Source organism: Equus przewalskii, chromosome 1 (genome assembly GCF_037783145.1).
Source record: "Equus przewalskii isolate Varuska chromosome 1, EquPr2, whole genome shotgun sequence".
NCBI lineage: Eukaryota > Metazoa > Chordata > Mammalia > Perissodactyla > Equidae > Equus > Equus przewalskii.
This window is the reverse complement of record NC_091831.1, coordinates 69,483,788-69,622,936: the sequence shown is the minus strand read 5'-3', so window position 1 is coordinate 69,622,936 and position 139,149 is coordinate 69,483,788. Positions and strand designations below refer to the sequence as shown.

Here is a 139,149-nt window from a genome sequence, read left to right as displayed (position 1 = left end):
CTTAGATTATTGACTTGAGAACCTTCTTTTTCTTAATATAATTATTTAACACTATAATTGTCCCTGGAAACACTGTTTTAGCTCCATACAATGAATTTTGATATGTTATATTTTCATTTTTCATTCAGCTCAAAATATTAAAATATTTTTGCTAATGCTTTCTATTGGCTTAAAGAATTCCTATTTGGCCAAGAGCTTATTTTGAAGTGTATTGTTTAACTTCCAAGTACCTGGAGATTTTCTAGTTATCTTTCTATTATTAATTTCTAGTTTAATAAAATTATGGTCAGAAAACATACTTGTATGATTTAAATTATTTTAAATTTGTTAAGATTTGTGTTATGACATGGAAAAAGGTTTATCTTGGTGAATGTTCCATGTGCACTTGAAAATAATGTGTATTCTGCTGTTGTTCAGTAAAGTAGTCTGTAATTGTCTGTTATATCTACTTAGTGGTGGTGTTCAGTTCTTCCACATATTCCTGATTGTTTTTCTCCTAGTTAAATCCATTACTAATAGAGGAGTGTTCAAGTCTGAATTATATTTGTGGATTTGTTTATTTCTCCTTAATTCTGCCCTTTTCTTGTTCCAAGTATTTTGAAGCTCTTTTGTTAGGTATGCATACATTTAGGAGTTTTGCATCTTCTTGGTGAATGAACAATTTTATCATTATGAAATATTCCTCTTTAATTCTTGGTAATTTTCTTTGCTCTGAAGTATACTTTGCTGATATTAATATACCTACTCCAGCATTATTTTGATTAGTGTTTCTATGCTATATCATTTTCCGTTATTTTACTTGTGACTATCTATATCATGATACTTGAAATTAGTTTCTTGTAAACTACGTAGGTTTGGTCATGTTGATTTTTTATTTTTACGTTTTTTTAATCTGACAATCTCTGTCTTTTTTTATTGTGGTAAAAATCACACAACATAAAATTTACCATGTGAGCAATTTTTAAGTGTACAGTGCAGTAGCTTTAACAACATGCACATTGTTGTGTGACAGATCTCTAGAGCTTTTTCATCTTGCAAAACTCAAACTCTCTACCCATCAAACAACTCCCCTTTTCCCCCTCCCACCTTCTTTTTCTAAGAGTTTGACTACTTTAGATAGCTCATATAAGAGTAATCTTGCAGTACTTATTGTGACAATCTTTGTCTTTTAATTGGTGAGTTTAGGCCATTTCCATTGAAGGAAATTATTGATCTGTTTGGATTTAGGTCTATCATTTCATTATTTGTTTGATGTGGTTTTTACTTCGTTTCCCCAAATCCTGCCTTCATTTGACTTATCTAAATATTTTTATTATTCTATTGTAATTGACCAAGTGTTTTTATTTTTTTTACTATATCTATTTATATAGGTTGTTTTTGGTAGTTACTTTGAAACTTACAATTCACATGTTTAACTCTTCACAGTCTAATTAGAATCAATACTTTACTACTTAAGTGGAATGTAGAAACTTTTCAATCATATGGATCCCTTTACACTCCCCCCTTTATGTTATATTGTCTTATATATTATATCTGTATACATTGAAAAACCTGTGCAGATGATGTTATTATTTTTGCCTTAAACCATCAAATATATCTTCAAGAACTCAAGAAGATAGACTTTTATATATACCAAGATATTTACCATTTCTCTTGCTTGTTGTCCCTGATGTACCATATTCTTTCTGGTATCATCTCCCTTCTTTCTTCAAGAACTTCCTTTAACAATTGCTTTACAGCAGATCTGCTAACAACAAATTGTCTTAGGTTTTTTTCATCTGAGAACACCTTCACTTTACCTTCATTTCATTTATAAAGGTCTTTTTTAACTAAATATAAAATTTCAGATTGACAGTTCTTTTGTTTCAGCAACTGAAAAATATCACACCACTTCCTTCCTTAGTTTCTGGTTGAAAATTCACAGCCATTCAAATTGTTCTTCCCCTACAGGCAATGTGTCATCTTTTTCCGGTAGATTTCAATATTTTTCTTTGTCTTTAGTTTTCAACAGTTTGATTATGATTGGTCTGAGCATGGAATTTCTTTGGATTTATCCTGTTTAGGATTTGTTAAGCTTCTTGAATCTGTAGGCTTATGTGGTTTGTCAAATTAAGGAAAAATTAGGACATTATCTCTTGAAATATATATTTTCAGCACTTAATTCTTTCTGCTGTCCATCTGGGACTCTGATGACAAGAATGTTATATCTTTTGTTATTTTCCCACAGATCTCTGAGACTCTGTTCATTTGTTTTAAGTCTTTTTTTCTCTTTATTTCCCAGATTGGATAATTTCTATTCATCTATTTTCAGTTTCACTGACAGTCTCACCTATCGTCTCCATTATGCTTTTGAGCTCATTCAGTGACCTCTAAATTTCAGTTATTATATTTTTCAGTTCTAATATTTCCATTTGATTCTTTTTTACACATCATTGCTGAGTCCCTCTATTTTTCTTTTAATTTTAGGGATTCTTTCAATTGCTTGTTAGAATACTTTTAACTGATTTAAAGTCTTTGTCAGATAATTCCTGCATGTGTGTCATGTCAAAGTTGATGACAGTCATCTTTTCTCATAAGAATTGAGATTTTCCTGGTTCTTATATGCTGAGTAATTTTGGGCTGGGATACCAGGTTTTCAGACTCTGAGTCTTTTAAAAATCCTTTGGAAAATGTTGATATATTTATTTTGGTAAGGAATTGACCTGATTAGGTTCAGGCCACAAGGTCTATTCCATCTTCTGTAGGCTGTGGTTTCAATGTTAGTTCAGTTTTCAAAAACCTTTGCAGAGCTATTCAGATCTGTCCCACATGTGCATCACCCAGTGGCAGTGTGGGTTCTGGCTAGAAATCTTTCTGGCAATTCAGTTTTCAAAATCTTTATTATACTGATTAGGATCAGATCTAGTCATGCACATTTTGGGAGTAAACCTTGGAGTTATTTAACAATTTAACGGGATTTCTTTCTTGAGATCTTATAATAATCTCATCATAATCTCCCCAGTACATTTCATTTCCCTGAAGTGACTCTGAGGTTCTGTGTCAGAAACATGGAGCCTTAGTTCCTCTTCTCTGCTGCTCACTTTTGTGACTTCACCTGTGTCTTGGATCAAGAGGCATGAGGATCAGGGGATTAAAAACAGGGTAAGCTCACCACTGATTTGACGGTACTTTAAATTCTGGTCTTCTTGCCAATTCCCCTGCTACTTTCCACTTCACAGAGTCCTGTAATAGCTGCTGCATCCATTCTGTTTCACAGCTGCATTCAGTGGAAGATACAGGGTGGAACACGTTTTCCCCAACTGACCTGGAACTGGTTCCTACGATTACTTATTTACTCCTTTATTTCTGCACATCACCTACATCCAATCTTGGACCTCAAAAGTTTGAACAGCTTCTGGTCAAGACTCATTTTCCTTTTTCCTCAGTGAAGGCCAATACTCAGTCACTAGATTATTAAATAACTTGCATGCCTTGCCTAGCCCACACTGAGATCAAAGGGCAGACTCACTGAGGTTTTCAGGGGAAATGCCTGGTAACTATTTTCCTGCATTAATTACTTAGAACATAAGCAAGATAATGAAAATAATATTTTATGATTTCACATAAGCAGGTAAGTTTCAAAGAAAAAATTTTCAAGTTAAACTAGACAATGGAAAAAGTACTCCCTGAAGAATTAATTAGCTGCTAATTTATCCCCACTGGAGTGACTGGTAAACTAGGAAATGAATTTATTACTTTCTATCTTAAGGCCATGTGGACAGAGAGTTCCTGTGTGGTACCTCCTTACTCATGGTGTTCATGGATTACAAAGGTCCTATGCAGCCCTGGAGAATTCCCTGAAAATGTTCTACCACGGTTACCACTAACTAGCTCTCAAGCCACTTCTGCTCATGGCTCTCATAGCCAGTTGACACACAAAGTAGGGAAAAATAAAAAAATAAACTTCCTCTTTCCTCTCTCCCCTGCCTCTTCATTCTTTCTAACACCACTTCCTATAAACAGCTCAATTCTACCTGGCCCCTCATTTGAGCATACTATTTCCCACTATATTGATTTGCTTATACTCCACTTTGTTCCTGGATGTAAAACAGCTTATTATTTCTGCAGCTTCATTTCCCTCACTGCTAATCTTCTTGAAAGACTAACTTACATTTACTGGAAGAGAATTGGAATGATGTCAAAAGAATTAAATATTTCATTGGTTCTCAAAGTTTGATCCCTACACCAGTGGCAATACGTCACCTAGAACTTGTTATAAATGCAAACTCTTGGAGTCTGCCTACAGAACCAGAAACTCACAGAGTGGGCCCCAGCAACCCGTGTTTTAACAAGCCCTTTAGGTTGTATTGGTGCATGCCAATGTTTGGGGACCATTGCAAGTAAGGAGTTAATAATTGCCTGGCTCTGGCATAATAGGGAGAAGAGTGTGTTCCAGATTGGATTGTTTGTCAAGTTGTAAGGACCTATTGAACTGTTTTTTCCACCATGCTTGGAAGAAACTTGTCACTAGCACCCTGAGTGGGTGGGGGCAGAGCGAGCAGGGTATAAATATTGGGAGATGGGCTGACAATGCCAAAAGGCTCCATTCCCTCTCTGCCTGCTCAGTCTGTTGGCCTGGATATTTAATCTGTCTAGCCACTCATAACATTTTGGCAATTACCCCCAGTGGCATTTTTTTAAAATAAAAATCCACTCATCTTTCCTCCAGGTTTTTTTTCTCCTTCAATGGTCCTAGGAACATCTGACAAATACGTTTTTAATGATCAGACTTCACAAATATGGCATTAGCTTGCTCTCTACATGTTACTTAAATAACCCACTGAGACTTCTTGGCTGACTTCTTACCATTCTTAATATCATATAAATTTTTATTCAGCCAAAAATGGATTTTGTTAATGTGACACAGTTATTTCAGTATTATAAATAATCTGGAATCTGAATCATTGTGTCCTGTGATAGAAATCATTATGTCTAGGTGCAGAACTATATACTGTAATTGAACAGTTTGTCCTTGTTTCCAAAGCATTCCTCTATATCACCATAATCTTCTAAGGAGATGTTGATTGACTAAGCAAAACTTCCATTATAAGAGAAATTCTTCATTTACTTCAGAGAAGTTTTGAACAAGTAGAATATGTCCAGGACAATGCCAACACTGGTCCTGGTGATCCTGCATTGAATACCATTTAAACATCATGAAAATAAAAAGTATGAAGGCATATTTAGTTTTTCTTAATAGACTGCAATTAACTATCAGTAGAAGGACTGGCCCCTGAAAAATAAAACCTTAAGTATTTTTCTAAAAGTTTCCTCAAAATTATCAAACAAGAGATGAAATTATTTGAACATTAGGGTCAGAGGAAGTTTTTTGTAGTTAGCTCATAACTATCTCTGATCTCTTCCTCCCATTAGAGTCGAGAAGAGTTTGCAACAGAAATTTTTTCACAAAAATATACTTACAACTCAAAGATGATTGTAATGCTTTGTTTTGTAAGATCTATTTCTAAAGACCAAACTATTTTTTATTTCAATTTTTTGTAAGTACTTTATATTTTGAGGGAAATTATGTATCCACTCATAATTTAGTTAAAATTTCAGCTTGTAATTAGCATTTTTTTTTCCATTTCTCCTTTTTGGAGGTATGATTTACAGGTAATAAAAAGCACAGTTCATAAGTTTAAAGTTTGATTAGTTTGACAAACATATGCATTCATGTAACCACAATATTAATTAAGATATATAGCATTTCTACAACCCCCAAAAATTCCCTTCTCTCTTTTACCAGTTACTGCCTACTATCCTGAGAGAAAATCACTATTCTGGTTTTCATTATCATATAATAGTCTTGTCTATTTTTGGACTTCATATAATTGGAATCATACAATATGTACTCTTTGTGTCTAGTTTCTTTTATTCTGCACGTTTTTGAGATTCTTCCATGTTATTGTATATGTCAGCGGTTGGTTTCATTTTATTGCTAAAAAGTAATCCATTTCCGTGATGGCTAATGATTTTGATCATCTTTCCATATACTTATTGACTTGCATGTATCTTCTGGATGAAGTATTGATATAACTATGTTTCCCATTTCTTTATTGGATTGAATGTCTTATTATTATTGAATTATAAGTATGCTTTATATATTTTGGATACAAGCCCTTTATTAGATATGTGCCATGCTGTGGCAGGCATCCCACGTATAAAGTAGAGGAAGATGAGAACAGATGATAGCTCAGGGCCAGTCTTCCTCAGCAAAAAGAGGGGGATTGGCAGTTGATGTTAGCTCAGGGTTAATCTTCCTCAAAAAAAAAAAAAGAATTAATGGATAATTGAGAAAACAGCATTTGTACATAGGTTCAAAGTATTGTGGCACAAAACACTAATTAGTTATTAATTGATAAGTAAAATCCATACTTAATTACTTATTGATTGGTAAGTAAAATATATATGTCAGTTAATAAATAAAAATAGTTATTACTTTTAAAGCAGAGAAAATTGGCTGACACCATCCTAGCCAAGTGATAAAAGCTAGCATCACCATTAATGGGACAAATGAATATCACAGGTCTTTGGTATGTTACGCTGAAAACAACACAGCTTCAATTCTCTAGTATTCTGGCCAAAAGTGCATATGCTTAATCCAGTCACAAGGAAATATCAAACAAAATAAAATTGAGATATAAGATAACTTACCAGTACCCAAAAACTTTAAAATCATAAAAGATAATGAAAGATTGAGGAATTGTTCCAGATTAAAGGTAACTAAAGACACATGACAAGTAAATCAACATGTGATCCTGGATTAGATCCTGGACTAGAAATGAAAGGGAAAAAAGGGAAGTTTGTTTTGTTTTGTTTTTGCTATAAAGAACATTGTTGGGACAATTGGAAAACTTGTATAGGGTCTGTGGATTAAGTGGTGGTATTGTATGAATATTAATACCTTGATTTTAATGGCTGTGCTGTAATAGGGGAGTGTATTAGTCTGTTAGGGCTGCCATAATATAATACTGCTGACTGGGTGGCTTAAACAGCAAAAATTTATTTTCTCACAGTTATAGAGGCCAGAAGTCCAAGATTAAGGTGCTGACACGGCTAGTTTCTGGTGAGACTTCTTTTCCTGGCTTGCAGATCTTCTCATTGTGTCCTCAACAAGGCCTTTCCTTTGTGTGCATGTACACTCGTGGCATCTCTTCCTCTTCTTATAGGAATACCAGTCCTATTGGATGAGGGCCACACCCTTATGACTTCATTCAACTGTAATCACCTCATTAAAGGCTCTACTACCAAATACAGTCACATTGGGGGTTGGGGATTCAATATATTGATTTGAGGGGAACATATTTCAGTCCATAACAGAAAGTGTCCTTCGTTTTAGGAAATACACATTGAAGTACCTATGAGTAATGGGTCATCATGTCTGCTACATAGTTTAGAAAAAATAGAATATTAAGATAAATGTGGTAAAATGTTAACAATTGGGGAACCTTGGTGAACTGTACGTAGGAGTTCTTTGTACAACACTTGCAACTTTTCTGAAGGGTTTCAATTATTTCAAAATTAAAAAGTGAGAGAAAATTACGTGTATTTATTTCCACCCATTTTTTTCTACCAAAAGTGAATCAGTGTATCCAGATGAAAAATAACTGTTATCTTCAATATAAAAGTGGTAAATTTGAAATTGGGTGTCTTTGGGCACAAAAGATATTCCAGGAGGGAGGGAACATGATGCCTTCATGTCCAGTCCATGAGCTTACAAAAGACAAGCAAGCAGCTGTTCTTACCATTTTACCCCAGATGGCTAAACAGAAAGTATGGATTTAAGAGAATTGATTTATTCATTGAATTCTAGTTAGAGTTACTTTCTATCACAAATCAAACTTGGTTTCCAGAAGCTCAATCAAACTAAAGATGCTATGTTCTTCTATTGGGTTATTTATCTGTTCTTGCACAAACTGCCCAATATTTCATCACTATAGCTTTGTAAGTCTTGAGTTTTGTATATTCTCTAGGCTTATTCTAATTTGTCAAGACCATCTTGGCTATTCTAGGTACTTTCAATTTCTATACAAATTTTAGAATCAGCTTATTAATTTCCACAAAAAATGCCTGCTGGTATTTTTATTACAATTGCATTGCATTTGTAGATTGGTTTGGGAAGAATTGACATCTTCATGATACTGAGTTTTCCAATACATGGTTATAGTATGGCTCACTACACTAATTCAGATATTCTTTTATTTCGGTGATGTTTTATAGTTTTCTATGTAGAGCCCTCACTTGTCTTTTACAGGTTTATCCCTAGATATTTGATATATTTTGATGAGACTGCAAATAGTACTATTTAACATTTTTATTTTGTAATTTTTGTTCCTAGCATGTAAAAATAAAATTGGTTTTTGTATGTTAAGTATCTGGCAACTATGGCCAATTCACCCTTGGATTTTTTTTCATACACAGTCATATCATCTGTGATTGTGACAATTTTATTTGTTTATTTTCAATTTTGTATGTTTTTCTTTTTCTGAGTTATTACAATGACTAGGACCTTCAGAACAACATTGAATATAAGTAGTTATAGTAGCATACTTGTCTCTGTCCTAATCTCAGAGGAAGATTTCAGCATTTCATCATCAAATATGATGTTTCACTTAGACTTTTGTTGTTGCTGTTACTATTTTTCTGATTAAGAAAATTCACTTTTATTCTTATCTTATTAAGAGCTTTTGTTGTTAATGAATAGGTGCTAAATTTTATGAAATTCTTTTCCTGAGTTTGAAAGTTATGTCTTTTGTCTTAATATAGTGAATTACATTGATTGACTTTGAATATTAAACTAACTTGCATTCCTGGTATAAAGCTAACTTGTATTAACATTTTAAAATGTGCCAGACTTGATACACTACTATTTTATTGAGCCTTTTTGCATCTATATTTATTATACCATAATGCTCCATAATTATTATTGTTCCGTGATGTTCCTTTTATGTAATGTATTTGTCGGGTCCAGTATTAAGGCTATGCTGCAACTTTCTTTATGGTCAGCATATGATCAATTTTCGTAAATGTTCCGTGTGCACTGGATAGCAATATTACTCTATTACTAGTAATACTATCAGTTGTTAGATATATCCATTTAGGATTTTGGATTTAATTTTATCTTTGTCAGCTGTTGATTCATATATTTTGAGGTAAATTTAGATTATTATGCCTTCCTGTTAAATCAATACTTTTATTAGTATAAATGTCCCTCTTTACATCTTGTAATATTTTTTGTCTTAAAGTTTACTTTGTACAATACTCATATACCTGCATACCCATTCTCTTAGTTTGCATGGGATACGTTTAGTTTTTATTTTCCTATCCTTTTACTTACAAACTTTCCATGTTCTTATACATCAGATGTGTCTCTTGAGCAGCATATAGCTCAGGTTATTTTTAAATCTAATCTGATGATCTTCTTTTAGTTGGAGTGTTTAGGTTATCTCCATTTAATTTGTTACTGTAAATTTGGGTTATCTTTACCTTCTCACTGTTTGTTTTCTATTTTTCTCTTCTGTTCTTTGTTTTTTTTCTCTTTTATTCTCCTTTTATGAAGTATTTGCACACTTTCAAATAGAACTTTTATTAAAGGATAATGTACATATTTTAAAAGTTCCAAATAAGTATATTTTTTTCAAACTAAACACATACAAGTAATCAGTAACTACCCACCCAAAGGTAACCACTATCATGATTTCTAACATGATATATTAGTTTTGCCAGTTTTTTATATTATTTATAAGTGGAGGCATACATCATGGTTCTTTTGTGTCTGGCTTCTTTCACTCAATATTAGGTTTGTGATTTTCCACCTATGTTGTCTCCTGAACATGTATTTTGTTCAGTACTCTGTTTGAATATACTACAATTTATTTTTTCATCCTTTGCTTGAAGGACATTTGCATTACAAGGTTTGGGCTTTTACAGTTAGTGCTACACATACATTTTGATGGATATATGTGTATGTATATTTACAACTTTTTATCTAAAATTTATTTTGTATTTCTTACATATATACATAGATATGAACAAAATAAGAAGTTCAACAAAGAATAGAAACCATCAAAAAAAAAAAAAAGAAAAGAAAAGAAAGGAAACCTGAGAGCTGAGGAATACAATGACTAAACCGAAGAAGTCAATCACTGCACACTCAGACTTGACCAAGCAGAAGAAAAAATCAGTGAACTCAAGCACAGGTCATTTGAAATTATCCAGTCAGAGGAAAAAAAGAAAAACTAATGAAAAAGAATGAAGAAAGACTAAGGAACTTATGGGAAACCTTCAGACAAAACAATATTTATGGGAATCCTAGAAGGAGAAGAGAGAGAGAAAGAGACAGAAAGACAGTTTAAAGAAATAATGGCTGAAAACTTCCCAAACGTTGGTAGAGAAATGGACATCCAGATTCATGAGGCCTAAAAGTGTCCAAATTGGTGGAACCTGAAAAGGGTTACACTGAGACACATTACAGAATTTTGAAAGTAGCAACAGAAAAGCAACTCAGCACATTCAAGGGAGCCCTAGTAAGACTGTAAGCATATTTCTTGGCAGAAACACTGCAGGAAAAGAGAGTGGGATGATATAGTAAAAATATTGAAAGAAAAAAATATCAACCAAGAATTCTATACCAGCAAAGCTGTCCAGAAAAGGAGAGAATCATTTTCCAAACAAACAAAATCTGAGGAACTTCATCACCATTAGACCTGCCTTACAGGAAATGCTAGAAGAAGTTCTTCAAGCTGGAGTGAAAGGATAATTAGCAGTGTAAAAATTTGTAAGTGTGTGAAACCCACCAGTAAAGGTAAATATGTAGTCAAAGTCAGATTCTCTAATATTGTAATGGTGGTGCATAGATCATATTCAACTCCAGGGTTTATTTTTTCTTTTTTGAGGAAGATTGGCCCTGAGCTAACATCCATGCCCATCTCCCTCTATTTTATGTGAGATGCCTGCCACAGCATGGCCTGACAAGTGGCGTGTAGGTCCTCACCCAGGATTCAAACCAGCGAACCCCGGGCTGCTGAAGTAGAATGTGCAAAGTTAACAACTGCACCACTGGGCCAGCCCCTCAACTCTAGTTTTAAAGTTAAAAAAGAAGTGTTACAATTAACTATAACTATAACAATTTACTACTGGGCCCACAATATAAAAAGTATATAAGTTGTAACATCAATAAAATGTGAAGGAGGTAAAAGTACAATTTATGTATGCTATCAAAATTAAGTTGTTATCAGCTTAAAATAAGATATTATAAGATGCTTTGTGTAATCCTCGTGGTAACCACAAAGGAAAAGCCTATAGTAGATACACAAAAGATTTAGAGAAAGGAACCAAAGCATACCACTACAAAAAAATTATCAAATCACAAAAGAAGACAGCAAGCAATGACAAAAAGAACAAAGGAACTACAAAATGATCAGAATACAATTAATAAAATGGCAATAATAAGTCCTTATCTATAAATAATTACTTTAAATACAAATGAATTGAATTATCTAATGAAAAGACACAGAATGTCTAAATGGAGTTCAAAAAAACAAGATTCAACAATATTCTGCCTACAAGGCTTAAGGATACACGTAGTCTGAAAGTAAAGAGATAGAAAAAGATATTTCAAGTAAATGTTAAACTAAAGAGAGCAGATGTGGCTATAATATATCAGACAAAATAGACTTTCAGCTAAAAATGGTCACAAGAAACAAAAAGTCATTAAATAATGATAAAGGGGTCAATTCATCAAGAAGATATAACATACATAAGCATTTATACACCCAACATCAGAGCCTCTAAATAGATAAAGCAAAAACTAAGAGAACCAAAGGAGAAATAAACAGCAATACAATAACACTCACTCTAAACAATGGATAGATCATCCAGACAGAAAATCAATAAGGAAACAGTGGATTTGAAAAACACTGTAGACCAGATGGAGCTAACAAACATATACAGAATATTCTATTCCACAGCAACAGAATACACATTCTTCTCAAGTGCACACAGAACATTCTCCAGGATAGATCATAGAGATAGGGCACAGAAGAAGACAACAAATTCAAGAAAAAGAAATTATATCGGATATATTTTCCAATCACAACAGTATAAAACTAGAAATCAAAAACAGGAAGATAATTGGAAATTAACAAATAACTGGAAATTAGCCAACATACTCCTGAACAACCAATGGAGCAAAGAAGAAATCAAAAGCAAAATCAAAAATTATCTTGAGACAAATGAAAATGGGAAAAAAATACCAAAACTTATGGGATGTAGCAAAAGCAATTCTAAGAGGGAAGCTTATAGAGATAAACACTTACATTAAGAAACAACCTAACACTACACCTCAAGGAACTAGAATCAGAAAAACAAACTGAGCCCAAAATTAGCAAATGGAAGGAAATAATAAAGATTAGAGAAGAAATAAATGAAATAAAGAATAGGCAAGCAATGTAACTGAGTTGTTTTTATGGAAAGATAAACAGAATTGACAACTAGCTAGACTAACCGAGAAAAAAAGAGAGAGAAAGCAAGTGAAAAACTTATAAATGAAAGAAGAGACATTATAACTGATACCACTGAAATACAAAGGATCATAAGTGACTACTATGAACAGTTATACACCAACAAATTGGACAATCTAGAAGAAATGGTTAAATTGCTAGAAACACGAAACCTCCCAAGAACGAATTATGAAGACAGAAAATTTGAACAGACCAATTACAAGTAAGGAGATTGAATAAGTAATAAAAAGCTTCCCAACAATGAAAATCATGAGACCACATGGTTATACTAGTGAATTCTACAAAACATTTAAAGAAGGATTAATGCCAATTCTTCTCAAACTCTTCCAAAGTACTGAAGAAGAGGGAACATTCCCAAGCTCATTTTAATAGACCAGCATTACCCTGATACCAAAACCAGATAAGGACTGTAAAAGAAAAGAAAACTACAGATCAATATCCCTGATGAATACAGATACAAACGTTCTCCAAAAAATACTTGCAAACCAAATTCAATAGCACATTAAAAGGATCATATACCATGATCAAGTGGGATTTATCTGTAGGATGCAAGGATGATTCAACATACACAAATCAATGAATGTGATGCACCACATTAACAGGATGAAGGATAAAAATCAATAAATGAATTCAATAAAGTTGTAGGATAAAAAATCAATATACATAAATCTGTTGCATTTCTATACACTAATAAGGAACTATCAGAAAGAGAAATTAAGGGGCCAGCCCTATGACCTAGTGGTTAAGTTCAGTGTGCTCCGTTTTGGTGGCCCATGCCCAGTTCCTGGGCACAAACCTACACCACTCATCAGCAGCCATGCTGTGGTGGTGACCCACATACAAAATAAAGGAATATTGGCACAGATGTTAGCTCAGAGTGAATCTTCCTCTGCAAAAAAAAAAAGAAGAAGAAGAAGAAGAAGAAAATACCTAGGAATAAATATGACCAAGGAAGTGAACCACGTATACCCTGAAAACTATAAGAGATTGATTAAAGAAATTGAAGAACCCCAAATAAATGCTCATGGATTGGAAGAATTAGTATTGTTAAAATGTCCATACTGCCTAAAGCAATCTAGAGATTCAATGTAATCTCTATCAAAATTCCAACTGCATTTTTCACAGAAATAGAACAAACAATCTTAAAACTTGTATGAACCACAAAAGACACAAAATAGACAAAGTAATCTTGAGAAAGAAGAATAAAGCTAGAGATATCATGTTCCCTGATTTCAAACTATATTACAAAGCTATAGAAATCAAAACAGTATGAAAAGACAACCAAATGAATAAGAGAAAATATTTGCAAGTCATATCTCTAATAAGGGGTTAATATCCAAAATATATAGAGAACACATACAACTCAATAGCAAAGAAAAAAACAATCTGATTAAAAAATGGGCAGAGGACCTGAATAGACATTTTTCCAAACAAGTGGTACAGATGGCCAACAGGTACATGAAAAGATGCTCAGCATCACTAATCATCAGGGAATTGCAAATCAAAATCACAACGAGATATCACCCTGCACCTATCAGAATGGCTATTATCAAAAAGACAACAAATAACAAAGTTGGCAAGGATGTGGAGAAAAGGGAACCCTTGTGCACAGTTTACGGGAATGTAAATAGGTGCAACTACTAGGGAAAGCAGTATGGAGGTTCCACAAAAATTAAAAATAGCACTACCTTACTATCCAACAATTCCACTTCTGAGTATTTATCCAAAGAAAATGCAAACATTAACTTGAAAAGATACATGCACTCCCATGTTTGCTGCAGCATTATTTACAACAGCCAAGATTGGGAATCAACTTAAATGTCTATCGATGGATAAATGGTTAACAAAGATGTGGTGTATATATATATATACAATAGGATATTATTCAGCCATTAAAAAGAGTAAAATCTTACCATTTTCAACAACATGGGTGGACCTTGAGGGCATTATGCTAGGTGAAATAAGTCAGACAGGGGAAGACAAATACCATATGATCTCACTTATATGTAGAATCTAAAAAAATGAAAACTGAGCTCATAAATACAAGGAACAGATTGGCGGTTGCCAGAGACAGGGAGGTGGGGAGTGGGCAAAAAAGGGTGAAGGGAGTCAAAAGGTATAAACTTCCAATTATAAAATAAATAAGTCATGGGGATGTAATGTACAGCTTGCTGGCTATAGTTAATAATACTATGTATTGCATATTTGAAAACAACTAAGAGAGTAGATCATAAAAGTTCTCATCACAAGAAAAAATTCTGTAATTATGTATGGTGACAATGTTAACTAGACATCTTGTGGTGATCATTTCAAAATATATATAAATATCGAACTATTACGTTGTACACCTGAAACTAATATAATGTTGTATATCAATTATACCTCAATAAAAATAATTTTAAAAAGGAATAAAACATATGATCATCTCAATAGATGCAAAAAAAAGCACTTGACAAAATTCAACATCCTTTCATAGTAAAAATCCTCAACAATTTGGATATAGAAGGAATGTACCTCAACATGATAAAGGCCATAGATGACAAACCCACAGCTAACATCATACTCAATAGTGAAAGGTGAAAAGCGTTTCTTCTAGGACCAGGAACAAAACAAGGTACCCACTGTCACCTCTCCTATTCAGCAGAGTACTGAAGGTCCCAGCCACAGCAATTAGGCAAGAAACAGAGGTGAAAGGCATCTGGGAAGAAGTAACATTTTATAGGATTGCTGATGACATGATGTTGTATAAAGAAAATCCTAAAAATTCCATCAAAAATCAGTTAGAACTAATCAACAATTTCAGTAGTTTCAAGGTATAAAATCAACATACAAAAATTAGCTCTGTTTGAATACAATAACAATGAACTATCTGAAAAATATAAAGAAAATAATGCAAGTTGTATAGCATTAAAATGATAAAATAGTTAGTAATAAATTTAACCAAGGAAGTGAAAGATCTTTACACTGAAAACTATAAGACACTGAAGACAGCAATTGAAGAAGACGTAAATAAATGAAAAGATATCCCATGTTCATGTATCAGAAGAGTTAATATTGTTAAAATGCCCATATTATAGGCCCAAAGCCACCTATAGATTCATTGCACTCCTTATCAAAATTCCAATAGCATTTTGCACAGAAATAGAAAAAAAATCCTAAAATTTCTAAGGTGCCACAAAAGACCCTCAATCTGTAAAGCATCTTGAGAACAAACAAAGCTGGAGGCATCACACTTCCTGATTTCAAACTATATTACAAAGCCATAGTAGTCAAAATGGTATAGGACTGGCAGGAAAAAAAAAAAGACACATAGAACAATGGAACAGAATCAAGAGTCTAGAAATAAACCCATGAATATATAGTCAACTAATATTTGACACAGAGCCAAGAACACTCAATGGAGAAAGGATAGTCTCTTCAATAAATGATGTTGGGAAAACTGGACATTCACATGCAACGGAATGAAATTGGACCTGTATTAAGATACCATACTCAAAATACTCACCATAGTCAAAAATCAACTCAAAATGGATTGAAGACTTAAATGTAAGACCAAAACCATAAAACTTCTAGAATAAATTTAGGGGAAAAAATCTCCTTGATGTTAGCCTTGGCAATGGTTTTTTGGATAGGACGCCAAAAGCCCAAACAACAAAGAAAACCACCAACAAAATGAAAATACACTTCAACAATTGGGAGAAAATATTTGCAAATCATATGTCCAACAAGAGGTTTATATCCAAAATATATAAAGAACTCATACAACTCAACAACAAAAATGAACAACCTGATCAAAAAGTGGGGAGAGGATATGAACAGACATTTTTCCAAAGAAGATATACAAATGGCCAACAGGCACATTAAAAGATGTTCAACATCACCAATTACCAGAAGAATGCAAATCAAAAGTACAATGAGATACCACCTCACACCTGTCAGAGTGGCTATTATTAAAAGAACAAGAAATAACAAATGTTGGAGAGGATGTGGAGAAAAACGAGTACTTGTACACTGCTGGTGGAAATGTAAATTGGAGCAGCCACTATGGAAAACAGTATGGAGATTCCTTTAAAAATTAAGAATAGAAATACTATATGATCTAGCTATTCCACTTCTGGGTATTTACACAAAGAAAATGAAAATACTAATTAGAAAAGATATATGCACCCCTATGTTCATTGTAGTGTTATTCAAAATAGCCAAGACTTGGAAGCAACCAAAGTGCCCATCAATGGATGGATGCATAAAAAAGATGTGGTATATATATATACAATGCAACACTACTCAGCCATAAAAAAAGACAAAATTTTTCCATTTGCAACATGGATGGACCTTGAGGGTATTATGCTAAGTGAAATAAGTAAGATGGAGAAAGACAATTGCCATATGACTTCATTCATATGCGGAAGATAAAGAAACTTATATACAGAGAACAGATTGGTGGTTACCAGAGGGGAAAGAGGTAGGCAGAGGGTAAAAGGGATAAAGGGGCACATATGTATAATGACGGATAGAAACTAGACTTTTGGTTGTGAACATGATGCAGTCTATGCAGAAGTCAAATATAACGATGTACACCTGAAATTTATTTAATGTTATAGATCAACGTGAGCTCAGTAAAATAAATAAAAAGTAATTAACTAATTTTTTTTTTAAAAGCACAGGCAACAAAAGCAAAAATAAGCAAGTGGGACTACATCAAACTAGAAAACTTCTGCACAGCAAGAAAAACAAATCAACAACAAGAAAAGACAACCTAAGGAATGGGAGAAAATATTTCAAAACCATATATCTGATAAGGGATTAATCTCCGAAATATATAAAGAACTCATACAACTCATAGACAAAAAAAACCCCATACAATTCAATTTAAAAATGAGTAGAGAAATTGAATAGACATTTCTGCAAAGGAGTTGTACAAATGGACAACAGGTAAATGAAAAGGTACTCAATATCACCAATCATCAGGGAAATGCAAAGCGAAACCAAACTGAGATACTACCTCACATCCATCAGAATGGCTGTTATCAAAAAGACAAGAAATAGCAAGTGCTAGTGAGGATGTAGAGAAAAGGGAACCGTGGTGTACTATTGGTGGGAATGTAAATTGGTACAGCCACCATGGAAAACAGACTGGAGTTTCATCAAAAAATTATATAGAGAGCTACCATATGATCCAGCAATTCCACTTCTACATATATGTCCAATGGAAATGAAATCACTATCTCAAAAAGATATCTGCACCCCATGTTCTTTGCAGCATTTCTTACAATAGCCAAGATATGGAAACAATCCAAGTGTCCAGCAGCAGATGAATGGATAAAGAAAATGTGATATACGTGTGTGTGTATATATATATATGTATATATATGTATGTATATATTAATGAAATATTATTCAGCCATAAAAAAGGTATCCTGCCATTTGCAACAACAGGGATGGAACTTGAGGGCATTATGGTGAGATAAGTCAGACAAAGAAAGACAAATATTGTATGATCTCACTTATATGTGGAATCTAAAAACAAAACAAAACAAAACAAAAAACCCCAAATGCATAGATACAGAAAACAGATTGTTGGTTGCCAGAGGTGGGGCATGGAGGGGTTGATAGGTGAAATGGGCAAAGGGGGTCAAAAGGTACAAACTTACAGTTATAAAATAAATAAGTCGTGGAGATGTAATGTGTAGCATGGTGACCAGTAAAGAAAAAAAGGAAAGAAAATGTGACATATATGTACATATACACACACACATATATATATATAATGGAATACTATCCAACCTTAAAAAAGAAGGAAATCCTGCCATTTTAACAACATGAATAGACCTTGAGGGCATTTTGCTAAGTAAAATAAATCAGGCAGAGAAAGACAAATACTGTATGTTCTCACTTATATTGGAAGCTAAAAACATCGAACTCATAGAAACAGAAAGTGGAATGGTGATTGCCAGAGGCTGAGGGGTGGGGGAAATGGGTAAATGTTGGTCAAAGGGTACAAACTTTCCATTATAAGATGAGTAAGTTCCGAAGATCTAAGGGACAGCATGGTGACTATAGTTAACAATACTGTATTGCAAGCTTGAGAGTTGCTAAGAGAGTAGAGCTTTAATGTTCTTACCATAATAACAACAAAATGGTTATTATGTGAGGCAAAGCATGTGTTAACTGGCAACCTTATTGTGGCATACACTTCATAATAATTATTCCTTTGTATCCCTTAAACTTACACAATGTTATATGTCAATTATATCTCAATAAAGCTGGGGAAAAAAAGGCAATATTTTGCTTCATAAAGTATTTTTGAAATTATTATATTTACCCTTTTCATACCCTTTGGAAGAGTGTATAAGATTTGTATCATTTCTCCCTTAAAAGAAGCACTGAGATGTACCAGAAGAAATCATCACAGCCACTATGGACCCGGTGTCATTGAAGTGATAGAGAGATAGAAATTAAGAGTATAGAGAACATCATTTGGTAGAAAGCCAGTGGCAGACATGAAGAACGTGGTTGGAGTGTTAATGGGAGAACAGTGGAAGGATGATACAAAAACCCAGATGCTGAAGTTCTTAGAGCTGCCTTGAACCTGCAACCATTCTCTACCTTCAGTGTCCATAAGGACTAGGCCTAATGTGACTCTAGTTTCAGGATTTCTATGAATGAGATGCCACTCATGAAATAAAAACACCCCATTGACTAGGGTGATTGGATTTCTATTCTTTTCATAACAAAGTGTCAAACTAAGATGGATATGAGGAGAAAGCAGAACTGAGCCTACCTAGATCCTCTATCTTTGCCTGGATGTGTCTTTCCCCATCAGCAGACACGGTGTACAAATACGAGGCACACTACTAGAAGAAGCCAGCCTTCTGAGGATACAGCATGTGCTCACCCTGGCAGTGTGCCTCTCAGTCAGCCTGAGCACAGGCTCCCCTACTATGCCTGCACTGGCCCCTTTCTTTCCCTGCCTTGTGGATGGCCTGACCACCATATCAGGAAGAAGAGGCGGATAGCTTCCTCCACCCAAGATTGAGCAGTACAGTCACGTTAGGAGATTGAAGAATTCCAGCTTGTCTTCTCTGGTTCCTGAGAATTCTTTTCAGGCGCGTTGCCTCGAAGCAGTGACAAGTGCTGGCTAAGAAGACAGCATTTGTGTTATAGGTCTAGGGAACATCTCCCCAACACCCACACAAATAGCTCTGATCACCCTGAGATCCCCAGAGTTATATATGTGGAAAGAGATCAATCTGGTTTACTGAAACCTAGGAATCTCAGAAACTGACTTCATGACACACAGCAATGTAATAATAATTGGTGAGGTGATGTCTCAAGTCCAGCCCAAAGGATCCCATTTCCTAAAAGGGGGTTACATAAATTAGTTTTCTCTCTCCATTGCACATCTTTCATCTTCTTCTCTAAGAAGTTGTCCCTCCTGTAACAGTAAAACTCTGTGTCATGTAATAAGCTGTGAGGGTGTTATCAGGAGAGGTGTGAACATATAAATGTGAACTTTGTCCCCATTTCAAAGGAGTTTGTTTTAGGATGTTTCATTTGGGGGTCTTCCATATTTTGTGTAAAATCTTGACCTGGCAAAACATAACATTCACCATTTCATGCTGGAAATATCTTGAGATAAAGATGCTTAGGAATCTTGATGCTAAAGACACCACTTAGAACCACAGTTATTCTCCCCAACACCTGGAGCTTCCACACATCAGAGGTGAGACTAACACAAGAAATCCCACTAGGAAGGTAACAGAATTGAAGGTCCAGAATCTTACAAAATAGCTTCTTCTGAGATTTACAGATAGCTTTTTCCATGTCTTCCTATCCCACATAATTCAATTTACTCATTCTCTAGTGGGAGGTTCATTAAAAAACAAAAGACTTCTTTTTTCCATGCTTGTATAAAAAAGGAAATAAGAAATTCAGACATGTAAATTACCTTCTACGTTGAGCTTCCCCTCCTGGTCCCCCGTTGGAAGATACTTAGACTAATAGGTTTTCCACACATGAATGCATGATATTGGGTATGATATTAATGAGCCCCCTAGATCAGAACTGATGTGTTCTGGGTCTCTGTTGGGAGTCTTGGCTTATTTTTATGGAAATTCCATGAAGAGACAGTTTGGTTCTTCAAGTCTTATTAGTATTACAGCGACTCCACCCTCAGACTGGGGTTCAGCCTGCTGACAGTGTTTCTCCCCATCCCAACCCCCATTTCCTGTTCAACTTAGCATCCCCTAGTCTCTCTCCCACAATATCATGGGTGATAGGATTTGCCTTTCCTTAGGCCATACTTAGCCTTCTTACTTAGGGATATAATACCAGACACCAAAACTTTTCTATGAACAGATCATATTAAACAGATACATTTTAAACCAAAATATTCTTATTATCTAAATCCTGGATATTGGTGTAGCCTAATGTTTCAAGAGTGGCTCAAGGACAGAGTGGCAAACATAGTAATATGCTGCAGAGGAGAAGCCACAAGCTAATGTTTGCTTTCTCTCTCCGTGGTTAGATAATCACAAACACAGCTTGAAGAACTATCCCTTTCATTAACTAGCTAACCAAATCCTCAAAGCACATGGATTACTGAAAAATTTCAAAGATAAATGAGATATCAGAGTATCATTAAAAACACAAAAGAATAATGAGTATTAGAGAGCTGTGAAGGCACGATCCAGAAAAGAGAAACCTAGACCAAGTAAACTTTGAAACATTTCTTGGTGCCAGGTCACCACCCCTTGAGCTAGATGCATGGTATGGTTAGTTCACCCCATTTCTGAGTGTTCCCTTTGTAAGCCTTTTCACCAAACCACATGCCAGTCCACTCTCCTCTCACCTTCCCACTGTCATATTCACATTGTGACTTGCTCCGGTGGAATAGGTATTTCTGCACCATGAAGCTGGAACTGAATAAAATTAAAACAACGCCATGCAAGTGAGCCTTTATCTGGGCATCAATACAGATAGTCTCACTTTGCTCCAGCTTCTCTAACTTATCTCCCATTATTCTTTATTTTCCCTAACTTCCAAATGAGAATTCACCATGAGATCCACATTTGGCATGGATTGAAAGCAGAGTGTGTAGATGGACAGACGTTGTAGAAATGGTTTTTTCTATTGTGGGAAGGTGGGACTCACATGAATGCTCATAAACATTTCTAGGATATTTGCCTTGACCTTGTAAAATCAACATTGGTGAGGGAAGACTGAGGCAGAACAGGCCTCTAGACAGCTATCATATGCCCCAGAGTTGCCTGAAAACACACTTTAGGAGTTCAAGCTACTCACCTGGCTTTTGATGAGAAACCAGGGGCCACAGAAAAATGACCTCTCCTGCCGCAGCAGCCCAGCTGAGGTACCCAGGAGGGGAAGCAGCCTACAAAGCCAGTGGTTGCTATGGCAACAGCTTCTCCACTCTGGGGCTCACATCTCTTCCTTCCTCTTCTGCACCCAGAAGGAATCTGGGGCTCCACTTTCCAAATTCTTTTAAAAGGAGAGGTGCCATCCAGGTTAGAGATGTCACAGAAACAAACTAGCATTCCTTTTTCTTCCCAGAAGAAGAAGAAATGTGTTCTTTTCTTTTTCAAGGAGATTGGGAAGGACAAGAAGAATATTCTTCAGACAAAAATATCCAATGAAAAGAATCATAATGTTGGTGGAGGCATGAGCAGCGGTTGAGAAAGGAAGATGAATTTCCCCATCTCCTTCCTCGGAAACCAGTATCTTTCTTACCTTGAAGCAGTAGCAACATTGAAATTGGGATTTTTAGAAACACTTGGGAAATTGTCATATAATTTCTTTGAAAAATCTTGACAGAGAACAGCATGGCCATCTGGGAGTCAATGTCATCACAGACAACGGAAACTTAAATATAAGTGTTGTGCCAGTAACTCTTGTTCTCAGCAGTGACCAATTAGCTCCCTTCCCTGGCACCAGCCTTGCCTTTACTTTCTGCCCCTGACCCTTTAGTTCCTAATGAGTTTTGGGAGCCTGTACTCTCTGCTCACTGGCTGGGTACATCTTGCTTGATGACCAAACACAGTGTTGCAGGAAAACTATCACAGAGGCCTCAGAACTGCATGTCAGGAGCTGCTCATCGCTGATGCAGTGGAACAAGGATGCTTCTCCACATGAGAAGGTGAGGACGTGATGGAGGAGTGTAGTGCAATAGAGCGTATGTTGGAGCAGATGTGCCATGACAATGGAGTACTTCAGCAGAAGAAGCCTTGTCTCAGTAGCTCCCAGGGCTGTGCTCAGAAGAAGCTGCCTGCTCCTGTTAGCTGGTATAGTATATGGACAGCAAGATCGCATGTTAGGTGGGCTTTTGTCTACCAGGGGAGGCAGAGCCAGAATTGGGGGCTGGGAAATGTGGTTGTTTTGTTCCGTCTGCTCCTCTCTGGGGTTTCAATGTCAAGGCTGCCATGTAGCCTTGTTGTGGCCTGAAACATTCTGGGCTATAGAAACAGGGCTTTGCAGCCAGGGACACTGGGAACATGGGGTGCATATTTACCCCAGAACTGGGACAACAGGCTGTGACAAGTGAGTTTCCTTTTCCTCTCCTTTCCCCTCAGCCCACATCAAGCTCTCAATTTTTTGGAAGAGAGTAGTTACAAGAGTAGGAAGCCCTGCCACCCATGAGGTGACTCACTTGTGTGCCTGGCCTCAGGAATCATGGTAGCTTGGTGGTCTCAATGCTGTCAACTGGAACAGAGGCAGAGGCTCCTTTATGTAGCCCTGTGGCTAGTGCCACACAGGAGTGAGCTGTTGGTTGCATGACCAGCACTTCAGAGAACATGGCCGATGACACGTTAGTGAGAGAGATGCATTCCACACTGCAGACCTGCAGCTTACTATTGAGATGCTACAGTCGGATACTTTGGAAAAGTGATTTATCGAGGGGGAGTGAAGGAGGAAGAGAATGTTCATTGAGCTATGATGTAAGAGTGAGTGCACAGGTGCCATCATCCCAGATTATCTTTCCTAAATGAGCTAATCTGTGAACTTCTGTCACTCCCCATCACTCTCTCATGCCAGCATGGAGCCTCAGGAAAGTGGAGTAAATCCTGGATTTACAACTTATACCATGTTGTTGAGCTCCCCAATGTCTCTGGTCTCCAGCTTCTTATACAAAATGGTTGTGCTAAAGCAGATCGACTCTAAGACTTATGTCTTTCCATAGGCTAATAATTCATCAATGATATTAAATGAAGGATAGAAAAAATTAAATAAAGCTAAACTTTCACTTGAGAGATCTTCAACAATAGATTTGTTCCCATTTTAAAATATTTTGTTGCAGCATTTGGAAAGAGCAGGGGCTTTGGATTCAGGCATATCTAGTTAAGTCCCACTAATGTGACCTAACCTTTCTATGCCTCATTCTGCTTCAGTAGTAGAAGTGGTAGGGGCAACCCAACACTCACGATTGTTGTGGGGAGGAATGAAAATACAGAATTTCGGTGACTAGCACAGTACCAAGTATTAGTAAAGTCCTCAACTAATGACGATGATGATGTTGATAATGATTTGGACCAGAGAACTTGTTGCATGTTTTAAGGAGAATATTCAAAGAGAATATTGCTAATATTACCATTATGTTTATTTACCAATTGATAATATTGTAAAACACAAATGTTCTATAACTAGGAAAATTTCAATCACACTGTCTACTGATCAAGCTATATATAAGAGCATATTAATGATCATAATAGTCAAATTAGACTTTGAGGAACACATTGGAAACCTTGGCATCACATGCCAAGTGAGTTACATGCTTTATCTTACTCAATTCTCACAAGAACATGAACACATAGACCCTAGCATCTTCATTTTACAGAGGATGAAAGCGAAGTTTTCAAAGGTTTACTAGCTTTCCACGGATGACCCATCTCTGAGGGGTTAGAACCCAGTATTGAACTCAGGTCCTTCTGATTCAAGAATCAACTCACTGGAGCACTTTACTATCTGCCTATTCTCCTTGGATATTCAAGTTAGTTGACCTTGTGCTCCCCTAAAACTTCGGCGCTTGCTGTGATCTCTTTATTGTAGGTTAAGGCCAGCAGGTGGTGCTGCTGTGCAAAGAGATGCCCATGGAAATGGGGAATGGAACAACTGTCCAAGAATTCACCTTGGAAGGGTTACCTGCTGTCCAGCAGCTGGGAAAGTTCCTCTTCCTGGTGCACCTGCTGGTGTACCTGGCGTCCCTTCTACGCAATGTGGTCATAGTCACCATCACCTGTGCTGACTCCCGCCTCCAAACACCTACACACTTTTTCCTCAGCATTTTCTCCTTCCTTGAGTGTTGTTTCACAAGTACTCTTGTTTCTAAGTTGCTGGTCATCTTCCTTTTAGGCCAGCAAACGATTTCCTTTCCTGGCTGTTTCATACAAGGCTTTGTTTTTGTATTTCTAGGAGCAGCAGGTTTCTTCCTCATAGCAATGATGTCTCTGGATCAGCACGTGGCCATTTGCAAGCCTCTGCATTACCCGACCATCATGAACCTGAGGACTTGCCTCCTCCTGGTCACTACCTGCTTTGCTTTGAACTTGTCTCTCAACACTGGTCTGGTGGTGAAGGTTTCCCAGCCATCCTTCTGTGGTCCCCATGTCATCCCTCACTTCTTCTGTGACCTTGGCCCCGTAATCCATCTCTCCTGTTCTGACACCAGATCTGTTGAAGTGTTTGCCTTTGTCCTCACTTTATGTATCCTTTCAACATCCCTCATCATAACCATCTTTGCATACAGCAAGATGGTAGTCACAATCGTCTGTCTCCCATCAGCCAAGGAATGATGGAAAGCTTTCTCCACCTGTTCATCTCACATCATTGTCCCCTCTCTGACGTATGGTAGCTGTGTCTTTATATACGTGAAACCAAAGCAAACAAACAGCCTGTACTCCAACAGAGAGGCTGCTCTTGGGAACACGGTGGTGACCCCACTGCTGAACCCTGTCATCTACTCTATGTGGAACAAGCAGGTCCACCAGGCTCTGAAGGAGATAATGTTCAGAATGAAAATATGAAGATTAAAAAAAAATCACATGGCCTTGGATTGGAAGTCTTCAGAGAACCATGCATCTTCATTCTGGCTGATGTAGCTCTCCACAGAGTTCCCAGCTGAGAGTCGCTGGTAGAGCTCACTTGATCTGTTTGCATATCTCTAGCAAAAGGGAATTCTCTATTTTTTCAAGGCTACGTTTTCCCTTGGTGTGCATAACTATCTTCTCCCTAAGTATTCCACATGTTGATGACAATTAATTTTAATAGAAACATCCTTTACTGAATTTATATTCTTCCCTCTGATATAAACAATGTGCTTGAAATCCAAAATTTAGTAATTTATACTCTTTTTATTTCATTCATCTCTAGCCATACACATAGTTCAACATAATTAATAACTATTTACCAAAATGCATTAAATAATAGAAGTTTATATATTAGGTTGTGGTTACGAAGGAAACAATGGAAATAGTAGCAATTCTTGTGCCCACATTCTTCCCACACCTAGCCCAAGGAAATAATGGTCATAGCACCCTTCACCTTGGGATATATATGGTTTGCATCATATGGGCTCTTAATTGCTGTTCTTAGCCCTTGGTTTAGCTACACATGTATTCATCATTCCTGTGCTGGAGAGAAATAGAATTTTTTCAATCTCAGACCATTCTCTGAGGAGAGGGAATAACAATAGCATCCCACAGCTGACTAATGCTCCTGTTTTTCTAAATTATTTACTCTAGATCCAGCCCCTCAGATGCATAATTCATACTTATGATTGGTTCTTATCCTAAAACTGTTACTACAGAATGTGCATGTATACCAGAGGAAGGGACCTGAATCTGAATCTTTGGAAGAAATCATACAAGTATGGAATAAGAATAATTTCTTCCAAAGATTCAAGGTGATGGAAGTTATTTGCAAGTTATTTGCTTATCTACTTCATATTAGTAATGAAAATAATTTAAGCAAATCAAACATTTTTTTCCTGGTGGACTTGTGTTGTCAACTACAAGGTTATCTTTTCATTGATAACCTATTTTAGACCTAACTTTTCCATTATCTCAATCCTTAGCCTTTGTGTGCTTTCAGCTCCTACTTCCAGGATAGAAGTGTGTCTGTTTTTTCTTGAGAGAAAATACCTCTGAAAAGATTAATGCAATTTTTCTTTTATTTTGTTTGTTTTTTAACTTGAACTCTGAGGTCGGTTAATTACAAATATGTTTTATGAAATATGTTCTACACCATGATTGGATCATACTTGGCCTTCAAATTTCTATTATAAAGTTCAGATTTCATATTACTAACAATGAAGAACGATCAACATTCTCTAACAAATCACAGACACGTTATGATTAGCTACAGATAGTACATAGCTGTGGACATTGTATGAAAAAGAGATTGGAAAAGCCAAGATCAGAGTAGGAAAGTGGGTACAGAGACTGTTACATAAATTGGGAGAAAGACAATGATGGTTTAGGGAAGTGACAGTGGGAATGGAACTCAAGGGGACCAATAGTAGACTCTGAACAATTTCGCAATGGACAAGCCCTGGGTTCTAAGCCTGGTGCTGCCTTCAATTAACTGACTGACTTCCCAAGACACTTAAGTCACCTTATCCATAAAATGTGGAGATTGAGCCAGATAATCTCTAGAGTCCACTTGAAGGTGACACATGGGGATAGCATCAAGATGCTGCGGGAACATGGAAATAATATTCCACTGTAAGAGTTCAACTACTGAAAAGTATATTGAAATGGTTGAGGTTTAGCAACTGTAGGAATAAATTAAGTAATCATAGTCAGACTACAAAAGGAGTGTGAGCCTCTTCAAGGTTTTAATCAAGATTTGATAATAATTTATTACACATAAACTAGTCAAATGCACTTTATATAACTTTAAGATAAAGTATGAATGAAGAGTGAGCTTGAAAAATAGAAAAATGATGACCACAAATCCAAAACTGAGTCCACGAATCCAGGTTGGTTATTATGAGCCATAGATGGTACCCAATGAAAGATAAACTCTGATATGGAGATAAATGCACTAGATTCTGGTGCTGTAAAACATTTTATGGATAGAAATCCCCTGAACTAGTTTCACACTGAAGATACTTCCAATCATAATTTTTTAACTACTTTATTGAAGTATGATTGATATACAAAAAGTTGTAAATATTCAATGTATACAACTTGATATGTTTGGAGATAAGTATGAAATCCAACATCAATATCAATGCCATGTGATAGATAGAAACCTATCTATCACTTCCAAAAGTTTCTTCCTGGCCCCTCTGTTGTTTGTTTGGGTTTTTTTTCTTATACGGTAAGAGCACTTGTAAGCTCTACCCTTTTAGAAAATTTTTAAGTAGACAATAGAATATTGATAATCATAGGCCCTGTATTGTACAGATCTCCAGATCTTATTTTATATGACTGAAAGTTTGTACCCTTGATCAACACTTCCTTATTCTACTCCCTACCCAGCCCCTGACAACTACCTTTCTACTCTCTTCTTCTATATGTTTAATTAGATTCCAACACATAAGTGAGATCACGGAATGTTTGCCTTTCCATGTCAGGCTTATTTTACTAAGAATGATGCCCTCCAGGGACATCCACGCTTTCACAAATGGCAACATTTCCTTCTTTTTTAAAGTTGAATAATATTCCATTATATGTATATACTAGGTTTTCTTTATGAATGCTTCTGTGAATGAACATTGAGGTTCTTTCCATTTCTTGGCTATTGTGAATAATGCTGCAACAAGCATGGGACTGAAAATATCTCTTTGATGTCCATATTTCAATTCCTTTCCCTAAATACTCAAAAATGTGGTTGCTGGATCAAATGTAAATTCTACTGTTAATCTTTTGAGGAAACTCTATACTGTTTTCCACAGTTGATGCACCAATTTACATTCTCATTAACAGTGTACAGGGTTCCCTTTTCTCTACATCCTTGACAACACTTCTTGTCCTTTGTTCTTTTGATCATAGCCATCCAAAGAAGTGTGAGATGATATCTCGTTGTGGTTTTGATTTACATTCCCCTTAGTGATTTTTGCATTTTTATTAATGATTTTCATCTTTTCATGCACTTGTTGGCCAATTGTATGTCTTCTTTGGAAAAATGTCTATTCAGTTCCTCTGCCCATTTTTTAATCGGACTGTTTGGTTTTTTGTTGTTGAGTTGTATGAGTTCTTTATTTTTGAGACTGTATAAAAGAGGTGATTTTGGAAGACACAGGAATTTTCCATTTGGACAATGAAAATGGAAGGGATTTCAGGTTGGTCAACAGCATTTGTAAAGCATGGAGTTATAAAATCATGCAGCATACTTTCATATGCTTACAGGTGAAGGTGAGATGGAGAAGAAATAGAAAAGATGAGCTGAAGGCATAGGCAGATGCTGTAAGTGATATCAAATACCATGTGCAGGAGGAGAATTTTTCAGTAGTAGGAAAAAAAAAGCAAATAAAGGATAAAACCAAAGGAGAGGGACAATTAGAAATCCCAGGTGGTTAAATCCCAGAAGATTAAAGTGTGTGATTTTTCTATAGTGGTAATTTCAATATCTCTTTCGCTGAAGTTGTATAGGAAGATTTTTTAATTGCCAAGCAATTATTGTTTATAAAACTGTTACTAATTTCTAGTTTTTGTACATTTTGAATGGAGAATGTAAACTCTATATCTTATTTAAAAATTATTGATGTCTTCTTCATTCTTTAATATGGGCCACAGGTACATGCAAGGAAACTATTTTTTGCTCTTTGTAAAGAATTCCCATGTATGTAAAGTCTTCATGGTTGCATCTCATTAGTCTCCATAGAAATTTGAATTTTTCTCCATGTTTTTCTGGACATCTTCAATGTTGTTTGTTGAATGTCATTAAAGCCTTCTCTGATAGATAAAAACCTAACCTAGAAAGAATATGAAGCTAACAATTGACAGAAGGCACAATCTAACACATAAAGGGTTTGTGGTGTCCTGGTATGTGGACATGTACTATTAAACCAAGTTCATCATTTATAGGCACATCTTGCAGAACTTTTCACCAGTAGAAAAACCCATAGCGTTAGTACTTAAACTTCAGAGAACATATCTCTTAGTAAAAATTGCTAAATAATGTTTATGTGGGAAATATTAATATTTTCAACTCCAAAGCTCAATACAACATTAAAACAAAATTATACGCGAGAAAAGACTCAAATTAAAATACGAAGATAAATGTTTGAAAAGCCACAGAATGTCAACAGAGTGGTAGTGTTTCTTGGATTTTCTTTCTTAAAGGTCACGTTAGTGCAGAGAAGCAACAGTTTGCCAAGAATGACATTAGTTTTTTGGAAATCATGTAGCAAAGTTTTAAGCATTTTGTACCCTAACATGATGCTTATTATTTATACAGAGACATTTTTACTGTGGTTTAGAAAACTAGTTGGAGGTGGGACTAGATTGAGTACTGATTATAGTTTTCCCACTTAAAATAATGGGAAGTAGGACCCCAGTTTGTGTTTTCACTAACCACATCTGATTGTCTATCATTGTGTGCGTGTATATGTAGAATCACTATGTCTTCTTGGTGATTTCATTCATTTATCACTATAAATTTGCCTTTTTATCTCTGAAAATACACTTGACTGCGAAGTCTATTTTTTTATATACTACTATAGTCAAACAAGCTTGATGTTTGTTTGAAATTTCTACTCCGTTTGTGTATTTAAATGTTATTCCTGTAACCAAGTCATAGTAAGGTCTTCCTTTTTACCTAATGTAGTAATCTCTCTCTCTCTTTTCATTCAAGTGCTTAGTCTATTTACATTTAATCTCATTATTGTAAAGTTAGATTTAACTCTACAATTTTGATGTTTCCTTCTATTTGTCCCCACCATTATATATTCCTTATTTTCTCCTTTCTTTTTTTGAATTAATGAAGCATTTTTAATATTCCATTGCAATCTGCTTTATTGTCTTTGAAACAGCTTTATTAAGGTATCATTGATACAAAATAAAATGGACATATTTCAAGAGTACAATTTGATAAGTTTTGACACATTTAAACAGTTGTAAAATCACCACCACAATGATTATAATGAAAATATTCACCAGCCCAAAAGTTTCCTGCTGCCCCATTGTGATGATTCCATTTTATCTCCTTTGTTGGCTCCTTAGCTACAACTCTGATTTTTATTTCAGTGGTTGCCTTGGATTTATAGTATACATCTTTAAATTATCATTGTCTACCTTCAAGTGATATTTTACCACTTCACATATCATATAAGCAACTTGTAATAACATACTTCCATTTCTACTCCCTCAGACTTTATGCTATTCTTTTCATACATTTTCCTTATACATACGTTATAAACCCCACAGTGCATTGTTACTATTTTTGTTGACAGAGTCAATGATCTTTCAAAGAAATTTAAATTATTTAAAAATACCTTATGTTCCTACCCCATGGTTACTATTTCTGGTGTTCTTCATTCCTTTGCATAGATCCATATTTCTATCTGGTATAATTTTCTTTCTCTTGGAGGACTGCCTTTACCAATTATCATTCTGTAGATTTGCTGGTGATTAATTCTTTTATCTTTTGTATGCCTTCACTTTTGAAAGATATTTTCATGACTAAATTCTGGGTTGGCAAATTTTTATTCACAGTCCTTTAAAAATTGTGTCATTGAGTTCTCACTTAGTTATTTTCAAAGAGAAATCTTTGGTATCTTTATCTTTGTTCCTCTGTATGAAATGTGTCTTTTTTTCTTCTGGCTGCTTTGAAGATTTCTCTTTATCACTGGTTTTGAGCAATTTGATTAGTATGTGCCCTGGTATAGATTTTTCCATGTTTTTAGTTGATTTCCTCCATGACAGAAAGATAGCCAGCAACTTAGGAATAACAGTGGTTATAAGCAGCATTCAACAAAGGAGAAACTGCTGAGGAAGAAGTACATAGGTGTCTGGAGGTGATGGTCAGCCCAGGTGATGGTGATTATGAGTATGTTTCCCATGATGGAGGCCAGGTACTCCAGCAGATGCACCAGGAAGAAAACCTTCCTATGATGCTGGACAGCTGCAAACCCCTCCAGGGTGAATTACTGGACTGCTGTCCTGTTTCTTGCATCCTTCATCACTGACGTTTCCATTTCTTCAGTCAACTCTCTTTGAGCTATTTTGCAGGGTGTCATGACTGAAAAGTGAAGAAATCAATTTCATTAAACGTATAAATTAATGTAGGCATGGTGACTAGATGTTATTTTAAACATTATATTTTATGTGTAGTTTTTGCCCATTATTAAGTGAAAATAAATAATTTTTATCTTTGAATATGTTTATGTTAAATGCAGCCTAAACTCCTGGATAAATAAGAACTGTGCATGTGGCTTCAGGTTTTCATAAATGATAATGTAATTTTAACAGTGTTAGTCATTTTCTTATATAGTCGATCGCCAAGATGGAAAAAAAGTCCTTCTTTTAGTGATATATCGGATCATGCAACACATTCCTGGTAAGACACCACTCATATCACGCATCCACAAAGTGAATATTGCAGAAGGAAAACTGGAGGCTTGAAAAAAAAAACACTTGTCATCATGGAGTCTGTCATCTCACCAAAAAACATTCCCCCATGGTATCTTTAGGATTTGTCATCCATATTTGAGGTCCTAACATCACTTGTAGGAAAACTTCCTGTGGCTCCAGCTGCAGCCCTCTAAAGTGAGTTAGATTAGAAGATTAGCAGATGGACTCTACTCAGATTGTTGGAGACCTAGTCCAGGCCATTTTCCTACACAACTTGAGACAAGTCAGTAGGAGAGAAGAATTTTCCCTTCCCTCTAGGCCAAGTGGTCAGTCTAGGGGAGAACTTGGGTCTTTTGACCCTTTCAGTCCATCAGCCTGAGGATAGAAAAGGGATTGCACGCCTTGACTCCAGAAATTATTTTCTAATTCACTTTCTCTCCTATTGTCCACCTAAATAAAATATCCTCATTCACTCTTTAAATCCATGAACTTCTCTTATGTGAGCCTTTGTCACTCTGGTCAACTAGTGTTCATCTCAGATCTCTGAACTAGCTGTCTGATTTATCCAAACACTCACTCTTTTAGTATGTGCAATTAGCTTAAAGAGGAACAGACTCTGCTTCAGTTTACAATAAATGAATAGCAAGATGATCCAATCACACTAAGATCATGTACTCACTCAGATGCAGCTCACAGCAGCCAGAGCTCTGTCCCCTGCTCTCTCACTCTTCCAACAACCAAGATGCTGGTTTAGGCAGTTAGAAATGTAAAAAAAAAAAAAAAAAAAAAGGAAAGAAAGAAACACTTGCATTTGAGATGACCCTAATTTGTCCCAGAGAAAAGTTTAACATCTGCACCATGTCTGCTAAGCATCCTTCTTCATAAGAATGCAGAGCTTTCAAAAGTTGAGATAGACCAAAGTGATAGCTCCATGGCAATCTTGCCTGATGAAATCCTGGGAAAGAAAGGAGAGCACATACTGCCCACAATGTTCTACTGGAGTCTGGGAGTGAGTTCACTTTGAATCCCAAAAGCTTTCACACCCTCTTTGCAGGCCCCATGGTCCCCAGACTCCCAGTCTACTCTTTCATGAGCCACCGCCAGCAGGAGATCCTGCTCACTGAGAAAATTCTTCAGGGTGTGGTGGGAGACAATAGCCTCCTCTCTCAAACAGGTCCCTGTAGATAGTATTTTTCAAAAATGCATTCCAGGGCAGATAAAATGTGTTACTACTCCCCTACCTCTCCTGATTGGGGAGAATACACATGACATTGAGAGCAGAGATGACAGTGAAATTAACTTTCCTCATCATATATTTCATGTTGGACTGTCTCTTGACACCAATCAGGATCCACAAGGACCAGTAGGCAGACCCCAGACATAGCAGACCTCATTAGAAGATGGAACAAAGCCATCTAGAGATCAGTGTGTCTTTAGGATCTCTGGTGGCTTCCAGTTGGGTCTTGTTGGAAATAGAAAATTATAATACAAACATCATAGTTATTCTTTCATTATGTATGCAGATATAGTAATATGGACTCCCAAATGTCTGTGTTGTCCTCCATGAAAATCTTCAAAGTGGAGTACATATAATCCTCCTAGAGTTTATAAAGTCTCAAATTGCATTATGTTACTAAAATGGAGTTGGCAGGTCAAGTGGGGATCTTGGACTCACACCTGGTGGTAATAAGGTGAAGCTCTCCCTTATTCTGCCAGAGCAGTGCCAAAGAACACCAGATAATGCACAAAGTCTAAATAAGAGCTAGAGTCTCATAACATAACACACAGAATGTTCATATTTCAGTGGATAATAACTTTTCATACAAAGAACAAGGAATCTTTCAACTTGAATGAAAAAAAGTCAGTCACCAACATCAAGATGACAGACATTAGAATGATATGACACAGAATTTAAAGCAGTCATCATAAAACTGCTTCAATGAACAATTACAAACATGCTTGAGATAAATTTTAAAAATAGAAATTCTCTGCTAAGAAATAGAAGACATAAAGAAGAACCAAAAGGAAATTCTGGAACTGAAAAATACAATAAACAAAAATTTTTAAAAGTTCAATGGATAAGCTCAACAGCAGAATGTAGGGAATAGAGGGAATAACCAATGAACTGGAAGTTAGAACAGTAGAAACTACCCAGTATGAACAACAAAAAGAGAATAGACTGAAAAAAAATAGATACAAATTCATGGACGTATGGAACTATAACAAAATATCTAACATTCATATCATTGGAGTCTGAAAAAGAGGAGAAAAAGAGTGAGGCTGAAAAAGGATTTGAAGAAACAAAGGCTGAAAACTTCTCAAATTTGGCAAAAAATGTAATATACAGATTCAAGAAACTGAGAAAATTCCAAATAAGAAAAATCCAAAGAAGTCCACATCAAGAAACATAATATTCAAACTTCTGGTGGTTAAAGGCAAAGAACCATTTTTGAAAGCAGCAAGAAAGAAACAACACATTACCCATGTGAAAGAACAATTCAAATGACAGTAGATTTCTCATCAGAAACCATGGAGGCTAGAAAGAAGGAGAGTAATATTTTTCAAGTGCTGAAAGGGAAGAACTGTCAATATATGGAACCCTATATCTAGAATTCTATATCCAGGGAAATATGCTTCAGGAATGAAGGAGAAATAAAGACATTTTCAGATGAAGGAAAACCGAGAGAGTTTGACACCAGCATATCTATCCTAAAAGAATGGCCTAAGGAAGTTCTCTAAACAGAAATAAAATTATATCTAGAGCAACTACTAAAATGCTATACAAAGAGATACACTCAAAAGCATTATAGATAAATCAAAATGGAATCATAAAAAATATTCAAGTAACCCGTATGAATGCAGGAAGCCAAGGAAATGAAAAACAAACAGAAAACAAAACATAAAATGGCAGACTTAAGCCCTAAGACATCAAAAATAACATTACTACATTAAATGTGAATGATCTAGGTACACTAGCGGGGGCTCCTCCAGTCTCCAATTTGGATAAATTTTATTTCCTTTTCTTGCCTAATGGCTTTGGCTAGGACTTCTAGTACTATGTTGACTGGGAGTGGTGAGAGTGGGTACCCTTGTCTTACTCACGATCTTAGAAGAAAAGCTTTCATCTTTTCACCACTGAGTATAATGGTAGCTGTGGGCTTGTCAGATGTGGCCTTTTATTATCATGAAAGGATGTTGAATTTTGTCAGATGCTTTTTCTACATCTATTGAGATGATCAAATGATTTTTATCCTTCATTTTGTTAATGTATGTATCACATTGTTTGATTTGCATATGTTGAAATATCCTTGTGTCACTAGAGTAAATCCCACTTGATCATGGTGTATGATCCCTTTAATGTGCTGTGTGATTCTGTTTGCTTATAGTTTGTTGACGATTTTTACATCTATGTTCATCAAAGATATTGGCCTGTAATTTTCTTTTTTTGTAGTGTCCTTGTCTGGTTCTCTTATCAGGGTAATGCTGTCCTTGTAAAATGAGTTTGGAAGTATTCTCTTCTCTTTAATTTTTTGGAAGAGTTTGAGAAGGATTGGTATTATTTACTCTTTAAATGTTTGATAAAATTAACCAATGAAGCCATCTGATCCTGAGCTTTTCTTTGTTAGGAGGTTTTTGATTACTGATTCAATCTCCTCACTAGTAGTAATTGGTATGTTCAGATTTTCTATTTCTTCGTGATTCAGTCTTGGTAAGTTGTATGTTTCTAGGAATTTATCCATTTCTTCCAGGTGGTCCAATTTGTTTTCATATAATTGCTCATAGTAGTCTCTTACGATCCTTTGTATTTGTACAGTATCAATTGCAATGTCACCTCTTTCATTTACAATTTTATTTGAGTCCTTTTTTCTTTGTAAGTCTAGCTAAATGTTGTCTATTTTATGTTTCAAAAAACCCAAGCTCTTAGTTTCATTGATCTTTCCTATTGTCTTTTTAGCTTCTATTTCATTTATTTCCTCTCTGATCTTTGTTATTTCCTTCTTCTACTAATTGTGGGCTTAGTTCATTCCTCTTTTTCTAGTTCCTCAAGGTGTAAAGTTTGGCAGTTTATTTGGAATCTTTCCCTTTTTTAACATTTGTTGTGAGGAGGTTTGGCCTTGAGCTAACATCTGTTGCCAATCTTCCTCTTTTTGCTTGAGGAAGATTATTGATGAGCTAACATCTGTGCCAATCTGCCTCCATTTTATGTAGGTGTCACCACAGCATGGCTTGATAAGCAGTGCTATGTCTGCACCCCAGATCCAAACCTGCAAACACCAGGCCACCAAACCGGAATGTGTGAACTTAACAACTATGTCCCTGGGCTGGCCTCAATCCTGCCTTTTTTAAAAAATATAAGTGTTTATCACTATAAACTTCCCTCTAGACCTGATTTTGTTGCATCCTATAATATCCACATATTTGCCAATTTTCCAGTTTTCTTGTTGTAATTGATTTCTAGTTTATACCATGTGGTCAGAAAGGAGGCTTGATATGACTTTAATCTTCTTAAATTTATTAAGACTTGTTTTATGACATAACATATGATATATCCTCAAGAATGCTACATGTGTGCTTAAGAAGAATGACTACTCTGCTGCCATTGGATGGAATGTTTGGTATATGTGTGTTTGATCTGTCTGGTAAAACGTGTAGTTTAAGTCCTTATTGATTTTCTGTCTAGTTGATTTATTCATGGTTGAAAGTGGAGTGTTGAAGTCCCTTACTCTTATTATATTGCTGTCTATTTCTCTTTTCATATCTGTTAATATTTGCTTTATATATTTAGGTGCTCCTATTTTGGGTGCATAGATATTTAAAAATTTTATATCCTTTTGATGGAAGACACTCGTATCATTATATAATGACCTTCTTTTCACTTGTTACAGTCTTTGGCTTAAAGTCTATTTTGTCTGATATAAATATAGCTACCCTTGCTTTCTTTTGGTTTTCATTTGCATGGAATATCTCTTCCATGCACTTTAAGTCTTCACTTTAAGTCTATTTGTGTCCTTGACACTGAAGTGAGTCTCTTGTAGGTACCATATAGATGGGTTTTGTTTTTTATCTATTGCTATCCATTCAGCTATCGATTTGTGTCTTTTGATTGGAAAATTTATTCTATTTACATTTAAAGTAATCATTGATAGATGTGAGCTTACTATTGCCATTTTGTTCATTGTTTTCTTCTGTTTTGTAATTCCTTTGCTCCTTTCTCCCTCTCTTGATCTCTTCCTTTGTGATTTGATGGTTTTCTATAGTGGTATGCTTACATCCCCTTCTCTTCTTCTTCTATGCATCTACTACAGGTTTTTGCTTTGTGGTTACCTTGAAGCTCCCATAAAACATATTTATAACATTCTATTTCAGGCTGATAACTTAACTTTGAATGCATATAACATTTTACTTTCCACACACACGTACATTTTATGTTTTCAATGTCACAATTAACATCTTTTCACATTGTGTATCCAATTAATAAATTATTGTAGCTATAGTTATTTTTAATACTCTTGAATTTTAACCTTCATACTGGAGTTATAAGTGATTTAGCCACCACCATTACAATATTAGAGTTTTCTAAATGTAACTATATATTTACTTTTATCTGTGAGTTTTATACTTTCATATATTTTCCTGTTACTAGTTAACATCCTTCCATTTCAGATTGAAGAACTTCCTTTAACATTGCTTGTAGGGCCAATCCAGTAGTGATGAACTCCTTCAGTTTTTGTTGGTTTGTCTAGGAAACTCTTTCTCACTCCTTCAATTCTGAAAAAGAACTTTGCTGGGTAGAGTATTCATGGGTGGCATGTTTTTTTATTTCAGCACTTTGAATATAATACCACTTCCTTCTGCCCTGCAAAATTTCTGCTGAAAAGTCTTCCATGGTCTTATGGGGGTTGCCTCGTACATAAAAAGTTGTCATTCTCTTGCTGTTTTTAAGATTCTCTCTGTCTTTAAATTTTGACAATTTATTTGTAATGTGCTTCAGTGTGGATCTCTTTGGATTCATCTTATTTGGAACTTTTGGGGCTTCCTGGATCTGGACAACTGTTTCTTTTTCCAGCTTAAGGAATTTTTCAGCCAGTATTTCTTTGAATAAGCTTTATGCTCCCTTTCTCCCTCTTCTCCTTCTAGAAGCTCTGTAATGTATATTTTGTCTGCTTGATGGTGTCCCATATGTCCCTTAAACTATCTTCACTCTTTTTCATTTTATTTCTTTTTGTTCCATATTTAGATGAATTCCACTGCCTTGTCTTTGAGTTCACTAATCCTTTACTCCACTTGCTCTACTCTGCTGTTGCACCCCTCTATTGAATTTTTCTGTTCAGTTATTGTATTCTTAAGCTCTGTGATTTCTGTTTGGAATATTTTAACATTTTCTATCTTTTTGTTGACATTCTCGTGTTGTTCATGCATCACTCTCCTGACCTCAGTGAGCATCTTTAGGAACATTATTTTGAACTCTCTGTCAGGTAAATCTCTTACTTCCATTTCATTAAGATCTGATTCTGGGGATTTATCTTGTTCTTTTGTTTGGAACATATTTCTTTGTTTTTTTTCATTTTACTTGACTCTCTGTTGGTTTCTGCATGTTAGACAAAACAGCGACCTCTCTCTCTTGACAGAGTGGTCTCATATTGGAGATAAACATTGTCCATCAGCTCACCCAAGCTCCTGGTTGTCTCTCAAACCTTTGTGATTGTTCAAGTTGCTTCTTTGTTCTTAGTGCCTCCCAGTAGTTGAAGGTATGCCAAGAGGCACCCATTCCCAAGGAGAAGGATTCCAGTCAGCACCAAGACGTAGGCTAATTAGAAGCCAGATCCTCAACTAGCAGCTGGAAAAGTATATAGTTAACCTCCTCCAGGAAGAAACTTGGAGATGGGCATTTTTTCCTGCCCCCTCTGTGGTAAGCCCAGGTATGTACCCATGGAAAGCATGCTCCTGTACCTATTTAAACACTGCTTCATTGTTTGCTATAGTCCTATGGGACCCATGAATGCAAGCCCCATTGTCTATCAGAGCCAGGCAATCCTTGGGCCCATCCCTTACATGGCAACCAAAAGCTGGAGTGCCAGACATGCACACAACCTCCTTCCAGGGAGATACCACAGACTTGGTTTTGTTATTGGGGCAGGCCAGAGGGAGAAGCAGAGGAAGGATCTGCCAGCTTTCCCAGTCTCTGAGGAGATCACAGCCAGCCCCTAGATATGTGCTAAAATTACAAGCTAGATCTTCAGGAAGCCGCTTATAGCATATGCAGCTAGACCTTTTTTGGAGAAAGATTGGAAGATGGGCATTCTTGGCTGTTCTTTCTGCACTGAGCCCTGGGGGAATAGCCACAGCAATTGCTCATGAATCCATTAAGAACTGCTTCTTTGTTTTCTATAGTCTTGTGGGTCTCACGGACACAAGCTCCATTGGCTTTCAAAGCTCTTTGATGGGGGTCTTAAAAGCTGGGGCACTAGATATACACTCCAAACCCTTCTCATCAGAGAGAAACTGGGAGTTGGAGATTCCCTCTTGACTGTATGGCATTGTGCTGTGGGTGGGGTTTATGATAAGAGTATGTCTTAGCCTTTCCCAGCCATTTTGCTGTGGGTGTTTGCTCAATGTGCTGGAGCCATGCGGCTAGTTTCTGAATTTCTTTTAGAGGGAATTTCTCCACGTTTAGCTGTACATTCAGGGTGTCTGTGGGAGCAGGGAAGTTCAGCAGCCTCCTGTCTGACCATCTTGGTCACTGCCACCATTTTTAATCTGCACTATTCTTATTTCTTTCAACTGGTCATATTGCCACACTCACTCTTGTCCCCTGCTCTTGCCAGGAATCTCTAACCTAGAATACTCTCTTTCCTCATCCCCTCCCAAAATCAGCCTATCTCCTACCTAGCCTTTAAATCTCAGCTTAAATGACACAATTTTAAGCGGCTTTTTTTTTTTTTTTGACACCTACAGGTAAATGAGGTTCCCTTGCTGTGGGTGTGCTTCCCCACGATGACATTTTATTTTCATTACTTGTTAAATTGCCTTTCCAACTAGATGGTAGGACAGTTTTTACCTGTCTTGCTCACTACTGTATCCTCAGCAGGTATTACATGGGTTGATGAGGGCAGCATAAGTATCTGTGGTAAGAGGGAAAGAAGGAATGGAATTCTATAAGGAGACAGTTAGAATAAGATAATGATATGATCGATCCTGGCCAAATAGTCATACCAGTGGGAAAATAATATTTTAAGGAGTAAATTATATAGGCTTTATAACATATATTGATCCAATTAATAGGCTAATGGCTTGTTTTACATTCATTTTGTTTATACACTCTGCATTGTAATCCTGAGTCCTCTCAAAGCTGTAATTAGCCTCCAGTGATTGAGGACAATGGCCCTCAGTCTTTGACCAGGGGGTGACTAATAACATTGACCTGTGATCATGTAACTGGACCCCATGATCCAAAAGAGCTGGTCTGTATACCCACCAGAAGAACTCTGATGTATTAGGAAGGGGCAAGAGTGAAAGAGCTTTACAGGGGTCCTTAGGACCTCCAGAAAGGATAATGAAAGGAACTTTAATGAACAAAGGACCTTTAAAATGTACATGGTTAGATTCCAGACACCAAGATAATTACTCCTATGTTTGAAGGAGAGATAAGGCTCCTCTCCCTAACCTCAGTGGGAGGTGCACTAGGAAAGCAAGGACATTCATCCTGTGATTGGAGAATAAGGCTATAAGCTCTGTTCTGAAGCCAAAAATCAGATCAAGAGAGGTTTTCTAGTCAAAGAGATTCCTCTCCAACCCAGTTGCACAATGAGACAGCATGTTAACCTCTTTTTTAAAAGGATCTAGAAATCTGGAAGAGGATGGCTGAAAGAAGCTTTACCTCTTATAGAAGAGATCATCTAAGGTCATCAAAAATGTCAACAAACTCAGAATTATGATCTCCTCACTCCTGGGGCAGAACGTGCTCTGGCCCTTGAAGGGCTTGGATTCAACCAGTTGTCAGTGTCAGACATAGTTGGAGCCAGGCTTAGCTCAGGGACTGAAACACTCCTGATGGAGACCATGGGAGCAGCAGCAGCATCATTAAGCCAATGACCCATTGAAAGGAAGTATGCATCCGTTGGAGTCCAGGAAGGAAAACAGAGGCCACCTCACATATCTTAACAGAGAGAATTCAATACAGAAATTGATTAGATAAGTTTTGGAGGACTGTAGGACATGGAGGGAACACTGAGGCGATACAGAGACAGCAAGTGCAGAAAGCAGCTTTATTGCCTATGACTGGAAGAACAAAGAGGAAAGCTTAAGTCCATTGTAACTGAGAAGCCCAGAGAAGGGGCTCCACTGCACTGGGTCAGAGACCTTGGATTGGGGTGTGCTTCCTGGGCAGCCCAGGTCTTCTTGCATGTGAAAAGACCCCACAGAGCTAGGGCTCAGGCCTCTGAGGAACATGCACTGCTCATTGGTGCTGCTTCCGCAGGACCTTGGAGGAGAGCCTCCGCTGGGTTGGGATTCAAACCTCTGAGGAGGCAACACTGATGACCACGTGCTGGAATCTCTGAGGGGCCCAATGAGGCTGCCCCTGAAAGTGTGAAAACTGCATCCGGCTGCTGCCACTGAGCCCAATCACTGCTGCAAAGTAAAAGGACAACACTGGACAATGCTGACAGAAGCAGAAGCAAGTGGGAAAGAGCAAGTCCCAACTCCCTTCTCCAGTCCTTAAGCTTCCCTCTAGGTCCCCCTATGTGCAGAGACAAACAAGAAATTCAGTTGTAAAGGTGAAATGTGGTTTGCAGAACCCCAGGCCCAGAGTTCCAAAGTTGGGTTTGAAGTTGAGAGACAATAGGTCAATAACGAGCGAGTTGCTGCCCCTTCCATCTAAACTAGCTTGGGTAGCTACTCCAGCACAGAAGGAAGCAGGAGAACGTGGTGTGTTTCCTGACATGCAGACCCAAGAAAAGTTATCCTGGGCAACATAAAAAGCATCCCAGGGAATCTAAGTGGAGGTCGGATTATAATTTGGGCTCTAAATTTTTCCACTGTCCAATACAGCAAACATGAGTGACAAGTCTGTCCTAGAAAGTATACGTTTATGGTGCTACCGAATCATGTCTCTTGGTTATATTTCATTATAATTCAGAAAAATGAAGCATTCTGATAGGTCTCATTCTTCTGATTAGGCTATAATAGTCTGAGTACAAATATTTGAGGAAAAGACTGCATATGGGAGCACACAAAAGCAGATCAACTCAGTACAATACTACTAACAGGTTCAGGCTTGTGTATGGGGAATCCCAGCCTGCCTAACACGTGAGGCTTGCTTACCCCCAAAAAAGGACAAAGCAAGACTAACTCAAGACTTGGTCCTTTCTTAATTGACATGGGACCAGTGTAAAGAAATGTCCTCAAAAGCCTAGGTCCCCTCCTCATCACATGCTTTTCTAGGGAATGCCAGGAGCACTCTCTAGCTATAAGACCCAGCAGTGGTGCTGGCTGTCGGGTAGAGCTCTCATCTGAGGAGGCTACTGGGCTCACCCCGGTTGGTGGTTGAGGACAAAGACCTAGCCCTGCCTTTAGCTATGTCCCCTCCCAGATGGGGTGGGCCAAATGCCTCTTTCTTGCCTTTGATGAAAGTAACTCCTCTAGCCTCCTTTTCAAATAGAAAGAGGGTTCTTAGATTAAATTTAAAAGATAAAATAAAATAAGAATCTGCTCCATGCAATGGAAGTTAAATGTGATGGGACTTATCCAGTGTTGTGGAGGCACCCTTTCTCTGGAATAAATGCCTGCACCTGTCGGACAGGGTCTAAGAAATCTACATTTGTGAGAGTGGCTCTAGTCTCCAATTTCTGTCAAGTGGCAGACACCATTGCACCAATTTTGTAGCTCTGACAAAAGTTAGTAGGGTCTAAATCTTGTGTTCTCTACTGAGGCAGGTGTGACACTTTCAAAACACTTTCAAAAAGATTGCTCTTCCAGACACATTGGTCAGGTTGGGCAGGAGCTGATGCAGGCTTACTGCTTGTTAGCAAAGTCCCTTGTTGTTCCAACCATGGACAACACTAGAAGCTGGAGTCCACAACAGGCAATAAAATACTTTGGTGGTTAAGAGCTTATGCTCTGGATTCACAGAGCTTCCATTCAAGTCTTATCTCTACCTCCCACTCATTGTGTGACTTGGACACATTACTTAGGCTCTTGCAGTGTTACTGGAAAACAAAAGACAAATAGTGGCAGCACTTAGTCCCAGACCTGATGTATAGAAGCTCTGCTGTAATAGTAGGCACTAGGCATAAAGTGGTAAAAATGGCACAACAACAACCACAAATCCTTCCAAATGTGAGAGGGCATCTCTGGTTGCTTGTAGTTCGCTGGTTCTCCTCCAGGGCTGATTTTGCTATGTCTGGAGACATTCTTAGGGTCACAACTGGGGTGATCCTACGGGCATCTATTTGTTAGAGACCAAGGATGCTGCTAAGTATCCTACAATGCACAGGACACCTCCTGCAGCAATGACCCAGCCCAAGTGTCAACGGTTTTGAGGTTGACAAACCCAAGGATTAATTCCTAAAATGAAGAAAAGGGAAAGTCAATATAAAACACAGGCATTCAACTACCTTATTGTCCAGGATCAAAGGACAGGAGTGTCTCTAAAGACTTCAGTCATGAAGCAGCATTCACAGAAAGGGATGCACTACAGGCCCATATCTTATCTGGATCAGACAGACTCTTTATCATATGGCTGCTGGTTCTGGAAGACCAACATGGTCCTCATCATGTACAGGAGGTCTGCTTGAGCCAGAGAGGTCAAAAGGGTAAGGCCTTGAGTTTAGAGAATCATTTGAAGAAAGGATGTGCCTTCTTGACTGATATACATTATCAAAGACAAAAAAGAGGAAAATGGATGAAGAGGAAGTTCTATTACTTCTCTGTGGCTCTTCAAAGAATTGACAATGTGAAGTCATAGTCAGCTGGTCACAGGAAGTGCTGCCTGCAGGATGCCTGTGGGGTCATGAGTCTGTCTGCGTTAAACCACAAGGACTAATTTTAAGATATAACATTATGAGGAAGCAGGAACTGCCTCTATGTCTCAGCTAAGGGAGGAAAATTGGTGCTAGTTCCTGAAAAAGAGCCACAAAAACAACAAAGTCTCACTTGTCATGTCAGTTAAAGGAAAAGAAGGCATATGTTCCTGAGAAGGAAAACCCCAAGCAAGACGGCATCCTGGCAGGAAGGGAAGCTCTTCCTGGACCAAGACGGCTACAGAAAGAAGGACCAGCTGCCCATACGGGGCTCAGGGGACAAGATGAACAGACTGAGATGGGGCTCAACTGAGCATGGAAGAGAAGTGATATGAGAACTAAAATGGACCTGTATGAGTTTGAAGAGCAGGAAAAACGTGTTGGGGCTGAAAGAAGATGGGCTTTCAGGAGCTAGGAGAGAATCTAGGATTAAGGAAAGGTTGGCAGTCCATCTCTGTCAGGAAACTCCCTTATTTGGCCTTTCCCAAGTAGAAATGGTGTCACTCACGAGCCTGAAGCTTCCTGAGATAAAGAGGATCCACATTACCTCGGAGAACAACCATCGGGGCATGGTCTCTCATTTACCCATCCCACTTGCTTCTCCTTGCTAGGTCATTTGAGAGAGTCAAATACACAACAGCCCCTTTCTGTGTGGTCCCACGCCACTTGGCCTCAACTTGCCCTTTCCAGCTAACCACTGCGAACATCACCCTAAGCCAAGGAGTGGTGAATGGCTGTGACATTCAGGCTTCCTTGGCTGCTCCTGATCTCAGTGATCACTCACCAAAAATAACATCTTAAGCTTACATGGCACTTGATATCACTGTCTTCGGTTCTCTCATTCAATCTTGGCAGCATCTCTAGGTTGATTTATTGTCCTCACTATACTTAGAAAGAAACTACAGCTCAAAGGAGTTGAGTATTCTGAAAGAGGCTGAATTTGAACCCAGATCTTATCCGCCCACTCCCAGTTCAAGAACTACACACATCTCTGCATCCACAACACCATGACACCACATCCTGCAACACAGCAGTCTTCATGCCTTTTATTTTTGTATGCATCATCATGGGTACTAGTGCCTTCTTAACTGGATTACCAGTTTTCCAAGAATAGAGATCAAGTCTCATATTTCTGTTTTGTCAAATGAGTAAAGCTCTCTTAAACACTCAATATTCATCTATTTTTTATTTTTTTAATCCATTACAAAATGTAGAAAATATAAAAATTACAAGAAACCAAGATGAATATAGTAACACAATATACGCTCTTCCTGCCATGTCTAAAATCTGCTAGTAATCATATTGATTCATTAGTGGTAGTTTTCAAAGCCTTATTCAGTGGAAAGTCTCTGAGACCACTGGGGGCTTCAACATGTTATTTGGGTGTCAAAATTCTGTTAGAAGAGACTAGACCTGGTCCATACCAATCTATGTGTTATGGCCACAGTCAGTCTATGGTTCATCAAATTCTTGAATTTCATACCCAAAATCAATGTGCTTCTGATGAATGACAATGAGAATCCCGGATGAAGAACCATGGACAATTCATCTCTTCTAAATCAATATCAAACTACTCTCAGCTTACATCTCAATAGCAAACAGTATGTATTTTTATTCAATCCGAAAGACTCAGGTAAACATTCACAACTTCTTCTGTCATCTTTAATGGATCATGATAAAGAGAATCTATTTTCCAGTCTAGTTTTCTAACAGCACAGAGCCAAGTTCAAGACTTGTCTTCATTAGACATGGAGGATTTGTCCACCTGGTTGTATTCTGAAACAATGGGAGGGTAGCAATGCTTACAATGCTGTGCAACTTTATAGCTTAATCAGAGCAGTTATTCCCACTCCAGATCAATGAGATAGGTCAGATCCTCATGATATGAGGACAAAGTAAAGGAGGGATGAGAAATCTCAGGCAAGGTCTAGATGTACAGCCCATGCATCAAGTGTTACAGCTGAAATTTCCACATTCAAAACAAAATAGTGACTGCATATGTCCATATTCATCAAATTGTACACATTAACTATATGCAGCTTTTTTGCATATCAATTATACCTCAGTAAAACTGTTAAAACAAATAAACAAAGTGGTGGTCCTAATAATACATTTTACCTTGATTGTTAGTGAGAAGAAAATAAAAAACAGAAACAACTGTTTTCATTGCATTCTGAACTATTTTGGAGTCTGACTGGCTCTAGAGGAAACACATGAGGTAAGAGAGTAGGAGTAGATGGTTTCTTAGGGGCCAGTGGTCACCTTAAAGCAATTCTTCAGTCTGACAATCCACATGCTATAAAGTCCACATATCCTGCCTAATTCTTTTCAGGCCCACACACCAAAATTCTAGGTGTGATTTCAGGATCTACATACTGAACACTGTACATACAAAAGAAAAAGGAAACAGGAAAACATTTTCACACAGCTGTTAAGTCTAAAGCACGAGACCCGTTTCTTCTCCTAGAGAGCTTTGTTTTTCTGCCAACTCAGCACAGACATTACTTTGGAGTCAGACCTTGAGACCACATGTCTCAAAGGGTCATGTCAAACCACAGTCCTCACATCACCCAACCTTGGGGCATCAGAATTCTAAGCTCATCCATGTAGACATTCTGCTACAGAATGGCACAGGTAGAACAGACAGGTTTGCTGACTTTCCAGTCCAGAAACTTGCTCATCAGACCCTGCACAGAAAGGTCAATTCCCACTAAAACTTCAGTTTCCAAGAAGAGCTTCAGAAGACACAGATTAATTTCTGAAGAAGGGGAAAAGCTTCCTGAGGGCTGGTTTGACATCCTTGTTTCTCAAAGTATAGATGAGGAGGTTGAGAGTAGGGCTCACCATGGTGTACAGCATGCCAGCCAACTTCTTCTTCTCAGCACTACAGCTGGAGACAGGGCTTATGTAGGCAGAGAAAACAGCAGTGTAAAACATGCACACCACAATAAGATGGGAAGAGCAGGTGTAGAGGCTTTCTTCTTCCCCTCTGCAGTCCGTTGTTGCAGGAGATCATAGCAACATTCTTGGTAGGTTTTAAACTTAGCAAGAATAAGTTATAAATGGGTGGCTGAGAAATACATGATCTGCTAATTCTCATAAATTACTATACTAGATTGTGCTTTGGAATCAAAGGCTGGAAGGGAGTATCTTATCAAACATGAAGGCAGGGGGCTTAGGAACGCTGGGCTCTTGCAGGAACAGAACGCCGTCTGCGTAACTTGCTGGTTGTTCCTAGGATACTCCCTAAGGGAATGGCCTTGGGTAGGGCCGGGGCACGTTGAAGGGAGGAAGACTAGAACTGCTGAGGTTTGACTTGCATATCCCTGCTGGCATGAGTTCCTGCTATGCTTGTATTTCTTTGCCCACAAATAAATACATGGCGATCACAGGGACCTCACCTCAGTCCTTGAGGCTGATAGTCCCCTGTCCCATTGAATAATACATATTGTGTTGTGTCTATTATATAACTGTGTTCTGTCTATTAATTCCATCCGCCCCTTCAACTGGCTGCCTAGCTGGTCTTGGCAGCAGTCTGCATCTTTAGGATGCTGGAGATGATAAAGCCATATGACACGATGATCATCAGGAAGTTCATTATGCCATAAAAGGCATCAGCCAGGACAATCATGATGCTGTTCACATATGTGGAGCTACAGGAGAGAATTAACAGAGGAGGGACCTTACAGAAGAGATGGGTAATGACACTGGGCCCACAGAAATGCAAGTGCAGCATCAGTGTGGATGGCTGTGTTGAAGGCACAGGGCACCCACTCACCTGTTGTCAGCATGCAGCAGAATGTCTTGCTCATTCTGGTGCTGTAATACAGATGGTGGCAGATAGCTGCGGACCAGTCATAGGCCATGACTGTTAGGAGGAGCAGCTCAGAGGATTCAGTCCATGTGAGGAAATAAAGCTGGACCATGTAGCCCCCATGGGAGAGGGGGCTTTCCTGATATCAGACCTTCCACTGCTTTGGGCATGATGGAGGAGGTGCTGATGATGTCCATAGTAGCCAAGTTGAAGAGAAAAACATACATGGGAGTGTGCAGCCTGGGATGGAAGGTGATGGACAAAATGATGAGGATATTTCCTGGGAGGGCCACAAAGTAGAGGGAGAGGAAACAGCTTAAAAACAGCACACGGTATTCTGGGTGCTCCGAAAAGCCCTGCAGGATAAATTCTGTTACCAGAGTCTGATTCTTCATGGTCCTGGGGCTGAGAGGGGTTTCTACAGCTATCAGGTGAATCTCCACCCGCAACTTCACGTGATTTCAGGGCTAGAGAGAGAAACGAGAGATGTCCTAAGGAAAGCTGCTACCATGTTTCATTCATCCCTGACATCATGGCTCAAGCAATATTATACAGATGCACTAGGACTTATAATCAAGATAAACACAGAAATGTTACAATAAGAAAAGGATATGAACATTCAGTTCATAAAAAGAAGGTACAAGTTGGGGTTGGCTACATGGCATCATGGTTAAGTTCACACACTCCACTTCAGTAGCCCAGAGTTCACAGGTTCGGATCCCTGGCGTGGACCTAGCACTGCTCATCAAGCCATGCTGTGGAGGCATCCCACATAACGTAGAGGAAGATTGGCACAGATGTTAGCTCAAGGACAGTCTTCCTCACACACACAAAAACAAAAAGGAGGTACAAATGGCCAATTAAACTCATGAAGCATCCTCAACCTCAAAGAAATGCAAGCTAAATCAGTGATCCACTCTATCAGCCACAATTTGGCAAAGTTAGAAAACCATGATATTGACTAACTTTAGCAAGGGTGCCAAGATGCAGGTCTTTTAAAATTTGTATTCCATTTGAGGCAGAACTTTCACTTCTAGGACTTTACCTTAAGGAAATAATTAAGAGACTCTTCATGGTGTTGTCACAGCATTATTTATCATAGCAAAAATTTAAAAGCAACCTACACTCTTAAAGGAGAGTAAATTGTGATATATTGATATAATGGAATGCTGTGTTCTTACCAAAATGATGTTTTAGAAGCATTTGACTGATGATTATGAAGACAGAATGAAAACAGTTCAAAAATAGTCTGTACAGTAGGATCTCATTTTGAGTTAAAAGAGGAAGCATCTTCGCATACACACCCATGGAAAAAGAACTGGCTAGTGATAGACCAGAATTTGAACAGTGGGGATGGATTGTACTTGATTTCATTTCTTCTTTTTGCTGCTCTGTAATTTCTGATTTTTCCATTTAATAACCTTTCAGAAAGGCAGATCTATCACATAATTCTCCTTCTGACAACTCTTCCATGGCTCCCCACTGCTGACAGAACAAAGGCTTCCAGCTGCCACTCCTGGATCCACCTCCTTTCATGCCAATGTCTTTCCACTCATTTTATCCCTCAAAGCCAGAGTTCCAGCCACACCCAGAACTCCCAGGCTGACCAACATACAAGTCATGCCAGGTTTTCATGGCATCATTCTTGCAGCCCTCTCAGCTGGGAATGCCCTCCTACTCATGAACCATATTGATCATCAGCCACCTCCTTTTCTAACATCCTTTCCCTAGAGAGAAAGAACCACCCTCTCCTTGATGGCCCCTCAGGATTCTGTACTGACTTCTATCCTAGAACCCATTATACATCACTAGCCAACCCTCTCCGCTAAGGTTGGTACATTTTCCTCATTCACATCTGGACATCTCTGCTTGGCACATAGCTCTATGCCTGGTATGGAACAGGTGGGCCCTCAAATACATCTGTTAAAGATACATACATACAAATACATATTGCTAAAGAACAGTCGATACAAATAAAAGCAAAATGTTTTCTATTCTCAAGATGGCGCTCATTCTTTATTGTTTAAGGTGAAATCAGTATGGTGTCGCATTTGATTCTCCTTTTCAACTCTTTATTCATTAAAAGAGTTAATTTAAGTAAGATTCTCCTTTTCAATTAAGAATTTTGGTTTTTGTCGAACTGCAATCGGGTCACATCACCACTTTGTAAGGTGAAGACTGTTGTTTGAACAGAAAGGCCTAAGATTCCTCTGACTGAGAGCAGTAAGTTGCATTAGTGAGGACTCTGATCAGAGCTGATGGAATGGTGGAGTTCCAGCTCCATCTTCCCAGCAGCAAGGTATCAGGTCAGCTCGATCACTTTGGTGAATGTAATAAATACAATATGCTTGTTTCGTTTTTGTTTGGGACACTTTTTAAGTTTGAGTTGGGTATCTGCAGACTGTATTTGCTGCTCTGTAACTTTATTGGTTCCTCACCACAATCTGGTGAGTGACTTCTGTTTAACCACTGTGAGACTGAACAGCTGAGGTAGATTCTAGCCACATGATGCCCCGTCATCACTCACAGTCTGCTCCACAGTACAGATTACAAACCAGAGACTCAGAATGCTGCGGCCACACCTAGGAAGAGACAGACATGTCCATCACCAAATACTGAGCTGTAGTGTCCAGCTCTATCATATTATAGCGTTACTGGAGCGCCAAGAGAACCTATTGTAAAGGAAATCTTAAACCTGGTCATTCTCTTAGCTCAGCTCCAGAGTGAGGATAGAAAAATTAAATAAACAGCAACATAAATGCAAGTTTTGAACAGGTGCTGAGCACAAGGAAATGTCAACAAACCAATTCACATTCTGGGAGCAAATTATCCCTCAGATAATTACCCTCTCACTATAATTTCCAGGGCAGGTGGACAGTCTCCTCATCCAATTGGTCAACAAGGATATCAAAGAATCAGATGCCAAGACTCTTTCTAAGGATGACCACGAAATCTCTGTTGGACCTTAGTCGGTCATTTCCTCTTCTGAAAATAACAAAGACCTTTCTCTCTAGAGGTTCATAGGGCATGGGCTTTAATTCTCATCAATCTTCACAAGATTATGACCAAAGATGTGAGGGAAAAGAAAAAGATTTCAGGTATCTATTGTCAAGTTTAAACACATACTACATTCAGACAACCCAACTCCCCACACGCAAGGCGATAGGACATTTAAACAGTGGTTATTTTCCACACTTACCAGACCCTTCAGTGCTCAAGTTTCAGAGAAAATAAAAATGCATCTTGGATGGTTTAATCACTTTAAAGAAACAGCATGAAGTGTCCTCAAAATTTCTGAAATTAAAAGTTTGCTTCATTGAGTTTTTCCTAAAGACAGGTGGAATCTTTGGGACTGGCCCCGTGGCCGAGTGGTTAAGTTCGCACACTCCGCTGCAGGTGGCCCAGTGTTTCGTTGGTTCGAATCCTGGGCGCAGACATGGCACTGCTCATCAAACCACGCTGAGGCAGCGTCCCACATGCCACAACTAGAAGGACCCACAACGAAGAATATACAACTATGTACTGGAGGGCTTTGGGGAGAAAAAGGAAAAAATTAAAATCTTTAAAAAAAAAAAGATAGATGGAATTTTCTGTGGAAGATAATTTGCTTTAGTGAAGTTTTATCTTAGTTCCAACTTATTTTTCATAATTTTACAAATGGAGAATTATTACTGTTTTAAGGTATTTAATTAATAATGGAGAAATTGACTACTTCCATTGTTTTTATCTCTAAGGGGTTTAAGGATTTTCATAGACACTATATAATTAATCCAATGTCCTTCTATTATATATGAAGGTAAATTGTAAACATATGTTAAGACCAGAAAACTAAAAATCAAGAAACGCCAAAATCTCATATGTCCAGGTTTAAATCTGAAATATACTTTGAAGATGATCTAGTCCAACCTATTTATTGTAAAGACACAAGGCATCTAAGTGACTTATCCTCGTCACAAAGAATATTATTGACAAAGCTGGTATCTAGTCCCCGGACTTCTGATTCCAGCCTACAATTCTTTGCTGTGTAAATTGTCAGTTGCCCCCGCTAAATCCAACCTTGTCAAATGCCAAAGAAAAGTCAAGAAAAAGAAAAATCAACCAAGAATTTATGTGGACATTTATTATGATTGAGGTGTGGAAGGCAAACCCTAAACTCTCAGCCAGTTTTGGCATCCTATTTGCTTTACTATTTCATTTCCTGATCAAATAGTAATAATACACAGTGAGAAATCCACAAATGTTACTGACTTTGAGTCAGCTAAACAAAAATCGTCAAGTCTTTTATACATTTAATAATGCAAATTATGCAGACTTAAAGTTATGAGTAGAATTTTTCTCATTCTTTTATATCACCCTATACAATGAACCATCTTCAGAATATTCCTAATTACCTTGAAAAAATTCTTTCACTTTCGTGAAGATAATAGATTTTATGTATATCCGTCCTTTCTCTGTTGACCACAACTGAGGTTGGAAACCTAGTGACAACAAGGCAGTATGCGAACTAAGACAAGACAGGTCTAGATGAGATGAAGATTTCTTCTCCTATTTAAACTGATCTTGCCAAGATTTTTTGGCTCATCTTTAGCAAAATTTGTCACTGCCTGGGGGAGACACTTGGGAGAAATATCCACAGAGATCACTCTAAGTGGACCCTGAAGGAGCAATTAAATTAAGTGCCTCTTTGCTGGGTACTTGACTGTCATTGGTGTTCATATGAAGGCCAGTTCAGACTTCTGATCTAAATGTACATAAAAGGGTGAAAGCCTGAGCAGAGGGCAGGACTGACCCTCTCTCCCAGTTCACAGAATCTGGGGCAGGGTAGACCCAGATCCAGGTACTCAGAATAATGTGAAAACACATGTGGACTGACAAGAGGGTATCAGGCAGACAGCTAGCATTTCTAGACTGTCTTCCTTGGCAGACTAGAGGTATGGAGCAAATGTCCCCATGCTCCCCTGCATAAACCACCCTTACCAACAGAGCTGGCCCTTCACTGTCCCTCACTCACACCTTGGGTCCCTTACCAAGGTATCTTCCCTTTCCCATTCCCATTCCCATATTTTCTGTCTGTATCCAAATCCCACCCAGATCTAACTCCATCTCCTCTATCAAGCCTTTCTGACTCCTTGGAGGGAAATGATCGCTCTCTGATAAAGCTCTGTCACATTCATGCTTTAGTGGTAATAACATGGGCTTTGAAGTCTTTACAGACACAGGGTCAAATCCCAACCCTGAAACCTACTGATTGTGTGACTTTGGGTGAGTGTCTTAACCCCTCTAGGACTTACTTATAATAACAATAAGACACCTCATTATCACAGTAGCTAAAACACGAAAAGGGCTTAGCAATATTCTATTTACTCTTCCCCCACTTTGGCACCTATTTACATATATATGTTCTTCTGTGTTAGTTAGCACTCAGAGAACAGTTGATATTTGCCTGTAACCTACCCCCCTATGAAAATGTCTTGAATATAACTGGCACTTACATAACCGTTGATTAAGTGACTGATTAGTTTGGTTGGAGAGTTGGGTTTGTTATTAAAAGGTACTTCAAATAGTCCTAATTTTACTAAGCAGCATGATCTACTTGGGACAAGCAGTAAACTAAATAGTTCGCAAATGGCTTTGAGACTTGACTCTGTTACTTAAGTAGCTGTGTGAATTTGTGTAAGTCTCATAATCCCTGTGAGTCTAAATTTTTTAATCTATAGAACAGAAATAATAATATCTACCTTTGGGATTTTTCTTTGAATTAAATAAGATGATGTATATGAATCCGTTTTAGAAACCATGTAAGTTGTTATTATGGATGAGTCATCAATAGAAAAGTTACACAGGCAAATTCTACCTTGGCAGTATTAAGCCCAAGCAGACTATCTTTTTTCCAACAAAATAAAAGATACAAAAACAAAGGATTCCCTTCCTGTGATGTTAATAATATACTACCATTTAGGAATAAATGTGTATGTTAGGTTAAAGGCTAAACTGTTATAACAAAGAGACCCAAATATATGGTGGCTTAATACCTTCTCTTTCACTCAACAGTCTGAAGGTCTTCGTGAATGGGGGGATAGTTTCAGACTGATGGGGTAGGCTTGCTCCATTAAGTCATAAGGGACCCAGCTTCTTCACAAGTCAAAAATTCTTGATCTCCTAGGCTGTTATTCTCTGCACCATAATGAAAGTTGCCACAACCTCTACATTTCAGTTGATAAGAAGGGAAGAGACAGGAAGCCCAGGAAAAGCAATTTATTTTAAGCAAGAGAGGCAGATGTTGGACACATAGCTTCTCACATTCTACTGGCAAAAATTTTGTTACATTGCCTCAGTTAGATGCAAGGGAAGCTTGGAAATTTAGTCAGGCTGAGAAGTCACATGCACAGGAAAAGGGAGAATAAATTTTTGGAAAAAATTAACAATTGCCACAGAAATGCAATAGAAAACTAAAGATAGGCGATTACACAAAAGACTGGCAGTCAGAATGAGTTTTATATGTTACTCTCAAGAACAAAGATTCAAAAAAGAAAAGGGGAATGGTTATACAGCTATACAGGAAGGAGGGAAAGGTGAAGAAGGGTGAAAGAAGCAGAGAGGCAAAGGATAAATACTGAAACTTAAAAGAAGAAAGTAACAAGATTAATTCAAGAGTTCTAACATCCTCATGCAGTATCCAGAAAGAGTACCAAAGTGGTGGGACCCTGAAAAGTTATGCATAACCCCAAAAAGTTTCCATCTGATAAAGAAGAGTGCCAAGCAGAGGTGTGGCATGACTGACTGAAAGAAAGCAGTGTCTGTGCTGTGAGACTTAGCACTCAGAGAGCCCTTCTGTCCAAGGAGATTCATGGAAGCTAGTGCACATTTAGGGATCTACAGAATGTAATGAGGAGTCCTGCCTGGACAATACTACTGCCCACATTTTCCAGGCCTAACCCCTAACCTCAGCTAGGACCAACTATTAAAACAATCAAGTTATTACTTTTTGGTTGATTCCTTATCACCCAGCTGCAGCCCTGAGCACATTTCATACTCTTCAATTTTCTCCCCTTCTACTTTTCCCTCACACTCAATTATTGGCCTTATCTCCTACCTTCCTAAGAAGAGAAATACCATCCATTAGAGCTCCTCAATTTCATTCCTCTCCATCGCGATCTTCCTGCATCTTTATCCTTAGTTTCTGAATCTTTTCCTCTGTGCTGCTTCTATGAGAAACCAGCAAAAAAAAAAAAAAAAAAAAAAAAAACAGGAAATGCTCATTTTTCCCTGGAACAAACTATTGAACATTGTTATTTTCTTTAAGATGTCCACAGAATCTTAAAAATAATTCTCATAGCAGGCATTATTTGCATACTAGACATGAAAATAAGTAGGAAAACATACCCATAGTGAGAAAAATGAATCAAAACAAACTCAGAAATGACAAAAATAATAGAATTAGTAGACAAAGAGATTAAAACAGTCATCATAGCAATATTCCATATGTTCAAGAAGCTAAAGTAAAGCATAATAAACGTAGACAAAGAAGATATAAAAAGACTCAAATTGAATTTCCAGAGATGTAAGTTACAATGTCTGAAATTAATAATACACTGGGTGGGATTAAGAGCAGATTATACAATGCAGGAAAAAAACTTGTTGAGTTTGCACAGTATCCCATGCAACTGTGAATGGAGGGGAGGGTGGCCTGGCCTGCATGTGTAAACTCCCATGGGCACTGCAGTGGCTCTGCCCATGCAGCAGTCACTGGAGTGGCAGCAGTGGCAACAGCCCAACCCACACAAATGTGAAGAGATGAGACAGGAGCAGAAAAACAGCCCCTGCCCCCAACCAGGTGGAAGGTGGAAACTGCAACCAGAAGCATCAGGAACCACAGCAGAACTGGTAACACAGCCCCCAGGGACAGCACCCCGATACCAGCTTCACCGTCAGTGAGGGCTGCATACAAGTCTCCAGGTCACCAGGCCCTTACCAGTGCCAGCCAAACCCATGAACCCATCACCCCTGGTAGTGGTGCACACCCAAACAACGCAGGAAGAGCAGTGTACGTGACACATGGGACAGAAGCATCCAAGCCCATGGAGAACCAGTGGAGGAACATGAAACCCAGGTGAACCCAGAAGCAGCAGAAGTGCTCACAGCCTATTGACCCCAATGGTGTGACATGAGACTGCAGCAACATCTAAGCAGCAAGGCACCAGCAATCCCAGAGGCACAAGCTGCACAAGGAGGGCACTGACAATACTTCTGATAGAGGCAGTGGAAGTTGGAAAGTACAGGCTCCCAAATACAATTAGAAGCAGATCTGGATCAAGTAACCAAAGCCATATCCAAATAAGAAAAGATGATTACTATCACAAATGCAACAGCAAAGAATCAATTCATCAGAAACCATGAAGAAATACAGGGACACTGCAGAACAGAAGGAAACTGACAAGACTCCAGAAACTAGACCTACATTCTAGTTTCAATCTAACGGACAGAGAATTCAAAATAGGTTTCATAAAGAAACTCAACAAGTTATAAGAAAACTCAGAAAAACAGTTCAATGAGCTCAGGAGTAAAATTAATGAACAGAAGGAATATTTCACCAAGAAGGTTGAAGCTCTAAAACAAAACCCAAACAGAAATTCTGCATATGAAGAATACAATTAATGAGATTTTAAAAAATATGTAGAAAGCATTAAAAATAGAGCAGACCTTATGGAGGAGAGAATTAGTGAGTTCAAAGACAGAAACCTAGAAATGATTCAGATGGAAGAGGAGAGAGAACCAAGATTTTTTAAAAATGGAGAAATTCTTTGAGAACTATTGAACTCAATTAGGGAAAGTAACATAAGGATCACAGGCATCCCAGAGGGAGAAAGGGGCAGAGAGCTCATTCAAAAAAATAATAATTGAGAACTTCCCAAACCTGGGGAAAGAACTGAGCATGCAAGTACATAAAGCTAATAAACTCCTAATTACCTCAATGCAAAAAGTACTTCTTTAAGACATGTAATATTAAAAGTGTCAAAAGTTAAAGAAAAAGCAAAACTATTAAGGGCAGCAAGAGAGAAGAAAATAACCTACAAAGGAAATCCCATCAGGCTTTCAGCAGATGTCTAAGCAGAACCTTTAGAGGCTAGGAGAGGGTAGAATGACATATTAAAAATACTGAAAGATGGAAAATATCAGCCAAGAATACTCTATCGAGTCAAATTATCCTTCATGTGTGACAGAGAAATAAAAGCTTTCCCAGACTAACAAAAGCTGAGGGAGCTCATTGCCACCAGAGCTGCCATACAAGAAATGTTGAAAGGAGCCCTCGTACCTGAAACAGAAAGGCAAAGGTTTACAAAACTTTGAGCAAAGAGATAAATAGGCATAATCAGAAAATTGAAACTCTCTATCAGAATAGGATAGCAAACAATTATAACATAAAGGATAGAAGGAAAGAAAGCATGAAAGGTAACTATAAACATTTCAATTTGGTTACAAACTCACAACACAAAAAACAATAATTTATGGCAACAAACTATTTAAGGGGAAGAAGATAGGGATGGAACCTGCATAGGCAAATGAAGATAAAAAGCTATCAGAAAAAGGACTAGCTCATCTATGAGATCTTTCATACAAACTTCATGGTAACCACAAAATAAAAAAATCAGATCAGAGTCACAAATCACAAATAAAGAGAAAACTGAGAAACCCATTAATGAAAATCACGAAAGTGAAATGGCAGACAGAAATACAAGGGGAAAAAAACCAGTGGAAATATAGAACAACCAGAAAACAAGAGATAAAATGGCAGCATTAAGCCCTCATATATCAATAATTACTCTAAATGTAAATGGATTGAATTCTCCAATCAAAAGATACAGAGTGGCTTAATGGATTGAAAAACAAGACCCAACAATACACTGCCTCCAGGAAACACATCTCAACTCTAAAGACAAACGTAGGCTGAGAGTGAAGGGATGGAAGATGATACTCCAGGCAAATGGGAAGCAAAAGAAAGAAGGTGTTGCCATATTTATATTGGACAAAGCAGAATTCAATATAAAAAGGATAACGAGAGACAAAGATGGGCATTATATAATGATAAAAGGGACATTCCACCAAGAAGACATAACACTTATTAATATATATGTACCTAATATAGGAGCACCAAAGTATATAAAGCAACTATTAATGGACGTAAAGGGAGAAATTGATAACAACACAATAATAAAAGGGGACCTAACACCCCACTTACCTCAATGGAAAGATCATCCAGACAGAAAGTTAACAAAGGAACAGGGGCCTTACATGAAACACTAGACCAGATGGACTATTTTCTTTAATATTCTTACAAATATAAGACATACAGAAATATGTGTTATAAAATTATATAATTTATATTTTATTATGAAATTAATAATTTATATTACATTTGATGATATCTTGTGCTTCTGCTACCACTATTTTTCTCTTTTCCACTAGCACATCAATGTCCCAGATAAAGAATGCTCCTTTAGTAAAAGCAAAAAGGAAGTGGAGCAGAGGAAGTGGAGCAGAGCTGTTGCCAACATGTACAATGAATGTGAAATAATCTTTTGTTATCTTACACCATCGAGATTTTAGACTTGTTACTGCAGCATAACCAATGAAAGCTGAGTGATATTGCCATTGTTACCTAAAAATGCAGTGTTGAACAAGAACAAGAACAATAATGACAACAGCTGTTAAAATATGAGGGATTGGCTCTAGGAGTGGGCAGTGAGGAAACTGTTGTTGGAGACTGGAATGATGGTAACCCTTGTTCTGTAGTGGTAAACATAATTTGGAAGGCAAATAATGCACTAATAATCCTGTGCTTTCAGGTGAGTAATTAGGAAAATAGACTATTAAGAGTGTGCCTTGATTGCTGTGGGATGCATCTTAAAGTACTACAGGAAAGAAACAAGCTCAGAAAATAAAGGGGCTGGCCCCGTGGCTGAGTGGTTAAGTTCGCACGCTCCACTGCAGGTGGTCCGGTGTTTCATCAGTTTGAATCCTGGGCATGGACATGGCACTGCTCATCAAACCACGCTGAGGCGGCGTCCCACATGCTACAACTAGAAGGAACCACAACTAAGAATATACAACTATGTCCCGGGGGACTTTGGGGAGAAAAAGGAAAAAAAAATAAAAATAAAATCTTAAAAAAAAAAAAAGAAAAGAAAATAATTGACCAGCTTGGAAGTGGGATGAAAAGGAATAGAGGGAATCCAGAAATTCCGGGACCTGCTGTGTTCAAAGTCACAACAATTTCTCATCTGCAACCAGTACAAGATGAAACTTAGAAAAGCTGTGAGCAGTAAAGGCTCGTTAAAACCCAAGCTCATGTGAAGTGCCGAATTAAGGGGCAGCAGTGACATTTTGATAAATTCTGAATTGAGGAGTGACTCAACAAATCCTGTCACTTGGATAAAAATGGCTCAGAGAAGAAGACAAGGATAGAGAACCTGATGCATTCAAGATACTCATAATTAAGTCTAGATGGGAGACATGTCTCAATGAAGTGTGAGTGTGGCTATAAGCATGAGTCTGACATATCAAATAAATTAACAGCTGACTAAATTTTTGAGATATTTGTACTGCAAAAAAATTTTTTTCTACTAGCCTAGACTAAAGCAGACTGTGACTTTTTGAGGTTTGAAACAACCCGTAAGTCCAAACCTTCTATGGGCAAAAAAACAGGCTGAAAAAGCTGCCCAGCCCCTAAGGAGATCATATTTTCTCATGAACAGAAGTTTTAAACACCACTGCACAGTTCCTACAAATTGTAGCCCTGTCGTGAAAATGGTAGTGTTCTAGATATGGCAGCTCCTTTAGCCTTGATCCCAGAAGGAAGAGGACACAGAAAAGAGCCATAGACCATCTGCAGCTGCAGTAGCCCGTTAGTAAAATATCAGAGTCTATAGACAAGATTAAATGAGGTGACAAAATGAAGAATAATCAAAGGACAGAGGGGTTTGCCTAACTACAAAAATCAAGACTTAAACAGGAAGCAAATTCACTGATCCAACATTTATTAAGCATCCAGTAATGCAAATCCCAGTGCTGAGCACTGAGCAGTGGGTGATGGAGTCAGCCTCCTCTCAAATGCAGGAGGCCTCAGAGACATTCCTGGCACCTCTGAGAGGGATTTGCTTAGTAAGGAAACCTGGTGGCCCATGAGCCCCTAGATTCACCTTCCACACTCTGCCCCTTTTGCTATCACCACTTGGGGACCAGCTGTTGAGATGAAAACCAAGAGGATTCCTCTATGGAATCACGCTCTCCCCTCACCCGCCCCCACTCACTCTGGAACGGCTCTTCACTTTGCCACTGGCCCAGCACTGTGGGGTCTTGGCCACACCAGTCTTGCAAGGCCAAAGATGAAAAGTGTTTATCCCCAAAGCTGGGTGAGAATAAGGGTGTACCCCTCATTATCCACTTCCTCCCACCTCAGGCTTCCCTCTTCCCCTCTCCAAGCAGTACCTTTAGTTCCAGACTTGGTCCCTGGGGAGCTGGCATCTAGTGTGAAATCCCACCAGCCTCCAGTCCTGGACAGGTGAGAAGATGAAGGAGAGCCATCATGGCCGCCTCATGGAACAGACTTACTGGGCAAGTCACTTCACCTTTCTGAGCTTCTCTTTCCCAACTGTCAGCTGAGAATGAGAACACTCACCTCTCCTGCCTCCCAAAGCCATCCTGAGAAACACAGTGAAATGATGTGCAAGAAAAAATCATGTGGGGGCTAGCCCCATGGCCCAGTGGTTAAGTTCACGTGCTCCACTGCAGGCGGCCCAGTGTTTCATTGGTTCAAATCCTGGGCGAGGACATGGCACCGCTCATCAAACCACGGTTGAGGCAGCGTCCCACATACCTCAACTAGAAGGACCCACAACTAAGAATATACAACTATGTACTTGGGGGCTTTGGGGAGAAAAAGGAAAAAATAAAATCTTTAAAAAAAACTCACGTGCTTTGTGACGTAAGAAGTGCTATACAAATGTTTGTTGATACTTTTTATTTTATTTACTTATTTTGAGGAAGATTAGCCCTGCACTAACATCTTCCACCAATCCTCCTCTTTTTGCTGAGGAAGACTGGCCCTGAACTAACATCTGTGCCCATCTTCCTGTACTTTATATGTGGGACACCTGCCACAGCATGACTGGAGACACAGTGCGTAGGTCTGCACCCAGGATCCAAACCGGCAAACCCCAGGCCGCCAGAGTGGAACATGTGAACTTAACCACTGCGCCGTTGGGCCAGCCCCTATTTGTTGATGCTTTTATCATCAGTCTTCTGGATCGAAAAGTGGGGTTTTTTCATTCATTTTACAAATCACACCTCCCTTCTCCTCCACATCTTTGATTAACACCTGGGGTCCTGAGATTAGACTGCCAAGATTCAAATCCAAGCTCTACCAGTTACTAGCTATATGACCTCGGGAATGTCACCTAGTCCCTCTTTATCTCAGTTTTTCCATTTGTAAAGTGGAGGTCGGAATAGTACCTGCCCAAATAAGATGCTCACCACTGTGCCTGGCAATATGAAGCTCTAGTAAATGTTAGTTAACCTCAGAGGCATAATTGACATTTTTGGGTACTGGGTTTTCGTCATACTGGAGCATTTTTCTTCTTTAAGATTTATTCACTCTAAGTGGCACTTTCTTAGATTCTGATTGCAGTTCTCACAGACTTGAGACATTTAAACACACACATGCACATACACACACACACACAATACCATTCAGGAGATGTTTCAACTTGGGCTTCCTCCTCTGTAAAATTGAGTAACGATATTTACTTTCTAGGGGTGTTGTAAGAATAAATGAGACAGAGTATGTAAAATTTCTTAGCACAAAGTGCCTAAAAAGTTACTAGTTCCCTTTCTCCCCACCTTCATGTCACCTGAAATCCTTGCTGTGGGGATCGTGCATGTGAAAGTGAACAGAACTGGCAAGCTCTCAGAGTGCTCAGCCTCTAGCAGGAGACAGCAAACAAGGGAAGACACAGGATGCTGTCAGGTAGCATGAAGAAAGATCATTTGACATGATAGGGGAGAGAACAACCAGGGGCCCTTTAAGACGAGAGTTAGGGCCAGCTTCTTGCAGGGCCGAAGACACTGCTCCTTGGAGTAACTATTTCTCTTGTGCTTCCTCAGTCAGAGCTTGTAGAAATCATTTCTTGTGTTTATCTAATTGTGGGATAAAAATATCAGATGGGTTTCAGCCTGAGTAAGGGAAGTGTCTTCCTTTTTGAAAAAAAAAACACTAATAACAAATACAACAAGTCTGTTTGAATCTTGTCCTTCATGGATTAAAAAGTGCCTTTGAAGTTAGTCAAGAAGTTCCAAAGGGAAGAATGTTCATTAGCTTTGTCTTCCTAAATAAAAGAGAGTAGTTGTTTGTGCTATAGATGGTAAACCTTCCTGGGTCTTAGGAGAGCATAACTCAAGGTACAGTAGCATGGGGTGGCCCTGCCCCACTTCTTGTATAACAGGCTTGAGAAAGGGAAGATGTCTTTCTCAAAAAGTCTCAAAAGTCTGGTCAAAAGTCTGGTCTTGTTCTGAAAGCACAAAGGAGGAGAAGGTAGGGGGAGGTCAGGTACTCATCCAAAAGTGTCTGAGCTCTGACCACAGAATGAAGAAGCTGCAATAGGTGGTTCATCATTATCCTCACAGCAGGACCCCTACAAAGATATGCAAACTTCTTAAGACTCAGTCTTATTCCTCTTGTTGTTCCTGGCATGGGACAGATGACAGCTAAACAAGCAACGGGGCTGGGAGGGGCTGGTAACATCAACCTGAGGACTATGAAGTCATCTATCCTAGGGCAGGCATGGGGAGATAGGGTTCTGGACAATTGATTGCTTTTTGTTTCTTTCTCTAAATCTCCAATGAATGAGCATTTCTTTAGTGCTCAGTGGTAGTCAGTGCTTAATTTTACTTAACTGTGCAAATGGGCCAGGAGAAACTGAAATGAGCTATAAATGTTTGGAGCTGGCCAAAAGAGGGTGGGGTTCTACAAAACACACTCCAGGGGAAAATGACTAATCAGAAGAACCCATCCCAAATCACTTCCCTGGCCAGTCATGTTGTCCTGCTGGAAGGGCACACTTTCCTACTGCAGTTATGGGCACAGGGACTGCAAGGCTTCCTGTGGACACGCCACAAGGTCTACTCCATGAGTTCAGGATCATGCAACCAGCTAAACGGGAGGTTAGAGCTGCTCTGATGAACTTAGGCTCATGCTGCCTGTCTGCTTTGCCAACCACAAAAACCATACTTTCCAGCAAGTTGCAGGCTCTCCAATAACTCAACCTCTCTGGGATCTATTTACAGCTTCTCTGTGCCTGGCATTGTGCTGGAGACCAAGAGAGGAATAAGATACAGTCCCTGCCCTCAAGTACTTCAGGATATGTTGGGGGAGATGGAGACTGGAGCAAATACTGATGGGAGAGAATGGTAATGTGTCAAAACATGGTATGAGCAAAAGTTATGGGAACTCATAAGAGATTCAACTAATTCTGCCTGGAGGAGTCAAGGAGGGCTCCATGGAAGAAGCAATACTTTTGTAGGTTCTTGGAGGTGGAAATCAGGAGACAGAGAAGGAGGCTAAGGGTCCTCTAGACCAAGGGAAGGAAATATCCCAAAATTTCATGGGAATGATAAGATATGGAGTGTTCAGGAAAGAGTACAGTATTTGAAGTGTGGTGTGATGGTCAGTTTTACGTGTCAACTTGGTTACGCTAAAGTACCTGGTTATTCCACCAAACACTGATCTAGATGTTGCTGTGAAGATATTTTATAGATGCAATTAATATCTACAATCAGTTGACTTTACATAACAGAGGTGGTCCTGGATTATGTGGGTGGGCCTAATCCAATCAATTGAAAGGCTTTAAGAACAGAACTGAGTTTTTCCCTGAGGAAGAAGTTCCTCCTGTGGACAATGTCCTGTGGACAGTAGCATCACCTCCTGCCTGAGAGTTTCCAGCATGCCCTTCCTGACAGCCTGACCTACAGATTTCAGGCTGACTTACCAAAATCCCACAATCGCATAAGTGAATCCTTGCAACAAATCTCTTCATATGTACACATATCCTTCTGGTTCTGTTTTTCTGATGGAACTCTAACTGATACACAAGGGAAGGGCTGAGGAGTGAGTGGATAAGAGCAGAAAGGGTGAGATCATGTAGGGCCAGTGCACAGAGTGAGGGCTTCGTCCTGAAGGCAAGTGATTCTCAACAGTATTTGCACCTGGATCAAGGGCTTGGAGGATAGGGATTTCAGCTGGGGATGAAACAAGAGACAAGCCAGTCAATCAACACTTCCAGCCCCTGCATTAGTTCACTTTATGTTCAACTGGAGCATCTCCAATTTTATCTGCTTCCTTTCATTTGAAAAAAAGGATTCACTCTTCAGGAACTGGGAAGCAATGATGCAAAAAACATTTCCAGAATGATGGCATGGGGAGCTCCACAGACACTCTCCAAAATGAAACAAACATTACTGATGAAAATTAAAAGCAAAACAAAAAATATTAAAGTGAGTGGAAATTATCCTAAAAGCATACAGCAAATGAATAAACAGTTATCCAGGAAAACCTACTAATTTCAGGAAGAGCAGTGAGAGTCTGCAGCATTTAAACCTTGACCCACTCCCTCCCTCCCCTCCATCCAGCTCAGTGCAACAGAAACTCCACTCTGGGGATGAGCAGCTAAAAAGATAGGGCTCCCTTGTCCCCAGCTCCCAGTATACAACTATAGTTTCACCCTGGATGAGGCAGACCACCACCATTTCTCATCTCATCTAGCTCTACGCTGCAGAAGCTCTGTTCCAGGCAAGCTTGATCGAGAGGTCTAAAGCTCCTTTATTCCACCCAACCTCCACTCTTAGGGCAGAAGCTCTATTCCAAGCACAGCAGGCTGAGAATAATGGGCCCTGAATGCCCTTACCCCAGATCACTCATAGGGTGGAAATTCTACACCAAGAGAGGAGGTTCCATGCCAGGAGTGGCAGAAGGACAGGAGCTATGCCCCACCCACAGAGAAGAGAAGTCATGTGACAATAGCATGCCACTGTCTCCAACCTAACTCCATAGCAGTGGCATGGTGGACCTGCCCAGGGAGAGAGGCAGGCCATAAGAAAAGAGCTTCAGGGGCCGGCCCCATGGCCGAGTGTTTAAGTGTGCACGCTCCGCTTCCAGAGCCTGGGGTTTCTCTGGTTCAGATCTTGGGTGCAGACTTGGCACCACTCATCAGGCCATGCTGAGGCGGTGTCCCACGTAGCACAACCAGAGGCACTCACAACTAGAATATACAACCATGTACTGGGGGCTTTGTGATGAAGAAGGAAAAAAAGATTGGCAACAGATGTTAGCTCAGGTGCCAATCTTTAAAAAAAAAGAGAAAGAAAAGAACTTCCTCGTTCTCCCTAAGGAAACTGACTTTATTTGGAAAAGAGCATGGGGAAACTCAACCTTAAGGGTACTGTGAAAAACAGTGGTGATTTTGGTCATAAGCAATTAAGAAGAGGATGGTAGCTTAATGAGAGCAACAATCTAAATCATAAACCCACCAGAAGTGTATAATACAAACCAAGCGAGGAAACAGCTAAGAAGAGCCTTCCTAAGTTAAAATAAACTTCAAAGACAGGTTTCAAAGACTGCTCTCATAAAAGCTCCAAATATTTAGATCAGACAGTAGAGCAATCGATGCCTCAGGGAACTCTCAAAAATGACAGTGCAACCAGCCATCAATTACTGGAATCTAATAGTGGGATGTGATGACCAAAGAGGCAGAAACTTAGCAGATCAGGGAAAGAGAGAATCAAAGAGAGCACTGTTAAAAACCTTGGCATCCCAACTTGAGAGTACACATACCCAAGCATACAGCACTAAGGAGTGACATCAGAGGGCCCCAAAATTGCAAGAGAAATAAACTTCAACATATAGTCCAGTCAAGTCAATAAAAAATAAGGAATCTAATAACGACAACCCAAGAAGGTGAGGGGCAGAGAAAAGTCATATGAGTATCCAGAGTTGCTAAAAAATATTATCTAAAGCATCCAGTTTTGAACAAAAAATTTTAAGACACGCAGAGATACAGGGAAGTGTGATCCGTAAAAGGAAAAGAAGCAACAGAAATTGCCTTTGAAAGAGTCCAGATCAGACATAGCGCAAAAACTTCAAAGCAACAATTTTAAATGTGTTCAAAAACCTAAAGGAAACTATGCTGAAAGAGTACAAGAAGGTATGATGAAATATCTTGTCAATTAGAGAATGCCAATAAAAATGTAGAAAATATATTTTAAAAATATCAACAACAACCAAATGAATATTCTGAAGTTAAAAAGTACAACAATCAAAAGGAAATTTTCACTAGAGGAAATCAGCAGTAAACTTGAGCAAGCAGATGAAATAATCAAAGAACTTGAAGACATATTGATAGAGACTGAAATCTAAAGAACCAAAAGAAAAGAACAATAGAGAAAAATAAACAAAACCTCAGAGTAATATGAAAAACTATTAAGCATACCATCAGATACCTAATGAGAGCACTAGAAGGAGAGGAGAGAGAAAAATGTACAGAAAAAATATTCAAAGAATTAAAGGCTGAAGACACCCAAATTTGATGAAAATTATTAATCTACACATCCAAGAACCTTAATGAACTCCAAGAAGAAATTCACATCCAGACACCTCATGGTCAAAATATTGAAAGACAGAGAGAAAATTAAAAACAGCAAGAGAAAACAATTCATTACACATAATGAATCCTCTGTAAGGTTAACAACTGACTTTGCATTAGAAAAAATAAAGGTTAGGAGGCTTTGGGATGAAAATTCAAAATATAGAAAGAAAATAAAACTGTCAACCAAGAATCTTAGATCCATTTAACATAGTATAGGAAGTTCTAGCCAAAGTAATTAAGTAAGAAAAAGAAATAGAGGCATCCAAACTGGAGAGGAAGAAGTAAAACATTATCTCTGTCTGATCTTCTGTGTACAAAATCCTAAAGGTTCCACACGCAAAAAAAAAAAAAAAAAATTAGAACAAATAAATTCAGCAAAGTTGTAGGATACAAAATCAACACACAAAAATCAGTTGCATGTCTATACACTAATAATGAACACTCTGAAAAGGAAATTAAGACAACAATGCCATTTACAACAGCATCAAATATAATAAAATACTTTGGAATAAACTTAATCCAGGAGAGAAAGACTTGTACACAGACAACTACAAAACATTGCTGAAGAAAATTACTAACACAAATAAATGAAGTGAATCTCATGTTAATGAACGGGAAGATTTAACATTGTTACAATGCCAGTACTGCCCAAAACACTGTGCAGATTCAATACAATTCCTATAAAAATTTAAATGCTGTTTTTGAAGAAATTGAAAGTCCATCCTAAAATTTATTTGGAACAGCAATAGACCTTGAACAGCCAAATAATCTTGAAGAAGACAAACAAAGGTGGAAGTATCATACTTCCTGATTTTAAAACTTAGTACAAAGCTACAGCAATTAAAACAGTGTGGTATTGAAAAAAGACAGATATATAAACCAATGGAATAAAATAGAGAGCAGAGAAGTAAACTGTGACATACATGGTCAGATGATCAACAAGGGTGCCAAGACAACTCAATGGATAAAGTAGTTTTTTCAACAAATGGTGCTGGGGAAACTGGATATCTACACACAAAAGAATGAAGTTGGACACCTACCATACCCCACATACAAAAATACACTCAGAGTGGACAAAAGACCAAAACTCAAGATCAAGACTATAAACCTCTTTTAAGAAAACAGGGGAAAATCTTCATGGCATGGAGTTTGAAAATGATTTCTTGAATATGACACCAAAAACAGAAGCAAAAACGAGAAAATATAAATGAGACTTCATCAAATTTAAAAACTTTTATGCATCAAAAGCACAGTCAACACAGTGAAAAGACAAGCCATGGAATAGGAGAAAATATTAACAAATCATATGTATGATAAGGGATTAACATCCAGATTATATGAAGAACTCCAACAACATGACAACAAAACAATTAAAAACACAATTCAAAATTATGCAAGACTTTAATATAAATTTCTACGAAGAAGATATACAGAGCCAAAAACATGCTCAACAAACACATCAACAGGAAATTGCATATCAAAACCAAAACGAAACATCACCTCACACAAGATACAATGTCTATTATAAAAACAACATAAAATAACAGTGTTAGAGAGGATCTGGGAAAATCAGAACTCCTTTGCATTGCAAATGAAAATGGAAAATATTGCAGGCACTGTGGAAAACACTATGGTGATTGCACAAAAAATGAAACAGAATTATCACACGACCCTGGGCATTCATCCCCGAAAAAGTGAAAGCACCAACTATATAAGGTAGCTTAGAGCAACGGTCAGAGTAAAATTAGTCACAATAGCCAAATGGGGAAAACAAACAAGATGATATCATACAGAAATATGTATGAACGAAATGTAGTATTAATTTACAACGGAATATTATTCGGGATTAAAAGGGAATGACAAGCAAAAGATAAAAGGAAGAGCTGAGACAGAATTGGATCCCAGGCAGGCGGGCTTGAACTTAAACAGTTGGGGAAGGGGACGTCTTTAAGGAAAGACAACACAAAAGGACCCGTACCAACTCCAGTGCGGAAACGAGGGTTTCTCGCGAACGACGGTATCAAGGACAGCCAGGTACCGACTTGGAGAAGCTGACACACGGCGCAGGCATCAGAAAATCCAGAAGCCGTCCCGCTTGGGATGGATGGCCAGGCCCCGAAGGTTCCTCTCGAGCCCAGTGGGCCCCGTCCTTCTGTAGGTGCTGTTTGGAGAGGCCTGACCCGGGGTCTTTCCTAGATGGGCTCTGGAAGACGGATGGGCTGCTGGCAGCTTGCTGAAGCTGTCCGGGCATCCGCAGCCCGGAGCGGGATCCGTTCCATAACCAGGCCCGGCCCTGCTTAGCTTCCGAGATCAGACGAGATCGGGCGCGTTCAGGGTGGTATGGCCCTAGACGCTGGCGGCTGCCGCCGGCGCCCCTAAGAAGCCTCGCGCGTGCGCGCGCTGTCGCCTGGCCCCTGTGACGCGCCGTCGCCTGGCCCCTGTGACGCGCGCGCCCGAGCCCCTGTGACGCGCACCGGCCGCCCCGCGTCCCCTGCGCCCCGCGCTCCGCCGCCTGCCGCCTGCCTGCCACTGCCTCCCGCCGCCGCCGCCGCCGCCGCCGCCGCGGCCAGCCAAACCCTGCCCTGCCCTGCCCTGCCCTGCCCTGCCCTGCCCTGCCGCCCGCCCAGGGCGCGGGAGGCCTCGGGCACCCCGGGGACTGTGGGCGGGCGGGGCGCGGGAGTCTAGGCGCTCTCCCAAGCCGGCCCCGGACGCTCCAGGCCTCCTGTCCGCCCGCATCCCGGCGACGGGTCGCAGGACATCCGGCTGCTCTGCTCGGGGACAGGTGGCCCTGGGCGGGCGCGTCGGCGCGTCGGCGCGTCGGCGCGTCGGCGCGTCGGGGCCCCGGGCCCGCGAGGCCCCTCCGGCCCGAGGCGCCTCCCAACGAACCCGGGCCCAACAACCCCCGGCGGCCGCCGCTCCGGCCCGGCCCCAACTTGCCCAAATCCAGCTGGAGCCACCGGCGCGACCAGAGGGCATCACCGGAAACCCCTCCGGGGCGGGCGGCGGGGTGCGGGGAGACGAGGGCGGGCCACCCTTCCCCGCCCCGCCCCGTCCCCGCGCCCCGCCCACGGAACCCGAACCGCTCCACCCCAGCCAGGCCCCAGGTGACCCTGCACATGCTCTCTCACTGACCGACCGAGAGACACAGAGACAGAGACAGAGACAGAGGCAGAGACAGAGAGATTGAGAGGATCCGAGACACGGACCCAGACAGACACCCCCCGGGACAGACACACAGACGCTCACGCTGACACAGAGAGGCCCTGCCCAAGAGGCAGCTTCCCCACAGGAGGGCGGTGGTGCTTGAGCTGGGCCCGGGCAAGGAGGCGGGGGCCCGGGGCTGGCGATCACCCCTGGGGCCCTGGGACGTGCAGACAGGGTCTCAGGAGTGCAGCGCTCCTGGGATCCCTGTCCCGCGACCCGGACGCCCAGGAGCCACGGACAGGCAGCCGGGCTCGGGCTCGCTCTCGCTCTCGCTCTCGCTCTCGCTCTCGCTCTCGCTCTCGCTCTGTGTGTGCGCGTTTTTGTGTGCGCGTGCGTGTCTGTGTCTGTTTGTGTGTTTCTTTCCTTCTCTCTTCGCCTCTTCGTTCTGGCTCTTTTCCTCTTTCTGCGGGGCGCCCCCGGACTTCCTGAGTTGACAGAACGAGCAGCCAGAAAAGTCAGGACACGGAGAACTTCGCCCGAGAAACCAACGCAATCTACCAGACGTACAGAACCCCCTCCCCGACGACCACAGCGTCCACAGTCTGCTCGAGCGCAGGTAGGGACATTACCCAGGGTCTCCCACAGGTTAGCTCACCCGTTAAGTCTCCTTAGTTTTACCAAGATGGCTAGCACGCCGAGGATGGACGGATGAGCGCCACGGTGTGATTACGGGGAGGGAAACGCACGTCCGAACACCCGTTGGTGCCTCCCGACGTCACCGGTATCCCCGTCCCGAGACCTCTGGGCTTCAGGGTTCTGGGCCGCAGCCCTCTCCCGTCGTCCACCCGGGATCCAGTGCACGATGTCTGCACTGCCCATCTCAAGAGTTTGGGCCCTGTGGGCGTTCTTGGATCCCGTTGGAAAGGGGACCTCGGGACGCGAGGGAGAGGAAAGGGCCGGGGGGCCGGGGTGGGGGGCGGGGGGCGGGCTGGGGGAAAGAGAGCGACGCCATCAACGCATGTCTGACCAGGACCTCGGCTGTGCCAGGCTCTCCATTTCCCACGGCACCGCGTCCCGTCGTCGGGGACGCCGCCTCTCGTCGGGACGTGTTGGTCTGCCGTCGGTCCTCCCGTCCCAGGCACGAGGCGGCGAACTCCCCCAAAGGCAGAGATTTTGGCACCTGCGTCCTCGGCTGCTGGGTCCGGCCCCAAGCAGGCACGCGGCCCGCAGGTGCCGGGCGAATGTCGGCGGAAAGCACTATGCTCACAGGGAAGGACGGCAGACGATGAGCGCGCACCAACCAGTGCCGCGCTCCGTGCTGAGCGGTGTGCTCCGTGCTCCCGCTTCCGCGCTCGCAACAACGCCACCGACGAGGCACTAACAGGACCCCCTTTCCAACCAGATGAGGCAACTGCCGCTCAGGGAGGGCGAGTCCCTCGCAGGAACGGCGGCCCTTGCTGCCGAGCCTTCGTTTGAGACCAAGCCTCCGGGCCCGCACTCCGGGAAACTTACGGAGACACAGCCCCAGTTCTCCCAGCAGAACACGCTCATCGGAGGTCAGATTGGGGGAGCCGTCGGAACCAGAACCACCCAGGGCGCTACCCTGCAGGGAGCGACGCGCGGCCCGCCCCGCCCCGCCACCCCGCCATCCCGGGCAAGCAGGAAGCAGGCCACAGGTGCCCTGGGTCTGCTCTGGCAGGGAAAGTGGGGCCCACGGGAAAAGGGAAACACGAGGATATTCGCTCCCAGGATGATTGCTGAACGGTGAGAGGATGGAGGTTGAGGTCCTCTCTTCCTGCTCTGCCCGCGTGTCCCAGCTTCTCCACAGCGAGCAACTATTGCTTTCTGTCTGCGGTGGGGAAGAGACGGCTTACCTTGATGAATTCCCCCCTTGAAAATGTAAAAGTCCGTGCGATCTGAGGCAAGTCTCCCCTCTCCTCCTCCCTGTCATCCCCGCTCTCCTCCCCTGGAGCAAACTCCCCTCCCGCTTTCCCGGATCCCCTTTCCGCGATAGTCTGCGCGGACACAGGCAGGGGAAGAGCAGACTTTCAAAGCTGCCCGAGCCGCACGAAATGAAAGCTGAAGCCAAGGAGCCAGGAAGGGCTGGCCGCTGAGGACGGAAATGTCCTCTCGGGGGACTCGTCCACTCCCTCTGGCAGACAGAGGCCAGGAGGGGGGCAGGACAGAGTGAGGCACCTGAGTGAGGGGACACCAAAACCCTGGGCCAGCGCAGCAAGATTCCTAATCCTTCCATCCAGTCTGTTCAGAATCAAAACGGATGCAAGGGATCCACGAGGAGCCAGACACCGACCTTTCAAACGAAGGCAGGACCCCCCCCCCCCAAAAGACAAAAGCGAAGACGGAGACGGAGTTGCATCCCAGCCGGGGAGCGGGGGAGGCGCTTGAAACTTAGACACTTGGGGAAGGGGACGTCTTTAAGGAAAGACAACACAAAAGGACCCGTACCAACTCCGGTGCGGAAACGAGGGTTTCTCGCGAACGACGGTATCAAGGACAGCCAGGTACCGACTTGGAGAAGCTGACACACGGCGCAGGCATCAGAAAATCCAGAAGCCGTCCCGCTTGGGATGGATGGCCAGGCCCGGAAGGCTCCTCTCGAGCCCAGTGGGCCCCGTCCTTCTGTAGGTGCTGTTTGGAGAGGCCTGACCCGGGGTCTTTCCTAGATGGGCTCTGGAAGACGGAGGGGCTGCTGGCAGCTTGCTGAAGCTGTCCGGGCCTCCGCAGCCCGGAGCGGGATCCGTTCCATCGCACACCACGACTCGACCAACTGCTTGGGTGCCGCGCCGGCCGAGTGGACCGCTAGGGTCTCTCAGGAGCCTGGCGGGTGGGAAGAGGCCGCCGAGGACAGAGGGAGCCCGCCGGACGAGGGCGGCGTCGGGGGCACGGCCACGCGGGGCCGGCCCCGGTTGGCCCTGGGTTCCCGTGGGGCCGCGAGGTGGAAGGGCTGGGCGGCGGCGGCGGCGGCGGCGGCGGCGGTGGCCGCGGCCGCGGGGCACTCGCGCGGCTGGACAGCGGTGGGGGCGTGGCGGGGCGATGGGGCGACCGGTGAGGAGGGAGGAGGGGCGGGAGGAGCGTGGAGGGAGCGGCGCTGGGGCCGGGGGGGGGGGCGCAAAAGGAGAGGGAGGCGGCGGGAGGCAAAAGCCTACAGCACCCGGTATTCCCAGGCGGTCTCCCATCCAAGTACTAACCAGGCCCGACCCTGCTTAGCTTCCGAGATCAGACGAGATCGGGCGCGTTCAGGGTGGTATGGCCGTAGACGCTGGCGGCTGCCGCCGGCGCCCCTAAGAAGCCTCGCGCGCGCGCGCGCTGTCGCCTGGCCCCTGTGACGCGCCGTCGCCTGGCGTCTGTGACGCGCGCGCCCGAGCCCCTGTGACGCGCACCGGCCGCCCGCGTCCCCTGCGCCCCGCGCTCCGCCGCCTGCCGCCTGCCTGCCACTGCCTCCCGCCGCCGCCGCCGCCGGGCGGCCAGCCAAACCCTGCCCTGCCCTGCCCTGCCCTGCCCTGCCCTGCCCTGCCGCCCGCCCAGGGCGCGGGAGGCCTCGGGCACCCCGGGGACTGTGGGCGGGCGGGGCGCAAGTCTAGGCGCTCTCCCAAGCCGGCCCCGGACGCTCCAGGCCTCCTGTCCGCCCGCATCCCGGCGACGGGTCGCAGGACATCCGGCTGCTCTGCTCGGGGACAGGTGGCCCGGGGCGTCGGGCGCGTCGGCGCGTCGGCGCGTCGGCGCGTCGGGGCCCCGGGCCCGCGAGGCCCCTCCGGCCCGAGGCGCCTCCCAACGAACCCGGGCCCAACAACCCCCGGCGGCCGCCGCTCCGGCCCGGCCCCAACTTGCCCAAATCCAGCTGGAGCCACCGGCGCGACCAGAGGGCATCACCGGAAACCCCTCCGGGGCGGGCGGCGGGGCGCGGGGAGACCAGGGCGGGCCACCCTTCCCCGCCCCGCCCCGCGCCCCGCCCACGGGACCCGGACCGCGCCCTCAACCCCAGGCCCCGCGGCCACCCTGGACAGCTCCTGACTGACCGACCTGAGAGACACAGAGACAGAGACAGAGACAGAGGCAGAGACAGAGAGATTGAGAGGATCCGAGACACGGACCCAGACAGACACCCCCCGGGACAGACACACAGACGCTCACGCTGACACAGAGAGGCCCTGCCCAAGAGGCAGCTTCCCCACAGGAGGGCGGTGGTGCTTGAGCTGGGCCCGGGCAAGGAGGCGGGGGCCCTGGGGCTGGCGATCACCCCTGGGGCCCTGGGACGTGCAGACAGGGTCTCAGGAGTGCAGCGCTCCTGGGATCCCTGTCCCGCGACCCGGACGCCCAGGAGCCACGGACAGGCAGCCGGGCTCGGGCTCGCTCTCGCTCTCGCTCTCGCTCTCGCTCTCGCTCTCGCTCTCGCTCTGTGTGTGCGCGTTTTTGTGTGCGCGTGCGTGTCTGTGTCTGTTTGTGTGTTTCTTTCCTTCTCTCTTCGCCTCTTCGTTCTGGCTCTTTTCCTCTTTCTGCGGGGCGCCCCCGGACTTCCTGAGTTGACAGAACGAGCAGCCAGAAAAGTCAGGACACGGAGAACTTCGCCCGAGAAACCAACGCAATCTACCAGACGTACAGAACCCCCTCCCCGACGACCACAGCGTCCACAGTCTGCTCGAGCGCAGGTAGGGACATTACCCAGGGTCTCCCACAGGTTAGCTCACCCGTTAAGTCTCCTTAGTTTTACCAAGATGGCTAGCACGCCGAGGATGGACGGATGAGCGCCACGGTGTGATTACGGGGAGGGAAACGCACGTCCGAACACCCGTTGGTGCCTCCCGACGTCACCGGTATCCCCGTCCCGAGACCTCTGGGCTTCAGGGTTCTGGGCCGCAGCCCTCTCCCGTCGTCCACCCGGGATCCAGTGCACGATGTCTGCACTGCCCATCTCAAGAGTTTGGGCCCTGTGGGCGTTCTTGGATCCCGTTGGAAAGGGGACCTCGGGACGCGAGGGAGAGGAAAGGGCCGGGGGGCCGGGGTGGGGGGCGGGGGGCGGGCTGGGGGAAAGAGAGCGACGCCATCAACGCATGTCTGACCAGGACCTCGGCTGTGCCAGGCTCTCCATTTCCCACGGCACCGCGTCCCGTCGTCGGGGACGCCGCCTCTCGTCGGGACGTGTTGGTCTGCCGTCGGTCCTCCCGTCCCAGGCACGAGGCGGCGAACTCCCCCAAAGGCAGAGATTTTGGCACCTGCGTCCTCGGCTGCTGGGTCCGGCCCCAAGCAGGCACGCGGCCCGCAGGTGCCGGGCGAATGTCGGCGGAAAGCACTATGCTCACAGGGAAGGACGGCAGACGATGAGCGCGCACCAACCAGTGCCGCGCTCCGTGCTGAGCGGTGTGCTCCGTGCTCCCGCTTCCGCGCTCGCAACAACGCCACCGACGAGGCACTAACAGGACCCCCTTTCCAACCAGATGAGGCAACTGCCGCTCAGGGAGGGCGAGTCCCTCGCAGGAACGGCGGCCCTTGCTGCCGAGCCTTCGTTTGAGACCAAGCCTCCGGGCCCGCACTCCGGGAAACTTACGGAGACACAGCCCCAGTTCTCCCAGCAGAACACGCTCATCGGAGGTCAGATTGGGGGAGCCGTCGGAACCAGAACCACCCAGGGCGCTACCCTGCAGGGAGCGACGCGCGGCCCGCCCCGCCCCGCCACCCCGCCATCCCGGGCAAGCAGGAAGCAGGCCACAGGTGCCCTGGGTCTGCTCTGGCAGGGAAAGTGGGGCCCACGGGAAAAGGGAAACACGAGGATATTCGCTCCCAGGATGATTGCTGAACGGTGAGAGGATGGAGGTTGAGGTCCTCTCTTCCTGCTCTGCCCGCATGTCCCAGCTTCTCCACAGCGAGCAACTATTGCTTTCTGTCTGCGGTGGGGAAGAGACGGCTTACCTTGATGAATTCCCCCCTTGAAAATGTAAAAGTCCGTGCGATCTGAGGCAAGTCTCCCCTCTCCTCCTCCCTGTCATCCCCGCTCTCCTCCCCTGGAGCAAACTCCCCTCCCGCTTTCCCGGATCCCCTTTCCGCGATAGTCTGCGCGGACACAGGCAGGGGAAGAGCAGACTTTCAAAGCTGCCCGAGCCGCACGAAATGAAAGCTGAAGCCAAGGAGCCAGGAAGGGCTGGCCGCTGAGGACGGAAATGTCCTCTCGGGGGACTCGTCCACTCCCTCTGGCAGACAGAGGCCAGGAGGGGGGCAGGACAGAGTGAGGCACCTGAGTGAGGGGACACCAAAACCCTGGGCCAGCGCAGCAAGATTCCTAATCCTTCCATCCAGTCTGTTCAGAATCAAAACGGATGCAAGGGATCCACGAGGAGCCAGACACCGACCTTTCAAACGAAGGCAGGACCCCCCCCCCCCAAAAGACAAAAGCGAAGACGGAGACGGAGTTGCATCCCAGCCGGGGAGCGGGGGGAGGCGCTTGAAACTTAGACACTTGGGGAAGGGGACGTCTTTAAGGAAAGACAACACAAAAGGACCCGTACCAACTCCGGTGCGGAAACGAGGGTTTCTCGCGAACGACGGTATCAAGGACAGCCAGGTACCGACTTGGAGAAGCTGACACACGGCGCAGGCATCAGAAAATCCAGAAGCCGTCCCGCTTGGGATGGATGGCCAGGCCCGGAAGGCTCCTCTCGAGCCCAGTGGGCCCCGTCCTTCTGTAGGTGCTGTTTGGAGAGGCCTGACCCGGGGTCTTTCCTAGATGGGCTCTGGAAGACGGAGGGGCTGCTGGCAGCTTGCTGAAGCTGTCCGGGCCTCCGCAGCCCGGAGCGGGATCCGTTCCATCGCACACCACGACTCGACCAACTGCTTGGGTGCCGCGCCGGCCGAGTGGACCGCTAGGGTCTCTCAGGAGCCTGGCGGGTGGGAAGAGGCCGCCGAGGACAGAGGGAGCCCGCCGGACGAGGGCGGCGTCGGGGGCACGGCCACGCGGGGCCGGCCCCGGTTGGCCCTGGGTTCCCGTGGGGCCGCGAGGTGGAAGGGCTGGGCGGCGGCGGCGGCGGCGGCGGCGGTGGCCGCGGCCGCGGGGCACTCGCGCGGCTGGACAGCGGTGGGGGCGTGGCGGGGCGATGGGGCGACCGGTGAGGAGGGAGGAGGGGCGGGAGGAGCGTGGAGGGAGCGGCGCTGGGGCCGGGGGGGGGGGGCGCAAAAGGAGAGGGAGGCGGCGGGAGGCAAAAGCCTACAGCACCCGGTATTCCCAGGCGGTCTCCCATCCAAGTACTAACCAGGCCCGACCCTGCTTAGCTTCCGAGATCAGACGAGATCGGGCGCGTTCAGGGTGGTATGGCCGTAGACGCTGGCGGCTGCCGCCGGCGCCCCTAAGAAGCCTCGCGCGCGCGCGCGCTGTCGCCTGGCCCCTGTGACGCGCCGTCGCCTGGCGTCTGTGACGCGCGCGCCCGAGCCCCTGTGACGCGCACCGGCCGCCCGCGTCCCCTGCGCCCCGCGCTCCGCCGCCTGCCGCCTGCCTGCCACTGCCTCCGGGCGCCGCCGCCGCCGCCGCCGCGGCCAGCCAAACCCTGCCCTGCCCTGCCCTGCCCTGCCCTGCCCTGCCCTGCCGCCCGCCCAGGGCGCGGGAGGCCTCGGGCACCCCGGGGACTGTGGGCGGGCGGGGCGCAAGTCTAGGCGCTCTCCCAAGCCGGCCCCGGACGCTCCAGGCCTCCTGTCCGCCCGCATCCCGGCGACGGGTCGCAGGACATCCGGCTGCTCTGCTCGGGGACAGGTGGCCCGGGGCGTCGGGCGCGTCGGCGCGTCGGCGCGTCGGCGCGTCGGCGCGTCGGGGCCCCGGGCCCGCGAGGCCCCTCCGGCCCGAGGCGCCTCCCAACGAACCCGGGCCCAACAACCCCCGGCGGCCGCCGCTCCGGCCCGGCCCCAACTTGCCCAAATCCAGCTGGAGCCACCGGCGCGACCAGAGGGCATCACCGGAAACCCCTCCGGGGCGGGCGGCGGGGCGCGGGGAGACCAGGGCGGGCCACCCTTCCCCGCCCCGCCCCGCGCCCCGCCCACGGGACCCGGACCGCGCCCTCAACCCCAGGCCCCGCGGCCACCCTGGACAGCTCCTGACTGACCGACCTGAGAGACACAGAGACAGAGACAGAGACAGAGGCAGAGACAGAGAGATTGAGAGGATCCGAGACACGGACCCAGACAGACACCCCCCGGGACAGACACACAGACGCTCACGCTGACACAGAGAGGCCCTGCCCAAGAGGCAGCTTCCCCACAGGAGGGCGGTGGTGCTTGAGCTGGGCCCGGGCAAGGAGGCGGGGGCCCTGGGGCTGGCGATCACCCCTGGGGCCCTGGGACGTGCAGACAGGGTCTCAGGAGTGCAGCGCTCCTGGGATCCCTGTCCCGCGACCCGGACGCCCAGGAGCCACGGACAGGCAGCCGGGCTCGGGCTCGCTCTCGCTCTCGCTCTCGCTCTCGCTCTCGCTCTCGCTCTCGCTCTGTGTGTGCGCGTTTTTGTGTGCGCGTGCGTGTCTGTGTCTGTTTGTGTGTTTCTTTCCTTCTCTCTTCGCCTCTTCGTTCTGGCTCTTTTCCTCTTTCTGCGGGGCGCCCCCGGACTTCCTGAGTTGACAGAACGAGCAGCCAGAAAAGTCAGGACACGGAGAACTTCGCCCGAGAAACCAACGCAATCTACCAGACGTACAGAACCCCCTCCCCGACGACCACAGCGTCCACAGTCTGCTCGAGCGCAGGTAGGGACATTACCCAGGGTCTCCCACAGGTTAGCTCACCCGTTAAGTCTCCTTAGTTTTACCAAGATGGCTAGCACGCCGAGGATGGACGGATGAGCGCCACGGTGTGATTACGGGGAGGGAAACGCACGTCCGAACACCCGTTGGTGCCTCCCGACGTCACCGGTATCCCCGTCCCGAGACCTCTGGGCTTCAGGGTTCTGGGCCGCAGCCCTCTCCCGTCGTCCACCCGGGATCCAGTGCACGATGTCTGCACTGCCCATCTCAAGAGTTTGGGCCCTGTGGGCGTTCTTGGATCCCGTTGGAAAGGGGACCTCGGGACGCGAGGGAGAGGAAAGGGCCGGGGGGCCGGGGTGGGGGGCGGGGGGCGGGCTGGGGGAAAGAGAGCGACGCCATCAACGCATGTCTGACCAGGACCTCGGCTGTGCCAGGCTCTCCATTTCCCACGGCACCGCGTCCCGTCGTCGGGGACGCCGCCTCTCGTCGGGACGTGTTGGTCTGCCGTCGGTCCTCCCGTCCCAGGCACGAGGCGGCGAACTCCCCCAAAGGCAGAGATTTTGGCACCTGCGTCCTCGGCTGCTGGGTCCGGCCCCAAGCAGGCACGCGGCCCGCAGGTGCCGGGCGAATGTCGGCGGAAAGCACTATGCTCACAGGGAAGGACGGCAGACGATGAGCGCGCACCAACCAGTGCCGCGCTCCGTGCTGAGCGGTGTGCTCCGTGCTCCCGCTTCCGCGCTCGCAACAACGCCACCGACGAGGCACTAACAGGACCCCCTTTCCAACCAGATGAGGCAACTGCCGCTCAGGGAGGGCGAGTCCCTCGCAGGAACGGCGGCCCTTGCTGCCGAGCCTTCGTTTGAGACCAAGCCTCCGGGCCCGCACTCCGGGAAACTTACGGAGACACAGCCCCAGTTCTCCCAGCAGAACACGCTCATCGGAGGTCAGATTGGGGGAGCCGTCGGAACCAGAACCACCCAGGGCGCTACCCTGCAGGGAGCGACGCGCGGCCCGCCCCGCCCCGCCACCCCGCCATCCCGGGCAAGCAGGAAGCAGGCCACAGGTGCCCTGGGTCTGCTCTGGCAGGGAAAGTGGGGCCCACGGGAAAAGGGAAACACGAGGATATTCGCTCCCAGGATGATTGCTGAACGGTGAGAGGATGGAGGTTGAGGTCCTCTCTTCCTGCTCTGCCCGCATGTCCCAGCTTCTCCACAGCGAGCAACTATTGCTTTCTGTCTGCGGTGGGGAAGAGACGGCTTACCTTGATGAATTCCCCCCTTGAAAATGTAAAAGTCCGTGCGATCTGAGGCAAGTCTCCCCTCTCCTCCTCCCTGTCATCCCCGCTCTCCTCCCCTGGAGCAAACTCCCCTCCCGCTTTCCCGGATCCCCTTTCCGCGATAGTCTGCGCGGACACAGGCAGGGGAAGAGCAGACTTTCAAAGCTGCCCGAGCCGCACGAAATGAAAGCTGAAGCCAAGGAGCCAGGAAGGGCTGGCCGCTGAGGACGGAAATGTCCTCTCGGGGGACTCGTCCACTCCCTCTGGCAGACAGAGGCCAGGAGGGGGGCAGGACAGAGTGAGGCACCTGAGTGAGGGGACACCAAAACCCTGGGCCAGCGCAGCAAGATTCCTAATCCTTCCATCCAGTCTGTTCAGAATCAAAACGGATGCAAGGGATCCACGAGGAGCCAGACACCGACCTTTCAAACGAAGGCAGGACCCCCCCCCCCCAAAAGACAAAAGCGAAGACGGAGACGGAGTTGCATCCCAGCCGGGGAGCGGGGGGAGGCGCTTGAAACTTAGACACTTGGGGAAGGGGACGTCTTTAAGGAAAGACAACACAAAAGGACCCGTACCAACTCCGGTGCGGAAACGAGGGTTTCTCGCGAACGACGGTATCAAGGACAGCCAGGTACCGACTTGGAGAAGCTGACACACGGCGCAGGCATCAGAAAATCCAGAAGCCGTCCCGCTTGGGATGGATGGCCAGGCCCGGAAGGCTCCTCTCGAGCCCAGTGGGCCCCGTCCTTCTGTAGGTGCTGTTTGGAGAGGCCTGACCCGGGGTCTTTCCTAGATGGGCTCTGGAAGACGGAGGGGCTGCTGGCAGCTTGCTGAAGCTGTCCGGGCCTCCGCAGCCCGGAGCGGGATCCGTTCCATCGCACACCACGACTCGACCAACTGCTTGGGTGCCGCGCCGGCCGAGTGGACCGCTAGGGTCTCTCAGGAGCCTGGCGGGTGGGAAGAGGCCGCCGAGGACAGAGGGAGCCCGCCGGACGAGGGCGGCGTCGGGGGCACGGCCACGCGGGGCCGGCCCCGGTTGGCCCTGGGTTCCCGTGGGGCCGCGAGGTGGAAGGGCTGGGCGGCGGCGGCGGCGGCGGCGGCGGTGGCCGCGGCCGCGGGGCACTCGCGCGGCTGGACAGCGGTGGGGGCGTGGCGGGGCGATGGGGCGACCGGTGAGGAGGGAGGAGGGGCGGGAGGAGCGTGGAGGGAGCGGCGCTGGGGCCGGGGGGGGGGGGCGCAAAAGGAGAGGGAGGCGGCGGGAGGCAAAAGCCTACAGCACCCGGTATTCCCAGGCGGTCTCCCATCCAAGTACTAACCAGGCCCGACCCTGCTTAGCTTCCGAGATCAGACGAGATCGGGCGCGTTCAGGGTGGTATGGCCCTAGACGCTGGCGGCTGCCGCCGGCGCCCCTAAGAAGCCTCGCGCGCGCGCGCGCTGTCGCCTGGCCCCTGTGACGCGCCGTCGCCTGGCGTCTGTGACGCGCGCGCCCGAGCCCCTGTGACGCGCACCGGCCGCCCGCGTCCCCTGCGCCCCGCGCTCCGCCGCCTGCCGCCTGCCTGCCACTGCCTCCCGCCGCCGCCGCCGCCGCGGCCAGCCAAACCCTGCCCTGCCCTGCCCTGCCCTGCCCTGCCCTGCCCTGCCGCCCGCCCAGGGCGCGGGAGGCCTCGGGCACCCCGGGGACTGTGGGCGGGCGGGGCGCAAGTCTAGGCGCTCTCCCAAGCCGGCCCCGGACGCTCCAGGCCTCCTGTCCGCCCGCATCCCGGCGACGGGTCGCAGGACATCCGGCTGCTCTGCTCGGGGACAGGTGGCCCGGGGCGTCGGGCGCGTCGGCGCGTCGGCGCGTCGGCGCGTCGGCGCGTCGGGGCCCCGGGCCCGCGAGGCCCCTCCGGCCCGAGGCGCCTCCCAACGAACCCGGGCCCAACAACCCCCGGCGGCCGCCGCTCCGGCCCGGCCCCAACTTGCCCAAATCCAGCTGGAGCCACCGGCGCGACCAGAGGGCATCACCGGAAACCCCTCCGGGGCGGGCGGCGGGGCGCGGGGAGACCAGGGCGGGCCACCCTTCCCCGCCCCGCCCCGCGCCCCGCCCACGGGACCCGGACCGCGCCCTCAACCCCAGGCCCCGCGGCCACCCTGGACAGCTCCTGACTGACCGACCTGAGAGACACAGAGACAGAGACAGAGACAGAGGCAGAGACAGAGAGATTGAGAGGATCCGAGACACGGACCCAGACAGACACCCCCCGGGACAGACACACAGACGCTCACGCTGACACAGAGAGGCCCTGCCCAAGAGGCAGCTTCCCCACAGGAGGGCGGTGGTGCTTGAGCTGGGCCCGGGCAAGGAGGCGGGGGCCCTGGGGCTGGCGATCACCCCTGGGGCCCTGGGACGTGCAGACAGGGTCTCAGGAGTGCAGCGCTCCTGGGATCCCTGTCCCGCGACCCGGACGCCCAGGAGCCACGGACAGGCAGCCGGGCTCGGGCTCGCTCTCGCTCTCGCTCTCGCTCTCGCTCTCGCTCTCGCTCTGTGTGTGCGCGTTTTTGTGTGCGCGTGCGTGTCTGTGTCTGTTTGTGTGTTTCTTTCCTTCTCTCTTCGCCTCTTCGTTCTGGCTCTTTTCCTCTTTCTGCGGGGCGCCCCCGGACTTCCTGAGTTGACAGAACGAGCAGCCAGAAAAGTCAGGACACGGAGAACTTCGCCCGAGAAACCAACGCAATCTACCAGACGTACAGAACCCCCTCCCCGACGACCACAGCGTCCACAGTCTGCTCGAGCGCAGGTAGGGACATTACCCAGGGTCTCCCACAGGTTAGCTCACCCGTTAAGTCTCCTTAGTTTTACCAAGATGGCTAGCACGCCGAGGATGGACGGATGAGCGCCACGGTGTGATTACGGGGAGGGAAACGCACGTCCGAACACCCGTTGGTGCCTCCCGACGTCACCGGTATCCCCGTCCCGAGACCTCTGGGCTTCAGGGTTCTGGGCCGCAGCCCTCTCCCGTCGTCCACCCGGGATCCAGTGCACGATGTCTGCACTGCCCATCTCAAGAGTTTGGGCCCTGTGGGCGTTCTTGGATCCCGTTGGAAAGGGGACCTCGGGACGCGAGGGAGAGGAAAGGGCCGGGGGGCCGGGGTGGGGGGCGGGGGGCGGGCTGGGGGAAAGAGAGCGACGCCATCAACGCATGTCTGACCAGGACCTCGGCTGTGCCAGGCTCTCCATTTCCCACGGCACCGCGTCCCGTCGTCGGGGACGCCGCCTCTCGTCGGGACGTGTTGGTCTGCCGTCGGTCCTCCCGTCCCAGGCACGAGGCGGCGAACTCCCCCAAAGGCAGAGATTTTGGCACCTGCGTCCTCGGCTGCTGGGTCCGGCCCCAAGCAGGCACGCGGCCCGCAGGTGCCGGGCGAATGTCGGCGGAAAGCACTATGCTCACAGGGAAGGACGGCAGACGATGAGCGCGCACCAACCAGTGCCGCGCTCCGTGCTGAGCGGTGTGCTCCGTGCTCCCGCTTCCGCGCTCGCAACAACGCCACCGACGAGGCACTAACAGGACCCCCTTTCCAACCAGATGAGGCAACTGCCGCTCAGGGAGGGCGAGTCCCTCGCAGGAACGGCGGCCCTTGCTGCCGAGCCTTCGTTTGAGACCAAGCCTCCGGGCCCGCACTCCGGGAAACTTACGGAGACACAGCCCCAGTTCTCCCAGCAGAACACGCTCATCGGAGGTCAGATTGGGGGAGCCGTCGGAACCAGAACCACCCAGGGCGCTACCCTGCAGGGAGCGACGCGCGGCCCGCCCCGCCCCGCCACCCCGCCATCCCGGGCAAGCAGGAAGCAGGCCACAGGTGCCCTGGGTCTGCTCTGGCAGGGAAAGTGGGGCCCACGGGAAAAGGGAAACACGAGGATATTCGCTCCCAGGATGATTGCTGAACGGTGAGAGGATGGAGGTTGAGGTCCTCTCTTCCTGCTCTGCCCGCATGTCCCAGCTTCTCCACAGCGAGCAACTATTGCTTTCTGTCTGCGGTGGGGAAGAGACGGCTTACCTTGATGAATTCCCCCCTTGAAAATGTAAAAGTCCGTGCGATCTGAGGCAAGTCTCCCCTCTCCTCCTCCCTGTCATCCCCGCTCTCCTCCCCTGGAGCAAACTCCCCTCCCGCTTTCCCGGATCCCCTTTCCGCGATAGTCTGCGCGGACACAGGCAGGGGAAGAGCAGACTTTCAAAGCTGCCCGAGCCGCACGAAATGAAAGCTGAAGCCAAGGAGCCAGGAAGGGCTGGCCGCTGAGGACGGAAATGTCCTCTCGGGGGACTCGTCCACTCCCTCTGGCAGACAGAGGCCAGGAGGGGGGCAGGACAGAGTGAGGCACCTGAGTGAGGGGACACCAAAACCCTGGGCCAGCGCAGCAAGATTCCTAATCCTTCCATCCAGTCTGTTCAGAATCAAAACGGATGCAAGGGATCCACGAGGAGCCAGACACCGACCTTTCAAACGAAGGCAGGACCCCCCCCCCCCAAAAGACAAAAGCGAAGACGGAGACGGAGTTGCATCCCAGCCGGGGAGCGGGGGGAGGCGCTTGAAACTTAGACACTTGGGGAAGGGGACGTCTTTAAGGAAAGACAACACAAAAGGACCCGTACCAACTCCGGTGCGGAAACGAGGGTTTCTCGCGAACGACGGTATCAAGGACAGCCAGGTACCGACTTGGAGAAGCTGACACACGGCGCAGGCATCAGAAAATCCAGAAGCCGTCCCGCTTGGGATGGATGGCCAGGCCCGGAAGGCTCCTCTCGAGCCCAGTGGGCCCCGTCCTTCTGTAGGTGCTGTTTGGAGAGGCCTGACCCGGGGTCTTTCCTAGATGGGCTCTGGAAGACGGAGGGGCTGCTGGCAGCTTGCTGAAGCTGTCCGGGCCTCCGCAGCCCGGAGCGGGATCCGTTCCATCGCACACCACGACTCGACCAACTGCTTGGGTGCCGCGCCGGCCGAGTGGACCGCTAGGGTCTCTCAGGAGCCTGGCGGGTGGGAAGAGGCCGCCGAGGACAGAGGGAGCCCGCCGGACGAGGGCGGCGTCGGGGGCACGGCCACGCGGGGCCGGCCCCGGTTGGCCCTGGGTTCCCGTGGGGCCGCGAGGTGGAAGGGCTGGGCGGCGGCGGCGGCGGCGGCGGCGGCGGTGGCCGCGGCCGCGGGGCACTCGCGCGGCTGGACAGCGGTGGGGGCGTGGCGGGGCGATGGGGCGACCGGTGAGGAGGGAGGAGGGGCGGGAGGAGCGTGGAGGGAGCGGCGCTGGGGCCGGGGGGGGGGGCGCAAAAGGAGAGGGAGGCGGCGGGAGGCAAAAGCCTACAGCACCCGGTATTCCCAGGCGGTCTCCCATCCAAGTACTAACCAGGCCCGACCCTGCTTAGCTTCCGAGATCAGACGAGATCGGGCGCGTTCAGGGTGGTATGGCCGTAGACGCTGGCGGCTGCCGCCGGCGCCCCTAAGAAGCCTCGCGCGCGCGCGCGCTGTCGCCTGGCCCCTGTGACGCGCCGTCGCCTGGCGTCTGTGACGCGCGCGCCCGAGCCCCTGTGACGCGCACCGGCCGCCCGCGTCCCCTGCGCCCCGCGCTCCGCCGCCTGCCGCCTGCCTGCCACTGCCTCCCCCGCCGCCGCCGCCGCGGCCAGCCAAACCCTGCCCTGCCCTGCCCTGCCCTGCCCTGCCCTGCCCTGCCGCCCGCCCAGGGCGCGGGAGGCCTCGGGCACCCCGGGGACTGTGGGCGGGCGGGGCGCAAGTCTAGGCGCTCTCCCAAGCCGGCCCCGGACGCTCCAGGCCTCCTGTCCGCCCGCATCCCGGCGACGGGTCGCAGGACATCCGGCTGCTCTGCTCGGGGACAGGTGGCCCGGGGCGTCGGGCGCGTCGGCGCGTCGGCGCGTCGGCGCGTCGGCGCGTCGGGGCCCCGGGCCCGCGAGGCCCCTCCGGCCCGAGGCGCCTCCCAACGAACCCGGGCCCAACAACCCCCGGCGGCCGCCGCTCCGGCCCGGCCCCAACTTGCCCAAATCCAGCTGGAGCCACCGGCGCGACCAGAGGGCATCACCGGAAACCCCTCCGGGGCGGGCGGCGGGGCGCGGGGAGACCAGGGCGGGCCACCCTTCCCCGCCCCGCCCCGCGCCCCGCCCACGGGACCCGGACCGCGCCCTCAACCCCAGGCCCCGCGGCCACCCTGGACAGCTCCTGACTGACCGACCTGAGAGACACAGAGACAGAGACAGAGACAGAGGCAGAGACAGAGAGATTGAGAGGATCCGAGACACGGACCCAGACAGACACCCCCCGGGACAGACACACAGACGCTCACGCTGACACAGAGAGGCCCTGCCCAAGAGGCAGCTTCCCCACAGGAGGGCGGTGGTGCTTGAGCTGGGCCCGGGCAAGGAGGCGGGGGCCCTGGGGCTGGCGATCACCCCTGGGGCCCTGGGACGTGCAGACAGGGTCTCAGGAGTGCAGCGCTCCTGGGATCCCTGTCCCGCGACCCGGACGCCCAGGAGCCACGGACAGGCAGCCGGGCTCGGGCTCGCTCTCGCTCTCGCTCTCGCTCTCGCTCTCGCTCTCGCTCTGTGTGTGCGCGTTTTTGTGTGCGCGTGCGTGTCTGTGTCTGTTTGTGTGTTTCTTTCCTTCTCTCTTCGCCTCTTCGTTCTGGCTCTTTTCCTCTTTCTGCGGGGCGCCCCCGGACTTCCTGAGTTGACAGAACGAGCAGCCAGAAAAGTCAGGACACGGAGAACTTCGCCCGAGAAACCAACGCAATCTACCAGACGTACAGAACCCCCTCCCCGACGACCACAGCGTCCACAGTCTGCTCGAGCGCAGGTAGGGACATTACCCAGGGTCTCCCACAGGTTAGCTCACCCGTTAAGTCTCCTTAGTTTTACCAAGATGGCTAGCACGCCGAGGATGGACGGATGAGCGCCACGGTGTGATTACGGGGAGGGAAACGCACGTCCGAACACCCGTTGGTGCCTCCCGACGTCACCGGTATCCCCGTCCCGAGACCTCTGGGCTTCAGGGTTCTGGGCCGCAGCCCTCTCCCGTCGTCCACCCGGGATCCAGTGCACGATGTCTGCACTGCCCATCTCAAGAGTTTGGGCCCTGTGGGCGTTCTTGGATCCCGTTGGAAAGGGGACCTCGGGACGCGAGGGAGAGGAAAGGGCCGGGGGGCCGGGGTGGGGGGCGGGGGGCGGGCTGGGGGAAAGAGAGCGACGCCATCAACGCATGTCTGACCAGGACCTCGGCTGTGCCAGGCTCTCCATTTCCCACGGCACCGCGTCCCGTCGTCGGGGACGCCGCCTCTCGTCGGGACGTGTTGGTCTGCCGTCGGTCCTCCCGTCCCAGGCACGAGGCGGCGAACTCCCCCAAAGGCAGAGATTTTGGCACCTGCGTCCTCGGCTGCTGGGTCCGGCCCCAAGCAGGCACGCGGCCCGCAGGTGCCGGGCGAATGTCGGCGGAAAGCACTATGCTCACAGGGAAGGACGGCAGACGATGAGCGCGCACCAACCAGTGCCGCGCTCCGTGCTGAGCGGTGTGCTCCGTGCTCCCGCTTCCGCGCTCGCAACAACGCCACCGACGAGGCACTAACAGGACCCCCTTTCCAACCAGATGAGGCAACTGCCGCTCAGGGAGGGCGAGTCCCTCGCAGGAACGGCGGCCCTTGCTGCCGAGCCTTCGTTTGAGACCAAGCCTCCGGGCCCGCACTCCGGGAAACTTACGGAGACACAGCCCCAGTTCTCCCAGCAGAACACGCTCATCGGAGGTCAGATTGGGGGAGCCGTCGGAACCAGAACCACCCAGGGCGCTACCCTGCAGGGAGCGACGCGCGGCCCGCCCCGCCCCGCCACCCCGCCATCCCGGGCAAGCAGGAAGCAGGCCACAGGTGCCCTGGGTCTGCTCTGGCAGGGAAAGTGGGGCCCACGGGAAAAGGGAAACACGAGGATATTCGCTCCCAGGATGATTGCTGAACGGTGAGAGGATGGAGGTTGAGGTCCTCTCTTCCTGCTCTGCCCGCATGTCCCAGCTTCTCCACAGCGAGCAACTATTGCTTTCTGTCTGCGGTGGGGAAGAGACGGCTTACCTTGATGAATTCCCCCCTTGAAAATGTAAAAGTCCGTGCGATCTGAGGCAAGTCTCCCCTCTCCTCCTCCCTGTCATCCCCGCTCTCCTCCCCTGGAGCAAACTCCCCTCCCGCTTTCCCGGATCCCCTTTCCGCGATAGTCTGCGCGGACACAGGCAGGGGAAGAGCAGACTTTCAAAGCTGCCCGAGCCGCACGAAATGAAAGCTGAAGCCAAGGAGCCAGGAAGGGCTGGCCGCTGAGGACGGAAATGTCCTCTCGGGGGACTCGTCCACTCCCTCTGGCAGACAGAGGCCAGGAGGGGGGCAGGACAGAGTGAGGCACCTGAGTGAGGGGACACCAAAACCCTGGGCCAGCGCAGCAAGATTCCTAATCCTTCCATCCAGTCTGTTCAGAATCAAAACGGATGCAAGGGATCCACGAGGAGCCAGACACCGACCTTTCAAACGAAGGCAGGACCCCCCCCCCCCAAAAGACAAAAGCGAAGACGGAGACGGAGTTGCATCCCAGCCGGGGAGCGGGGGGAGGCGCTTGAAACTTAGACACTTGGGGAAGGGGACGTCTTTAAGGAAAGACAACACAAAAGGACCCGTACCAACTCCGGTGCGGAAACGAGGGTTTCTCGCGAACGACGGTATCAAGGACAGCCAGGTACCGACTTGGAGAAGCTGACACACGGCGCAGGCATCAGAAAATCCAGAAGCCGTCCCGCTTGGGATGGATGGCCAGGCCCGGAAGGCTCCTCTCGAGCCCAGTGGGCCCCGTCCTTCTGTAGGTGCTGTTTGGAGAGGCCTGACCCGGGGTCTTTCCTAGATGGGCTCTGGAAGACGGAGGGGCTGCTGGCAGCTTGCTGAAGCTGTCCGGGCCTCCGCAGCCCGGAGCGGGATCCGTTCCATCGCACACCACGACTCGACCAACTGCTTGGGTGCCGCGCCGGCCGAGTGGACCGCTAGGGTCTCTCAGGAGCCTGGCGGGTGGGAAGAGGCCGCCGAGGACAGAGGGAGCCCGCCGGACGAGGGCGGCGTCGGGGGCACGGCCACGCGGGGCCGGCCCCGGTTGGCCCTGGGTTCCCGTGGGGCCGCGAGGTGGAAGGGCTGGGCGGCGGCGGCGGCGGCGGCGGCGGTGGCCGCGGCCGCGGGGCACTCGCGCGGCTGGACAGCGGTGGGGGCGTGGCGGGGCGATGGGGCGACCGGTGAGGAGGGAGGAGGGGCGGGAGGAGCGTGGAGGGAGCGGCGCTGGGGCCGGGGGGGGGGGGCGCAAAAGGAGAGGGAGGCGGCGGGAGGCAAAAGCCTACAGCACCCGGTATTCCCAGGCGGTCTCCCATCCAAGTACTAACCAGGCCCGACCCTGCTTAGCTTCCGAGATCAGACGAGATCGGGCGCGTTCAGGGTGGTATGGCCGTAGACGCTGGCGGCTGCCGCCGGCGCCCCTAAGAAGCCTCGCGCGCGCGCGCGCTGTCGCCTGGCCCCTGTGACGCGCCGTCGCCTGGCGTCTGTGACGCGCGCGCCCGAGCCCCTGTGACGCGCACCGGCCGCCCGCGTCCCCTGCGCCCCGCGCTCCGCCGCCTGCCGCCTGCCTGCCACTGCCTCCGCCGCCGCCGCCGCCGCCGCCGCCGCCGCCGCCGCGGCCAGCCAAACCCTGCCCTGCCCTGCCCTGCCCTGCCCTGCCCTGCCCTGCCGCCCGCCCAGGGCGCGGGAGGCCTCGGGCACCCCGGGGACTGTGGGCGGGCGGGGCGCAAGTCTAGGCGCTCTCCCAAGCCGGCCCCGGACGCTCCAGGCCTCCTGTCCGCCCGCATCCCGGCGACGGGTCGCAGGACATCCGGCTGCTCTGCTCGGGGACAGGTGGCCCGGGGCGTCGGGCGCGTCGGCGCGTCGGCGCGTCGGCGCGTCGGGGCCCCGGGCCCGCGAGGCCCCTCCGGCCCGAGGCGCCTCCCAACGAACCCGGGCCCAACAACCCCCGGCGGCCGCCGCTCCGGCCCGGCCCCAACTTGCCCAAATCCAGCTGGAGCCACCGGCGCGACCAGAGGGCATCACCGGAAACCCCTCCGGGGCGGGCGGCGGGGCGCGGGGAGACCAGGGCGGGCCACCCTTCCCCGCCCCGCCCCGCGCCCCGCCCACGGGACCCGGACCGCGCCCTCAACCCCAGGCCCCGCGGCCACCCTGGACAGCTCCTGACTGACCGACCTGAGAGACACAGAGACAGAGACAGAGACAGAGGCAGAGACAGAGAGATTGAGAGGATCCGAGACACGGACCCAGACAGACACCCCCCGGGACAGACACACAGACGCTCACGCTGACACAGAGAGGCCCTGCCCAAGAGGCAGCTTCCCCACAGGAGGGCGGTGGTGCTTGAGCTGGGCCCGGGCAAGGAGGCGGGGGCCCTGGGGCTGGCGATCACCCCTGGGGCCCTGGGACGTGCAGACAGGGTCTCAGGAGTGCAGCGCTCCTGGGATCCCTGTCCCGCGACCCGGACGCCCAGGAGCCACGGACAGGCAGCCGGGCTCGGGCTCGCTCTCGCTCTCGCTCTCGCTCTCGCTCTCGCTCTCGCTCTCGCTCTGTGTGTGCGCGTTTTTGTGTGCGCGTGCGTGTCTGTGTCTGTTTGTGTGTTTCTTTCCTTCTCTCTTCGCCTCTTCGTTCTGGCTCTTTTCCTCTTTCTGCGGGGCGCCCCCGGACTTCCTGAGTTGACAGAACGAGCAGCCAGAAAAGTCAGGACACGGAGAACTTCGCCCGAGAAACCAACGCAATCTACCAGACGTACAGAACCCCCTCCCCGACGACCACAGCGTCCACAGTCTGCTCGAGCGCAGGTAGGGACATTACCCAGGGTCTCCCACAGGTTAGCTCACCCGTTAAGTCTCCTTAGTTTTACCAAGATGGCTAGCACGCCGAGGATGGACGGATGAGCGCCACGGTGTGATTACGGGGAGGGAAACGCACGTCCGAACACCCGTTGGTGCCTCCCGACGTCACCGGTATCCCCGTCCCGAGACCTCTGGGCTTCAGGGTTCTGGGCCGCAGCCCTCTCCCGTCGTCCACCCGGGATCCAGTGCACGATGTCTGCACTGCCCATCTCAAGAGTTTGGGCCCTGTGGGCGTTCTTGGATCCCGTTGGAAAGGGGACCTCGGGACGCGAGGGAGAGGAAAGGGCCGGGGGGCCGGGGTGGGGGGCGGGGGGCGGGCTGGGGGAAAGAGAGCGACGCCATCAACGCATGTCTGACCAGGACCTCGGCTGTGCCAGGCTCTCCATTTCCCACGGCACCGCGTCCCGTCGTCGGGGACGCCGCCTCTCGTCGGGACGTGTTGGTCTGCCGTCGGTCCTCCCGTCCCAGGCACGAGGCGGCGAACTCCCCCAAAGGCAGAGATTTTGGCACCTGCGTCCTCGGCTGCTGGGTCCGGCCCCAAGCAGGCACGCGGCCCGCAGGTGCCGGGCGAATGTCGGCGGAAAGCACTATGCTCACAGGGAAGGACGGCAGACGATGAGCGCGCACCAACCAGTGCCGCGCTCCGTGCTGAGCGGTGTGCTCCGTGCTCCCGCTTCCGCGCTCGCAACAACGCCACCGACGAGGCACTAACAGGACCCCCTTTCCAACCAGATGAGGCAACTGCCGCTCAGGGAGGGCGAGTCCCTCGCAGGAACGGCGGCCCTTGCTGCCGAGCCTTCGTTTGAGACCAAGCCTCCGGGCCCGCACTCCGGGAAACTTACGGAGACACAGCCCCAGTTCTCCCAGCAGAACACGCTCATCGGAGGTCAGATTGGGGGAGCCGTCGGAACCAGAACCACCCAGGGCGCTACCCTGCAGGGAGCGACGCGCGGCCCGCCCCGCCCCGCCACCCCGCCATCCCGGGCAAGCAGGAAGCAGGCCACAGGTGCCCTGGGTCTGCTCTGGCAGGGAAAGTGGGGCCCACGGGAAAAGGGAAACACGAGGATATTCGCTCCCAGGATGATTGCTGAACGGTGAGAGGATGGAGGTTGAGGTCCTCTCTTCCTGCTCTGCCCGCATGTCCCAGCTTCTCCACAGCGAGCAACTATTGCTTTCTGTCTGCGGTGGGGAAGAGACGGCTTACCTTGATGAATTCCCCCCTTGAAAATGTAAAAGTCCGTGCGATCTGAGGCAAGTCTCCCCTCTCCTCCTCCCTGTCATCCCCGCTCTCCTCCCCTGGAGCAAACTCCCCTCCCGCTTTCCCGGATCCCCTTTCCGCGATAGTCTGCGCGGACACAGGCAGGGGAAGAGCAGACTTTCAAAGCTGCCCGAGCCGCACGAAATGAAAGCTGAAGCCAAGGAGCCAGGAAGGGCTGGCCGCTGAGGACGGAAATGTCCTCTCGGGGGACTCGTCCACTCCCTCTGGCAGACAGAGGCCAGGAGGGGGGCAGGACAGAGTGAGGCACCTGAGTGAGGGGACACCAAAACCCTGGGCCAGCGCAGCAAGATTCCTAATCCTTCCATCCAGTCTGTTCAGAATCAAAACGGATGCAAGGGATCCACGAGGAGCCAGACACCGACCTTTCAAACGAAGGCAGGACCCCCCCCCCCCAAAAGACAAAAGCGAAGACGGAGACGGAGTTGCATCCCAGCCGGGGAGCGGGGGGAGGCGCTTGAAACTTAGACACTTGGGGAAGGGGACGTCTTTAAGGAAAGACAACACAAAAGGACCCGTACCAACTCCGGTGCGGAAACGAGGGTTTCTCGCGAACGACGGTATCAAGGACAGCCAGGTACCGACTTGGAGAAGCTGACACACGGCGCAGGCATCAGAAAATCCAGAAGCCGTCCCGCTTGGGATGGATGGCCAGGCCCGGAAGGCTCCTCTCGAGCCCAGTGGGCCCCGTCCTTCTGTAGGTGCTGTTTGGAGAGGCCTGACCCGGGGTCTTTCCTAGATGGGCTCTGGAAGACGGAGGGGCTGCTGGCAGCTTGCTGAAGCTGTCCGGGCCTCCGCAGCCCGGAGCGGGATCCGTTCCATCGCACACCACGACTCGACCAACTGCTTGGGTGCCGCGCCGGCCGAGTGGACCGCTAGGGTCTCTCAGGAGCCTGGCGGGTGGGAAGAGGCCGCCGAGGACAGAGGGAGCCCGCCGGACGAGGGCGGCGTCGGGGGCACGGCCACGCGGGGCCGGCCCCGGTTGGCCCTGGGTTCCCGTGGGGCCGCGAGGTGGAAGGGCTGGGCGGCGGCGGCGGCGGCGGCGGCGGTGGCCGCGGCCGCGGGGCACTCGCGCGGCTGGACAGCGGTGGGGGCGTGGCGGGGCGATGGGGCGACCGGTGAGGAGGGAGGAGGGGCGGGAGGAGCGTGGAGGGAGCGGCGCTGGGGCCGGGGGGGGGGGGGCGCAAAAGGAGAGGGAGGCGGCGGGAGGCAAAAGCCTACAGCACCCGGTATTCCCAGGCGGTCTCCCATCCAAGTACTAACCAGGCCCGACCCTGCTTAGCTTCCGAGATCAGACGAGATCGGGCGCGTTCAGGGTGGTATGGCCGTAGACGCTGGCGGCTGCCGCCGGCGCCCCTAAGAAGCCTCGCGCGCGCGCGCGCTGTCGCCTGGCCCCTGTGACGCGCCGTCGCCTGGCGTCTGTGACGCGCGCGCCCGAGCCCCTGTGACGCGCACCGGCCGCCCGCGTCCCCTGCGCCCCGCGCTCCGCCGCCTGCCGCCTGCCTGCCACTGCCTCCCGCCGCCGCCGCCGCCGCCGCCGCCGCCGCCGCCGCGGCCAGCCAAACCCTGCCCTGCCCTGCCCTGCCCTGCCCTGCCCTGCCCTGCCGCCCGCCCAGGGCGCGGGAGGCCTCGGGCACCCCGGGGACTGTGGGCGGGCGGGGCGCAAGTCTAGGCGCTCTCCCAAGCCGGCCCCGGACGCTCCAGGCCTCCTGTCCGCCCGCATCCCGGCGACGGGTCGCAGGACATCCGGCTGCTCTGCTCGGGGACAGGTGGCCCGGGGCGTCGGGCGCGTCGGCGCGTCGGCGCGTCGGCGCGTCGGGGCCCCGGGCCCGCGAGGCCCCTCCGGCCCGAGGCGCCTCCCAACGAACCCGGGCCCAACAACCCCCGGCGGCCGCCGCTCCGGCCCGGCCCCAACTTGCCCAAATCCAGCTGGAGCCACCGGCGCGACCAGAGGGCATCACCGGAAACCCCTCCGGGGCGGGCGGCGGGGCGCGGGGAGACCAGGGCGGGCCACCCTTCCCCGCCCCGCCCCGCGCCCCGCCCACGGGACCCGGACCGCGCCCTCAACCCCAGGCCCCGCGGCCACCCTGGACAGCTCCTGACTGACCGACCTGAGAGACACAGAGACAGAGACAGAGACAGAGGCAGAGACAGAGAGATTGAGAGGATCCGAGACACGGACCCAGACAGACACCCCCCGGGACAGACACACAGACGCTCACGCTGACACAGAGAGGCCCTGCCCAAGAGGCAGCTTCCCCACAGGAGGGCGGTGGTGCTTGAGCTGGGCCCGGGCAAGGAGGCGGGGGCCCTGGGGCTGGCGATCACCCCTGGGGCCCTGGGACGTGCAGACAGGGTCTCAGGAGTGCAGCGCTCCTGGGATCCCTGTCCCGCGACCCGGACGCCCAGGAGCCACGGACAGGCAGCCGGGCTCGGGCTCGCTCTCGCTCTCGCTCTCGCTCTCGCTCTCGCTCTCGCTCTCGCTCTGTGTGTGCGCGTTTTTGTGTGCGCGTGCGTGTCTTGTCTGTTTGTGTGTTTCTTTCCTTCTCTCTTCGCCTCTTCGTTCTGGCTCTTTTCCTCTTTCTGCGGGGCGCCCCCGGACTTCCTGAGTTGACAGAACGAGCAGCCAGAAAAGTCAGGACACGGAGAACTTCGCCCGAGAAACCAACGCAATCTACCAGACGTACAGAACCCCCTCCCCGACGACCACAGCGTCCACAGTCTGCTCGAGCGCAGGTAGGGACATTACCCAGGGTCTCCCACAGGTTAGCTCACCCGTTAAGTCTCCTTAGTTTTACCAAGATGGCTAGCACGCCGAGGATGGACGGATGAGCGCCACGGTGTGATTACGGGGAGGGAAACGCACGTCCGAACACCCGTTGGTGCCTCCCGACGTCACCGGTATCCCCGTCCCGAGACCTCTGGGCTTCAGGGTTCTGGGCCGCAGCCCTCTCCCGTCGTCCACCCGGGATCCAGTGCACGATGTCTGCACTGCCCATCTCAAGAGTTTGGGCCCTGTGGGCGTTCTTGGATCCCGTTGGAAAGGGGACCTCGGGACGCGAGGGAGAGGAAAGGGCCGGGGGGCCGGGGTGGGGGGCGGGGGGCGGGCTGGGGGAAAGAGAGCGACGCCATCAACGCATGTCTGACCAGGACCTCGGCTGTGCCAGGCTCTCCATTTCCCACGGCACCGCGTCCCGTCGTCGGGGACGCCGCCTCTCGTCGGGACGTGTTGGTCTGCCGTCGGTCCTCCCGTCCCAGGCACGAGGCGGCGAACTCCCCCAAAGGCAGAGATTTTGGCACCTGCGTCCTCGGCTGCTGGGTCCGGCCCCAAGCAGGCACGCGGCCCGCAGGTGCCGGGCGAATGTCGGCGGAAAGCACTATGCTCACAGGGAAGGACGGCAGACGATGAGCGCGCACCAACCAGTGCCGCGCTCCGTGCTGAGCGGTGTGCTCCGTGCTCCCGCTTCCGCGCTCGCAACAACGCCACCGACGAGGCACTAACAGGACCCCCTTTCCAACCAGATGAGGCAACTGCCGCTCAGGGAGGGCGAGTCCCTCGCAGGAACGGCGGCCCTTGCTGCCGAGCCTTCGTTTGAGACCAAGCCTCCGGGCCCGCACTCCGGGAAACTTACGGAGACACAGCCCCAGTTCTCCCAGCAGAACACGCTCATCGGAGGTCAGATTGGGGGAGCCGTCGGAACCGGAACCACCCAGGGCGCTACCCTGCAGGGAGCGACGCGCGGCCCGCCCCGCCCCGCCACCCCGCCATCCCGGGCAAGCAGGAAGCAGGCCACAGGTGCCCTGGGTCTGCTCTGGCAGGGAAAGTGGGGCCCACGGGAAAAGGGAAACACGAGGATATTCGCTCCCAGGATGATTGCTGAACGGTGAGAGGATGGAGGTTGAGGTCCTCTCTTCCTGCTCTGCCCGCATGTCCCAGCTTCTCCACAGCGAGCAACTATTGCTTTCTGTCTGCGGTGGGGAAGAGACGGCTTACCTTGATGAATTCCCCCCTTGAAAATGTAAAAGTCCGTGCGATCTGAGGCAAGTCTCCCCTCTCCTCCTCCCTGTCATCCCCGCTCTCCTCCCCTGGAGCAAACTCCCCTCCCGCTTTCCCGGATCCCCTTTCCGCGATAGTCTGCGCGGACACAGGCAGGGGAAGAGCAGACTTTCAAAGCTGCCCGAGCCGCACGAAATGAAAGCTGAAGCCAAGGAGCCAGGAAGGGCTGGCCGCTGAGGACGGAAATGTCCTCTCGGGGACTCGTCCACTCCCTCTGGCAGACAGAGGCCAGGAGGGGGGCAGGACAGAGTGAGGCACCTGAGTGAGGGGACACCAAAACCCTGGGCCAGCGCAGCAAGATTCCTAATCCTTCCATCCAGTCTGTTCAGGATCAAAACGGATGCAAGGGATCCACGAGGAGCCAGACACCGACCTTTCAAACGAAGGCAGGACCCCCCCCCCCAAAAGACAAAAGCGAAGACGGAGACGGAGTTGCATCCCAGCCGGGGAGCGGGGGGAGGCGCTTGAAACTTAGACACTTGGGGAAGGGGACGTCTTTAAGGAAAGACAACACAAAAGGACCCGTACCAACTCCGGTGCGGAAACGAGGGTTTCTCGCGAACGACGGTATCAAGGACAGCCAGGTACCGACTTGGAGAAGCTGACACACGGCGCAGGCATCAGAAAATCCAGAAGCCGTCCCGCTTGGGATGGATGGCCAGGCCCGGAAGGCTCCTCTCGAGCCCAGTGGGCCCCGTCCTTCTGTAGGTGCTGTTTGGAGAGGCCTGACCCGGGGTCTTTCCTAGATGGGCTCTGGAAGACGGAGGGGCTGCTGGCAGCTTGCTGAAGCTGTCCGGGCCTCCGCAGCCCGGAGCGGGATCCGTTCCATCGCACACCACGACTCGACCAACTGCTTGGGTGCCGCGCCGGCCGAGTGGACCGCTAGGGTCTCTCAGGAGCCTGGCGGGTGGGAAGAGGCCGCCGAGGACAGAGGGAGCCCGCCGGACGAGGGCGGCGTCGGGGGCACGGCCACGCGGGGCCGGCCCCGGTTGGCCCTGGGTTCCCGTGGGGCCGCGAGGTGGAAGGGCTGGGCGGCGGCGGCGGCGGCGGCGGCGGTGGCCGCGGCCGCGGGGCACTCGCGCGGCTGGACAGCGGTGGGGGCGTGGCGGGGCGATGGGGCGACCGGTGAGGAGGGAGGAGGGGCGGGAGGAGCGTGGAGGGAGCGGCGCTGGGGCCGGGGGGGGGGGGGCGCAAAAGGAGAGGGAGGCGGCGGGAGGCAAAAGCCTACAGCACCCGGTATTCCCAGGCGGTCTCCCATCCAAGTACTAACCAGGCCCGACCCTGCTTAGCTTCCGAGATCAGACGAGATCGGGCGCGTTCAGGGTGGTATGGCCGTAGACGCTGGCGGCTGCCGCCGGCGCCCCTAAGAAGCCTCGCGCGCGCGCGCGCTGTCGCCTGGCCCCTGTGACGCGCCGTCGCCTGGCCTCTGTGACGCGCGCGCCCGAGCCCCTGTGACGCGCACCGGCCGCCCGCGTCCCCTGCGCCCCGCGCTCCGCCGCCTGCCGCCTGCCTGCCACTGCCTCCCGCCGCCGCCGCCGCCGCCGCCGGCGCGGCCAGCCAAACCCTGCCCTGCCCTGCCCTGCCCTGCCCTGCCCTGCCCTGCCGCCCGCCCAGGGCGCGGGAGGCCTCGGGCACCCCGGGGACTGTGGGCGGGCGGGGCGCAAGTCTAGGCGCTCTCCCAAGCCGGCCCCGGACGCTCCAGGCCTCCTGTCCGCCCGCATCCCGGCGACGGGTCGCAGGACATCCGGCTGCTCTGCTCGGGGACAGGTGGCCCGGGGCGTCGGGCGCGTCGGCGCGTCGGCGCGTCGGCGCGTCGGGGCCCCGGGCCCGCGAGGCCCCTCCGGCCCGAGGCGCCTCCCAACGAACCCGGGCCCAACAACCCCCGGCGGCCGCCGCTCCGGCCCGGCCCCAACTTGCCCAAATCCAGCTGGAGCCACCGGCGCGACCAGAGGGCATCACCGGAAACCCCTCCGGGGCGGGCGGCGGGGCGCGGGGAGACCAGGGCGGGCCACCCTTCCCCGCCCCGCCCCGCGCCCCGCCCACGGGACCCGGACCGCGCCCTCAACCCCAGGCCCCGCGGCCACCCTGGACAGCTCCTGACTGACCGACCTGAGAGACACAGAGACAGAGACAGAGACAGAGGCAGAGACAGAGAGATTGAGAGGATCCGAGACACGGACCCAGACAGACACCCCCCGGGACAGACACACAGACGCTCACGCTGACACAGAGAGGCCCTGCCCAAGAGGCAGCTTCCCCACAGGAGGGCGGTGGTGCTTGAGCTGGGCCCGGGCAAGGAGGCGGGGGCCCTGGGGCTGGCGATCACCCCTGGGGCCCTGGGACGTGCAGACAGGGTCTCAGGAGTGCAGCGCTCCTGGGATCCCTGTCCCGCGACCCGGACGCCCAGGAGCCACGGACAGGCAGCCGGGCTCGGGCTCGCTCTCGCTCTCGCTCTCGCTCTCGCTCTCGCTCTCGCTCTCGCTCTGTGTGTGCGCGTTTTTGTGTGCGCGTGCGTGTCTGTGTGTTTGTGTGTTTCTTTCCTTCTCTCTTCGCCTCTTCGTTCTGGCTCTTTTCCTCTTTCTGCGGGGCGCCCCCGGACTTCCTGAGTTGACAGAACGAGCAGCCAGAAAAGTCAGGACACGGAGAACTTCGCCCGAGAAACCAACGCAATCTACCAGACGTACAGAACCCCCTCCCCGACGACCACAGCGTCCACAGTCTGCTCGAGCGCAGGTAGGGACATTACCCAGGGTCTCCCACAGGTTAGCTCACCCGTTAAGTCTCCTTAGTTTTACCAAGATGGCTAGCACGCCGAGGATGGACGGATGAGCGCCACGGTGTGATTACGGGGAGGGAAACGCACGTCCGAACACCCGTTGGTGCCTCCCGACGTCACCGGTATCCCCGTCCCGAGACCTCTGGGCTTCAGGGTTCTGGGCCGCAGCCCTCTCCCGTCGTCCACCCGGGATCCAGTGCACGATGTCTGCACTGCCCATCTCAAGAGTTTGGGCCCTGTGGGCGTTCTTGGATCCCGTTGGAAAGGGGACCTCGGGACGCGAGGGAGAGGAAAGGGCCGGGGGGCCGGGGTGGGGGGCGGGGGGCGGGCTGGGGGAAAGAGAGCGACGCCATCAACGCATGTCTGACCAGGACCTCGGCTGTGCCAGGCTCTCCATTTCCCACGGCACCGCGTCCCGTCGTCGGGGACGCCGCCTCTCGTCGGGACGTGTTGGTCTGCCGTCGGTCCTCCCGTCCCAGGCACGAGGCGGCGAACTCCCCCAAAGGCAGAGATTTTGGCACCTGCGTCCTCGGCTGCTGGGTCCGGCCCCAAGCAGGCACGCGGCCCGCAGGTGCCGGGCGAATGTCGGCGGAAAGCACTATGCTCACAGGGAAGGACGGCAGACGATGAGCGCGCACCAACCAGTGCCGCGCTCCGTGCTGAGCGGTGTGCTCCGTGCTCCCGCTTCCGCGCTCGCAACAACGCCACCGACGAGGCACTAACAGGACCCCCTTTCCAACCAGATGAGGCAACTGCCGCTCAGGGAGGGCGAGTCCCTCGCAGGAACGGCGGCCCTTGCTGCCGAGCCTTCGTTTGAGACCAAGCCTCCGGGCCCGCACTCCGGGAAACTTACGGAGACACAGCCCCAGTTCTCCCAGCAGAACACGCTCATCGGAGGTCAGATTGGGGGAGCCGTCGGAACCGGAACCACCCAGGGCGCTACCCTGCAGGGAGCGACGCGCGGCCCGCCCCGCCCCGCCACCCCGCCATCCCGGGCAAGCAGGAAGCAGGCCACAGGTGCCCTGGGTCTGCTCTGGCAGGGAAAGTGGGGCCCACGGGAAAAGGGAAACACGAGGATATTCGCTCCCAGGATGATTGCTGAACGGTGAGAGGATGGAGGTTGAGGTCCTCTCTTCCTGCTCTGCCCGCATGTCCCAGCTTCTCCACAGCGAGCAACTATTGCTTTCTGTCTGCGGTGGGGAAGAGACGGCTTACCTTGATGAATTCCCCCCTTGAAAATGTAAAAGTCCGTGCGATCTGAGGCAAGTCTCCCCTCTCCTCCTCCCTGTCATCCCCGCTCTCCTCCCCTGGAGCAAACTCCCCTCCCGCTTTCCCGGATCCCCTTTCCGCGATAGTCTGCGCGGACACAGGCAGGGGAAGAGCAGACTTTCAAAGCTGCCCGAGCCGCACGAAATGAAAGCTGAAGCCAAGGAGCCAGGAAGGGCTGGCCGCTGAGGACGGAAATGTCCTCTCGGGGGACTCGTCCACTCCCTCTGGCAGACAGAGGCCAGGAGGGGGGCAGGACAGAGTGAGGCACCTGAGTGAGGGGACACCAAAACCCTGGGCCAGCGCAGCAAGATTCCTAATCCTTCCATCCAGTCTGTTCAGAATCAAAACGGATGCAAGGGATCCACGAGGAGCCAGACACCGACCTTTCAAACGAAGGCAGGACCCCCCCCCCCCCAAAAGACAAAAGCGAAGACGGAGACGGAGTTGCATCCCAGCCGGGGAGCGGGGGGAGGCGCTTGAAACTTAGACACTTGGGGAAGGGGACGTCTTTAAGGAAAGACAACACAAAAGGACCCGTACCAACTCCGGTGCGGAAACGAGGGTTTCTCGCGAACGACGGTATCAAGGACAGCCAGGTACCGACTTGGAGAAGCTGACACACGGCGCAGGCATCAGAAAATCCAGAAGCCGTCCCGCTTGGGATGGATGGCCAGGCCCGGAAGGCTCCTCTCGAGCCCAGTGGGCCCCGTCCTTCTGTAGGTGCTGTTTGGAGAGGCCTGACCCGGGGTCTTTCCTAGATGGGCTCTGGAAGACGGAGGGGCTGCTGGCAGCTTGCTGAAGCTGTCCGGGCCTCCGCAGCCCGGAGCGGGATCCGTTCCATCGCACACCACGACTCGACCAACTGCTTGGGTGCCGCGCCGGCCGAGTGGACCGCTAGGGTCTCTCAGGAGCCTGGCGGGTGGGAAGAGGCCGCCGAGGACAGAGGGAGCCCGCCGGACGAGGGCGGCGTCGGGGGCACGGCCACGCGGGGCCGGCCCCGGTTGGCCCTGGGTTCCCGTGGGGCCGCGAGGTGGAAGGGCTGGGCGGCGGCGGCGGCGGCGGCGGCGGTGGCCGCGGCCGCGGGGCACTCGCGCGGCTGGACAGCGGTGGGGGCGTGGCGGGGCGATGGGGCGACCGGTGAGGAGGGAGGAGGGGCGGGAGGAGCGTGGAGGGAGCGGCGCTGGGGCCGGGGGGGGGGGGGCGCAAAAGGAGAGGGAGGCGGCGGGAGGCAAAAGCCTACAGCACCCGGTATTCCCAGGCGGTCTCCCATCCAAGTACTAACCAGGCCCGACCCTGCTTAGCTTCCGAGATCAGACGAGATCGGGCGCGTTCAGGGTGGTATGGCCGTAGACGCTGGCGGCTGCCGCCGGCGCCCCTAAGAAGCCTCGCGCGCGCGCGCGCTGTCGCCTGGCCCCTGTGACGCGCCGTCGCCTGGCCTCTGTGACGCGCGCGCCCGAGCCCCTGTGACGCGCACCGGCCGCCCGCGTCCCCTGCGCCCCGCGCTCCGCCGCCTGCCGCCTGCCTGCCACTGCCTCCCGCCGCCGCCGCCGCCGCCGCCGCCGCGGCCAGCCAAACCCTGCCCTGCCCTGCCCTGCCCTGCCCTGCCCTGCCCTGCCGCCCGCCCAGGGCGCGGGAGGCCTCGGGCACCCCGGGGACTGTGGGCGGGCGGGGCGCAAGTCTAGGCGCTCTCCCAAGCCGGCCCCGGACGCTCCAGGCCTCCTGTCCGCCCGCATCCCGGCGACGGGTCGCAGGACATCCGGCTGCTCTGCTCGGGGACAGGTGGCCCGGGGCGTCGGGCGCGTCGGCGCGTCGGCGCGTCGGCGCGTCGGGGCCCCGGGCCCGCGAGGCCCCTCCGGCCCGAGGCGCCTCCCAACGAACCCGGGCCCAACAACCCCCGGCGGCCGCCGCTCCGGCCCGGCCCCAACTTGCCCAAATCCAGCTGGAGCCACCGGCGCGACCAGAGGGCATCACCGGAAACCCCTCCGGGGCGGGCGGCGGGGCGCGGGGAGACCAGGGCGGGCCACCCTTCCCCGCCCCGCCCCGCGCCCCGCCCACGGGACCCGGACCGCGCCCTCAACCCCAGGCCCCGCGGCCACCCTGGACAGCTCCTGACTGACCGACCTGAGAGACACAGAGACAGAGACAGAGACAGAGGCAGAGACAGAGAGATTGAGAGGATCCGAGACACGGACCCAGACAGACACCCCCCGGGACAGACACACAGACGCTCACGCTGACACAGAGAGGCCCTGCCCAAGAGGCAGCTTCCCCACAGGAGGGCGGTGGTGCTTGAGCTGGGCCCGGGCAAGGAGGCGGGGGCCCTGGGGCTGGCGATCACCCCTGGGGCCCTGGGACGTGCAGACAGGGTCTCAGGAGTGCAGCGCTCCTGGGATCCCTGTCCCGCGACCCGGACGCCCAGGAGCCACGGACAGGCAGCCGGGCTCGGGCTCGCTCTCGCTCTCGCTCTCGCTCTCGCTCTCGCTCTCGCTCTGTGTGTGCGCGTTTTTGTGTGCGCGTGCGTGTCTGTGTCTGTTTGTGTGTTTCTTTCCTTCTCTCTTCGCCTCTTCGTTCTGGCTCTTTTCCTCTTTCTGCGGGGCGCCCCCGGACTTCCTGAGTTGACAGAACGAGCAGCCAGAAAAGTCAGGACACGGAGAACTTCGCCCGAGAAACCAACGCAATCTACCAGACGTACAGAACCCCCTCCCCGACGACCACAGCGTCCACAGTCTGCTCGAGCGCAGGTAGGGACATTACCCAGGGTCTCCCACAGGTTAGCTCACCCGTTAAGTCTCCTTAGTTTTACCAAGATGGCTAGCACGCCGAGGATGGACGGATGAGCGCCACGGTGTGATTACGGGGAGGGAAACGCACGTCCGAACACCCGTTGGTGCCTCCCGACGTCACCGGTATCCCCGTCCCGAGACCTCTGGGCTTCAGGGTTCTGGGCCGCAGCCCTCTCCCGTCGTCCACCCGGGATCCAGTGCACGATGTCTGCACTGCCCATCTCAAGAGTTTGGGCCCTGTGGGCGTTCTTGGATCCCGTTGGAAAGGGGACCTCGGGACGCGAGGGAGAGGAAAGGGCCGGGGGGCCGGGGTGGGGGGCGGGGGGCGGGCTGGGGGAAAGAGAGCGACGCCATCAACGCATGTCTGACCAGGACCTCGGCTGTGCCAGGCTCTCCATTTCCCACGGCACCGCGTCCCGTCGTCGGGGACGCCGCCTCTCGTCGGGACGTGTTGGTCTGCCGTCGGTCCTCCCGTCCCAGGCACGAGGCGGCGAACTCCCCCAAAGGCAGAGATTTTGGCACCTGCGTCCTCGGCTGCTGGGTCCGGCCCCAAGCAGGCACGCGGCCCGCAGGTGCCGGGCGAATGTCGGCGGAAAGCACTATGCTCACAGGGAAGGACGGCAGACGATGAGCGCGCACCAACCAGTGCCGCGCTCCGTGCTGAGCGGTGTGCTCCGTGCTCCCGCTTCCGCGCTCGCAACAACGCCACCGACGAGGCACTAACAGGACCCCCTTTCCAACCAGATGAGGCAACTGCCGCTCAGGGAGGGCGAGTCCCTCGCAGGAACGGCGGCCCTTGCTGCCGAGCCTTCGTTTGAGACCAAGCCTCCGGGCCCGCACTCCGGGAAACTTACGGAGACACAGCCCCAGTTCTCCCAGCAGAACACGCTCATCGGAGGTCAGATTGGGGGAGCCGTCGGAACCGGAACCACCCAGGGCGCTACCCTGCAGGGAGCGACGCGCGGCCCGCCCCGCCCCGCCACCCCGCCATCCCGGGCAAGCAGGAAGCAGGCCACAGGTGCCCTGGGTCTGCTCTGGCAGGGAAAGTGGGGCCCACGGGAAAAGGGAAACACGAGGATATTCGCTCCCAGGATGATTGCTGAACGGTGAGAGGATGGAGGTTGAGGTCCTCTCTTCCTGCTCTGCCCGCATGTCCCAGCTTCTCCACAGCGAGCAACTATTGCTTTCTGTCTGCGGTGGGGAAGAGACGGCTTACCTTGATGAATTCCCCCCTTGAAAATGTAAAAGTCCGTGCGATCTGAGGCAAGTCTCCCCTCTCCTCCTCCCTGTCATCCCCGCTCTCCTCCCCTGGAGCAAACTCCCCTCCCGCTTTCCCGGATCCCCTTTCCGCGATAGTCTGCGCGGACACAGGCAGGGGAAGAGCAGACTTTCAAAGCTGCCCGAGCCGCACGAAATGAAAGCTGAAGCCAAGGAGCCAGGAAGGGCTGGCCGCTGAGGACGGAAATGTCCTCTCGGGGGACTCGTCCACTCCCTCTGGCAGACAGAGGCCAGGAGGGGGGCAGGACAGAGTGAGGCACCTGAGTGAGGGGACACCAAAACCCTGGGCCAGCGCAGCAAGATTCCTAATCCTTCCATCCAGTCTGTTCAGAATCAAAACGGATGCAAGGGATCCACGAGGAGCCAGACACCGACCTTTCAAACGAAGGCAGGACCCCCCCCCCCCAAAAGACAAAAGCGAAGACGGAGACGGAGTTGCATCCCAGCCGGGGAGCGGGGGGAGGCGCTTGAAACTTAGACACTTGGGGAAGGGGACGTCTTTAAGGAAAGACAACACAAAAGGACCCGTACCAACTCCGGTGCGGAAACGAGGGTTTCTCGCGAACGACGGTATCAAGGACAGCCAGGTACCGACTTGGAGAAGCTGACACACGGCGCAGGCATCAGAAAATCCAGAAGCCGTCCCGCTTGGGATGGATGGCCAGGCCCGGAAGGCTCCTCTCGAGCCCAGTGGGCCCCGTCCTTCTGTAGGTGCTGTTTGGAGAGGCCTGACCCGGGGTCTTTCCTAGATGGGCTCTGGAAGACGGAGGGGCTGCTGGCAGCTTGCTGAAGCTGTCCGGGCCTCCGCAGCCCGGAGCGGGATCCGTTCCATCGCACACCACGACTCGACCAACTGCTTGGGTGCCGCGCCGGCCGAGTGGACCGCTAGGGTCTCTCAGGAGCCTGGCGGGTGGGAAGAGGCCGCCGAGGACAGAGGGAGCCCGCCGGACGAGGGCGGCGTCGGGGGCACGGCCACGCGGGGCCGGCCCCGGTTGGCCCTGGGTTCCCGTGGGGCCGCGAGGTGGAAGGGCTGGGCGGCGGCGGCGGCGGCGGCGGCGGTGGCCGCGGCCGCGGGGCACTCGCGCGGCTGGACAGCGGTGGGGGCGTGGCGGGGCGATGGGGCGACCGGTGAGGAGGGGGAGGGCGGGAGGAGCGTGGAGGGAGCGGCGCTGGGGCCGGGGGGGGGGGGGCGCAAAAGGAGAGGGAGGCGGCGGGAGGCAAAAGCCTACAGCACCCGGTATTCCCAGGCGGTCTCCCATCCAAGTACTAACCAGGCCCGACCCTGCTTAGCTTCCGAGATCAGACGAGATCGGGCGCGTTCAGGGTGGTATGGCCGTAGACGCTGGCGGCTGCCGCCGGCGCCCCTAAGAAGCCTCGCGCGCGCGCGCGCTGTCGCCTGGCCCCTGTGACGCGCCGTCGCCTGGCCTCTGTGACGCGCGCGCCCGAGCCCCTGTGACGCGCACCGGCCGCCCGCGTCCCCTGCGCCCCGCGCTCCGCCGCCTGCCGCCTGCCTGCCACTGCCTCCCGCCGCCGCCGCCGCCGCCGCCGCCGCCGCCGCGGCCAGCCAAACCCTGCCCTGCCCTGCCCTGCCCTGCCCTGCCCTGCCCTGCCGCCCGCCCAGGGCGCGGGAGGCCTCGGGCACCCCGGGGACTGTGGGCGGGCGGGGCGCAAGTCTAGGCGCTCTCCCAAGCCGGCCCCGGACGCTCCAGGCCTCCTGTCCGCCCGCATCCCGGCGACGGGTCGCAGGACATCCGGCTGCTCTGCTCGGGGACAGGTGGCCCGGGGCGTCGGGCGCGTCGGCGCGTCGGCGCGTCGGCGCGTCGGCGCGTCGGGGCCCCGGGCCCGCGAGGCCCCTCCGGCCCGAGGCGCCTCCCAACGAACCCGGGCCCAACAACCCCCGGCGGCCGCCGCTCCGGCCCGGCCCCAACTTGCCCAAATCCAGCTGGAGCCACCGGCGCGACCAGAGGGCATCACCGGAAACCCCTCCGGGGCGGGCGGCGGGGCGCGGGGAGACCAGGGCGGGCCACCCTTCCCCGCCCCGCCCCGCGCCCCGCCCACGGGACCCGGACCGCGCCCTCAACCCCAGGCCCCGCGGCCACCCTGGACAGCTCCTGACTGACCGACCTGAGAGACACAGAGACAGAGACAGAGACAGAGGCAGAGACAGAGAGATTGAGAGGATCCGAGACACGGACCCAGACAGACACCCCCCGGGACAGACACACAGACGCTCACGCTGACACAGAGAGGCCCTGCCCAAGAGGCAGCTTCCCCACAGGAGGGCGGTGGTGCTTGAGCTGGGCCCGGGCAAGGAGGCGGGGGCCCTGGGGCTGGCGATCACCCCTGGGGCCCTGGGACGTGCAGACAGGGTCTCAGGAGTGCAGCGCTCCTGGGATCCCTGTCCCGCGACCCGGACGCCCAGGAGCCACGGACAGGCAGCCGGGCTCGGGCTCGCTCTCGCTCTCGCTCTCGCTCTCGCTCTCGCTCTCGCTCTCGCTCTGTGTGTGCGCGTTTTTGTGTGCGCGTGCGTGTCTGTGTCTGTTTGTGTGTTTCTTTCCTTCTCTCTTCGCCTCTTCGTTCTGGCTCTTTTCCTCTTTCTGCGGGGCGCCCCCGGACTTCCTGAGTTGACAGAACGACCAGCCAGAAAAGTCAGGACACGGAGAACTTCGCCCGAGAAACCAACGCAATCTACCAGACGTACAGAACCCCCTCCCCGACGACCACAGCGTCCACAGTCTGCTCGAGCGCAGGTAGGGACATTACCCAGGGTCTCCCACAGGTTAGCTCACCCGTTAAGTCTCCTTAGTTTTACCAAGATGGCTAGCACGCCGAGGATGGACGGATGAGCGCCACGGTGTGATTACGGGGAGGGAAACGCACGTCCGAACACCCGTTGGTGCCTCCCGACGTCACCGGTATCCCCGTCCCGAGACCTCTGGGCTTCAGGGTTCTGGGCCGCAGCCCTCTCCCGTCGTCCACCCGGGATCCAGTGCACGATGTCTGCACTGCCCATCTCAAGAGTTTGGGCCCTGTGGGCGTTCTTGGATCCCGTTGGAAAGGGGACCTCGGGACGCGAGGGAGAGGAAAGGGCCGGGGGGCCGGGGTGGGGGGCGGGGGGCGGGCTGGGGGAAAGAGAGCGACGCCATCAACGCATGTCTGACCAGGACCTCGGCTGTGCCAGGCTCTCCATTTCCCACGGCACCGCGTCCCGTCGTCGGGGACGCCGCCTCTCGTCGGGACGTGTTGGTCTGCCGTCGGTCCTCCCGTCCCAGGCACGAGGCGGCGAACTCCCCCAAAGGCAGAGATTTTGGCACCTGCGTCCTCGGCTGCTGGGTCCGGCCCCAAGCAGGCACGCGGCCCGCAGGTGCCGGGCGAATGTCGGCGGAAAGCACTATGCTCACAGGGAAGGACGGCAGACGATGAGCGCGCACCAACCAGTGCCGCGCTCCGTGCTGAGCGGTGTGCTCCGTGCTCCCGCTTCCGCGCTCGCAACAACGCCACCGACGAGGCACTAACAGGACCCCCTTTCCAACCAGATGAGGCAACTGCCGCTCAGGGAGGGCGAGTCCCTCGCAGGAACGGCGGCCCTTGCTGCCGAGCCTTCGTTTGAGACCAAGCCTCCGGGCCCGCACTCCGGGAAACTTACGGAGACACAGCCCCAGTTCTCCCAGCAGAACACGCTCATCGGAGGTCAGATTGGGGGAGCCGTCGGAACCGGAACCACCCAGGGCGCTACCCTGCAGGGAGCGACGCGCGGCCCGCCCCGCCCCGCCACCCCGCCATCCCGGGCAAGCAGGAAGCAGGCCACAGGTGCCCTGGGTCTGCTCTGGCAGGGAAAGTGGGGCCCACGGGAAAAGGGAAACACGAGGATATTCGCTCCCAGGATGATTGCTGAACGGTGAGAGGATGGAGGTTGAGGTCCTCTCTTCCTGCTCTGCCCGCATGTCCCAGCTTCTCCACAGCGAGCAACTATTGCTTTCTGTCTGCGGTGGGGAAGAGACGGCTTACCTTGATGAATTCCCCCCTTGAAAATGTAAAAGTCCGTGCGATCTGAGGCAAGTCTCCCCTCTCCTCCTCCCTGTCATCCCCGCTCTCCTCCCCTGGAGCAAACTCCCCTCCCGCTTTCCCGGATCCCCTTTCCGCGATAGTCTGCGCGGACACAGGCAGGGGAAGAGCAGACTTTCAAAGCTGCCCGAGCCGCACGAAATGAAAGCTGAAGCCAAGGAGCCAGGAAGGGCTGGCCGCTGAGGACGGAAATGTCCTCTCGGGGGACTCGTCCACTCCCTCTGGCAGACAGAGGCCAGGAGGGGGGCAGGACAGAGTGAGGCACCTGAGTGAGGGGACACCAAAACCCTGGGCCAGCGCAGCAAGATTCCTAATCCTTCCATCCAGTCTGTTCAGAATCAAAACGGATGCAAGGGATCCACGAGGAGCCAGACACCGACCTTTCAAACGAAGGCAGGACCCCCCCCCCCCAAAAGACAAAAGCGAAGACGGAGACGGAGTTGCATCCCAGCCGGGGAGCGGGGGGAGGCGCTTGAAACTTAGACACTTGGGGAAGGGGACGTCTTTAAGGAAAGACAACACAAAAGGACCCGTACCAACTCCGGTGCGGAAACGAGGGTTTCTCGCGAACGACGGTATCAAGGACAGCCAGGTACCGACTTGGAGAAGCTGACACACGGCGCAGGCATCAGAAAATCCAGAAGCCGTCCCGCTTGGGATGGATGGCCAGGCCCGGAAGGCTCCTCTCGAGCCCAGTGGGCCCCGTCCTTCTGTAGGTGCTGTTTGGAGAGGCCTGACCCGGGGTCTTTCCTAGATGGGCTCTGGAAGACGGAGGGGCTGCTGGCAGCTTGCTGAAGCTGTCCGGGCCTCCGCAGCCCGGAGCGGGATCCGTTCCATCGCACACCACGACTCGACCAACTGCTTGGGTGCCGCGCCGGCCGAGTGGACCGCTAGGGTCTCTCAGGAGCCTGGCGGGTGGGAAGAGGCCGCCGAGGACAGAGGGAGCCCGCCGGACGAGGGCGGCGTCGGGGGCACGGCCACGCGGGGCCGGCCCCGGTTGGCCCTGGGTTCCCGTGGGGCCGCGAGGTGGAAGGGCTGGGCGGCGGCGGCGGCGGCGGCGGCGGTGGCCGCGGCCGCGGGGCACTCGCGCGGCTGGACAGCGGTGGGGGCGTGGCGGGGCGATGGGGCGACCGGTGAGGAGGGAGGAGGGCGGGAGGAGCGTGGAGGGAGCGGCGCTGGGGCCGGGGGGGGGGGGGCGCAAAAGGAGAGGGAGGCGGCGGGAGGCAAAAGCCTACAGCACCCGGTATTCCCAGGCGGTCTCCCATCCAAGTACTAACCAGGCCCGACCCTGCTTAGCTTCCGAGATCAGACGAGATCGGGCGCGTTCAGGGTGGTATGGCCGTAGACGCTGGCGGCTGCCGCCGGCGCCCCTAAGAAGCCTCGCGCGCGCGCGCGCTGTCGCCTGGCCCCTGTGACGCGCCGTCGCCTGGCCTCTGTGACGCGCGCGCCCGAGCCCCTGTGACGCGCACCGGCCGCCCGCGTCCCCTGCGCCCCGCGCTCCGCCGCCTGCCGCCTGCCTGCCACTGCCTCCCGCCGCCGCCGCCGCCGCCGCCGCGGCCAGCCAAACCCTGCCCTGCCCTGCCCTGCCCTGCCCTGCCCTGCCCTGCCGCCCGCCCAGGGCGCGGGAGGCCTCGGGCACCCCGGGGACTGTGGGCGGGCGGGGCGCAAGTCTAGGCGCTCTCCCAAGCCGGCCCCGGACGCTCCAGGCCTCCTGTCCGCCCGCATCCCGGCGACGGGTCGCAGGACATCCGGCTGCTCTGCTCGGGGACAGGTGGCCCGGGGCGTCGGGCGCGTCGGCGCGTCGGCGCGTCGGCGCGTCGGCGCGTCGGGGCCCCGGGCCCGCGAGGCCCCTCCGGCCCGAGGCGCCTCCCAACGAACCCGGGCCCAACAACCCCCGGCGGCCGCCGCTCCGGCCCGGCCCCAACTTGCCCAAATCCAGCTGGAGCCACCGGCGCGACCAGAGGGCATCACCGGAAACCCCTCCGGGGCGGGCGGCGGGGCGCGGGGAGACCAGGGCGGGCCACCCTTCCCCGCCCCGCCCCGCGCCCCGCCCACGGGACCCGGACCGCGCCCTCAACCCCAGGCCCCGCGGCCACCCTGGACAGCTCCTGACTGACCGACCTGAGAGACACAGAGACAGAGACAGAGACAGAGGCAGAGACAGAGAGATTGAGAGGATCCGAGACACGGACCCAGACAGACACCCCCCGGGACAGACACACAGACGCTCACGCTGACACAGAGAGGCCCTGCCCAAGAGGCAGCTTCCCCACAGGAGGGCGGTGGTGCTTGAGCTGGGCCCGGGCAAGGAGGCGGGGGCCCTGGGGCTGGCGATCACCCCTGGGGCCCTGGGACGTGCAGACAGGGTCTCAGGAGTGCAGCGCTCCTGGGATCCCTGTCCCGCGACCCGGACGCCCAGGAGCCACGGACAGGCAGCCGGGCTCGGGCTCGCTCTCGCTCTCGCTCTCGCTCTCGCTCTCGCTCTCGCTCTGTGTGTGCGCGTTTTTGTGTGCGCGTGCGTGTCTGTGTCTGTTTGTGTGTTTCTTTCCTTCTCTCTTCGCCTCTTCGTTCTGGCTCTTTTCCTCTTTCTGCGGGGCGCCCCCGGACTTCCTGAGTTGACAGAACGAGCAGCCAGAAAAGTCAGGACACGGAGAACTTCGCCCGAGAAACCAACGCAATCTACCAGACGTACAGAACCCCCTCCCCGACGACCACAGCGTCCACAGTCTGCTCGAGCGCAGGTAGGGACATTACCCAGGGTCTCCCACAGGTTAGCTCACCCGTTAAGTCTCCTTAGTTTTACCAAGATGGCTAGCACGCCGAGGATGGACGGATGAGCGCCACGGTGTGATTACGGGGAGGGAAACGCACGTCCGAACACCCGTTGGTGCCTCCCGACGTCACCGGTATCCCCGTCCCGAGACCTCTGGGCTTCAGGGTTCTGGGCCGCAGCCCTCTCCCGTCGTCCACCCGGGATCCAGTGCACGATGTCTGCACTGCCCATCTCAAGAGTTTGGGCCCTGTGGGCGTTCTTGGATCCCGTTGGAAAGGGGACCTCGGGACGCGAGGGAGAGGAAAGGGCCGGGGGGCCGGGGTGGGGGGCGGGGGGCGGGCTGGGGGAAAGAGAGCGACGCCATCAACGCATGTCTGACCAGGACCTCGGCTGTGCCAGGCTCTCCATTTCCCACGGCACCGCGTCCCGTCGTCGGGGACGCCGCCTCTCGTCGGGACGTGTTGGTCTGCCGTCGGTCCTCCCGTCCCAGGCACGAGGCGGCGAACTCCCCCAAAGGCAGAGATTTTGGCACCTGCGTCCTCGGCTGCTGGGTCCGGCCCCAAGCAGGCACGCGGCCCGCAGGTGCCGGGCGAATGTCGGCGGAAAGCACTATGCTCACAGGGAAGGACGGCAGACGATGAGCGCGCACCAACCAGTGCCGCGCTCCGTGCTGAGCGGTGTGCTCCGTGCTCCCGCTTCCGCGCTCGCAACAACGCCACCGACGAGGCACTAACAGGACCCCCTTTCCAACCAGATGAGGCAACTGCCGCTCAGGGAGGGCGAGTCCCTCGCAGGAACGGCGGCCCTTGCTGCCGAGCCTTCGTTTGAGACCAAGCCTCCGGGCCCGCACTCCGGGAAACTTACGGAGACACAGCCCCAGTTCTCCCAGCAGAACACGCTCATCGGAGGTCAGATTGGGGGAGCCGTCGGAACCAGAACCACCCAGGGCGCTACCCTGCAGGGAGCGACGCGCGGCCCGCCCCGCCCCGCCACCCCGCCATCCCGGGCAAGCAGGAAGCAGGCCACAGGTGCCCTGGGTCTGCTCTGGCAGGGAAAGTGGGGCCCACGGGAAAAGGGAAACACGAGGATATTCGCTCCCAGGATGATTGCTGAACGGTGAGAGGATGGAGGTTGAGGTCCTCTCTTCCTGCTCTGCCCGCATGTCCCAGCTTCTCCACAGCGAGCAACTATTGCTTTCTGTCTGCGGTGGGGAAGAGACGGCTTACCTTGATGAATTCCCCCCTTGAAAATGTAAAAGTCCGTGCGATCTGAGGCAAGTCTCCCCTCTCCTCCTCCCTGTCATCCCCGCTCTCCTCCCCTGGAGCAAACTCCCCTCCCGCTTTCCCGGATCCCCTTTCCGCGATAGTCTGCGCGGACACAGGCAGGGGAAGAGCAGACTTTCAAAGCTGCCCGAGCCGCACGAAATGAAAGCTGAAGCCAAGGAGCCAGGAAGGGCTGGCCGCTGAGGACGGAAATGTCCTCTCGGGGGACTCGTCCACTCCCTCTGGCAGACAGAGGCCAGGAGGGGGGCAGGACAGAGTGAGGCACCTGAGTGAGGGGACACCAAAACCCTGGGCCAGCGCAGCAAGATTCCTAATCCTTCCATCCAGTCTGTTCAGAATCAAAACGGATGCAAGGGATCCACGAGGAGCCAGACACCGACCTTTCAAACGAAGGCAGGACCCCCCCCCCCCAAAAGACAAAAGCGAAGACGGAGACGGAGTTGCATCCCAGCCGGGGAGCGGGGGGAGGCGCTTGAAACTTAGACACTTGGGGAAGGGGACGTCTTTAAGGAAAGACAACACAAAAGGACCCGTACCAACTCCGGTGCGGAAACGAGGGTTTCTCGCGAACGACGGTATCAAGGACAGCCAGGTACCGACTTGGAGAAGCTGACACACGGCGCAGGCATCAGAAAATCCAGAAGCCGTCCCGCTTGGGATGGATGGCCAGGCCCGGAAGGCTCCTCTCGAGCCCAGTGGGCCCCGTCCTTCTGTAGGTGCTGTTTGGAGAGGCCTGACCCGGGGTCTTTCCTAGATGGGCTCTGGAAGACGGAGGGGCTGCTGGCAGCTTGCTGAAGCTGTCCGGGCCTCCGCAGCCCGGAGCGGGATCCGTTCCATCGCACACCACGACTCGACCAACTGCTTGGGTGCCGCGCCGGCCGAGTGGACCGCTAGGGTCTCTCAGGAGCCTGGCGGGTGGGAAGAGGCCGCCGAGGACAGAGGGAGCCCGCCGGACGAGGGCGGCGTCGGGGGCACGGCCACGCGGGGCCGGCCCCGGTTGGCCCTGGGTTCCCGTGGGGCCGCGAGGTGGAAGGGCTGGGCGGCGGCGGCGGCGGCGGCGGCGGTGGCCGCGGCCGCGGGGCACTCGCGCGGCTGGACAGCGGTGGGGGCGTGGCGGGGCGATGGGGCGACCGGTGAGGAGGGAGGAGGGGCGGGAGGAGCGTGGAGGGAGCGGCGCTGGGGCCGGGGGGGGGGGGCGCAAAAGGAGAGGGAGGCGGCGGGAGGCAAAAGCCTACAGCACCCGGTATTCCCAGGCGGTCTCCCATCCAAGTACTAACCAGGCCCGACCCTGCTTAGCTTCCGAGATCAGACGAGATCGGGCGCGTTCAGGGTGGTATGGCCGTAGACGCTGGCGGCTGCCGCCGGCGCCCCTAAGAAGCCTCGCGCGCGCGCGCGCTGTCGCCTGGCCCCTGTGACGCGCCGTCGCCTGGCGTCTGTGACGCGCGCGCCCGAGCCCCTGTGACGCGCACCGGCCGCCCGCGTCCCCTGCGCCCCGCGCTCCGCCGCCTGCCGCCTGCCTGCCACTGCCTCCCCCCGCCGCCGCCGCCGCCGCGGCCAGCCAAACCCTGCCCTGCCCTGCCCTGCCCTGCCCTGCCCTGCCCTGCCGCCCGCCCAGGGCGCGGGAGGCCTCGGGCACCCCGGGGACTGTGGGCGGGCGGGGCGCAAGTCTAGGCGCTCTCCCAAGCCGGCCCCGGACGCTCCAGGCCTCCTGTCCGCCCGCATCCCGGCGACGGGTCGCAGGACATCCGGCTGCTCTGCTCGGGGACAGGTGGCCCGGGGCGTCGGGCGCGTCGGCGCGTCGGCGCGTCGGCGCGTCGGGGCCCCGGGCCCGCGAGGCCCCTCCGGCCCGAGGCGCCTCCCAACGAACCCGGGCCCAACAACCCCCGGCGGCCGCCGCTCCGGCCCGGCCCCAACTTGCCCAAATCCAGCTGGAGCCACCGGCGCGACCAGAGGGCATCACCGGAAACCCCTCCGGGGCGGGCGGCGGGGCGCGGGGAGACCAGGGCGGGCCACCCTTCCCCGCCCCGCCCCGCGCCCCGCCCACGGGACCCGGACCGCGCCCTCAACCCCAGGCCCCGCGGCCACCCTGGACAGCTCCTGACTGACCGACCTGAGAGACACAGAGACAGAGACAGAGACAGAGGCAGAGACAGAGAGATTGAGAGGATCCGAGACACGGACCCAGACAGACACCCCCCGGGACAGACACACAGACGCTCACGCTGACACAGAGAGGCCCTGCCCAAGAGGCAGCTTCCCCACAGGAGGGCGGTGGTGCTTGAGCTGGGCCCGGGCAAGGAGGCGGGGGCCCTGGGGCTGGCGATCACCCCTGGGGCCCTGGGACGTGCAGACAGGGTCTCAGGAGTGCAGCGCTCCTGGGATCCCTGTCCCGCGACCCGGACGCCCAGGAGCCACGGACAGGCAGCCGGGCTCGGGCTCGCTCTCGCTCTCGCTCTCGCTCTCGCTCTCGCTCTCGCTCTGTGTGTGCGCGTTTTTGTGTGCGCGTGCGTGTCTGTGTCTGTTTGTGTGTTTCTTTCCTTCTCTCTTCGCCTCTTCGTTCTGGCTCTTTTCCTCTTTCTGCGGGGCGCCCCCGGACTTCCTGAGTTGACAGAACGAGCAGCCAGAAAAGTCAGGACACGGAGAACTTCGCCCGAGAAACCAACGCAATCTACCAGACGTACAGAACCCCCTCCCCGACGACCACAGCGTCCACAGTCTGCTCGAGCGCAGGTAGGGACATTACCCAGGGTCTCCCACAGGTTAGCTCACCCGTTAAGTCTCCTTAGTTTTACCAAGATGGCTAGCACGCCGAGGATGGACGGATGAGCGCCACGGTGTGATTACGGGGAGGGAAACGCACGTCCGAACACCCGTTGGTGCCTCCCGACGTCACCGGTATCCCCGTCCCGAGACCTCTGGGCTTCAGGGTTCTGGGCCGCAGCCCTCTCCCGTCGTCCACCCGGGATCCAGTGCACGATGTCTGCACTGCCCATCTCAAGAGTTTGGGCCCTGTGGGCGTTCTTGGATCCCGTTGGAAAGGGGACCTCGGGACGCGAGGGAGAGGAAAGGGCCGGGGGGCCGGGGTGGGGGGCGGGGGGCGGGCTGGGGGAAAGAGAGCGACGCCATCAACGCATGTCTGACCAGGACCTCGGCTGTGCCAGGCTCTCCATTTCCCACGGCACCGCGTCCCGTCGTCGGGGACGCCGCCTCTCGTCGGGACGTGTTGGTCTGCCGTCGGTCCTCCCGTCCCAGGCACGAGGCGGCGAACTCCCCCAAAGGCAGAGATTTTGGCACCTGCGTCCTCGGCTGCTGGGTCCGGCCCCAAGCAGGCACGCGGCCCGCAGGTGCCGGGCGAATGTCGGCGGAAAGCACTATGCTCACAGGGAAGGACGGCAGACGATGAGCGCGCACCAACCAGTGCCGCGCTCCGTGCTGAGCGGTGTGCTCCGTGCTCCCGCTTCCGCGCTCGCAACAACGCCACCGACGAGGCACTAACAGGACCCCCTTTCCAACCAGATGAGGCAACTGCCGCTCAGGGAGGGCGAGTCCCTCGCAGGAACGGCGGCCCTTGCTGCCGAGCCTTCGTTTGAGACCAAGCCTCCGGGCCCGCACTCCGGGAAACTTACGGAGACACAGCCCCAGTTCTCCCAGCAGAACACGCTCATCGGAGGTCAGATTGGGGGAGCCGTCGGAACCAGAACCACCCAGGGCGCTACCCTGCAGGGAGCGACGCGCGGCCCGCCCCGCCCCGCCACCCCGCCATCCCGGGCAAGCAGGAAGCAGGCCACAGGTGCCCTGGGTCTGCTCTGGCAGGGAAAGTGGGGCCCACGGGAAAAGGGAAACACGAGGATATTCGCTCCCAGGATGATTGCTGAACGGTGAGAGGATGGAGGTTGAGGTCCTCTCTTCCTGCTCTGCCCGCATGTCCCAGCTTCTCCACAGCGAGCAACTATTGCTTTCTGTCTGCGGTGGGGAAGAGACGGCTTACCTTGATGAATTCCCCCCTTGAAAATGTAAAAGTCCGTGCGATCTGAGGCAAGTCTCCCCTCTCCTCCTCCCTGTCATCCCCGCTCTCCTCCCCTGGAGCAAACTCCCCTCCCGCTTTCCCGGATCCCCTTTCCGCGATAGTCTGCGCGGACACAGGCAGGGGAAGAGCAGACTTTCAAAGCTGCCCGAGCCGCACGAAATGAAAGCTGAAGCCAAGGAGCCAGGAAGGGCTGGCCGCTGAGGACGGAAATGTCCTCTCGGGGGACTCGTCCACTCCCTCTGGCAGACAGAGGCCAGGAGGGGGGCAGGACAGAGTGAGGCACCTGAGTGAGGGGACACCAAAACCCTGGGCCAGCGCAGCAAGATTCCTAATCCTTCCATCCAGTCTGTTCAGAATCAAAACGGATGCAAGGGATCCACGAGGAGCCAGACACCGACCTTTCAAACGAAGGCAGGACCCCCCCCCCCCAAAAGACAAAAGCGAAGACGGAGACGGAGTTGCATCCCAGCCGGGGAGCGGGGGGAGGCGCTTGAAACTTAGACACTTGGGGAAGGGGACGTCTTTAAGGAAAGACAACACAAAAGGACCCGTACCAACTCCGGTGCGGAAACGAGGGTTTCTCGCGAACGACGGTATCAAGGACAGCCAGGTACCGACTTGGAGAAGCTGACACACGGCGCAGGCATCAGAAAATCCAGAAGCCGTCCCGCTTGGGATGGATGGCCAGGCCCGGAAGGCTCCTCTCGAGCCCAGTGGGCCCCGTCCTTCTGTAGGTGCTGTTTGGAGAGGCCTGACCCGGGGTCTTTCCTAGATGGGCTCTGGAAGACGGAGGGGCTGCTGGCAGCTTGCTGAAGCTGTCCGGGCCTCCGCAGCCCGGAGCGGGATCCGTTCCATCGCACACCACGACTCGACCAACTGCTTGGGTGCCGCGCCGGCCGAGTGGACCGCTAGGGTCTCTCAGGAGCCTGGCGGGTGGGAAGAGGCCGCCGAGGACAGAGGGAGCCCGCCGGACGAGGGCGGCGTCGGGGGCACGGCCACGCGGGGCCGGCCCCGGTTGGCCCTGGGTTCCCGTGGGGCCGCGAGGTGGAAGGGCTGGGCGGCGGCGGCGGCGGCGGCGGCGGCGGTGGCCGCGGCCGCGGGGCACTCGCGCGGCTGGACAGCGGTGGGGGCGTGGCGGGGCGATGGGGCGACCGGTGAGGAGGGAGGAGGGGCGGGAGGAGCGTGGAGGGAGCGGCGCTGGGGCCGGGGGGGGGGCGCAAAAGGAGAGGGAGGCGGCGGGAGGCAAAAGCCTACAGCACCCGGTATTCCCAGGCGGTCTCCCATCCAAGTACTAACCAGGCCCGACCCTGCTTAGCTTCCGAGATCAGACGAGATCGGGCGCGTTCAGGGTGGTATGGCCGTAGACGCTGGCGGCTGCCGCCGGCGCCCCTAAGAAGCCTCGCGCGCGCGCGCGCTGTCGCCTGGCCCCTGTGACGCGCCGTCGCCTGGCGTCTGTGACGCGCGCGCCCGAGCCCCTGTGACGCGCACCGGCCGCCCGCGTCCCCTGCGCCCCGCGCTCCGCCGCCTGCCGCCTGCCTGCCACTGCCTCCCGCCGCCGCCGCCGCCGCGGCCAGCCAAACCCTGCCCTGCCCTGCCCTGCCCTGCCCTGCCCTGCCCTGCCGCCCGCCCAGGGCGCGGGAGGCCTCGGGCACCCCGGGGACTGTGGGCGGGCGGGGCGCAAGTCTAGGCGCTCTCCCAAGCCGGCCCCGGACGCTCCAGGCCTCCTGTCCGCCCGCATCCCGGCGACGGGTCGCAGGACATCCGGCTGCTCTGCTCGGGGACAGGTGGCCCGGGGCGTCGGGCGCGTCGGCGCGTCGGCGCGTCGGCGCGTCGGCGCGTCGGGGCCCCGGGCCCGCGAGGCCCCTCCGGCCCGAGGCGCCTCCCAACGAACCCGGGCCCAACAACCCCCGGCGGCCGCCGCTCCGGCCCGGCCCCAACTTGCCCAAATCCAGCTGGAGCCACCGGCGCGACCAGAGGGCATCACCGGAAACCCCTCCGGGGCGGGCGGCGGGGCGCGGGGAGACCAGGGCGGGCCACCCTTCCCCGCCCCGCCCCGCGCCCCGCCCACGGGACCCGGACCGCGCCCTCAACCCCAGGCCCCGCGGCCACCCTGGACAGCTCCTGACTGACCGACCTGAGAGACACAGAGACAGAGACAGAGACAGAGGCAGAGACAGAGAGATTGAGAGGATCCGAGACACGGACCCAGACAGACACCCCCCGGGACAGACACACAGACGCTCACGCTGACACAGAGAGGCCCTGCCCAAGAGGCAGCTTCCCCACAGGAGGGCGGTGGTGCTTGAGCTGGGCCCGGGCAAGGAGGCGGGGGCCCTGGGGCTGGCGATCACCCCTGGGGCCCTGGGACGTGCAGACAGGGTCTCAGGAGTGCAGCGCTCCTGGGATCCCTGTCCCGCGACCCGGACGCCCAGGAGCCACGGACAGGCAGCCGGGCTCGGGCTCGCTCTCGCTCTCGCTCTCGCTCTCGCTCTCGCTCTCGCTCTGTGTGTGCGCGTTTTTGTGTGCGCGTGCGTGTCTGTGTCTGTTTGTGTGTTTCTTTCCTTCTCTCTTCGCCTCTTCGTTCTGGCTCTTTTCCTCTTTCTGCGGGGCGCCCCCGGACTTCCTGAGTTGACAGAACGAGCAGCCAGAAAAGTCAGGACACGGAGAACTTCGCCCGAGAAACCAACGCAATCTACCAGACGTACAGAACCCCCTCCCCGACGACCACAGCGTCCACAGTCTGCTCGAGCGCAGGTAGGGACATTACCCAGGGTCTCCCACAGGTTAGCTCACCCGTTAAGTCTCCTTAGTTTTACCAAGATGGCTAGCACGCCGAGGATGGACGGATGAGCGCCACGGTGTGATTACGGGGAGGGAAACGCACGTCCGAACACCCGTTGGTGCCTCCCGACGTCACCGGTATCCCCGTCCCGAGACCTCTGGGCTTCAGGGTTCTGGGCCGCAGCCCTCTCCCGTCGTCCACCCGGGATCCAGTGCACGATGTCTGCACTGCCCATCTCAAGAGTTTGGGCCCTGTGGGCGTTCTTGGATCCCGTTGGAAAGGGGACCTCGGGACGCGAGGGAGAGGAAAGGGCCGGGGGGCCGGGGTGGGGGGCGGGGGGCGGGCTGGGGGAAAGAGAGCGACGCCATCAACGCATGTCTGACCAGGACCTCGGCTGTGCCAGGCTCTCCATTTCCCACGGCACCGCGTCCCGTCGTCGGGGACGCCGCCTCTCGTCGGGACGTGTTGGTCTGCCGTCGGTCCTCCCGTCCCAGGCACGAGGCGGCGAACTCCCCCAAAGGCAGAGATTTTGGCACCTGCGTCCTCGGCTGCTGGGTCCGGCCCCAAGCAGGCACGCGGCCCGCAGGTGCCGGGCGAATGTCGGCGGAAAGCACTATGCTCACAGGGAAGGACGGCAGACGATGAGCGCGCACCAACCAGTGCCGCGCTCCGTGCTGAGCGGTGTGCTCCGTGCTCCCGCTTCCGCGCTCGCAACAACGCCACCGACGAGGCACTAACAGGACCCCCTTTCCAACCAGATGAGGCAACTGCCGCTCAGGGAGGGCGAGTCCCTCGCAGGAACGGCGGCCCTTGCTGCCGAGCCTTCGTTTGAGACCAAGCCTCCGGGCCCGCACTCCGGGAAACTTACGGAGACACAGCCCCAGTTCTCCCAGCAGAACACGCTCATCGGAGGTCAGATTGGGGGAGCCGTCGGAACCAGAACCACCCAGGGCGCTACCCTGCAGGGAGCGACGCGCGGCCCGCCCCGCCCCGCCACCCCGCCATCCCGGGCAAGCAGGAAGCAGGCCACAGGTGCCCTGGGTCTGCTCTGGCAGGGAAAGTGGGGCCCACGGGAAAAGGGAAACACGAGGATATTCGCTCCCAGGATGATTGCTGAACGGTGAGAGGATGGAGGTTGAGGTCCTCTCTTCCTGCTCTGCCCGCATGTCCCAGCTTCTCCACAGCGAGCAACTATTGCTTTCTGTCTGCGGTGGGGAAGAGACGGCTTACCTTGATGAATTCCCCCCTTGAAAATGTAAAAGTCCGTGCGATCTGAGGCAAGTCTCCCCTCTCCTCCTCCCTGTCATCCCCGCTCTCCTCCCCTGGAGCAAACTCCCCTCCCGCTTTCCCGGATCCCCTTTCCGCGATAGTCTGCGCGGACACAGGCAGGGGAAGAGCAGACTTTCAAAGCTGCCCGAGCCGCACGAAATGAAAGCTGAAGCCAAGGAGCCAGGAAGGGCTGGCCGCTGAGGACGGAAATGTCCTCTCGGGGGACTCGTCCACTCCCTCTGGCAGACAGAGGCCAGGAGGGGGGCAGGACAGAGTGAGGCACCTGAGTGAGGGGACACCAAAACCCTGGGCCAGCGCAGCAAGATTCCTAATCCTTCCATCCAGTCTGTTCAGAATCAAAACGGATGCAAGGGATCCACGAGGAGCCAGACACCGACCTTTCAAACGAAGGCAGGACCCCCCCCCCCAAAAGACAAAAGCGAAGACGGAGACGGAGTTGCATCCCAGCCGGGGAGCGGGGGGAGGCGCTTGAAACTTAGACACTTGGGGAAGGGGACGTCTTTAAGGAAAGACAACACAAAAGGACCCGTACCAACTCCGGTGCGGAAACGAGGGTTTCTCGCGAACGACGGTATCAAGGACAGCCAGGTACCGACTTGGAGAAGCTGACACACGGCGCAGGCATCAGAAAATCCAGAAGCCGTCCCGCTTGGGATGGATGGCCAGGCCCGGAAGGCTCCTCTCGAGCCCAGTGGGCCCCGTCCTTCTGTAGGTGCTGTTTGGAGAGGCCTGACCCGGGGTCTTTCCTAGATGGGCTCTGGAAGACGGAGGGGCTGCTGGCAGCTTGCTGAAGCTGTCCGGGCCTCCGCAGCCCGGAGCGGGATCCGTTCCATCGCACACCACGACTCGACCAACTGCTTGGGTGCCGCGCCGGCCGAGTGGACCGCTAGGGTCTCTCAGGAGCCTGGCGGGTGGGAAGAGGCCGCCGAGGACAGAGGGAGCCCGCCGGACGAGGGCGGCGTCGGGGGCACGGCCACGCGGGGCCGGCCCCGGTTGGCCCTGGGTTCCCGTGGGGCCGCGAGGTGGAAGGGCTGGGCGGCGGCGGCGGCGGCGGCGGCGGCGGTGGCCGCGGCCGCGGGGCACTCGCGCGGCTGGACAGCGGTGGGGGCGTGGCGGGGCGATGGGGCGACCGGTGAGGAGGGAGGAGGGGCGGGAGGAGCGTGGAGGGAGCGGCGCTGGGGCCGGGGCGGGGGGGCGCAAAAGGAGAGGGAGGCGGCGGGAGGCAAAAGCCTACAGCACCCGGTATTCCCAGGCGGTCTCCCATCCAAGTACTAACCAGGCCCGACCCTGCTTAGCTTCCGAGATCAGACGAGATCGGGCGCGTTCAGGGTGGTATGGCCCTAGACGCTGGCGGCTGCCGCCGGCGCCCCTAAGAAGCCTCGCGCGCGCGCGCGCTGTCGCCTGGCCCCTGTGACGCGCCGTCGCCTGGCGTCTGTGACGCGCGCGCCCGAGCCCCTGTGACGCGCACCGGCCGCCCGCGTCCCCTGCGCCCCGCGCTCCGCCGCCTGCCGCCTGCCTGCCACTGCCTCCCGCCGCCGCCGCCGCCGCGGCCAGCCAAACCCTGCCCTGCCCTGCCCTGCCCTGCCCTGCCCTGCCCTGCCGCCCGCCCAGGGCGCGGGAGGCCTCGGGCACCCCGGGGACTGTGGGCGGGCGGGGCGCAAGTCTAGGCGCTCTCCCAAGCCGGCCCCGGACGCTCCAGGCCTCCTGTCCGCCCGCATCCCGGCGACGGGTCGCAGGACATCCGGCTGCTCTGCTCGGGGACAGGTGGCCCGGGGCGTCGGGCGCGTCGGCGCGTCGGCGCGTCGGCGCGTCGGGGCCCCGGGCCCGCGAGGCCCCTCCGGCCCGAGGCGCCTCCCAACGAACCCGGGCCCAACAACCCCCGGCGGCCGCCGCTCCGGCCCGGCCCCAACTTGCCCAAATCCAGCTGGAGCCACCGGCGCGACCAGAGGGCATCACCGGAAACCCCTCCGGGGCGGGCGGCGGGGCGCGGGGAGACCAGGGCGGGCCACCCTTCCCCGCCCCGCCCCGCGCCCCGCCCACGGGACCCGGACCGCGCCCTCAACCCCAGGCCCCGCGGCCACCCTGGACAGCTCCTGACTGACCGACCTGAGAGACACAGAGACAGAGACAGAGACAGAGGCAGAGACAGAGAGATTGAGAGGATCCGAGACACGGACCCAGACAGACACCCCCCGGGACAGACACACAGACGCTCACGCTGACACAGAGAGGCCCTGCCCAAGAGGCAGCTTCCCCACAGGAGGGCGGTGGTGCTTGAGCTGGGCCCGGGCAAGGAGGCGGGGGCCCTGGGGCTGGCGATCACCCCTGGGGCCCTGGGACGTGCAGACAGGGTCTCAGGAGTGCAGCGCTCCTGGGATCCCTGTCCCGCGACCCGGACGCCCAGGAGCCACGGACAGGCAGCCGGGCTCGGGCTCGCTCTCGCTCTCGCTCTCGCTCTCGCTCTCGCTCTCGCTCTCGCTCTGTGTGTGCGCGTTTTTGTGTGCGCGTGCGTGTCTGTGTCTGTTTGTGTGTTTCTTTCCTTCTCTCTTCGCCTCTTCGTTCTGGCTCTTTTCCTCTTTCTGCGGGGCGCCCCCGGACTTCCTGAGTTGACAGAACGAGCAGCCAGAAAAGTCAGGACACGGAGAACTTCGCCCGAGAAACCAACGCAATCTACCAGACGTACAGAACCCCCTCCCCGACGACCACAGCGTCCACAGTCTGCTCGAGCGCAGGTAGGGACATTACCCAGGGTCTCCCACAGGTTAGCTCACCCGTTAAGTCTCCTTAGTTTTACCAAGATGGCTAGCACGCCGAGGATGGACGGATGAGCGCCACGGTGTGATTACGGGGAGGGAAACGCACGTCCGAACACCCGTTGGTGCCTCCCGACGTCACCGGTATCCCCGTCCCGAGACCTCTGGGCTTCAGGGTTCTGGGCCGCAGCCCTCTCCCGTCGTCCACCCGGGATCCAGTGCACGATGTCTGCACTGCCCATCTCAAGAGTTTGGGCCCTGTGGGCGTTCTTGGATCCCGTTGGAAAGGGGACCTCGGGACGCGAGGGAGAGGAAAGGGCCGGGGGGCCGGGGTGGGGGGCGGGGGGCGGGCTGGGGGAAAGAGAGCGACGCCATCAACGCATGTCTGACCAGGACCTCGGCTGTGCCAGGCTCTCCATTTCCCACGGCACCGCGTCCCGTCGTCGGGGACGCCGCCTCTCGTCGGGACGTGTTGGTCTGCCGTCGGTCCTCCCGTCCCAGGCACGAGGCGGCGAACTCCCCCAAAGGCAGAGATTTTGGCACCTGCGTCCTCGGCTGCTGGGTCCGGCCCCAAGCAGGCACGCGGCCCGCAGGTGCCGGGCGAATGTCGGCGGAAAGCACTATGCTCACAGGGAAGGACGGCAGACGATGAGCGCGCACCAACCAGTGCCGCGCTCCGTGCTGAGCGGTGTGCTCCGTGCTCCCGCTTCCGCGCTCGCAACAACGCCACCGACGAGGCACTAACAGGACCCCCTTTCCAACCAGATGAGGCAACTGCCGCTCAGGGAGGGCGAGTCCCTCGCAGGAACGGCGGCCCTTGCTGCCGAGCCTTCGTTTGAGACCAAGCCTCCGGGCCCGCACTCCGGGAAACTTACGGAGACACAGCCCCAGTTCTCCCAGCAGAACACGCTCATCGGAGGTCAGATTGGGGGAGCCGTCGGAACCAGAACCACCCAGGGCGCTACCCTGCAGGGAGCGACGCGCGGCCCGCCCCGCCCCGCCACCCCGCCATCCCGGGCAAGCAGGAAGCAGGCCACAGGTGCCCTGGGTCTGCTCTGGCAGGGAAAGTGGGGCCCACGGGAAAAGGGAAACACGAGGATATTCGCTCCCAGGATGATTGCTGAACGGTGAGAGGATGGAGGTTGAGGTCCTCTCTTCCTGCTCTGCCCGCATGTCCCAGCTTCTCCACAGCGAGCAACTATTGCTTTCTGTCTGCGGTGGGGAAGAGACGGCTTACCTTGATGAATTCCCCCCTTGAAAATGTAAAAGTCCGTGCGATCTGAGGCAAGTCTCCCCTCTCCTCCTCCCTGTCATCCCCGCTCTCCTCCCCTGGAGCAAACTCCCCTCCCGCTTTCCCGGATCCCCTTTCCGCGATAGTCTGCGCGGACACAGGCAGGGGAAGAGCAGACTTTCAAAGCTGCCCGAGCCGCACGAAATGAAAGCTGAAGCCAAGGAGCCAGGAAGGGCTGGCCGCTGAGGACGGAAATGTCCTCTCGGGGGACTCGTCCACTCCCTCTGGCAGACAGAGGCCAGGAGGGGGGCAGGACAGAGTGAGGCACCTGAGTGAGGGGACACCAAAACCCTGGGCCAGCGCAGCAAGATTCCTAATCCTTCCATCCAGTCTGTTCAGAATCAAAACGGATGCAAGGGATCCACGAGGAGCCAGACACCGACCTTTCAAACGAAGGCAGGACCCCCCCCCCCCAAAAGACAAAAGCGAAGACGGAGACGGAGTTGCATCCCAGCCGGGGAGCGGGGGGAGGCGCTTGAAACTTAGACACTTGGGGAAGGGGACGTCTTTAAGGAAAGACAACACAAAAGGACCCGTACCAACTCCGGTGCGGAAACGAGGGTTTCTCGCGAACGACGGTATCAAGGACAGCCAGGTACCGACTTGGAGAAGCTGACACACGGCGCAGGCATCAGAAAATCCAGAAGCCGTCCCGCTTGGGATGGATGGCCAGGCCCGGAAGGCTCCTCTCGAGCCCAGTGGGCCCCGTCCTTCTGTAGGTGCTGTTTGGAGAGGCCTGACCCGGGGTCTTTCCTAGATGGGCTCTGGAAGACGGAGGGGCTGCTGGCAGCTTGCTGAAGCTGTCCGGGCCTCCGCAGCCCGGAGCGGGATCCGTTCCATCGCACACCACGACTCGACCAACTGCTTGGGTGCCGCGCCGGCCGAGTGGACCGCTAGGGTCTCTCAGGAGCCTGGCGGGTGGGAAGAGGCCGCCGAGGACAGAGGGAGCCCGCCGGACGAGGGCGGCGTCGGGGGCACGGCCACGCGGGGCCGGCCCCGGTTGGCCCTGGGTTCCCGTGGGGCCGCGAGGTGGAAGGGCTGGGCGGCGGCGGCGGCGGCGGCGGCGGCGGTGGCCGCGGCCGCGGGGCACTCGCGCGGCTGGACAGCGGTGGGGGCGTGGCGGGGCGATGGGGCGACCGGTGAGGAGGGAGGAGGGGCGGGAGGAGCGTGGAGGGAGCGGCGCTGGGGCCGGGGGGGGGGGGCGCAAAAGGAGAGGGAGGCGGCGGGAGGCAAAAGCCTACAGCACCCGGTATTCCCAGGCGGTCTCCCATCCAAGTACTAACCAGGCCCGACCCTGCTTAGCTTCCGAGATCAGACGAGATCGGGCGCGTTCAGGGTGGTATGGCCGTAGACGCTGGCGGCTGCCGCCGGCGCCCCTAAGAAGCCTCGCGCGCGCGCGCGCTGTCGCCTGGCCCCTGTGACGCGCCGTCGCCTGGCGTCTGTGACGCGCGCGCCCGAGCCCCTGTGACGCGCACCGGCCGCCCGCGTCCCCTGCGCCCCGCGCTCCGCCGCCTGCCGCCTGCCTGCCACTGCCTCCCGCCGCCGCCGCCGCCGCCGCCGCCGCGGCCAGCCAAACCCTGCCTGCCCTGCCCTGCCCTGCCCTGCCCTGCCGCCCGCCCAGGGCGCGGGAGGCCTCGGGCACCCCGGGGACTGTGGGCGGGCGGGGCGCAAGTCTAGGCGCTCTCCCAAGCCGGCCCTGGACGCTCCAGGCCTCCTTCCCGCTGGCTTCCTGGCTATAGATTAGTAAGTTATAGTTTCTTTCCTGTGGTTTCTTCTGAATGCATCCTGCAAGCAAGTAATTTCGTTTTTAGATTTCCCTGTCTCCTGTGTGCATCAGCTCCGCAACTATGATAATTGATTGAATGTGGTTTTTCTGATATAGTCTTAACCTCTCCAGAGCCAGGATTCTTTCACATTTCGTTTGATAGGGCGAAAGAAACTTTGGTAATATATTTCTTTAAATCTTGGCTCATGGATCCAAACAAATCTGTAAGTACTGCCGCACCACCACAGCCTCTAGAACAGGTTGTTTCTTTGGAAATCTGACTTTTTAAACCTGATTTCACCAGCATGGGATAAATATCTTTAGAAATAGTTACCTCCATTGTGTTGCCCTCTCGGTTAGCTTGAGATCGAAAGCATCACTGAGGCCCAGAGTATAGATGACATTCATAAGTGAGATGCTTATGCAGAGCCAGTCCTGCTCTCTTCTTTTGTGAGTTCCTTTAACTGTTGCTTCACAGGGTCGGGTCTCCCCTGAAGTTCAGAATAATATAAGAAGGCCCATCCTTTGTCAGGCTGTAAGAAAATAATTTCTCAGATACCATTGTGTAAAAGCATCCTGCCTTTGTCATGGAATCAGTGACATATCTTTCATTGATCAAAACAGCAGTGGGAGTACCTGTGGAGCAATGATAAGGTATCAGATGGCTCCCCACACACCACCCACCTCCCACCCTAATCCACACTCCTGCCACTTCAAGGTCAGACTTTCTAGGGACTCCCCCAAAACCCAGATAGAATGCTTACCATAATTCTATTCCCTTTTTGATTGTATGAGAAACAAACAGTACACACCTAATAAGCTTTCCTGTCAAGGTGGCAAACCTGAGTTGCTACACCACCCTTTCTCCCTGTCTGCTCTCCCTGCCCTCCACACCCCAATCCCTTCTTCCTGTCCCCTGTGCCCCTGGCCCAGAAGTAAGTCTTACCTTGTTGAGACCAATTGTATAAACTTCATGTGCCCTTTCTAGCCCAAGTTTAGACCTTCCTGCTTCTGAAGTTAAAAAAATCACCTCCTGTATTATTAAGCTAATTACATTCCATTGTGTTAGCTAACAGTTGGCAAACAGTAGGTGACTGCAGAAGATAGAACCAACCTGTAAAAACAGAGAAATAGAGATAAATAAAAATAAAATAAACACTCATTGTTTATTAAGAGATAATGACTTCTTTTTTCCTTTCAGGATTCAGGAAATAGTTTACGATTCAAGTGCATCCTAAAGTTGGAGCAACCCTGGCTAGAATATCATAGATCCTTGAGTTGGCAGAGACCTTTCACTCTTCAGTATATTTATATTCAACGCAAAGATCCTTCCTTCTATATCATCCTTGACAACAGACCACCTAGATTCTGTGTAAATAATTCCGATGACAAGAAATGCATTAAATAAAGAGACCCCTTTGTTTTTAGAGTTTTAAATGTTTGGTTACACTTTATTCACTGATCCCAGCCTTCCCTTCCAGGGCGTTGGTCTTCAAACGGGGATATGAATATCAGTGGGCATACATGAGAACCTTACAGAGAGCACTAGGGTATAGTGAGTTTAAAGGAGTCATTTTCTAGATATGCAACTGCCATAGGTCGTCTTCTTCAAAGTTGACCTGCTTGAAAGGTCACTTTCTCCTGTACACCTGCCTTTCTCCTACTTTACATGACAGACCTCTCTCCCAGCCCGAATCTCACTCCCGTGCACAAAAAATCTGGACAACAAACAAAAAAACAGTTTCAAAGTGCATAGTTCCTGAGAGAATGTCCTGTGGCAGAGAAGCAAATAAAGCTTCAGTAAGAAATATTGCAGAGAGTAGTGCCTTATTTCATTCAGAAAGCAAACTTATGCTAAAGCCCCATGCATCTATCATCTCTCCGTTCATCCATCTATTCATCTATTTATTATTTCTCCATTCATGCATCCATCTATTTATCTAGCTATTCATTCATTAATCTATTATGAATTAAATTCAAAGATGAGGTAGCTGTCATAAGAACATGTATTACCACGTTTATTTGAATTGCAAAATAAGGTCAGTTTGTTTGTTTCTTTTTCGTTTTTGAGGAAGATTAGCCCTGAGATAACATCTGCTGCCAACCCTCCTCCTTTTGCAGAGGAAGACTAGCCCTGAGCTAACATCTGTGCCCATCTTCCTCTACTTTATACGTGGGACACCTGCCACAGCATGGCTTGCCATGTCCGCACCTGGGATCCGGGCTGGTGAAACCCGGGCCACCGAATCGGAATGTGTGCCCTTAACCGCTGCACCACAGGGCCAGCCCCGGTCAGTTTGTTTCTAACATAAAGTAAACGTAATTTGACTGATTAGTTTGACACTGACGGCTGGCTTTGTCAATCGGATTATATGGTGTACATTTGCCATAAGCTGAATGATAAAATCTGCACTACAAGGTTTTGATAAAAATATATTTTAATGAACAGAGATAAGGTGGCACATGCAGGAAAATGTGTCCTTTAAGCTATTAGATGTGTGACAAAATTGTTTACAAATTTAAAATATGCAAGAGATATATAGCTTTAAAAAATTATTTTGTGTACATAAGCAAAAAAAAGAGCAGTGCAACGGAAGAAGTCCCCAGAAGGCCAGATATGTGCACTTCAAAGGAGATTTCTAAAAATGGAGCTCAAGGCATGTCATTATCTGCGTGTGAAAGAGGAACTTAGGAGACCATCAGATCTTCCCAATATGTTGAAAAATGATATATAATGTCTATCTTATTATATACAAATGACGTTTTATACGAATATAGGATAACAAAATATAGGGTCCACGGCTGCTCTCTAATTGATTTATAACTTGAAATGTACACAGACTTTTCTGTTAATTCAAATGACATACATTGTTTGAACAGCCAATGTACTCTGAAAGGCCATATGAGCCTCCAAAGTCCTTATAAATTAATTTTAGCATTAAGTGCAAGTTTTTCACAAAAGAATCCTCAAAAATTCATGAATATACTTTAATGATACAGGATAGTCTCCATTTTGTCAAACGCTTTTTGTGGGCGAGGTGCTCTGCTAATGTATTTTCGTTCATTTTATTCCTTCTACGGTCTTCTGAGACAGTCTACAAAAGGGAAACTGAGTCTCAGAGAAGTTATTTGCTTAAGATCACACATTATAAACTGACTGATCTAAATTCAGATATTGGTCTGTCTGACTCTAAAGGCTTTTGGCACCTCTTCCATAAAGATACCATGTCTTCTTTGGTAGGGGTCTTTTCACCTTTCCGAAATGCACTTTTGTCATTATTCCTCTCACTTCGTCTACTTACCCATGTATTGCTCTTTAGGTCATATTCACAACTAGTGTGACCCACTTCTGAGATTGATGGGAAGGCCTGTTCATGAAATCAGGTGAGCACAAACGCTCAGTGCAAATGGACCTGAGACACAGGGGTGGCCCTGAGATGTGGGTGTGACTGAGTCAAAGGATTAAAGCTGACTTGGCCTTGGGCGTGAATTCTAGGAGCCAGGCTACCTAGGGTGTTTGAATCAGTGTCGGTCAGCGAGTCCCCAGTGAGTGCCCTGGCCTGTTGCTGCTGTCATTGTCTAGCCTCCTATCCTGGGGTGGCTGACTTCTGTCTGAGCCCCTGAGCCTTTGCAGCTTGCCTGTGTAATCCTCATTGCTGATCCTGGCCTCATGTGACAACTAATGCATAGGCTTACCCATCTTGCTATTCCCTACATGGTCATGCACCTGTGGTTTGCATGCATCTTTCTAGGTCTCAGTCACTTGTCTTGCAGTCCCCCGCTGCCCCTGGTGCTGGCTTTGAGCTAACCAGATATAATAAAGTGTAATGTTCAAAACAATACAGTTTTTCTTTTTGTATAAAAATTCTATGATTTCAAAATGTATGAAAAACTTTTATTTAAATATTTTTCCTCTCTAACATTAAAACAGGAATAATAAAATTATAAATATGTTGTATTGTATTATTTTATTTTATTGCCCAGCCCATTTGTGCTAAGTAGTGGAGGGAGGGCTGCTTGTGAAGAGAAAAGAATTCCAGTATTGAATTCATTCTATGATTCACATGGTCTTCCTAGTTTCACACTTAATCTGAAATTGACTGCATCCTAAAAACACAGTTATCCAGTTGGGATTGTAACATGGTTATCCATGTTACCAGTTAACATGGATAACATTTGGATAACATGGTTAGCCAGAATCATGTCTACACCCAGTAAATCGAGAAAAGGGCCAGCAGTCAAATTTGCAGAATGAATATAAACCAGAGAGAAAACCCCAGCAATTTGACTGGTGTGTGCTTTTAAAAACTGGGGCATCGTCAAGGTTCTTGATGGTGAAGAGGGTACCGAAAAAGAAAATGGACAGCAGAGGCTGTGATTCAGAAAGCTGAACGCTGAACACCAAGAAGCTTTGGAAATGTCTCAGCTAATTAATTTTGCTTATATTCAGTCTTTCACATATGCAGGAGAAAGACACATGCTTTAAAATCCTTATCCAAAGTCTCCAAGAGCTCTGTCATTAAATGTACTAAAACAGTTTTAATGACTAAAAATCAGTGGGCTCTGTAAACTTAAAACTCTTCTAAAATAAAAAGTTTCTTTAAAACACAAGCATTGAGTAATAATAGAATTGGAGGCTTTTTTCTTTTTCAGTCGTACATAAAATAATCTTACAACTGATGATGACTTAGATTCAATAAAATATGGTATTTTTTGTTTGATTTTGAGCCATTTTGCTACAGAAATTGTTAGACAATAAATTCTTAAAACAAGAGATAGAGATTTTTAAAGTTTTATTTTATGTTAATGTCTTCAGGAAATAACAATCTGACCCCTTCCCTACTTTTGCACCAAATGGAAACCCAAACTATCTGAATAAAAAGAAAGTTATTTGAAGTTAAGAAAGCGTCCTGTGGTGCAGTAATACATGGGCTTTGCATTTATGTATCTCCACACGAAGAAGTCACATTACATATTGTGTTTACCATAAAGAAGGCAGATGTGTTGGTACTCTAAATTGAATTTTGAGAATTTACCTAGATTAGTGAAAGGAGATATATCTTGATATGACTTCCTCACATTTTAGTGTTGTTAGGTGTAGATGAAGGGTATCTTTGATAATTACCAAAGTTCTAAATATAAAATTTGTTCTTCATAGATTTAAATTTATGATGTGATTTATGTGATCATTTTCTACATATACACTCATTTCCATTTGGATAGGCGTTGACACATGATTTATACGGGCTTCTAATTATGTAATATGGATATAATTCTGCAGCAAAATTAAATAGAAAAGGTGTGACTCTTGTCATGATAAAAAAAAGAGAAGATTAAGCATCTTGGAAATTTTCCTCAAATATCTTCTCTTCATTTGTAACCAGAAAATCTGTCATTTCATGCTTTATGTTTCTTTTTACTTAATATTTGGCCAATGTAACTGATGGCTGCTCTGTTTATTAGGGATGTTTGCTGCTCAAAATAGGGTTCAAGTAACTGACAAGTGATGAAATATATTTATCTTTACTTCTACAATTTAATGATTGCTATTTTTAAAAACCTCTTTTCATGCTCATCCATTCAGCGTATATTTACTGAGTATTCAGCATAAGCCAGGCATTCTTACATTAAGATCTACTAACAAAGCAGCTAAAATGTCACTATTTATATTATTGTTAAAGGTATCAAACCATAAAGAAGACTGTTAACTTAGTTACTAAGACAGCTGTGAGCAGTATATTTGACATCTGTACGTAGGGATAAAGCTGTTTGCTTCCCACACCAGGGAGATCAGATAAGTAATCAATTTCCCACATAAATAAAAATATTTATCCATCAGATCCTACATTATCTAATATGTCCACCTTTACACTCATTCTTTGTTTTTAAGGCAAGGTTTTCTAAGTAGTGGAAAACAATGTCCCACAAAACCTAGGAGAATACACCCTAGATCTGCCTGCAAGAAACGCTAAGGGGATTTCTTCAGGCTGAAGAAAATGTTTCTACTCGAGTCTCAGAACTGCAAGAAGGAAATAAGAAGAGCAAAAGTGTTCCATATACATTTTGGTATATGTATGTATACGTATACAAATACATATGTATTTATGTATATTGATCTATATATGAATATATAAAAAGAATGAAAATTGACTTTTTAAAGATAACAATTGGCAAGGTTGAAGACATAGAATTAAAACACGTGACAGTAATAATAAAAAGGCAGGAGGTAATAAATGAATTGAATGCACCTTAAGATTTTTGATTGTTTACAAGTAGTAAAACTACTATAAACCACATGACTGTGCAGGTAAATATTGAATCCCTAGGTTAACCACCAATTGAATTAAAACAATTATATATGTATACACACATATGTAGAAGTAGATATAAATATATAGATGTATACATAACTAAAAAGCTAGCAGAGGAGAAAAATGGAATCACGAAAAATAATCCAAAAGAAAATAAGAAAGCAACCAAGTCTCAAGGATAGTCACAAAACTAATAACAATACTATTATTAATAGAGATATGATATAGACATCATTAAAAAGCTAAAGAGGAGAAAATGGAATAATGAAAAAATAATTAATCCAAAAACAACTGGAAAAGAAGAATAAAGGAGCAAAGAGCAGAATGGTGAAATAAAATAAAATAGCAAGATGGTGAGCATAACTAAAATTGTATATCAACAACTGCATTAAATGTAAAGTGGACTAATCAAAAGCAAATGAGCAGTGAACACACGCAGAGCGAAATGAAAAACAAGACTCTGCTATGTGCCGCCTACAACTTACACGTACAGACCCACAAGGAAAGTTGAAAATAAAAGGATAGAAAAATAAATACCTTGCAAACATAGACCAAAAGAAAGCTCTGCAGCTCTATTACTATAAGGCAAGGCAGACTTCAAGAGGAGAACTATTGCCAGACATAAAGTGGAGCATTTCATAAAAGGGTCAGTTCAGCAGGGTAATATACAAACCCTAAACTAGTATGCATGTAATAACATAGCTTCAAAATAAAGAGAGAAACAGACAAATCCAAAACCACGGTTGGAGATTACCTTTTGTCTTGTGTAAACTACAATGGAGCTATAATGTAACTATAATGTCAACTATGATGAGACTCTTGAACTAACTGCTAGAACCAGAGGGCAAAAACCCAGTCAGGAGGTGGAGACTCAAACAACATGCTTAGCTAACTTGACCTGATATATACACGTGGCAACTACAGAGCATACATTCTTTTATATTGTAAATAAAATAATTACCAAAATAGACTGTAAGCTGGAGAATAAACCAAGTCCCAACAAATTTCAAAAGACTGAAATCACACTGAATATGTTCTCTGTAAACAGTGGAATTAAACTGGAAATCAGTAGCAGAAAGAGAACTAGAAAAGCCCCAACTGTTTGTAAACGAAGCAACACACTTCTATGTGACCCAGACATCAAAGAAGACATCACAGTGACATTTAGGAAATGTTTTGGACAAGTGGTAATAAAAATACCATATCCTAATACTGTGGGATGTAGCTGGAGAGAAAATTCAGCTTCAAATGCTCATATTAGAAAAGAAGAAATGTTGAAAACCAGTTAACTCAGCCTGTACTGCAAGAATACAGAGAAAGAATAGCAAATTCAACAAAAGAAGTGGAAGCAACTGAATTAGAAATGTAAGAGCTGAAGTTAATTAATCAAAAGCAGATGTACAATAGGGAAAATCAACAAATCTAAAAGTTGGTACTATGAAAAACTAATAACAATGATTTATTAAAAAAGACTCATATACCACAAAGGTAAGCATTGGCAGGCATGAGAATGGAGATCAAAGAAGTGCTGGAACGTGAAACTGTCCAGTGTCAGCATCAACAGACACCCGTACGTGGTTAAGCAGCTCACAATGGCCTGTCCTGCATGTTAGTGGTTCTCTTGGCCTTTCCCCCACGGCCACAAGATGGCGCCACACTTCCCGACTTTACTGCAACTGCTACTTCCACCAGAGCCAGTGCCGCTTCTGTGTCAGGAATGTGTTCTCGAAACCTTGATGGTTCCAAAAGCCAGACACGTGTGCACCCACTTTTGCCAGCAAAATACAGAGCTTCTTAATTAGCTTAGTTTTGAATTGAAATCCCTGAAAACGGACCTGATTGGTGGAGACTCACTCTAGCTGCAATTCTTATACTCTTTATAAGAATTTCATCCCTGTTGGTAGTTAAGCACCTTTACCAGTTAATAATTCATCATATTAAATTAGCTCTGTTCAAATTACTGGTGTGGTTTCTGTTTCCTGAGTAGATCCTGACTGATACACATTTGTAACTCATGTCCTATTTTGAACTGGACAGCCTGGGATCTGACCTTTTGTCTTGTGTAAACTACAATGGAACTATAAATGTTATAGCAAAAGGGGAGAATTGAATGGATTGTAAAGAGGTAAAAGGGAAATTTCTGGAGTGATAGAAATGTCTATATCTTTATTTGGGCAGTAGTTATGAAGATTAAAAAGAACTTTACAAAAAATTTTCAGAATTTATCATCTTTATGGGGAGAAAAAAAGAACCTCCTTACCACTTACCATTCCCAAACCTTAATGCAATGTGGACAATAGGCCAAATATTAGAGCTAAAATTATAAAGTTTTAGGAGGAAAATTTGACATTATTTTTATTTTACCTAATATATACTATAATACATATTTAATGTACATAATATATTCAAATATATGATATATATGATATATGTCAATATGTACTATAGTATTATATATCAAACATATATTTATGTATTTATATATTAAATTTTCTATATTTATATATCATATAAACGTACTACATATAACCTATATAGTGTGTGTGTATATATATATATATTTGATACAGGTCTTTAATCCAGAAGATAGATAGATATATGCTTACACCTCAATAATAAAAGAGAACAACCTGATGTAAAAATGAGCAAATGATTTGAATAATCCTCCACAAAGGAACCTATACTCATGGTTAGTAAACAGGGACGGAGAGCTCAACGTGAATCATCAGGGAAACAAATTAACACCACGGTGAGGTGCCAAAATACAACACTCCAAGGCTAAAAATTTAAAAAGGCGAGGCCGGCCCCGTGGCCGAGTGGTTAAGTTCGTGGGCTCCGCTCTGGCGGCCCAGGGTTTCCCCGGTTAGGATCCTGAGCGTGGACATGGCACTGCTCATCAGGCCATGCTGAGGTGGCGTCCCACATGCCACAGCTAGAAGGACCTGCAACTGAAAATATACAACTATGTAGTGGGGGGCTTTGGGGAGAAAAAGCAGTTAAAAAAAAGAGAAGATTAGCAACAGTTGTTAGCTCAGGTGCCAATCTTTATTAAGAAAAAAAAATTAAAAGGCAACACCAAATGTGAGAGAGGATATGACGCAACCAGAACTCCCATACATCGCTTTTTGGAGTGTAAAATGAATCCAATCACTTTGGCAGTTTCTTGTAACAGTAAATGTACACCTGTCTATAATGCAGTCATTCCACTCCTCAGTATTTACTCAAGAGAAATAAAACATGTCCACAAAGAGGTTTTTACCAGAATGTTCAGAATGCTCCAAATTGGAGACAGTTTGAACATCCATCAATAGGAGAATGGGTAAGTATATAAATGTTGTATATTTTTACAATAGAATACCACTCAGCAATAAAAGGATCATACTTCTGATAAATGCAGTAAGACTGATAAATCTCAAAAACGCTGTGTTATTCAGAAAAAATCAGACACAAAATGGTACGTAAAGTATAATTCTCCATCCTGCCATTGGATTGTCTTTGTGTTTTTGTCAGGAAACAACCAGTGTGTCATTGCGGATCTATTTCTGGACTCTACTCCGTTCTTTGATCTATGTCTCTCTTCTTAAGCCAATAATAGCACTCTGTCTTGATCACTATAGTTTTCTAGTAAGTCTTGAAATCAAGTCCAGCCTTGTTCTTTTTACGAGCATTTTGACGTTTCTAGGACTTTCAGCAATGTATTTTTTTTTTTGTAAATAATGTTGTGATGAACATGAGGGTGCAGATGTCTTTCCAAGTTAGTGTTTTCATTTTCTTTGGGTAAATACCCAGAAGTAGAATTGCTGGATTATATGGTAGTTCTATTTTTAATTTTTTGAGGAACCTCCATACTGTTTTCCACAGTTGATGCACCAATTTACATTCCCACCAGCATCACACAACGGTTCCTTTTTCTCCACATCCTCACCAATGCTTGTTATTTGTTGCCTTTTTTTTTTTAAGATTGGTCCTAGATTGACATCTGTTGCTAATCCTCCTCTCTCTTTTTTTCTCTCCAAAGCCCCAGTACATAGTTGTATATCCTAGTTACAAGTCATTCTAGATCTTCTATGTGGGATGCCACCACAGCATGGCTTGATGAGTGGTACGTAGGTCTGCACCCAGGATCCAAACTGGTGAACCCCGGGCCACCGAAGTGGAGCACATGAACTCGACCACTCAGCCAGGAGTCGGGCCCCCTTTCTTGTCTTTTTGATAATAGCCATTCTAACAGATATCTCATTGTGGTTTTGATTTGCATTTCCCTGACGATTAGTGATGTTAAGCACCTTTTCATGTACCTGTTGGCTGTTTGTATATCTTTGGAAAAATGTCTGTTTAGATCCTCTGCCCATTTTTTAATCAGATTGTTCTTTTGCTCTTGAGTTGCACGAATTCTTTATATATTTTCAGCATTAACCTCTTATCAAATATATGATTTGCAATATTTTCTCGCATTCAGTACATTGCCTTTTCATTTTGTTGATGAGTTCCTTTGCTGTGCAGAAGCTTTCTAGTTTGAAATAGGCCACTTGTTTCCTTTTGCTTTTGGTTGCCTTTGCTATTGATGTCAAATTCAAAACATCTGTGCTAACACTGATGTCAAGGAGTTTACCGCCTATGTTTTCTTCTAGGAGTTTTATGGTTTCAGGTCTTACATTCAAGTCGTTAATCCATTTTGAGACAGTTTGTATGTATGATATAAGATAGGGGTCCATTTTCTATCTTTTGTATGTGGCTGTCCAGTTTTCCCAGCACTATTTATAGAAGAGACTCTCCTTTCCCCATTGTATATTCTTGCCTCCTTTGTTGTAAATGAGTTGACCAAATATGTGTGTGGGTTTATTTCTGGGTTTTCTACTCTGTTCCATTGATGCATGTGTTGTCTTTATGCCAACACCATATAATTTTGATTACTATAGCTTTGTAAGATAGTTTGAAATCAGGAAGCATGAGTCCTCGAGCTTTGTCCTTTCTCAAGATTGCTTCAGCTATTCAGGGACTTTTGTGGTTCTATACAAATTTTAGGATTGTTTTTCTATTTTTGTGGAAAATGCCTTGGAATTGGATAGGGATTGCCTCGAAGCTGTTGTTATCTTTGGGTAGTATGGACATTTTGATAATATTAGCTCTTCCAGCCCCTGAGCACGAGATATCTTTCCATCTATTTGTGGCTTCCTCAATTCTTTCATAAATGCCTTGTAGTTTTCAGTGACAGGTCTCTCACCTCCTTGGTTAAATTTATTCCTAGGCATTTTATTCTTTTTGATGCAATGTAAAAGGTATTGTTTTCTTAATTTCTCTTTCTGATTGTTTGCTATTAGTGTATAGAAACACAACAGAGTTTTGTACATTGATTTTGTATCCTGAAACTTTCTTGAATTTTATTAATTTTCACAGTTTTTTGGTGGACTCTTTAGGGTTTTCTATATATAATATCATGTCATCTGCAAATAATGACAGTTTTACTTCTTCCTTTCTGATTTGGATGGCTTTTATTTTTTTTCTTGCCTAATTGCTTTGCCAAAGACTTCCAATATTATGCTGAATAAAAGTGACAAGAGTGGGCCTTCTTGTCTTGTTTTCGATCTCAGAGGAAAAACTCTCAGCTTTTCACTTGAGTATAATGTTAGCTGAGGGCTTGTCATCTGTGGCCTTTATTATGTTAAATTATGTTTCCTGTATATCCACTTTATTGAGAGGTTTTATCATAAATGGCTGTTGGGTTTTGTCAAATGTTTTTTCTACATATAGTGAATGATCATATGATTTTCATCCTTCATTTTGTTAATGTTGTGTATCACATTGATTGATTTGCAGACGTTGAACCATCCTTGCATCCCTGGAATAAATCCCACTTGATCGTGGTGTATGATATTTTTCATGTTTTGTTGAATTTGGTTTGCTAATATTTTGTTGAGTATTTTTGCATCTTTGTTCACTAGGTTCCTTCTTGACATTCTTAAACTCCAAATTTAAAGTGTTATCTCAATGGAAAATTACAGTTAAATGCAAGAATATTAATAAGGTCAGGAAGTCCTTAGGAGTAATTTACAACAAGCTATGACAAGTGGAAGGAAGAAGGATTCTAATGAACTTACTTTTCATAGGAATTTTAGCTCTTCAGAGGAATTCTCATTAAACTAAATTTAAAAGATAAGCTTTAGGTTAAAGTTTAAAACTTTTTTGACCATATATTTTAATGGTGTAACTGAAACTCACGTAATTTATGTCCCAGATATTAAGGAATAATAAACAGCCATTAAAATTATGTTGTCAAAAACATTTAATGACATGGGTACGTACTCCTATTAAATGAAAAAGTAACTGGGAATATAAGATGATCCCATCTAATTTAGAAGAAAGTGTATAGATATATTGAGGGACAGTTTTCAAATTTCCTAAACTGTTTTACTGTTAAAATAATCAAAGCGTTCCACAAATACACGTTGGTGTGATATACTATTTTCATGAAACCAGACACAGAGCTGCGATGTGGACGTTATTCCTCACAATTTCCCACCGCGCCCCATGTGCGTCCTGGGAGGCAGCGACCTCGTCTATTTTCTGAGCCGGAACCCAGGGCCTGACTCAGGTGCTCGACTTCAGGTGCCCTGAATGCTGGCGGCACTTGGGAAGAGGCCTATTTTTTCATAATGAGAAGT

At 50.4% G+C, this 139,149-nt stretch overlaps 10 protein-coding genes, 1 long non-coding RNA gene, 14 other non-coding genes and 1 pseudogene across 26 annotated transcripts; 1 reads left to right on the top strand and 25 right to left on the bottom strand.

Annotated features, from left to right (window-relative positions):
• Nucleotides 1–23,068: 23,068 nt before the first annotated feature.
• Nucleotides 23,069–25,594, top strand: LOC103540521 (olfactory receptor 2AP1-like). The gene is given in 2 exon segments (XM_008507121.2): nt 23,069–23,114; nt 24,627–25,594. Coding segments are annotated over 2 exon segments (1,014 nt in total).
• Nucleotides 25,595–30,530: 4,936 nt separating this feature from the next.
• LOC103540520 (uncharacterized) lies at nt 30,531–69,024 on the bottom strand. Of its 2 annotated transcripts, none has more exons than XR_011524636.1 (3): nt 68,594–69,024; nt 55,017–55,128; nt 30,531–31,757 (listed from the first exon to the last, which is right to left on the bottom strand). It is a non-coding gene; the product is annotated as an uncharacterized lncRNA (long non-coding RNA). The 2 variants fall into 2 exon arrangements; XR_011524637.1 differs by lacking the exon at nt 30,531–31,757 and adding an exon at nt 51,123–51,453 and having other exon boundaries at nt 68,594–68,997.
• Nucleotides 46,713–48,383, bottom strand: LOC139073334 (olfactory receptor 13A1-like; annotated as a pseudogene).
• A 3,895-nt stretch (nt 69,025–72,919) lies between the features above and the next one.
• On the bottom strand, nt 72,920–73,038 carry LOC139078488 (5S ribosomal RNA). Its single transcript, XR_011531457.1, has one exon. It is a non-coding gene; the product is annotated as a 5S ribosomal RNA (ribosomal RNA).
• A 272-nt stretch (nt 73,039–73,310) lies between these two features.
• On the bottom strand, nt 73,311–76,837 carry LOC139074812 (uncharacterized). The gene is made up of 2 exons (XM_070567181.1): nt 76,278–76,837; nt 73,311–75,659 (listed from the first exon to the last, which is right to left on the bottom strand). The coding sequence occupies exon 2, from the start codon at nt 75,618–75,620 to the stop codon at nt 74,691–74,693; it is 930 nt and encodes a 309-aa protein (XP_070423282.1). The 5' UTR covers nt 75,621–75,659; nt 76,278–76,837; the 3' UTR covers nt 73,311–74,690.
• Nucleotides 76,838–76,969: 132 nt separating this feature from the next.
• LOC139078465 (5S ribosomal RNA) lies at nt 76,970–77,088 on the bottom strand. Its single transcript, XR_011531427.1, has one exon. It is a non-coding gene; the product is annotated as a 5S ribosomal RNA (ribosomal RNA).
• Nucleotides 77,089–78,516: 1,428 nt separating this feature from the next.
• LOC139082496 (uncharacterized) lies at nt 78,517–80,899 on the bottom strand. Its single transcript, XM_070613944.1, has 2 exons — nt 80,340–80,899; nt 78,517–79,721 (listed from the first exon to the last, which is right to left on the bottom strand). Exon 2 carries the CDS (start codon nt 79,680–79,682, stop codon nt 78,753–78,755), a length of 930 nt encoding a protein of 309 aa, XP_070470045.1. The 5' UTR covers nt 79,683–79,721; nt 80,340–80,899; the 3' UTR covers nt 78,517–78,752.
• A 132-nt stretch (nt 80,900–81,031) lies between these two features.
• LOC139078571 (5S ribosomal RNA) lies at nt 81,032–81,150 on the bottom strand. The gene has a single exon (XR_011531591.1). It is a non-coding gene; the product is annotated as a 5S ribosomal RNA (ribosomal RNA).
• A 1,416-nt stretch (nt 81,151–82,566) lies between these two features.
• On the bottom strand, nt 82,567–84,908 carry LOC139082494 (uncharacterized). Its single transcript, XM_070613930.1, has 2 exons — nt 84,390–84,908; nt 82,567–83,771 (listed from the first exon to the last, which is right to left on the bottom strand). The coding sequence occupies exon 2, from the start codon at nt 83,730–83,732 to the stop codon at nt 82,803–82,805; it is 930 nt and encodes a 309-aa protein (XP_070470031.1). The 5' UTR covers nt 83,733–83,771; nt 84,390–84,908; the 3' UTR covers nt 82,567–82,802.
• Nucleotides 84,909–85,083: 175 nt separating this feature from the next.
• LOC139078447 (5S ribosomal RNA) lies at nt 85,084–85,202 on the bottom strand. The gene has a single exon (XR_011531384.1). It is a non-coding gene; the product is annotated as a 5S ribosomal RNA (ribosomal RNA).
• A 1,415-nt stretch (nt 85,203–86,617) lies between these two features.
• LOC103540518 (uncharacterized) lies at nt 86,618–89,000 on the bottom strand. Its single transcript, XM_070613920.1, has 2 exons — nt 88,441–89,000; nt 86,618–87,822 (listed from the first exon to the last, which is right to left on the bottom strand). Exon 2 carries the CDS (start codon nt 87,781–87,783, stop codon nt 86,854–86,856), a length of 930 nt encoding a protein of 309 aa, XP_070470021.1. The 5' UTR covers nt 87,784–87,822; nt 88,441–89,000; the 3' UTR covers nt 86,618–86,853.
• Nucleotides 89,001–89,132: 132 nt separating this feature from the next.
• On the bottom strand, nt 89,133–89,251 carry LOC139078414 (5S ribosomal RNA). The gene has a single exon (XR_011531350.1). It is a non-coding gene; the product is annotated as a 5S ribosomal RNA (ribosomal RNA).
• Nucleotides 89,252–89,488: 237 nt separating this feature from the next.
• On the bottom strand, nt 89,489–93,065 carry LOC139074811 (uncharacterized). The gene is made up of 2 exons (XM_070567165.1): nt 92,506–93,065; nt 89,489–91,887 (listed from the first exon to the last, which is right to left on the bottom strand). Exon 2 carries the CDS (start codon nt 91,846–91,848, stop codon nt 90,919–90,921), a length of 930 nt encoding a protein of 309 aa, XP_070423266.1. The 5' UTR covers nt 91,849–91,887; nt 92,506–93,065; the 3' UTR covers nt 89,489–90,918.
• A 133-nt stretch (nt 93,066–93,198) lies between these two features.
• Nucleotides 93,199–93,317, bottom strand: LOC139078395 (5S ribosomal RNA). Its single transcript, XR_011531328.1, has one exon. It is a non-coding gene; the product is annotated as a 5S ribosomal RNA (ribosomal RNA).
• A 3,945-nt stretch (nt 93,318–97,262) lies between these two features.
• LOC139078362 (5S ribosomal RNA) lies at nt 97,263–97,381 on the bottom strand. Its single transcript, XR_011531293.1, has one exon. It is a non-coding gene; the product is annotated as a 5S ribosomal RNA (ribosomal RNA).
• A 3,938-nt stretch (nt 97,382–101,319) lies between these two features.
• LOC139078309 (5S ribosomal RNA) lies at nt 101,320–101,438 on the bottom strand. Its single transcript, XR_011531242.1, has one exon. It is a non-coding gene; the product is annotated as a 5S ribosomal RNA (ribosomal RNA).
• Nucleotides 101,439–105,369: 3,931 nt separating this feature from the next.
• Nucleotides 105,370–105,488, bottom strand: LOC139078636 (5S ribosomal RNA). Its single transcript, XR_011531668.1, has one exon. It is a non-coding gene; the product is annotated as a 5S ribosomal RNA (ribosomal RNA).
• Nucleotides 105,489–109,440: 3,952 nt separating this feature from the next.
• Nucleotides 109,441–109,559, bottom strand: LOC139078614 (5S ribosomal RNA). Its single transcript, XR_011531630.1, has one exon. It is a non-coding gene; the product is annotated as a 5S ribosomal RNA (ribosomal RNA).
• A 1,422-nt stretch (nt 109,560–110,981) lies between these two features.
• LOC139082489 (uncharacterized) lies at nt 110,982–113,364 on the bottom strand. Its single transcript, XM_070613913.1, has 2 exons — nt 112,805–113,364; nt 110,982–112,186 (listed from the first exon to the last, which is right to left on the bottom strand). Exon 2 carries the CDS (start codon nt 112,145–112,147, stop codon nt 111,218–111,220), a length of 930 nt encoding a protein of 309 aa, XP_070470014.1. The 5' UTR covers nt 112,148–112,186; nt 112,805–113,364; the 3' UTR covers nt 110,982–111,217.
• Nucleotides 113,365–113,496: 132 nt separating this feature from the next.
• LOC139078581 (5S ribosomal RNA) lies at nt 113,497–113,615 on the bottom strand. The gene has a single exon (XR_011531600.1). It is a non-coding gene; the product is annotated as a 5S ribosomal RNA (ribosomal RNA).
• A 223-nt stretch (nt 113,616–113,838) lies between these two features.
• Nucleotides 113,839–117,368, bottom strand: LOC139082487 (uncharacterized). The gene is made up of 2 exons (XM_070613904.1): nt 116,850–117,368; nt 113,839–116,231 (listed from the first exon to the last, which is right to left on the bottom strand). Exon 2 carries the CDS (start codon nt 116,190–116,192, stop codon nt 115,263–115,265), a length of 930 nt encoding a protein of 309 aa, XP_070470005.1. The 5' UTR covers nt 116,193–116,231; nt 116,850–117,368; the 3' UTR covers nt 113,839–115,262.
• A 174-nt stretch (nt 117,369–117,542) lies between these two features.
• LOC139078563 (5S ribosomal RNA) lies at nt 117,543–117,661 on the bottom strand. Its single transcript, XR_011531575.1, has one exon. It is a non-coding gene; the product is annotated as a 5S ribosomal RNA (ribosomal RNA).
• A 1,416-nt stretch (nt 117,662–119,077) lies between these two features.
• LOC139082486 (uncharacterized) lies at nt 119,078–121,418 on the bottom strand. Its single transcript, XM_070613898.1, has 2 exons — nt 120,900–121,418; nt 119,078–120,282 (listed from the first exon to the last, which is right to left on the bottom strand). Exon 2 carries the CDS (start codon nt 120,241–120,243, stop codon nt 119,314–119,316), a length of 930 nt encoding a protein of 309 aa, XP_070469999.1. The 5' UTR covers nt 120,244–120,282; nt 120,900–121,418; the 3' UTR covers nt 119,078–119,313.
• A 176-nt stretch (nt 121,419–121,594) lies between these two features.
• LOC139078570 (5S ribosomal RNA) lies at nt 121,595–121,713 on the bottom strand. The gene has a single exon (XR_011531583.1). It is a non-coding gene; the product is annotated as a 5S ribosomal RNA (ribosomal RNA).
• Nucleotides 121,714–123,093: 1,380 nt separating this feature from the next.
• LOC103540519 (uncharacterized) lies at nt 123,094–125,448 on the bottom strand. Its single transcript, XM_070567152.1, has 2 exons — nt 124,951–125,448; nt 123,094–124,332 (listed from the first exon to the last, which is right to left on the bottom strand). Exon 2 carries the CDS (start codon nt 124,291–124,293, stop codon nt 123,364–123,366), a length of 930 nt encoding a protein of 309 aa, XP_070423253.1. The 5' UTR covers nt 124,294–124,332; nt 124,951–125,448; the 3' UTR covers nt 123,094–123,363.
• Nucleotides 125,449–125,645: 197 nt separating this feature from the next.
• Nucleotides 125,646–125,764, bottom strand: LOC139078293 (5S ribosomal RNA). The gene has a single exon (XR_011531222.1). It is a non-coding gene; the product is annotated as a 5S ribosomal RNA (ribosomal RNA).
• Nucleotides 125,765–139,149: the final 13,385 nt, after the last annotated feature.

Coding starts and splice junctions, on each gene's coding strand:
- LOC139074812 (XM_070567181.1), bottom strand. CDS start 75,620: ATGCGGGCAGAGCAGGAAGAGAGGACCTCAACCTCCATCCTCTCACCG.
- LOC139074811 (XM_070567165.1), bottom strand. CDS start 91,848: ATGCGGGCAGAGCAGGAAGAGAGGACCTCAACCTCCATCCTCTCACCG.
- LOC139082496 (XM_070613944.1), bottom strand. CDS start 79,682: ATGCGGGCAGAGCAGGAAGAGAGGACCTCAACCTCCATCCTCTCACCG.
- LOC139082486 (XM_070613898.1), bottom strand. CDS start 120,243: ATGCGGGCAGAGCAGGAAGAGAGGACCTCAACCTCCATCCTCTCACCG.
- LOC139082489 (XM_070613913.1), bottom strand. CDS start 112,147: ATGCGGGCAGAGCAGGAAGAGAGGACCTCAACCTCCATCCTCTCACCG.
- LOC103540519 (XM_070567152.1), bottom strand. CDS start 124,293: ATGCGGGCAGAGCAGGAAGAGAGGACCTCAACCTCCATCCTCTCACCG.
- LOC103540518 (XM_070613920.1), bottom strand. CDS start 87,783: ATGCGGGCAGAGCAGGAAGAGAGGACCTCAACCTCCATCCTCTCACCG.
- LOC139082494 (XM_070613930.1), bottom strand. CDS start 83,732: ATGCGGGCAGAGCAGGAAGAGAGGACCTCAACCTCCATCCTCTCACCG.
- LOC139082487 (XM_070613904.1), bottom strand. CDS start 116,192: ATGCGGGCAGAGCAGGAAGAGAGGACCTCAACCTCCATCCTCTCACCG.